Source organism: Melampsora larici-populina, assembly GCF_000204055.1.
Source record: "Melampsora larici-populina 98AG31 unplaced genomic scaffold MELLAscaffold_29, whole genome shotgun sequence".
NCBI classification, from domain to species: domain Eukaryota; kingdom Fungi; phylum Basidiomycota; class Pucciniomycetes; order Pucciniales; family Melampsoraceae; genus Melampsora; species Melampsora laricis-populina.
Genome location: NW_006768793.1, coordinates 726,518 through 867,652, shown reverse-complemented (window position 1 = coordinate 867,652; position 141,135 = coordinate 726,518). Strand labels below are relative to the sequence as shown.

The following is a 141,135-nucleotide window of genomic DNA, read 5'->3' as shown; positions in this document are numbered from 1 at the left end:
ACTAGATTGCTTGGGAGGTGATAAATCTGTGCGAGTATCTCGTAGAAGATTTCGATTGGTAGATCCATGAGGCCTACACGACGGGACTGGTGTTGCAATTGATCATTGTGAATAACTTCTTGAACTTCATCAGATGAAATTTCGACTCCTTGAGAAAGGTGAGGTTCGGTCACATTGTTGACAGACAAGGAGGCTCCATGTGTCCTGGCTGACAAACCGAGTTGAAGAAAGGTATCAAGGATTGATTCTCTTGACCAAATAAATCCTTCCGCATCAAGTTCATCGAAACGCGTTCGCATAAAATCGTAATGCTGGTCAAGTGGCCTGCTCCCTCCGTGAAATTGAGAGACAATCTCCTGCCAAAGTGAAAGCTGAGCTGTCCAGTTGGAGGATGTCATCTTTGTGGACTTTCTGAGAGGCTAGTCTCTCGTGTTATGATCGGTAATAAATCACTGACCTGTTTTGCTGCTGTGTTGCCCTGATTCCGTTTGCTCTGCTGTTATGCTGTGTTGCCCTGATTCCGTTGTTCCGTTGTGTGTGCTGATCTGTGTTGTACGCTTTGCTGACAAACATGTATGACGTCACTGGATATGTTTCGCTCACAAAAACCCTCGAGTCCTTGCCCAAAAGAACTTCGATAAAAAACTATTCAAAATCTTCTCATCGTTTTCTCTTTTTATCGTTTTCCTTTGATCGTCAAGAAAATTGTCACTTCCTCGTTTCGTTCTAAAACACTCAATACTACACGACAAATCTATTCAACTATAAAGCTGAATCTAAATCGAACTCAAGCTTTTATCGAAAGGAAAGGAGGTATAGCTTGGTTCTATTTATGATGTCTGATTTCTTCTTTATCTAATTTTAAATTGATTCCTCAAAATGTAGACTTTCGCTTTTTTGATTACATTGTTCGATTTAAAATTCGTGTTACAAAGTTGAATCTCATAAGTGTAGTTATTGTTAAAGGTACTACAATTTCTCTCTTATCTTTTTTATCAAAGTTGTTTGTTACGTTTTTACTTACATAAAATATTATTGTTAAAGAAATTAAAATATAAGTTTTATCCTAAAGAAAGAGAGATCCTACCTGTTTATTACATCTCGTACTTGACATAGATGGAAGCAAGTACAATCTGAAGATCAAAGGGAAACACGGAGTCGTTTCAGTGGTACGGGTTTGCACTAGAAGGTTTTGAGAGCGCAAACACAGGACGATCCTGACGTCTGATGTGTTCGAGAGTGCGAAAGGTGAAAAAGGTAACTTATGAAGAGCCCAGGAGCCTATGTAAGGCGTGTAGCTATAAACTTGAAAATCAAATTGACAACTATCTTTTGTTGATGATAAGTTTTGGATGAAGGGAACAAAGATGAAAAAGTCTGATGAATAAAAAGGAGAAAGTAACAAAGCCGCACACCACATCAACCTAGTCGCACCGCCATCCCACGTCTGCTCTGGGCAGATTTTAGATTTGATTCTTACTCTCAGATGATCTTCCACATTCTTAACCAGATCTCATGCTGAGCTGTACGCCCCCGGCCCAGACTTTAAACTGCAAAATATCCTGAAGCCAAATATTGTAAATGATGATTGAATTTATGAGACTTGAGGAATTCATGTGCAAGGTGGTTTAAAGGGTCCAAGTCAGGATTTTGCGTTTGTTCAGTTCTTTGTTTCAAAAGGCGATACTTGATAAGGCTTGAGACTGAGTCAAGATAGGGGAAAGATATGTACTGTAGTTTGAAAGTCAAGTTTGGTCATGAAGAAAACGGTCAAGAGGTACAATCAATAACACTTTGCTTTAATTTTCATCCAACGAAATCATGTCGGTCGATTCGAAAGTATCAGACAACATATCATCCCTTCACTCTTTTCTTCTCCATCGAAGGGAAGTGCTCGGCAAAGTAAGCTGTTATCCTTATACCTCTTCAAATCTCAATTGATCGATCGTCTTCAAACTAACAATCTTCATCTGATTACCTTTTCTTTAGCTGGTCAAGACTATATATCTCATTGGAAACCTTGAGAGGACGTATCAACTGGTGAACAGAAACCACGTTATATCTTGTTCGCTGTTGAGTTCTTCTTTATTCCTCCTAATACTCAATTTCTTACTAATCCTTATCGATTGATACTCAAATCACTGTTGAACCCTCGGGACAGGTCTTCTTGCAAGAACCTAAACGTAATTCTAATGGTAGTTTCTCCATTTGAAAGACTTGAAATGAGATTGGTCTTCGAGGGGTCGAACGCGTCAACCTGTGTTTCTTGCTTCAGTTCCCTACGTACCAAACCTTCTGAACTGAAATTCAAGCCTTTCTAGGACTCAGCTTTCAAACACTCGGTTCGCGTTCGTATACTTGGATCGCTGAAGATGTCTACGAACGCACCGAGTTCGTCAACTTACTCGTTCGATCTTTCGGTCAATGCGCCAATGGGAAGCTACCATCTATGATCGGTCTTCCTAACAATGACTACAGTGTGTCCTAATTCATTTCCTTCATAGAACAAATCATTATGTGTACTGGTGCTGACCTCACTGCCAGTCGTTCGTAGTGGAGGCCATCCATCGCCATCAGCGGCTTCGTCAGCCGCTCGATCTCAGCCAAGCTCTCGCAAGCCCGTCCTTTCAGGTCAAATTTCAGAGACAAATTCAATTTCTAGCTCGATCAACCCTTTCGGGACGCCCACCTCACTCACTCCGACTCACTCCGAAGCTGTTGCATCGCACGGCGTCGAACCTCATACGAGTCCTTCTCGTGCATCATCTTCTTTCTTACCACGGTTTGGAACGAGCTCTCAGCGTTCTCGTACACCTGACACTGATGGTGATAGTATTGGCAATCGACGTGGTCTTAAGCAAATGACACCAGTCTCACCTCGTCCCCTCAAGTTCAACAAAACTAAATCTCCTGAGGCACCGACCCCCTTGATCAACCGATTAATCAGTTCTCCACTTTGTTCAACAAACAAAAAACGTCCTTCTACTAGTTCCTGTCTACAACAGCAACAGCAACCACTACCACTTCATCTCAATCAGCAAAAATGCCACTGAGACCAATAAGTTTGGCAGGTGCCCGTTCATCTTGTCATGAAGAAGAAGGAATTTCACGGCAAGGAAAATCGTCAGACACACAGCTTTTAGATGAAACCCGAGGTTAATCAGTAAGGCAAAGAAGCTTACCCATTCAAAGGAACAGTCGAAGCACAACATGATGTACTAGCTAATGTTGCAGAAAGTTTGGAAGGATATGCGTGGAAGATGATTGGAACGGGGGTCACGGGAGTTGATCTGATTGAAGAATAACAAATTCAAGGCATTAGAATTAGCTGAGATTCATGTGATATTTGAGAATGATGACAAGACAGAGATAAAGATTGATCAAACTATCATACATTGATGATTGCTGAGTTCCTTCATTTTCGGACTCTCAGAGCTCGCTAGAATTGTGTGGTCGCTGATATGGATCGCTCATCTTATTACTCAACCACTTTAGAAAACATGCACCACTTTGTCACGACGGCCTCTAAAGTTAATGTGTCGACATGAGGGCTCTGGTTGGAAAAAGCCAAGGAAAGGTACGTTCAAAATTTGAATTTGTACATCCGTTTGGGACTTTGACGGCCTTTGGCTCGACTGATTGTGAGTTGTCCAATGTAAGATGCGCCGGGCAACAGACTCAAAGGATACTAAACAAATCAATTTGTCTCATATCACAGGGGTGAAGGCATTCGACAATTATTAAGAACTACGTCTCCTGGCGAGATTTCAATACATGGTCAGTACACACAATCAGCCTTAAAACCAGCAATTTCATCCTTTCATAAAGAAGATTCAGAAATCAATTGAAGCACTTGCTAAAAGGGTAGAAAAACATCCCAAGCCAATCTATCAGCTGTGATGAACACAGTTTGGAGTGCATGTGAAGCTGAGTTAAGGAAGTGGATTGAAAAATGTAATGGAGTGATCTTGAAATGTTATGGTGCTGAAACTCATGGTTTAGAAATTGGAGTTGAAGATGTTAAAGCTTCATTTTTCAAATTACAAACATGAACATTCTTCAACTGAAGATCCTTTAACCTTGTTTGCTGGCTTGTTCATCAAAAACATATTGACGCATAGCATCTTTAGTTCCTGGAAGTCCATTAACTCTAAACCGTCCCTGTAAGTCCACTAACTCTAACCAAATCAATGTTTTCGAAATTTTCGTGGTCAATCGAGGATGGAGAACAAGATTCCAGATCATCATCGTCCTCGGATCGTTGAGCAATCTTAGGTGGAAATTGGTGACTCCAAAGTATTGGCTTGTTCTTCTCTAAACCAGATTGTTCTGCTGTCAGGTCTCATAGGGCTTGTTGATGGAAGTGCAAAGCATATGAATGTCTGCGAACAACAAACGGACCATATGAGGTCTCGAATCGTGACTACTAATTCTCATGCTGCCTCATGATGAACGATTAATTGAAAACAGACCTGAATTGATGATCCGATCCGTACCATTGTCAATTTGTTGCAATGCTCGAATGCTGAACCAAGGGGGAGAAGCAAGGAGTTCCAGGAGGTTTTCAAGATGTCGGTATTACTATAGTTCACTGTACGCGTAGCAAAAGGTCTCCTCAGAAATCTCATTTTCATTATCAATCCACCTCAATATCCTGAAGTGCCCTCAATCATCTGAACATTCCTACCATCCAAAAATGACTTCAAATCCCAATAAGCGTGACTTATCATCCCTGCCAACGGAAATCCTAGACAAGATCGTTTATTGGGTTCGTCATCTTCCTCCGATTCGTCACGAGAACGAGTTTTGGCGGATGATTGCGGTTTATAATGAAGGTGAGGATCATTATGAGGGTCGTTACATTTATGATAGTGAGAGTGAAGTTGCTCGAAAACGTTAGTAGTTCTTTTACTACTCTGCACATCTCCACCTCATTATCATCCTTAGTCGACCAACTGTTTTCCTCTTGGCCAAATTGAACACCATCGGGTTTTTTGCTTGTACGTCATACATTGCCGCGGAATTCGATCACCAACGTTCAATCATTAAAAAGTTCGAATTCTTCCCTTCAAGGATACTCGATCACTTTCCTCGGTGAATCGTTCATACTATCAAAGATGCCGTCCTTATCTCTATGGGGTGATTTGCTTCTCTCCTCGACATCTGCTTGTCAATCCATGACTGAAGAATTGGTGAATTGATTGTGATTTCCATTTCAGGTTCTTGATTTTCAACACTCCACGGCGGATAGAATGAGGCTCACACTTGAAAAATCATTCCAAGACATTTATATTATATCAAAAAGATCTCTTTCAGAGTCCCCGAATCAGAGATACGGAAATCGGAAGCTATATGGGATGCTAATCCATACGATGATGGAAAATGGGATCCACAGTTCAAATCGAGATATGAAGTCTTGCTCGAAATCTTAAAATCTTGTCCACATCTCCTCGAGCTCGATATCGATCTTGACATGGAACACTTTAGACCTACTAGGCGTTTGCAAACACTGGAGAATCAAATGCCAGACTTCTCTATTCAACCTATATCACAACTCACTTCACTTACCCATCTTTCACTATCATCTCCTGTGACACGAAATCGCTACACAGAAACCTTCTTAGTAGACATCATCTCAAACCTTGAACAACTTCAAAGTTTTACTTGTTCCTTAATCAAGGCTACTCATCCAAAGCGTTTAGACAACCAAAAGGATCAACAACCTTGTCAATCACCACTTGGACTCCATCTTGCTTCACTTACTCATCTTATTGGATTAAGTTTGGGCGGGGCAGAATGTGTAGACGCAAGTTGGATTCAACTGGATTGGAAAAGTTCTTTACATACATTAGCATTAGAATATTGTGGAGAACGCTCCTTATCGGTTTTGTATGGAATCTTCAAACCTTTTGAATCGACCTTAACCACACTTCGATTAGCGAACGGACCTAATGTCGACGGGAGCGATCAATTTCCAGTCGAATTATCTAAACTATCTAATTTGGAAGTCGCAGGTGATCATTACATCCGAATCTTAAGAGATCTTCAACCTTCAAAGAGTATTTCGTCAATTTCATTTGGTGATACACCGAGTGATATGTTTCAGGATGTAGAACCATTGATCCGAGAACAACCTTGGCCTAATCTAAAGAAGGTTCAGATCACAGATCAATGTACTTCCCTCTCTTGTAAAGACATTGATGATTTAAGAATCCTGTGTCAGGATCATGGAATTGAGTTTGATTGTAATGCTCAAGGGTATGATGATTATGTGTATGATGATTATGAACATTTTGGATATTGATTTTAAATAGGGAAGGAATCATTGCTCGATATCACCTTTGAAAGATTCGTAGTTGTCTTGCCCACGTCAGCTTGTGCGTCGGTCAGTCAAAGGTGAAAAAAGGTTTGCAACACCCGCCAGATTTAATTACATATGTATTTAGAGTCGGAGTGGGTTCACATCAATTTTAAAACCTTGTATCAGGACCTTGATAGCTATCACATTTTGCCCTCATATCTTAGGGCCCGTTTGGCTACACTTGTAAAACTCTATAACATGTTATAGACCACCAAATCTAAAAAGGCTTTTTCATTTGAAATCTTTTATGAGTTTTGAAAAAGACGTGATGTTTGGCAACAATATATGATCAATACATCAGATCATATATCACGATATATTCAACTGATCTGAAAAACAGCCTTGAGGCTGTTTTTCAGACGAAAAACACTTTTTGCCCCTCTCTTGATTGAACTTTGTCAAGTTCAATCACGATCGTGGCAATCTTTTGATAGCTGTTTTGGACAACTGTTCAGGAAATCGTATAACCAAATTACACTTTTTCAATCTGCCCCTCGAAAAAGGGGCAGATTAAAAACGTGTTTTTGTGTAACACTTTTTGGGAAACACAGCCGAACAGGCCCTTATCTACCTTTGATCTTGTTTGATTTTGGGAAAAAATACTTTTGATTGAACTTTTACTATGATTGCATGATGTCTGTGACTCAAAATTGGATGAAGCCAACCAAAAGTATGAGCATTGGTGCCAAAGTAGTTGCTTTCTGTCTGGAGCCTAGATAATCTCCAGACTTTTTTTACCTCTATGTAGGCATCTGTCTTGGCCCCTGCAATCAGAAAGCTCAAAGGATTCTTCTTGTGGGTGGCACTTTGCGGATACTTAGCTGTTAGATCGGACCCAAGAGCTATTGTGCATAGGGACCACCAATGAGTGATTTGTTGTCCGCTGATTACCTGCTTTGGACTCATTCCAATGCAAAAACTGATTTGACCATTGTCTTAGAAAATATCATGTAGGATATATCATTTTAGACTATTTACTCATTTTCAACACAAAGTTAGGACCATGAGCAACACTCTCAGAGGAAATCAGCTGTGAGGTATGTCAAATGAAATCTCAAACAATAAATCAGAACTATCAAACTTACTTATCTTATCAATCACCACATTGCATAAAATCATAGTCACCAATACATAAAAACAGGTGACCTTTTGTCACACTCTTTTGATCAACAATTGTCTCCAGCAATCCAAAAAAAATAATTAATCCAGTTCCCAGATAGAGGTACTTTCTTATTTATGATTTTACATCTCAAGGTCAACATAAAAACAAAGTGTGTTAGACAGTAACTTCTGCTTTATTTCTTCCATTTTATGACTCAGCCATATGTGCTGGTATAACCATCCAAAATTTAATACATGATCTTTGTTGGGTTAACTGTACTTCAGAGTTATTGTTGCTGTTGTTTCTCTCTATATTTTGTATATTTTCAATACAATCTCTCTTCATAAACAGTCAACCAACATCTGCTGTCAAAGAAAATTCTGTGAGTGCGGTAAGCACAGTTTGACCCTTGAGCAAGAACAATCATAAAACTGAAAAGATGCAAGGTACCCAAATGGTCAGTGTTTGGTACCTGGGACACCTTACCCTAATGGTCAGTTCCCCATGATTCAGACATTTTTTACCCTTTCCTTTTTTTGCCATTCTGTGTGAGCACAATCCAGACTGGCATTTGGAACCCATTTTGACAGGTGGGAATCAGGGTTGGTTACACTAAAGAAAAACTGGTTTGAAAAGGTAAGACAAAAGCAATTTATAAAAGAAGACTATCCAAATTTGATCTTGAAAGGAACAATTCAACAAAGAGGACGTGCAGACAGGTTTTTGAGACAAGGAAGAGTGATGTCTGTTGTCTCATTAAAATTTTGTAATCTCAAGAAATCTTTGTAGTATATTGTGTAGCTCACCCATTTCTATCCTCAACCAAAAGTTTTATACAGTTTTTATATCTCAGTGCATGAGTATAACAACTTTTTTCAAACAACTTTTCATTGTTTTTACAATGCAAGAAGTTACTAATACAATCAACAACAACCCTACAAAGTTTGTTATCATTTATGGTCCTCAAACCTATGCAAAAATTTGGGCAAGACATGAATAAAACTTGCACAGATCTTGCACAGATCTTGCACGGGTCTTGTGTGTTGGTCTCACACAGTTCTTGTACCAGCTGGAGCTCAATAGGTGGGGTTGTCAAAAAATTTCATGCACAAAATTGGTGCAAGAAATCTTGCATGGATCTGGCACATTGGTCTCTCATGGTTTTTGCACAGGTTTTAGGACCATAATTGATAATATACTTAGAGATTATGATTGAGTGGGGGGTAGCAAGAAATACAGCATGCATTGGCTCAGAGACCAAGTTGAAACTGTTTTCTCCCCATCTGATCCAAACTTTGTTTTTCATTTTTTGGTGGTGGTGGAAACTGCTATCTGGCAAGATATGACAGCCAAACGCCCTACATTTTTTCAGGTCATGGCGCTGTTGTTCCACCACCTGGAATTTTTTTTCCAGGGTCCCTGTTGTATTGGGCCCATCAGTCACAATGTTGGGCTGGTGCGTTGCCCTGGTTGAGCAACGGGAAAACACCCGCAAAGCAACACACCACACCAAATCAGACCATTTCCCGGTGCGTTGCTTGATGGGGTGTGAGGTTTCACCCCGTTGTGAGCAACGCAACCCAGCAACGGGTATTTCTTGCCAACATGACACTGACTATTGTCATTAACAGGTGCACTGTGTAGCATTTCCTGTACTGGCTTCTCTGTCTCAAGACTACTTAAGTCTGTCTGCAAGCTTGGAGATAGTGGAACAAAAATTTTTGGCAGCAGCTGACATCTGCTCTTTGGACCGGTGTAGTATCTAAAGCTCAACAAGAGTTTTAAAACACCTAAGAAGGGATAATCTACTATGTGTAATATACACTACCAGCATAAAGTAATTTTCCCAAGTAAAAAATGAATACATTTAGAGCAAAAAATGATTGAAAATGCAGTTTATCAGCATTAAATCAGCATTAAATCAGCATTATTCGGCATTAAATGAGCATTTTTAATTAAAAATGCATTAAATGTAATCATTTTTTCCTTGGGAAAAATACCTTTTCCTGGGAGTGATAGTAGAAGTTGCCTAAAGACTGCCTTCTTCAAAGAAACCAGCATAAGGGCACTTGCTGACCACTTTGTGATAACAGAGAAAAAGATAAAGGCACCAGAGAAATATCTCAATACTGTTGTAAGTATTATTCCCAGATTTTAAGTGCAAAAAGTCCACAAACTATGTTTATTACTAGCAATACTGTTGTAAGTATTATTCCCAAAGAGATTTATAGTCTTTAACACACGTAAATAAATTTCTCCTTGCTTTGAAGGGGCGTATTTAAGTGATCTTAGTACAAATATAGTAAATAAATGATGATTTATAACACTACAACAAAGGTATAAGATGCAGAAAGGGGAACAAAAATCCAAAAATCATCAAGGTGTACTTATATCCACATGTAACAACCTCTACAATAGTCAACAGCCTCAAAAACCAGCCAAATCCGCCTAAAGAACCCTAAAAACCATATGATGACACAATGTAATGATCTTGTTACTAATGTATGATGTAATTTTCACAGCCAAAAGTGATCAATGACGCAATGATTCAATGTACAGCACTTCTTATGATGAATACAGGTGATTTCTCCCTTGTAAACTAGCTGCAAACCAATTTTTGAGATTGCGAATTTTTTCAGATGGGGTCCAATTTTGGATTACTATAGTGCATCTTGTAGCCCTCGTGATATCAATCATTTATCACACCCATATGACCTACTTCTGCTGAGTGATGAGTAAGATATTGAGTTGTGAAGTTAAGGTTTTTGGTGTTACATGTTGACTTGTGACAGTAAATTCAAGATTCACACCAATTTCTTATTTCCCTGTTAACTGTTTTCATAAACCTCCGCTACTAGTGGGTTAAAGTTTGTAAGTATGTAATCTACTCTTCTGCATTGAATGAGCTATCTACCATCACAATCGGACGTCGTTTGACATATGTAATTAGCTGAAAACCTTCATTTTCAACAGAATTCACCCATTTTACCACTTTTCACAGCGGCTACTCTCTTTTCCTTGCTCATGTAATATGACATCATCCTCTATAACCTTAAAAATCCCGGAAAATCCTCTTGGCAACCTTAATTTCCACTATTACCACCAACGCGCGGACCTCAGCAAAGTCACTATGGTCAACGGTACGTTGCGTTACGGCCCGCGCCGTACCATAGTCGGGTATTTGACACTACGGTGGCGCCGTACCGCAATGACTCAAAGTCATATGCGGTTACGGTTCGAGTTACGATTTCCCCTTGATACGGTCGGTCCGCCCGCGTCGAAACCCGTAGGCACTACGGTCGACTACGGTCACTCAAGGTCAGGAAGCATCTAGGCTCAACCATTGTTATACTCAGGGTACTAACGTCCCAATTGGTACAACGTCTCCCTTGTCACCAGCTTTCCGCTATGCAGGGTGCTTTGACCTATGTCATCATCTTTCCAACGACTCCCTGGATCGATGTCATTGGATTTGTTCGCACTTGGATCCAATCGTAAGTAGTTTGGTTAATTTGTGCATTGCCCCTCTTCTGACTCTCATTTCCCAAATCTCAATCATCATATTTTCCTTATCTCATTCTTACATTTCCTTTTTTTAATTGATAATGGATGATAGTGATAGCCCTGAAGTTGAAAATCCCGGGCCTTCTGGATCCCTTTTTCCTCCTACCTCTGCTTGTCGATCAAGCCGTAGCAGTCCACGCCGATTGGACCTAAGCTTTGTCGATACATCCGGAGATTCACGTGCCACATTATTCCGGCCAGCCAAACCTGTGACCGTCATCCAGTCCTCCTCTGATGAAGAAAGTGATGTAGGCCATTCCACTCAAGTGGAAGAGCCATATCAATCCGCAACAACCACACCTACAAAATCGAATAAGAGCAACACCAAAAAGAAGAACAAAGCGAATAGGAAGCGGAAGAATTCGGGTTCAACTTCTACTCAAACAAAGAATAAGAAGAGGCAAGTTGCTGGCCGCGTGCCTGCAGTCAAGGTAAATAAATATTTCTTTAATTCATTCAGTACTGTATGTCTTTCACAAACTAATGATGCATATTTGTTGTTTTGTAAGAACTTTGAACATACCGATGATGTCGATGTCAATCAAGTAACTGAAGACGAAGGCGACAAAACGGGTTTCAGGCAAACAACCAGCGATGAAGTGAAAGCTCTATTATCGTACTTCAAGGATCCAGCCTATGTCCCAGGCGAGGAGGTATGATAATTTGCATACTCAGTCTCCATTACCCAACTTACTCTCATCTGACTTTTGTTTTCGTATATCTATCTTTCAGCATACTGGAATCAAACGGCGCTTGACATGTAAATGGTGTAACAGTGTTTTTACACGAGGTGACAACGGTAACTCAAACTTGTACGGCCATCGAGATGGATACAAGAAGAGGAAACCTTGTTCTGGAAGATCCAAAGCGATACGAGCAAAAGTTAATCTGCCTCCCACTTGGAAGGAACTACATGAACCTGTCCAAGTGGCAATCAATTCTGGTAACACGATCAAATCTTTCCTCTCTCAATCCACATTTAGTGTCGAGTTACTTAATGTGGTGTTAGTCATATGGATTCTTCGCCGTGCGTTACCATGGCGTCGATTTCAGGATCCTACCTTACAAGCCGCTTTTCAACTCGGTAATTGCTCAGCTCAACTGAGGTCTCCAAAGTGGGCAGCAACCACTGCGAAGGAACTATTTTACTCTTTGTACAATGTTGCAATTACTCGAATCCAGGCAAGTTACTGTCCTTGATTATATTTTATGTTTTCAATTTTATGTCTTCATTGGATTTTTAAATTCTTGTTGTGATTATGTAGCAAAACTCCAGTATGTTTTCATTGGCACATGACGGATGGACGACTAAAGGAAACAGAATGGCGTTCATCGGTGTTATGGTCAATTGTATAGACAATGACTGGAAATACCAGACCGTTCATTTAACTTTAAAATTGATCACGTGGCATCACTGCAGTGATCTCTTGGCTCAACCAGTAGCTCGCCATCTGATTCAACACAGTTTACATAAGAAGGTGAGTATTTTTCCAACTCTTTAGTTTTTTATATTATATTTTAATGTTTGCACTTCAGATGATCGGGCAGACGACGGATTCAGGATCTTCCAATGGCCCCATGGCTCGCAAGATGGCCCGCCTATTTGCTGAATGTGAATCTCCAGTTGAATGGTCACCGAAAACATCGCACGTCAAATGTTTTTGCCATAAGCTTGCCTTAATGGTAAGTCATGGCCTCAAGACACTCAATATTAGTGCTGGACACACAAAGCCCACCACACAGCCCGGATTGGTTGTCCCAATCCCCACGATTCGACTCAATGACGAAGAGGGTGACCTGCTTGATTCCGAAGACTCAGACGAGGAACAAGGGGCTTTAGTCCCCGAAGTTGACCCTGCCGACATTGAAACCTTGTCAGAGGAGCCATCAGACCACGTTATCCAATCCGCTGACATAGTGGCACGCAGCGTTCATAAGGTGAGATCCAAATCAAAGTACCTTTGGTAGATACTTTGTAGCTGATCAATATTTGATTAAATATTTTCTTTCCAGGTCGATAAACTCATTCAACTTACTTGTTCCAGTTCCTCCAGACGAAATTATTTTGCTAAGAAAGCAAAAGCACAATCAATTTGCACGCTCACAGTTGGATATGGTGTCAGATGGAATGTCAAAGCTGACAGTCGGCGTAGAGCTTGTGAAGGCAAGGATGTAAGTCTTCTCTATATTCTATTTTTGTGTACATGTTTCCATTCTATATCTGAAATCTCTCTCTTCGTAGATCCTCAATTCCATGACCTCTCTTGATCGCAAGACCAACAAATACTATCGCGGCCTTTCCCTTTGCGATGAAGAATGGGAAGCTGTCGAGGTGTTGGATCCAATACTTGAGGTAATATATTCCCTAAATGTTTATATTTATATTGATTTAATCCTGATATATCTATTCAAAATGTAGGTATTTGAGGATGCCACATTTTGCATGCAGGGCGATTTTTCCTTGGGGTGTGAGGTTCTTGCAGAATACCTGCGAATCAAGAAGAAGCTTGAGACCCTTCGAGAGGGGACTATATATCCTAGTATTGTCACCGCGATTGATGTCATGCTTCAATGGCTCAAGAAGTATCAGGTAGAGTCTTTGGACACTGATATCATTGTCATTGCAACGATTCTTAACCCTTGACGTCGCCTCAAGTTCTTTCAAGATTTTTACTCAGAGGCAAGTGACTCAGCTCAAACTTTGATAAATGATGCATTTCAAGATCGCATAATCAAATGGACTCCAGAAGACTCACCAACTCAGCCTCAACCTCCTCAGCCTAGTACAAGCAATGTCGCAGACGAATTCGATATGTTTGCGGCGGCTTCCGATAACATTCCCTCCTCGACTCAACATGAACAAGAACTAACTGACTATCTTTCTGGCAAGCTTGGTATATTACCCGATCAGAAGCCATTGGACTGGTGGAGGGTGAGTCCGATATCTTTTCTATATTTTTTTTGATACTTACTAATGACCAACGTTAACACAGAAACACGCCAAAAACTTTCCTGTACTTGCCTCAATGGCCAGAGATTACTTGTCAATCTTGGCCACGACCTGTTGTGTTGAACAATCGTTTTTGTCAGCTGCAGACGTGGCTACTCCAGGACAAGGCACAATACTTCCCAATACAATAACCCGTAAAGTTGGTTGTCGATAATGGATCAAAAGTGGCATTGTACCCATGGATAAATTTGCTGACGGAGTTAAATATTTGAAGGAGTATGAGGAACAAGAGCATAAGAAAGTTAAAAAGAAGTTGAATTAGTGTATTTTCAAGTTTTTTTGTCGAGTTTTTTATTTTCATTTCTTTTTCTATCTTCTTTTGTTTCTTGTCTCTCATTAAGAATGTGATCTCTAGCTATTGTTTCTGTTCTCTCATTTACAATGTTTACATTTTATCAGTATATTACATTTATTTTCCAAATTCAAGTATTTTTTTTTTCAATTTGCAACCGCGATGACCAAAATCTCGGGTTCAGACAGTCATTGCGGTACGGTACGTTACGCTCAGACCGTACCAAAACGCCTTGAACGCTACGGTTTTTGCACATTGCGGTATGAAACGGTTGGACCTGAGTACGGCCAACCGTAACGTTATGGGTTTTTGATAACGTTACGGCTGATTGCGCTGAGGTCCGCGCGTTGTTACCACCATTACATATGTAAACTACAAGTATAACCCTTGTTTACCATCCTTGAAAAAGTACCTTTCTGCTAATAACTTCTGTTTCCCCTTATTAACCTTCAAGATTAAAATTGTTACTGTATAATAAAATGTTGTTCTTTCATATTCTAACCTCATAAAACCCATTAACTCTATTATTAATACCCTAAAAACCATTTTCCAACCTTTATACCTATATTTTCGAAATTTTCCTATCTTTTCTTTTTCTGTCTTTTTGTAATAACTTTGTAAGTAAACTATAATGATCTTAAGAATATATTTGAAACAAGATGACATAATCTTGAGCCAATAGCTACACATAAGCCTATAAGAGCTTCAATTGATCTGAAAACCCCCATTGCAAATTTTCTGCTACACTGAAGTTTTCTAATAACTTGATGAAGCAATAATGATTAATTTTCTTGATTGATCACATAAATAGATCCCCACACTGGGTGCGCCTGGTACCACGTACAATCAAATTCTGTGTAGGTTCATGCCTATACTGGAGTCCAGGTGTACCCTTGGCAAACCAGTACTCAGAGGTCAACAAAGCTATCGAGGATCTCTGTGGTAGAAAATCTTGAAAAAGAACATAACCCTTTTGTTATTTTCAAGATTCAATTGTTTTTCAATTCCTTTTATACTATGCTTAATTTCTCAATAGTATCCATGTATGCCCAACCTTTTTTATTCTTCTTATGCTTTCTTTCATCTATAACTCCTGTATGCCCAAATTGGTAATTCCAAAACTTAAACTGTTTATTTGCAATATTTCATAACACACGCAATGGGTGCAATGGGGCGCACAACGGAAGCAACACCACATTGCATTGCCAGCAACGCAGCGGGATTTGGAATTGCCTGTTGGTTTGTGGGGTTTGAGGTGAGAAATGAATATGTTGTGTTGCGCGCAACAGACGGTTGCTCACAATGCAACACAACGGCTCAACATTGTCAGTCACCCCTACTAACTCCATGTTGAAACTTTACCAACCTCCAGTTGGATTTGTCTACTGGCCCTCGGCCTCCAACCTGAAGAAAAGTATTCATCTGCTGAAAATCCTATCATTACTTCAGGATCTGGCACACAAGTTGTTATCAAGAAAAGAGTGTTTCCAAATGTTCCAGACCCCCTTTATTGGATAGGATCCTTCCTCAAGGGAAAGAGTCATCTAAGAAATCTTCTATCTGTTCCCTACCTTTGTCATCTGCCCTCATCTAGATATCTCTTCATCAAATCCCTTGGTGTAGGCAATATCAGGCTCACACTCCAGATAAAATACGCCTTCTCAATAGGAGTGTTGTTGGGAGATAAATCTCTTTTCCTTGCGCATGTTGTGAGTCCAGAGTTCCATCTTTCAAGATGAAAATGTCTGACATAAGAACTAGCTTGGTCAATTCCTTCTCCCACAGTCACACACGCAAACCTAGACTCAAGACAAAGACATTCTGGTCCAGCACCACATAAAAACAGTGTTGGTAAGAAGCATCAGCTATCTTCACATTAGATCTTGCTGACTGTGTGACTGCTTTTTTTGACCAGACAAGACTAAATGCAAGCAAGTCTACAAACAAAAAGGCTAAGATGGTGTCTCTATCATAGGTTTCTTACCAGCCAGTAATTAAAAAATCTTTCAATTTATGGAAAAGCACTAGGCTGATAGCTGCATGTCTAGAATGTCTGTCCCAATGGGCAAATTGATATAGATGAATATTCCTGTGCAGGCGTCCCTTACTAGGTTTGTACATCCACCAAGATCTTATTAATTACATCATACAGTCTATTTGTTAGAGGGTGATAAGGCCTTAAAGGGTTCTACACAAAGGAAGCAATAGATGCTTGTATTAGGGTGAGCATTCAAATTTTCTTGTTCTTTTTCAACATTTGTTCTATTTTACTTCCAAATCCTTTCCCTTTTCCTCCTGTTTTCTACCTGCTTTTCAGCTGATAATGCGTACACAATTAGCAGGAACTGAGCAGATGAACCAGGCCTTCCTCACACATCATTCCTTAGAAAAGAAGCCTGAGGGAGGGCTGGCCCATCTGCTCACTGCATCTCAGCCACTGTACTGATCCTCAGAGGCATGCCTTGGAGCCTGCTGGTCTGGGATTTTGGACAACATGCTGAGCTGTTCTGAGTAGACTCATGAATTGATTCTGGGTACTCATCTGAGAGACTGAGCTCAAAGAATTCTCATCCAAGATGGAAATGAGCATTATCCAGCAATGTACAAAGACTTTTGAGCAAAACAGCCTGATTACCTGAGCAAAATTGCCATTTGAAGGAATCTGACAGAAAAACAATCTTTTTTGGAGAATTCAGGAAAGTGTACAATGCTCACATGTATGTGAGCATCAATTTTGGCCCCTGTGATACTTGTTTTTCTTTTTATCTTTGGCAGCAGGTGCAAAAGAATTCAGACCTCAGGGTTGTAGTATGTTTTCAATTATAAAAGGCTGTTGTCTAAGAGTTGTCCAAAATGAGGGGCCTAAGCAAACCAAGATAGATTCCCCACTCACTATATAGTTGCAAGCTTATTGCTTTTCATGATTTTCAATGTTTGATTTCAAATCCATCTTTGTGATCAATGGTTCCTGCACAATCTGGGAAAGCTATTTGCATGGTACACAGTTTCAGTCTCCTGGCCTTTACACAAATCACATCACAACACAGTACCGAATTTGATTTTTCCAAATCAAGTGGAAGTCTTTTCAAGAGCATTTCATGACATGTGATTTGATGCTTTACAACCTTCTATCAGTTGCAAGCCAATTCAAACTTGCATATCACACTCGAACAAAGCAAAGAAAAGCCAAACTCTTAAAATTGATCATCAGTACTTGTTACCAACAGCAAGTATACATTTGCCTGCTGTTGATTGTGCTCTTCTAGCCCTTTCTCTATGTTTGCTTCCTTTCTGTGCATCTATCCCAATTCACAGCATTCACCAGGGCGGCTCAGGGGCCCCTTTGTAGTACATTACAATCTGTTGTGATGGACTAGAGTGCACAAAAGAAAAAGGAAACAGGTGAAGAAGATAACCGTTTTCTAGTGTGGCTCTAGGAAGCTTATATACAATAATGAGTTATGTAAGACTACGTAAACATATTATGTAACAAACACAATCTCATGATCTGTTGACTAATGAGTTAATGGATGATTTAAGTTTGATGGAAAGCACACAATGTACAATTAGACAACTGAGGGAAAAGCCCCAAAATTAGTGAGCAGTTCGTATCCCAACACAATCTTGATTTTGAGAACTGTTTTGGTGGATGCAGTGATTGTACTGTGATTTTCCATATCGTTAAAGAAAAGCCCTCCAATGTGTGTTATGGATGCAAACTGGCCTGGATTTTCATTGTTTGATCACTGTCCTTTTGTTGCTTATACTGTTCACCTCTTTCACATTGTTTCTACACTCTGCAACAGCCGACTAAATTGTATATAGAATTAAGTGAATATGACCAAGTCCTTCTTGAAGAAATTGGTCCCGTGGGTATTATTTGCCCCTTTACCTTCAGTCCCTTCACTCACTTATTCTTTTTTAAAAAATTCCTTAGAATCAAATTGTGGAATGATTCATATTGTTTGAATCAGTCATTAACTCTTGATGGTTTCCAAGAGCTTCTATCATTTTATTCTTGAATAAAATCATTTTTTTGAAACTAAGTCACCTAAATATCCACTTGGACATTATTTTCCTGGGTATAAATTTAGGAATGATGTTAATCAAGGTGCACTATGGAGTTTTAGTATGACCTTTCTTCATGTTGTGATTGTAGAAACTGATTGTATTCTTTTATTTTCTTTTTCTTCCAATCTTTTAGATTTTTCAGAATGCACTCAGGGATGATAAGGACAAGAAGGAAAAAGGGCCAAGGGAGAGTATTACAGCTTGGGGAAGAGAGAGAATCAAAACAAGGGAATAAGGTGATTGCTAGACACTGACTACCTCTTATTACAAGTTAGTCCTGGACTGCTATTGCGTCCATCAGGGCACAATTCTCAACTGCTCCTCTTTCTTCACGCCCGGACAGGGTGCCTCAAAAGTGTGCTAGCGCTTTGCCTCTGGTCCCGCTTTCCTAGATAGCCGGAGTCCTTGAGTGCATGGACCATTGTAATCTCCCTTGTACCTTGTATAGGTACTAAACATTGCCCTCTTTTCATGATATATTTTTTGGTCCTTAATTTGAATCCTTTACAACACATTTTAATTGTTCAAAACTTATTCAAGAAGAGAAACATTGCTTTACCTGTTTCATATTGGATTCATCTTCCCTTCCCATCTTATTTTGTAATTAGAGACTTGTCACTGTATTTACAAAAATCAAAATGTAATTGATTTAAGATGGGATGCTCCTGACCTATGATTGTTGACTTCCTCTGTCCAATAACTTGAATAAAGTACATGTGGGTTTTCATTTCCCATTGCAGGAATGCCCGCCTGTTGTCTAGTGCACTGAAAACAGGTGCAGTGGTTGGTAAACAGAAAGTGTGTCGCACTGGATGGCACAGTTGAAAGCTGCACTTCCCCTGCACTGCAGGTTGGCCTTTGACTTGGGCCAGTTGTATGTGGTACACCTTCCCCTCACAGATAGTCAGATGACAGAAAGAGTGAAACTGGTTTGAATGACAGCTGCCTCAGCAATGGCATCAAGGGTCATGTTGTGGGTGCGGCGCGAAAAGCACGGAAAAGTTGTGCCCTGGCGCGGGCGCACCTGGTAGTGCCCCAAATCTTCAAAATGTGTAGGGGCGCGCCCCATAGTTAGTCCACGGGTTTTTGTCACCATCTCCATCAGAAATGCCTGAGGAGGAGTCAAGGACTCTGAGGAGTGTCCTTCATCTTGGTATTGAGATATTGGTCCAACAGTCTACCTCACTCTGAGCTGTTGTCACTTGACAGACAGAGTCTTGTCCAAAAGATGTAAGCACTCGCTGTAAGAGTTTCATGCGTATAGAGTCGCAGTTGACTTCCATTTACTGTGATATCTCTTGCAATCTACCTTGCAATCAATGACCAGAATTCTTTCATTGGAAACTATGTATCTGGTGGCCCTGTAATACTGGCCTCTGCTGATGCAGAAGATTTTTTACTTTTTTTTCTACTTTTTTGAGGCAAAGGGCGCGCCTGATGCGCCCCGCTGGCGCCCTGGCCACTCCAATCAAGTTTTTTTGCGCCTGGGTGCGCCTGTTTCAAAAAGGACACACCCACAACATGAATCAAGGGACTTGAAACATGACCACTGTGCCTGACCCACATCATTCAGTGCATGTTGATCTCAAGGAAAACCCATGGTGGTGTTTGTACGCCTGTCAGTACATTCTATAAGTCAACAATCACATAACCCATTCCTTGGCTACCCATGATTGGCTAGAACCTATATTTCCCTGGTGAATTATTTCAACTTTGTACCCCAGAGTTCCCTTGTGATAACACTTAGTCTATCAAAAATCAACCAATTTCTGTCCATGAAATAGTACGGTTATGTGAGAGGTGAGTTAGCATCACCACAGTTACATACAACAACAACATTGATAAGATACAGAATGTATGCAATAAGAATCTGTAGGACCCAGTTGTCAAATAAGCTTTTTTTTGTCCTTCAATATCTTTTGTGGGTGGGGGAAATCATTCATAAACACACAACTCTATCATAACCTTTATCCCATACCTTTTTCAGAAACCAGAGACAAAAAACCCCATAGTTTCTTGCAGGCAAAATGTCAAATATTACACAGGAGATTCTTGAGAATTGCCTTCAAAGCTCCCTGAAAGAATTTGACTCCATCAATTTCACACAAATTATCACAGGTTCAACACATCATCAGATATTCAACTCTTCTGACAACAAAATTCCTTCCTACATCTTCAGGAGCTGGTAACATTGCAGATGGTTCATAAAGATGATATGAGATCTTTTTCCAAACTCTCAAGTCCCATCAATGAACATGCAAGTGGCCTTGAGACTTGGGGTCTGGAAGATTTTTTCAAGTGATTGAACAACCCAGCCACAACACATATATACCATATATACCTGCTCCAGACCACCCACAGTGAAGGTACTCAGCCAGTGTACTCCAATTTAATCAAGTCCCCAGATATTGTCACAAATCACATCGGACACAAATATTCTAAGGAAGTTGAAGTGTGGGAGGGCTCTCTGTTGAGCTCTGCAGGCATTCAGTGCAGCACACTCCAAAACGCTAGCCCACCCCAAATTTGTGCTTTACCTCTTATAAGAAACCTCTGCAATACCCAATAAACCCATTGGTATGGGTTATTGCAAAGAATCTTGGTACACCATACTCTATAAAAACCCATAGCTTTTGGGTTCCATACAGTGAAATTCTTATATATGCATAGCAGTGGTTAGGGTAAATTCCTTGCTTACATAAAAAACACTTCTTATTGAATGGGAGCATATAGTTGTTACTGGTTGGTTACCGTACGAGGCACGAGGGAGTTTACCTCTGTCCATGCCCGCACCAAGGCCAGGCGCTCTCATCGGCGCGGTGGGGCTCGACGAATTCTTAGCTGCTATGCTGACTGCTAATGTCTCTCGATTGGAGAGGAGATGAGCTGAGCAACGTCAGTTGTCGACCGACCTAACGGTCAACAGGGCAGACAATTAGTCGAGACCCAAACAACTGAACAGATATAGCATGAGCAGTGTGGACTTTGTCCCACTCTCACTCGCTATTCTGAACTCTTTCAGTTGTACGAATTTCCTGATCACATCAAGAACTTCCCTCGCTGTCCTCCCCGTTAGAATCCCCTCTAGTTTTCTAACTCCTCTTAGCATCTTCGGTGCTATTTCGATTCTTTTTGAGTCCTCCCACCCTCCCTTCTTTTCTCTTTTGTGTTTTTTCAGTTGCTGCGGCTTAACCACAAACGGGGTGTATCACTTACCCCTTTGTGGTTTAATCCTAGGCAACGGTTTTGTGTTTGCTCTGCGTGTCGGCGACGTTTGGTTTGCTTAGACTCGGACCTTCTCGATGGCCGTGGCAGTGTTTTCTCTGCTCAGAGACGCCACATGTCTTTCCACCGAGTGGCCAAGTTTTACGAACCAAAACGCCCCCTACCCCAAACACCACACGCCTTTGTGTGGCGTACACGTAGTACAGATTTATAAACTTGAAGTAATGCAATATTATTTAGTTTTTGCCCCAATCTGACTCTTGACGTGACGAGTCTAAAGTGAACCTTTAGACAAGAGATAATAGCAGAAGATGATCTGGCCCGTACCCAATGGACATCAACAAGACTCAACAAGCCTTGGGTCGGAAAATTACAAAATTTACCGCAAAAATCACCTTGGATGGAAAACAGATGTTCACCACCTTGTCTGTGTGTAATTCAACTTTGAAAAATTGCATCGGAATGCCATCATCAAGCTCTAGAGTATTCCAGCCCAAATAGGTTGGATGTTTTTTGTTACACAAAAATCGCTTGCACGAACCAGTTATGAGGATTTTGAACATGATTAGATCGAGTTGATTTCTGGGTTGATGCAAACTAACAAGCTCATGTGGCCATGTTGACAATTTTGACTATTTACAGTCCAAATGAGATGAGTAAAATGAGTAACAAAATCTCCAAATTTGGCTGGAGATTCCGACCCGAAGCTCGTTGAGTCTTGATGGTAACAACTATAGAATAAAACTGAGGAACATGCTAGCCAGGGCAAAAAATATCACTAGACATTTTTATCCCAAATGGGAGGTGCTCAATGCAAGGCAAAAAAGGTTGGGGAAGCAAGGTTTATAATTTGAGGGTCTTGTGTAAAAAGAAGTAAAATTTTGGGAACATGTATTGTAGCCTTAGGAGGAGAGTACAAATATAGAGGGACATAGAGTTGAATTTTTCTTGTAGAATTTACTGTTTTCATGCTCATATTCATCACTCTGACTATCACAAAGAGCATGAACCTGTGATTCAAGTCTTCAACACTTGCTATGATGTACTGCTTCATGAGACGACAAAGCTGACAGCAGAATGAAAGGTCACTTTTGTTTAGGTAAGTAGCTCTTATTATTTTTTATGAAGACGGCGACATCTTTGTCGTCCAGGGGCCTAGCATCCTGATAGGGCGGGTCTAACACGCCAGGACATAGAGCGGCGTAACCATCGGCAGTTGCGGGATCTAGACCTAGATCGCTCTGAAGTGGGTGCTGGAACTGTAAAAGTCAAGAGCAAAATGATAAAATGCTGCAAGTTAGAACAAAACCTAATACATGTTATTAAACTAGGAAGGAAATCGGACGAATTGTGACAAATTATGTACCTCGTTTTGGACCTCGGGGCAACAGCCGACTGTAAGGCTGTCGAGTGTGTTGTTCATGATGGTCGCAGTCAAGCTGAAAAGAGTGGATACAGCAAAAAAAATCAGCAACATATACTTCACGGACACAGATGAAGGCTTACTCTTTATATGGGACTGCCGGTGCCATTTTCCCCTGGGCGTCTCTCCCAAAGTACAGGATCTAGGTGCAGTGTTTGAGAAAGTGATCAGATTGACCGCGACAATGACTTGTTCACGTGATTGTCACTCACGCCACAAGTTCTATACCCACAACTACTCCATCCATTTTGAATCATTATCTGACCAGCGCTGAAACAATCCAGCAAAAATGAATAAGTCAGTAAAAGAAGATAGAAGGCATCAGGTGAGAAATGCTTTAGGCTCTGAACCACTTACCGCTGACAATCATTCAAATCCTTGGGATGATCATCCGGGCAGTTGAAAATATTGGTGTTCGGATCATTGTCAGTGACTGGGGTACATTTCATTTGACCTGGCAATATCTCGCGAGCCACGAGCCGGCTGGGTGGGCTATGGCCACAACTTAAGGAAAGATATAAGGATATCGTTGATAGAACTATAATCATGAACTTCATCTTTGAACAGTAACCAATGTGTGCGCTGAGCAAGGGGGTCAAGAACTTGATTTAAGAAGATCGAGTGGTTGATAGAGTTCAAGCAGGACCCCGGAAAGCTCCAGGTCAACTATCCGACCTAAAACCACCCAAATTGACCTTTTCAATACCCTGTGACGCGGTAAAAACCCAAAAATTGAGGTCAAACAATTCCGGTTTCGTCGGTACGTTCAAAGAGCAAAAATCGCTAAAATATCCTCACGAGACGAATCCATTCGTTTTTCGTCGGTATGTACGTTGAAAAGGGAGTGTTTTTGGCCTTTTCTTCCGGCCAGAGACAAATCCATACCTGTCAGGTCGGTACGTCTGAATTCAAAAAAACGGGTTTTTGCTCGAAAAAGACCCAAAAAATTCCTTTTTCGTCGGTACGTCAGCGTTTTTTTGGACCCTCGATCCATACATTTTAGGTCGGATAGTTTACCTGGAGCTTTCCGGGGTCCTGTTCAAGCAAAGGAGAACGAGTCAGGGACATTCTAACAGCTTCACTTTTCATTGTCATTTTCGAATCATACTTATTTTTATCCAAAGGCGACATTGAGCATATGTGAGAGAATAAACGCGATGGAAGTTGATGGAAGGGGGAAACTTAGCAAAAGTCCCACGCCCTGTGAGGCGTCGAGCGACACCGGTGTCGAGCGAGGGACTTTGCACTTTGCGGATACTCAGCTGTGAGCTCGGACTCGAGAGCTATTGTGCATCGGGATTACCAATGAGTGATTCGGTATCCGCTGATTGCCTGCTATGACCTCATTCCAAAGCAGAAATTGATTTGACCATTGTCTTAGAAAATATCATGTAGGATATATCATTTTAGACTATTTACTCATTTTCAACGTAAAGTTAGGACCATGAGCAACATCCTCAGAGGAAGTCATCCGTGAGGTAAGTCAAATGAAATCTCAAACAATTTAATCAGAACTATCAAACTTACTTTGCTTATCAATCACCGCATTGCATAAAATCATAGTCACCAATACACGAAAACAGCTTTATCAAAACGACTATTCATGAACTGAAGTGGCGTGTGTTTGAAGGTTTATCAAATCCATCAAGTACTTTGATCGAAAACTTTATTCTAGTAGACCAAAGATTCTATCAGCAAACAATTCTACCATTTATCATTATGGTATACCTACAAATGATGACACCAAATCAATGTTTTCGAAATTTTCATGGTCAATTCAAGATGGAGAACAAGATTCTAGATCATCATTGTCCTCAGATTGTTGGGCAATTTTAGGTGGAAATTCTTCAGGACGTGAGGATCTTTTAAAGGTTCTTTTGGGTGAATGTAGATGTGATCCAATCAATTCAATTCGGTATCCAATAATCGAACATTTGAATAAGACCTCAAATAAACAAGTGAGTGGATTTCTGTTATTTTGAAATCAAACTTATCATGATATCTCATTGTTTTCTTCCTCCTTTTCTGATCAAGGCAAATGCTATTACACCAAAATCGTTTTTCAAACTAGTTCAATTCAAATCTCGACTTGAGAATCAAACATCGAATCAATCTTTTAAAGATTATACAGCAAGATATTATGGTTTACGTCCTGAGAATCAAATCACATTAAGAGAATTCCTTAAATCTGATTTAGATCAACTTTTGAGTGATGATCGAATTTCTGAAGTTTGTTATCAATTAAAACTTCACCAATTTATCGATTTACCTTTAATCACCTTGAGTAATGGACAAAGTCGAAGAGCTAGTATTGCGCATGCATTACTTGCTGGTAATAATGGTCATAATCCTCATGCTTTGATTCTTGAAGAACCTTGTAGTGAGTAGAACCCCTTTTTAGACATTAAGATATGAATCAAATTTGATTTTTTTCAAAAAAACATTTCTTTTAACCCTCTTCTAGCTGGCTTGGATGAAAATTCTAGGAAGGAAATCAACAACCTCTTGAAAGAGTTACATGAAGTTAGATCCCCAAGAATTATACTTTGTCTAAGACCACAAGATCCAATACCAAATTACGTAACACATATATTAGCTCTTTCTGATCATTCATCATCATCAAATCGAATCCTAGTACAAGGAAAGGTTTCTGAAGTTTCTGCATCTTTACCCAAACTTATTCCGAATCCAACAAAACCCACCTTACCTGTCAAGAAAAGTATTTCAGTTGGTTCCGGAAAAGAATTGGTTAAGATGAAGAATGTTCATATCCAGTATGGGGACCGATCAGTTCTTCGTAACATCAATTGGACAATCAGAGCAGGTGAGCGGTGGGCTTTGAGTGGTTCAAATGGTAAGTTTCCATTCGTCTAATTTCTATTCCCTTTGATAATAACAACTGAAACGTATCTAAACATGTCACTCTCATTTTTTTCGAAGGTTCTGGAAAATCTACCCTTCTCTCTCTCATTTTAGGTGATCATCCTCGTTCATTTACAGAGGATCTACACCTATTTGGTCGACCACGCGCAGGTCAAGCTACATCTCAAAGTAATTAGTTTTCTTCTGTTTCTTTTGATCTTTGTGGTACTGTCGAGCTTCAATCTGATAGATTTTTCTTGTAAATCTTAGTACAATCCAATATAGGACATGTTTCACCTGAAATATTTCATGCTTTTCCAAGGCAAACAGGACCCAGCAGTTTAACAGCTTTAGATTGTATCATCACAGGATTTGAGTCAGTTTTCAGTTATAGATCAATTGACTCAACTCAATCCACACGTTTATATGAATTATTAAAAGAATTTGATTACCCAGAGTTATTAAATCCATCATTTTTGAATAAACCGTTTAATGAACTTTCAAATGGAGAACAATCATTAATACTTTTATTAAGATCATTAATCAATGAACCTTCCTTATTGATTTTAGATGAACCTTTTGCAGGTATGGATGATGAAAGTTTACAGAAATCTAAAGATTATTTAAATTTCAAGTTAAAGGATTGGCAAAGTTTGATTTTTGTTTCACATCAATTTGGAGTTGAATTACCTGAATGCATTGATCAATTTGTTACTTTAGAAGATGGTGAAATGAAATTTATGTAAAAGACGAACAATGATGATTGGATTTTATGTTTGTGACTTCAAATAAATGTCCTGCGTTGTCCCTTTGCGGCGCACATTTAACATCAATTCCTAGAATAGAGTCACATCGGCACATACGAGATCTCACTCATCTCTTTGGTGCTAGATATGCCGTTGAGACCTATCTGTTGACTATCATCTATTTTGCCATATTTGACCATGACTATTCCGTTTATCCCGCTTTCGACACAGGTGGGATCTTGTGAATCGCATGTCTGTTTCTGGCATTGCAATGAGCATTTGCATTACAACATGCTTATTTCTTACATAACCGTCATACCGAGTGTTTGGGCATACATGATGGCCTTTTGAAAAAACTCCATATCATCACTCGGAGCCATAAGGCTCATCACCTGACAACCAATGACTTTAGCAATCCTTAATTTCAAAATATATCATGTTTTTCTAAACCTCGAAGAGTGCGAGAAGCAGTGAGGGACTTTAGTTGAGTTTAACATTTTTCCTGACATGGAATTTTGAAACTCCTATACTTGCAAAGGTTTTTGACACTGACTCTTTTTGAGGTGGGATCTCTGGAAGGCTGAAGCCATACACTGTAACTTACAAACAACGGGAATTTCATCAACAAAAAATGAAAGATAATTGGACAAAGAAGCTGATATTATTCATGGAAATGCTGAGAAAATGATTAAGTTGCTGCTACTGGAATATCATATGTTGGTATGCTCGGGCCACTGTTAACGTTTACATTCTAAAACTTGACAAGTTTTGGGAGCAAACTTGGGACAAAAACCAATGTGGGAAAGTATTAGGAGTATGCCCAGAAACAAAAGTATATATGATTCATCTAGAATGGAAAGTACCAATCAGTGCGACTGCTAGAGCATAAACTGGAAGAACAAAGGCAGCCAGTGAATGAAGAGCTTAAAAGACAAGATCTGACACGCATGGGAATGAGTTACAAGCATCACCGCATATTTGGTTAGAAGTCGGTGCGTGTATTGACATATGGGAATGGGTCGGGGAAAAGGTGTCGGATAATGAAGTAGCCGGATCACAGCACTTCAGCTAATCTTTTCAGACGAATGGCAAAGTATCATTCTCTTAGTAATGAAGAATAGATGACGTCTCGAAAAGAGTTGGATGTTTAGGATGGCGAGATTCCCTAATTCCCAATCCTTATCGAAAAATTAAAATTCTGATATTATAATCTTTTATTCATCCAATCTTCATTATCCTAGAATTCTTTTCATACATCGAGAATTTGTTACTACAAAATTATTCAAATAATAAATTCTTTTCTTAATAAGTTTATTATGATCGTTGAGATTCCTGGCGATAATGATTTTGTTTATCAAACCAATGAAACCACCGCTATCTTTGACGATATCGACAAAATCCTCACTAACTATGATGACACGGGGGGTAGTAACCATACCACTATGGCCCAGTTACGTACTCAAATCGCATTGATTTATCATTATGAAGACCCCAATTTTCTCTGGCATTTTTCTGCCGTTGCCCGTGTTGCGATCGAGTTGGATCGCAGAGCCGGCAGGCCTAGATATCCTATCACATATCAATGGCCTGAGAATGCGGACCCTCAGTCTGATCCACCGATCGTCCTCAGTGGGATGCTCGAACCTTCTTCTTTGATTGACATCTATGGCGTGGTCGATGGTTTTCTGGAAAGACCGATCCCAAAGTCTCCTCCTCGCATCAAGGACTTGTCCATGTTTCCCTCGAACCCGGTCACTAATACCGCTGGGCCGCCACCGCCTCCTCCTCCACCACCAGAAGGTGTTTCAGTGGGCGGCCGCTCCTCACGTCGTCCTTCACCAGGTCAGCCACCCGTCCCGGGACCTTCGTTACTCAATCGTATCACCTTTTCGAAGAGCCCTCTTCTTCGACAAAGTTCGTTCCAACCTACAGCTCTACCGCCTCAGCCAGCTGCTCGTCGACATCGTGTCGTCCAACAAGCAGTGGCTCCTTCTTTGCCTATATTCGAAAGAATCGACAAGGGAAAAAGAAAACGAAATTCTTCCCTTTCTTCTAGTCAGTCTTCAATTTGCCCTTACCGGCCAGCACCAGCTGTTCCTGGAGCACCAGCTCAACCTGGTTTTTCTTCTCATGTCCCAGCACCAGCTGTATCTGGAGCACCAGCTATTTCTGGAATCCCAGCTCCCGCTGGTCCCATTGCGGCAGTTGTCACCTCAGCACCATATTTGGAGGAAAACGAACATCTCGTTCCTGAAGAATTTTTGCCTATTTCCTTTCAAGTTAATCAGATTGTGTTACTTTACAAATCCGACATCAAGCACCATGTCAGCGCATTTAACTCTTGTAAGAATAGGCCTGCAAATTGGCAGAACTCTCTCACAAAAGACCTGCTCGAATATAACTTTGTGGATTTACGAAAGTTCTATGGAGCAGTGGCGTCTTCAGACCCTCCTCAAAGTCGTCTCCGTATCAACGCCGATGGCGATCTTAAAAACGTCGAAGGTGCCTCTCCTAAAGAGATTTCCGACAACAACCACTGGCAGAATCTTCTGGCAGTCCTCAAGCACGCCTACATCGCAGCTTTTCCCCCTGCGGCTCTTTCAATCAAAGCCTACTTCGAATACATCCTTTCCCTCCCTGGTCTATTCCAAGCTAGAGTGCATTGGGAAGATGTCAGAGATTTCGACGCTGAACTCCGCAAGGAATTCGCTTCCAGGCCTAGTCTTGTCTGGGGAGACTACGAGCATAAATCCCTTAAAGGTATCGACAACAGGATCCTTTACAGTAGTACCAGTAAACTCGGTCGAGCGGCTATTCCTTCATCGAAATACGTCGCACCACAGCCTAAATCTGAACCATCTTCCTCTCTTACTAACTCTAATTGTCAAGCTTTTCAATCTTCTTCTTATGATTCATCTGCAAAAAAGCCTAAAGGGAGAAGAGTCAAACCGAAATATAAGGTTAAAAGCAAGGAAGGAGTTCCTATGGCTGATCAGCCTTGTAATAATTGGAATGCTCGTGTCTGCCCCTTCAGTGCAGCTGGGTGCGACAGGGTACACGGGGTATGCAATAAAGATGGATGTTTTGAAAATCATGAAGGAAGTGTCGCTCACAGACAAGCCTAATTCAAGGTCCTATCTTAGAGGCTTAGAAATTGATGTTATGGATAAGGGTTTTTCTGCAGCCGTCAATTCCTCTATTTACGCCGAACCCCTTCGTTCAGCTCACCCCCTTTCATCAGACCCTCTAGCCGAGTATGCTATAAATCGACGTCCAGATCTTTTCAAAATTAATTGTTCAATAAATGTAAAAAATTTAAAATCTTTGCTCAGAAACCATCCGAACAAGCCGTTCGTAGACTCTATCATATTAGGTCTTACGGAAGGCTTTTGGCCTATTTCAGAAAAACCCTCAGACGAAACTGTATTCAATTCAAATCACGCAACCGGAGCTGAAGCAGATGAAGTACTATTTAAAACTAGAGACAAGGAAATCAAACTAAACAGATTTTCTCCTCCATTTTACACTCTTCTCCCTGGGATGAAAGTGTCCCCTCTTTGTCTGGCAACCAATCCTTCTTCTGGAAAAGTCAGAATGTGTACCAACATGTCCTTCGGACATCCCTCTCCCAACGACCTCATCAAGAAAGAAGATATCAAAATCGACTTAGATGGTATTCCTTACTTCATACCATTTCTTCTTTATCACTATTTCGGTGAACATAAGTTTATTCTCTGGAAGTCTGATGTTGATGCAGCTTTCCGTAACCTTCCAGTTTCAAAACAATGGCAGATTCGTCAAATTGTAAAAATTGGTAAAGCCTTTCACGCCAATAGAAACGTAAATTTCGGTTGTTCTAGCTCCCCAAAACTTTGGTGTGCTTTTTTCTCACTAATCTTATGGATAGCATATTTCGAATTCAATATCACCGATCTAAATGCCTACATGGACGACTCTTGGGGTATTAGTCGAGCAAGCGACATGGTTACATTCAAAGAAAAAACCATCCCATTAGAACAAGCCAAATTCTTAGCTATCTTCGACTTCATAAACCTTCCCTGGGCTTGGGAAAAACAAATTCATGGCAGTACTTTAGACATCATAGGTTACTCCATCGACTGTCAAGAACTTTCCATCTCTCTCCCAGAAGGAAAAAGAATCGCTCTAGTTTTAGCCCTCAGAGCTTTCACCTCAGAACTCTCGCACCCTTTAGTCGATTGGCAACGAATTACGGGTTGGGCCAACTGGGGCCTCAACATTTTTCCATTAGGCCGTTGGGCTGTTCAATCTTCCTGGGATAAAATAGCGGGTAAAACAATTCGTAACGCACATATCCCTTTGAACAAGTCCAACGTCGAGGACCTGAACTGGTTAGCTGATGCATTAGAATTTTGGCCTGGTCGTCGAATCCTAAAGCACATGTACCGGAAAATCTCTGATGCAGATTATATGTTTTTCACCGACGCGTGTCCATCTGGTTTCGGTTTCTGGCAACCGTCCAACGGTTGTGCCTGGAGCTATTCCATACCACCGCCGTCCAGGAACAGCTACTGGGCAGAGCTTCTGGCAGTAGTCACAGCAATAAAGATGGCGGTTGACCTGAAGGCCTCAAAAGTCGCGATCTTTACGGACTCAGAATCGGTCTCATACTTATTCCCTTCTCACCGTCCAACGATAGTCGCCAGGTCACTATTCAAATACGCAGTGGACCTGATGTTGTCTCACTATCTCGATGTCAAAGTCAGGTTCATAAATCGCGAGAACAATAGAATAGCAGACGCGCTATCGAAACAAGATATAGACTTGGCAAGATCTCTTCTTCCACGCATGCAACTAAAAAATCTTAATCCCGATCCATCAACTCTCATAGGTGGACATCAAGATCGTTCTCTCCCAGCTCTAATATAGTTTTTATTATTTCTTATCATCATTTATTAAATAAAAACTTAAAAAAAACTCAAAAAATTCTTACATTTCCTTTATCATGGCTAGAACTAAGAAGTCCGAACAATCTACTCCACTAACCTTTAAAGAACGCGAAGAACTCAATAAGTCCGATATCAAAAACCGACTAGAGAAATCAACCGTAGCTAAATATACATCCGGATACAGAAGATTCCTCAAGTTCTGCAAGGAACATCACGTCTGAGTCTACCCGAGTGAAACTAATCTGTGCCACTTTGTCACGGTCATATCTCGAGAAGTGAACCCAGAGACTGTTGGAAAATATCTCACTGGAATATCTTACAGCATGCAGGAACAATTTCCGATAGTTTTAACCTCCTGACAATCGAAAAAAGTTAAAGAAACCCTACGTGGTTGTCAAAAACTTTTCTCCAAGCCTATTAAACAAGCAAACACTTTCACCATCTATGACATCGTCACAGCGGCAAACTACTTCAATTCAACCTTTGACGACGCTCTTTTCAATACCATCTTAGCTTTAGGTTTTTCAGGTTTACATCGGCTTGGAGAGCTTACCATTCCAGACACACTAAATCTACAAAATGAAAGGAAATGTATCAGAAGATCCTCTTTAATCATTTAAATCTGCGGTTCGGTGGCATGTTATAACTTACCGTACCATAAGGGCGACCCTCAGTACAAAGGAACCCCGGTAGTCATAGTCAACAGACCCAACGATGCCACCTGTCCGATCAAGACCCTCCTCAGGTACACCGTCGTCAGAGATAAAAAATTCCCGATATATCCATTCTGGCTAGTCAGGGAAAATGGTCGTCAACCTACACGAAACTGGTTCATGAATCGTATCAAAGAACTTTTCGGTAATTCAAGGACGGGACACTCTCTCCGAGCCGGCGGCGCTACCGCTATCGCCCAAAACGGTACGGAGATGGAGACTATTCAGTGCATCGGAAGATGGTCATCAGAGGCTTTTCGAACATACATCCGCACACACCCATTACTGAATTTAAACAAAACTCAGCGCATCACTCAAGCAGCTGGTTTCACCACGGGAGAACAAATCCAATTCCCTGGAGCTGTCATCGTAAGCCTCCATTATTCATAGATTGATCAAATCTAGCAAAGTCAACAGACTTCTCACAGTTATCAGTTTACTAACTATAACTGCTTTACTTCTCGTTCTACAGCCGTGGGCCAGCAGAAAGTGAAGATCCCATTCGACCCGTATAGTCATGGGACGCGTCAAGTAAGTCTTTTTTCAAAGACTGTAATCCTTGTTAATCTTACGCTAACCTCAAAAAACCTTCTTTCATAGGTTTTTCTCATAGGATGACGTCTACCGTATACCTACTTCACCAAATGGTGGGAAGCACCACTTTGGAAAAGCTGTTAGTTATTCTCGTTGGATAATATGCTTACATTGATTATCATTAAATGGCTGACTTCAACAATTCAAATTTATTCGCACACCATGGACATGGAATGCAAAAATACATAGAGTTCAACACTAATCTTCAATCTTCCCAGAAGATATCATCTACATCACTACTCTTTAACTTACCATCACTACTCTATATATTACGAGGGTGGTTGAACTCGTATTTAGTTTCTTCTCACTTCTATGTCTAGTTGCGTTTTTTTATTTTTCCGTCAGGTTACATTACTATGCGTTAATTCAACCTGACCTCAGCGGCCGTTTAGTGTGATCAAGATACAACCAGTATCCAAAACAAATGAGACCCATTCCTAGAAGTCGGTGCGTGTATTGACATATGGGAATGGGTCGGGGAAAAGGTGTCGGATAATGAAGTAGCCGGATCACAGCACTTCAGCTAATCTTTTCAGACGAATGGCAAAGTATCATTCTCTTAGTAATGAAGAATAGATGACGTCTCGAAAAGAGTTGGATGTTTAGGATGGCGAGATTCCCTAATTCCCAATCCTTATCGAAAAATTAAAATTCTGATATTATAATCTTTTATTCATCCAATCTTCATTATCCTAGAATTCTTTTCATACATCGAGAATTTGTTACTACAAAATTATTCACCTCCCACCCGCCCAACTTATTTCTCTTTTACTACCTTTATAATTAAGATTATGTATAATACGCAAATAATCTACACAAGATCATTTTTTCTTACAGATATTAGACCATAATTTAAAAACTCAATTCATTGTCATTTTTTCCAAAAAAGTAAATAGATAACTGTTGTAAGTGGCGCGAAAAACGCACAAGCCGCCCGCTAGAACTCGTATTTAGTTTCTTCTCACTTCTATGTCTAGTTGCGTTTTTTTATTTTTCCGTCAGGTTACATTACTATGCGTTAATTCAACCTGACCTCAGCGGCCGTTTAGTGTGATCAAGATACAACCAGTATCCAAAACAAATGAGACCCATTCCAGAGAAATCAATCATCTGCCGGCTCTAACTCTAGTCCACATCCAGGGCAGGTCTCTTCATAGCGTCTGGCTCTGCAAACTACACAGTAGCGCTCAGTGGCAGGAGCGTCCTGCTCCGGCGGTGTCCCAACAGGATCTGTTACCGCATCACTGTCAGGATCTGAGACTGCATCAGGATCTTCCTCATATACAACACTCGGGATGTCCCTAACATCTTTAATCATTACATCATCTCTCGGGAGATCCTTAATCATTCCGCCTATGGCTTGATTCAGTGATACAGAGATCACAAAAATGGCTGAGACGATGCTGAGATTCATGATGAGATATCTGTGTGATGGTTGACCAAGTTTTAGTTGTAGAAAGTCATGGTGAAGAATGATACGTAGACCGAATATTTGGAGACTCACCAGGATTCGAAGCTAAAGCAATATAATCCAAAAATTGTGGCCAATAGTATCTAAACCAATCAAAAGAGTGAAGAGTATCAGCTCAGTCTATTTAGAAAAATGTCTCTACAGGGTGTATATAGCCGGTTGGCTGATGGAATTTGTAGGGAACATACACAGGCAATTGTGCGATTCAGACGAGGAACTCGATAAGATGATTGGATAGCGAGCAAGTAATCAGCGGATCGGTTAACCTTTTATGGTCGTGAAAAATCGGCTGGACCGATGGCTGCCTAAATCTTCCCAGTCATCAAGGCCTGGAACATGTTGCTGCAGTTGCTTCTATCGCCGCCTACAGTCAGATCCTACTGGTTGAGATGTGGACATTGTCGACTGTCGTATCGCGGATGATACACCTAAGTAGAGCTGCACTTTCTAAGATTTCCGAGGTATCATATAAGTGAGCGCTCGGCGTCCTTTCTTTATTGCTCATGCTCGTTTGTCTCAAACCACATCTGAACTGTGGGACACCAAAGCTCAAGATGCTAGCATTTCCTTAATCTCTTTGAACGTGAAACGTAGAGATAGCAGTTTAACTTTCATGCTTAGATCAAGACTGTCATTTTCCATTAAAATTACACTCGAGTTAAATATCGTCATTGTCCAATTTCATAAGGTTTCATGACTGGGTACAATCTCCAATAAGAATTGTCATTAATAAATATAGAAAACAAATTCAAAGAATTCAAACTTGAAAGAAATCTATAACTAATTGTCTATCACTACATTCATCTATCACTAAAAACTAAATTGAACCTGCAACATAACTTTTCTATATGTAAACTGATCACTGATCTCATTCATGATGATATATCAATCAACGAACCAGAAACCAAAACCCTAAACAAAAAGTAAACTAAAAAGATAATCAAAGCAAGGTTAATAACCCAATCATCAAACCTCGAAAAGTTTAAAACCAAACTTCTTCTCAACCAAGAATCATTCATACAAGTCTTGCTCTCAATAAGTCTCCAAGAACATCAATAATTTAAATCCAATTTCAAGAATCACCCAACATAGCTTTCTTTTTACTAAACTTTCGTCTCTTTCTCATCCCAGTTCCATTCTCAGGTGGAGGAGAGAATCCCAAAACTTCAGGTAATCTAATTTCAGATCCTTTTCCTTCCACTTCATTACCATCATTTTTCTTAATTTTTTCTTTTACTGAACTTTGATATTCATTAATTTCTTCTTCTTCTTGTTCTTGTATAGATTCATTTACTTCTTGATCAGTTAATGGTTCATCGTCATCATCATCTTCGTCATCATCTAATAAATGTTGTTTTAAACCATCCCAATTTCTGAGTTCAACAGGTTGTTCAGATCCATAGAATGTAATTCCTAATTGACGACTATAATAATTAATAGCGGCATGAAATGCAGTTCTTCGATTCCATCTACCACCCCAATCTTGCCAATTCTCACGATGAATCATACCAAAGGTAATTTCAATATACTGTTGATTTACCAAGTTTTGAATCACTGCTGCTGTTCCAGGTTCGAATCTTCTTTGTTCATCAGTTTGAAGCCAATCATTCATCTTCTCTTCTAATTCATCAATCTTCTCCAAGGGTGTATCCCAACCGAATTGAACCGTCGCATTTTCAAATTGACTATTACTTCTACGAAGATTGATAATAAACTTTTGTCCAATGAGTGAATTAGGAGCAAACCACTCAGTACCATCCCATCTAACAAAGACCGTCACGAGTAATCCCATCTGTTTGACCACCAAGACCTCTTCAACACCAGCATTGTCCATAATGATTCGATCACCAGTGTCAAAAGGATGTGTACAAAATACCATGATGATCGAATCAAAGACATTCGCAGCTGTACCCTTGAAGACGAACGCAGCCGCCACACCAATCGTATAAATCGATGTCAACGTCTTTGAGAAATCAATTCCAACTACTGTCAAGGCAATAAACAAGAACACAATAGCCGCTAAACCTAACATAATCCCATCTAATCTTCCAATCGCATGTCCAACATCTTGTAAAGATTGTGATAAGGCTCTACGTTCTTTATAAACTCTAAAGATTTCATTCTTAACTTCTGTTCTACTGATATCTCCATTTCCATCTGAATCAAAAATCGAAAAGGCTTCTCTGGCTAATTCAGGAGTAGGAAAAGCAGGATAGAAATCCGAAGGAATCAAATAATTTCGATTTGGATCACTTCGAAAACTAAAAAAGATCCTTCTAGCTAATTTCTTGGCTTCTGTGGGATTATTGATATCTAATGCTAAGCCTGATTTCTTTCCAACTACTGAGACTGGATCCTTCATGGCTGCTCGAGCAATTTTGGCTGCACTAGCTCCTCGTCGAGCGATAAAGGCAAAGGTGGTTTGACTATTACGCCGCTTCACAACCGGTCGTCCATCAGGTCCTGCGAATGAGTCTTGTCTGCTTGGGCTAGTCATCCGATACGGATCATCAGATATCGGCCTTGCTAAATCGAAGGGTACGTTGGCTGATTCTTCTTTCCCACTAGCTTCGTTCTTAGGAGACATCTCAAGATTGTTGGTCTGGTCTTTTTCATTTTTGAGAGCTCGACCTACTTTCTTTCTCTGCCACCAACGCGTCTTCGGTGCTTCCATAGAAGAAAAGGTGGCATCCTGTTCAAAACCCTTTTTCAGAGGGCTTGTCAACTGAGCAGATAAAGCTTTGAGGGTGAGTATATCGCCAGATTGTCTACGACTGTAGGTCGTACCAGGAAACGGTTTGCGTTTAGGTCGATAATCTTGTAGGATATCAATGGCTGCTAAAGCTTGAGTGACCTTTTGTATTCGGTCCGAATAGGCAACCTGATGGAAGCTCATACTCTGCAAATGTCAAAATTGATTGGTAATCCAAGTAAGGTTAGTCGCCTATCGCTAGAATACCGTAGGCTCCACGATTTACGACAAAGCAAGATGTACGCACTATGCTTAAGAGCAGGAGCTTTTCCAAGGACAAGACTAAAGTGAAAAAGAAGAGCAACTCGACCACAAGTGCCACAACATCTGTATATGCCGCTCTTGATGTTTCTGTGTCTGATGGGCTATGGAGTCCAAATATACCATTGAAGATGATAACCCATGACCCCCACCTATTAGAGAAAAAGCGGCTATCAGATCTCCAACTGATAGACAAAGAGAATATTGTACAAAGAGAAGACTCACAGCATTGCTGCGTATAATATATTTTTGAACCATGCTTTGGCTGCATGGAAAGTCTCAACCTTAGACTTGATGTTCTCATGTACATCACCCCAGATTATATTCACTAGCATAATTAATACCTAAATGGATCGAAGAATACCAAAAGAATGAAGTGAGTAAGGATCGGGTGACATGGACAGATTTTGAAGATTCGCAGCCTTACCTTGGGTGCCAACTCGACCAAAAGATACAATGCCCAACTACAGAGTAAGTTATAACTAGCCCAGTACATCCAAGCCGCCACATTATCATGTACGTAACGTGAGTGGGCAGCACTTTCACTATCACCATGTTGCAAGTAACCTCCAAATCTGAATCAGGACATAGGCATATTGTAAGCTTTAGTAAGACGGAAAGCTGATTGATTCGAAAACGCAACATTCATCCTTACCCGAGAACTAAAGGTGGGACGATGAGTGCCAAGCAAATAAAGATGTTTCCAATGAAAGTAGTAATCAGATCTAGAATGCAAAGTCATGTCGCCACCCCCACACAAACGTCAGTTTCATCGAAAGTGATGTCATCTACACCTACAAAGTTTCGGTGATTTACTTACATTTGATTACGTTGTAAGGGGATAACCGACGGGCAAGAGTTCGACGACGGTGATGTTGGTGTTGCCCTCGCTTCTGATCATTCAAATCATCAAACCTCACATCACCCTCAAGATCATCATCGTTATCCCAATCATCTAAACACAGTTACACATCCGAGTTGAGAGTGAACGCGAGAATAAAATAAGATTCTGTCAGTAAAAGCTGAAACACGTGATAGCCTTGGATGGTATACGCCTCAGATACAAATCCGTCCCAAACATTCGGCTTTACGAGAAACTTACAATCATCAAAAGTTTGTCCATCTTGATCTGTATCTGTATGCTCGTCTTCCATAAGGTGCAAGTTTGGAGATTTCAACTCTGGTTCATTTTTTGATTTAGAGGCTAGTTTTTCATGATCGTTCGCCTTCGATGGATCGAAATCTGGGTGACCAAACGTATGTGCAGCATAAGGACTATGATGTAGATCGAGGTTAGAGTCAGAAGGTTGATAAAAGGGTCGATGAGGAGCGAATGATCTGATTGATTCGGGTGGGTGAGCTTGTTCGATGGGTGAGTTAGGAAGAGTTTGGATTTCGATTTCTACTGAGCTCGAAGATGGCTGGTAAGCCGACCTAGACGTTTCATGTGGGGATACCGCGGAATCGACCCTTTCGAGTCGATCGGGGTCAGTCTCTTGAGTCGAATTTGTACCAACCCCGCTCCATTGCGAGCGTGATAAATATTCAGGTGGGGGTGCCATCGTAGAGGTAGAGCCCGCAGAACGAGAGTAATACAAGGGGGAGCTCATTTGGTGTTCGGAACCAGAGGGACTGGAGTTCTGCCTGACGATGAGATGAGGCTGAGCATGGTAAGAGGTTTCAGGCGTAGCAGGTGTAGCAGGTACGTCGGTGTATAGATGGCGACTTCCCGTTCGACGAACGTCGGGCGAGGAAGCCGGAGTGTCAGACATGATCAGATTACAACTTCGAAGTCGAGAAGTTGATGAAACTGTGACGTGAGCACGCAGTAGATGTATCAAACCCGAGAAGATTCAGCTAGATCCAGGCAAAGAATGGCAAGATTGATGAGGGTTTTAAGGGCTCTTGTTGACGTGATGGCGTTTATTGAGGTTAATTGTGTTTCTTGAAACTTGCCCTACAAAAATCAATGTATATCAGACCATATCAAAGGTCGACGTCAGTTGGTGTTTGCACGGAGATGAGAATTCAACCCAACGGAAGTGATATTGGGCGTTGACGGGTTATGAGGAAAGAAAGAACTTGAAAGGATGAGAACTGACCGAGTCTCAGCTTAAAAGAAAGATAAGATCCTACTGTGTATGTTGCAGCGATATAAAGCCAACACTGAATCCTGATACTTGAGTGGATGAAACTGAAGAAATATTGAGACCTTACACTTGTTATGAGTCTATAAACCGTGGGGTCAGTCAGTGGTTTGTTTATGTAAACTTGCTGCTCTTCACTGCTGCTTTGAAGAAGGAAGTGTATGTGGACAGATGTGGACAGTGGCAGGGCCTTGAATGTAATAAATAGTGGGCCCTGATCGTGTTTGATGGGTTGGTCGAGCCAGCTGCGAGGCGCGTCAAGATTGAAAGTAGCTTATGAAGAAAGCCTGTTCTCAGACCCAGACTGTATTTTGTGAAAGTTGAAATAGACTTTAAAGGCGGTGGTTGGTTGGAAGAAAGAGGCTTGAGTTAAGCTGTTCAACTGGCGCAGTTGTGAAGTAGCTAAAGAAAAGAGTTTGAAACCCCGAGTATTTTACCAAAAGAAGTAGAACACCTCAACGAACGTTCAGAAGGTTCTAGAGTATGTTGATCAAGTGAAGAAGTTTAACTTATCTGGTTTCAAGCACTTGATAAGCAAGCGACTTGGATGGATTCAAACTAAATTGAAATTGCAGGTTAAGGAGCATCGTGTTCTCCTTTTGAGAAAAAAAGTGATAGATATTACGAATGCTGATGATGAAGCACGACCGATTTGGAAACTCACACCGTTACCGAGTCAATAAGACCCTTGCATTTCTGTTTGCGTTCGAAGCTTATTCTGATTTGATTGGAAAAGATTAACGGTGTAGATAGTTTGAAGGAATTCCTGACGTGAGATTACTTATCCTTGGTTCAGGGAATTGGTCCATGAGCCACCTCCGGACTTCCTATACAGCTATCTAGAGTAGATGTCAAGAATGATTCTCCTTCACAACCAACTTTATGATGTTAATCAACTTTTTGACCAATGCTCACAAAGCAACCTTTGTACAGGATCAAACCTATAACTTATCTCACTCTAGATACCAGGTACACTTTTCATCTAATATACCATACATGTTTAGGTATAAAATACAAGATATTCACGGAATACTTCAAGAAACTTCCACTTTATTTCACGGTTTCCAAAACAGTGCAATTTTCTTTCTCACTCTCAAATGTTCTTTAGAATCGTGTGTGATAGCCCTAGGCGCTCTTCCTATGCTTGATTGACAGCCAGTCCTGAAAAGGTGTTGATATTCTGTAGCACAACTTTTGAGGTGACACAACTAAGAAAAAAAGAGGATTCAAAGGATAATCGTGAATTTTGAGTCATTGATTTTCCTGGCGAAAAAAATAGATATCACTTACCTCAGGAAATGACATGTAGAAGGCAAAGTGGTCGTCAGGTCTCATGATTGCGGCAGCGGCAGAGGCCTGATGAGTTTCAAAAACAATATCGCATCAACACAAACCGATCATGATGACGAGATAGCGACATGATATACCTTCAATAAGCAATAATCGTGTAAAGAGCTAGCCATCAGGTACTGGGTGCAATATTCATCTCCCTTGACAGCATTTTTGGCTTCTTGGAGGGATCCTACAACCCAAAAGATCGTCAGGGCTGAGGTAACATCTGGCGTCATCCTATGCGAAGTCGAATCTAATGACTGTCTATATATGAAATATGATCTCTACTCGATAGATGTAAGACACGCACACCAATTAATTCACGGGACAGGATAAAGATGGATGATATTAAAAAGAAAGAGATACAGACTTGGATGATGTCCTCTAAAAATCTCATTAGCTTGTGGCCTGGGTGATCACCAACGGCCTTAGTGCGAAAATCGGTCCACTTCTTTGTCAAGTCTTCATCAACACCGCGCGGTGGGAGAGCTTGTAGGTTTTTTATCAATAAGCGCTTTTGCTCCTCGGCAACAAAGGCAAATGCCTCTGTATGACATGAAAAAGAGCATCACATCGAGACGTTTTAGCTTTTTGTATCGAGAATTAGAAGATCGTGTGAAAATCACTTGCCCAAGACGTGTGTGGACTTTCTGGGAAGGTAAATCCTTTGTTTTCTACTTTCAGACCACACCCTCTCTTCTCGGTCACCCGCTTGGAGCATTTGCGTCCAAGGAGGAAGAGGTATCACCTCTTTCATATTATGATTGCTGAGCTCCGGTAATGATTCAAACTCCTTCTTCAACATAGTATGCGCCTTTGTAGACAGCGAGATACCTGAAGATAACGAGGAAATGAGGAATCATCAGAGATGATCTGCTCGGATATTTATAGTAGGATCTTACCTTGCTTAGCAGCATCCAGACATCTGATGTATACTGTTGAAACGAGGCATCATCAACGAAACATTAGGGCTTTCAATTGTACACCGACGTACCGTAACCAAATTTTTGTGTTCTGGGATCACCCACGCCATATAGATATTCAAGCCTGAGATTATCAATTAAATATAAGTAAATCTGGAGCGAGCGGCCGATAAGTTTCACAAGATACTTTACACTTTGTGCATCTGCGAGTAGCGCCCAAAATCCGTAGATTGAAAGAGAGTCACCAACTGAGACATTCTCAGGGCGTCTTCGTAACTAGTACTACCATTGTCATCCAGATGTACGTAGTCTTTGACAGTTCCGCTAGTCAGAGAACTATGGTGCGCGTTATCTTTGGAGTTGGAAATAGAGTTAATGGTGGAGACTTTTTAAGAACAGCAGGCACCAGTAGTAAAGATCGGCAAGCTTACCTTCGAAATACTTTTCGTATTCTTTAAGCTCTTTTTGAGAGATACATTCTCCGACATCCGCATTCACAAACGGTTCGGTGATATGTGGATCCCAGATGACTGTGACGGTATCACCTGGGAGTGGTCAAGAAGGATAAGTCGTCGTATCTCTTGCTCGCTTACGAGATACCGATCATATTTACCATCATAATCACCTGCGAGCACAGATGGATTGTCACAAAAATGCAGGAAGTCAAATTTTGATGTCATCTGCGCTGTTGTTTTCGGAAATGAACTTACCGCCGGACAGATAGTCCAGTAGAGACCGTTCTCCGAGGACCGAGCATACCAGCACATCATCATAACGCACCAAGTTTTGATTAGCTACGGCTGTCACCTTGCGAGCGTCGCATGGCTATGATTTCAAGTTGTGTAGGGGGATCAGTAAGAAAGTATGTCAACATCCTCTTATCTCTTATCACTCACATGTACGCAAGGCGATCTAGCAACGATACACTCTCCTCGAAGAACTTGTATTGGTAAAGCTGTATCCTGATCCCTACATTATCACAGGGAGTGGAGGAGTCCAAGATTAAAGATTTGGCTGCGTGTCTCCCACAAAACATAAGCTAGGACTTACACGAAATGTGAAAGCTGTAAGAATACCTCGCCCTCCTTCAAAGTTCCCGTCCTTGATTGTAAGAAGAAATCTACCGTCAGTCACAATCTTCATGTTGTATTGTCTCGAATAGAATATATATCAATGACAGCGCTCAGCTTACGGGTCAGGCATGGCATAGACCGATGTACTGTATGGCACAGTCAGTTTGAAGTTGGTCTGGGGATGGCAGGCATAGTTTAACGTCTACGTAGGTCTGAGTAGCATCACAATCAAGACGTGTGGTCTATCTTACCATTCGGGCCAAGATCATCTTGCATGAATGCTCAAGTCTATCAATAACTCGAGGGTCGCGAACATTGAATCCGCTCTTGAGCAAGGCGGTACATTCTGACATGGCATCCAAAGGTCGTCTTGAAAGCCTCTCTGACAAATCCTCTACATCTTCCGTGTTGATATGCACTTCAGCATGATTGTCTAAATAGGAAGTGACCATCAGATGATTCAGGTCTGTTAGAGAATTAAACACGGTGAGGAGTTCGAGCTTCAAGAGGTCGGTGAAAGTCGAGACAGGTACTTTTCGCGACGCTAAGACCTAGTGTTTACGAACATACAATTAACTGATGGCATCAACTTATATTCGTGATCCAAAAATACTATGAGATAACTCAACAGGAAGGGTCTGTCGATTGACATGCCCTGTCTTGGCGTGGCGCGAAGATCGGACCAAATTGAATGGAATGTCCACGTCATGACCGTACGAAACATCAGCCTTCCATTGGCTGTCTCGAATCTCGATCCACATGGATTCTTCATCCTCTTCGATTGAATCATGACTTGAGAGATACCAGACACCTATGATAAAAAGAAATGAGGGACACGGACCAGGATGGCTTGGCTTGTGAAGAGTACTGACCCTTGGCTTTCATGATCCGGGCTTGGAAAGCCGCTTTATAAATGAAGTGACCATCAGAATGCAGGCAATCAAGCGCTTACGCTTATAAGAAAGAATCTCATCAATCATCGAGGGTATGTATATGTACTCACAAGGAAGGAAATTCATCCCCAAACTATCCTTTATCTTTTGAGCAGCAAATTTACTGATCGCTGCGGCTCCGTCGGTCATAACTGCAGGAGCTGTACTCATCTGAACAAATTGAATTTCACGCCTTGGTATAGTTATCGATCCTTCTTTCTCGTCCCACCGAGAAACCTCTTGATTATATACGATAGCACGAAAGCTGATTGTGAGGGTTTGTCCACCAGTCCGGGTTCGTTCGCTTTCGCGCATCTGGATTGACTTTCCTTCTATCATGTCTGGTTCCATGCACATCCTCCAACTGTAGCGTTGTCCAGTGTATGATGCGCTTGGGTCGACGTGAGCTCCTTCAACAATAGCTGAGTTATTTGCGTAGACAAGAGAATCATCAGAAGAATAACTGGAGCCGAAATGAAATGAAGAGGAGGATCAAAGGGGGGGAACAAACATGGCTTGTACCCAAGCTCTAGTCTTTGAGAAATTCGACTCATGAAAGCTGGGCTGACCATCAGTGAGGTAGATTGAATGTCGGGAACTCGTCGAATTTGGTATGGCTTGAAAGTAATGGTGGGCTCGGTAGTGGACACCGAGAGTTGCAAACGAGCATTCTAGTAGACCAGAGGAAGATGAGTTCCACAATGATTAAACTTGATTCCCATCTTGTATTAATTATGACATGGCTTACGAATTTTGAGATTCGCATCCCATCATTCAAGCGGATCGGCATATCTTTCTCTACCAGGTCACGTATGGTAAGAGGAGGAGCAGGACTTTGGGGTGACGTGAAGAACCAGATTATATCCTAGGTATGGGATAAATCCATTCAGTACAATTTGAAAGATTACACTGAGACGGATAAATCACCTCTTTCAACACTGCTGCCTTATATTCTTTTTGTGCAAAGATGATGGTTCGATTGAGGAGTTTCCACAGTTTTCTTCCCAACTGCTCTTTACGCCCCTTGCCAGCTTCGTGAAGGACATTCTCACTCAAACGAACCCGCAGGAAACAATCTGACCCATAAGTCCGCTGCCAAATATTTGAATCACTGATTTTACATGGTTTCAATCTTTGTGCAAAGTTTGTTTGTCCATCGTCAAGTGAGATATTGATGCCAAAACGGACTTGACCCCTAGCAAGTATTCGCCGGATGACTTCTCGAGCATTATCTGCAATGGATGCGGGTGGTGTCTGGAAAGATTTCATCAGTCAAAGGCGTGACCTATCAATATCTGCAGGACACGTTGGGGATGACGCACATCAACTTTGTCCTGTTCGGCCTTTAGCTCTGCTTCAGTGGAGCGGATGAGAGCGAGAAGCTCAGGATCAGCTCCCTCGACATCTGTGGGGGATGACAAGAGACCGGATAACTGTATCCCAAAACGCAAAGGATCCTCGTGCGGGTGGCCCGTAATGATGGTTTTTTGCTGGTCTTCTGGCAATCTTTGGATGGATCTAGCGACCTCCCAAATCATGATTGCGTTCGGAAGATTTGCCAAACTCTTGTCGACATCTTCTTTAAATAGACGATTGACTGTACAAGCAGAGGAGAAGACTCGATCAATCTCGGAGCGGGATAAGAATGATATTGCGAGAATCTATATGTGGAGGAGTGCTGCCGAATGAAGACTTGGATAACCCGCAGAACATCTATCTTGAGGAACACGAACAGCGCATCGGTAGGTATGTACCAATAGTCAAAACCGGAGCTTGGTGACTTCCGAGCAAAACCACAAATTACAATTTTTGGACTATCTCAGGTCAAGATGTTGCCGCTGGGTGTTGAAGGCACAGCGCACTGTGGCGCGAGAACAGGCTCTCCAGAATCCGCACCATTAATGCTGGCGCGCCAACTTGCTTTAAATGATAGTAAAAAGCGAAAAGATCCTGGTAAAGTCCTCTTCAACTCGTAAACTAAAAAGCTGAAATGTCCACAAGAAAGTAGACAAATTTGGTGTGTACATCATGTAAGGTCCACTCAGAATGTGAAACATTGATTACAACAACATCACACCCGAGATTGTTGAGATCAACCGACTAACCAGCCTTCAGCTGGTCAATGTCAAGCAACTTGTTGATGAATCCATCAAAACTATCATCAAGAAAGTTCTCTATGGTATATTTGTATATATTGCCGCCATCTGGGTGAGCTCTCAACCCCGTCTGCAAGGGAACAATCTCCAATAATCGGATGAGGATTGTTACAAAGGGTTTGATAGGACCGGCGCGCCAAGTAGTTTTCAACATCCGGCTGGTGCCTATCACTTTTCGAGGCATAGGAATTGTCGGTTTCAAATGATCCAGTGAAACCGCCATATGGATAAAGATTGATAGTGATGAGATGAGATGAACAAAAAAAATCGAAGAACGAAGGTGTAACTAAACAATCGGTTTGAGGTCCCGGCGCTTTGTGAGATATTTTGGGCCGGACGACGGGGGCAATTGCTTCAGACGGTCGTCCCACAAACGATCTGGGACTGATTGGAGGTTGCTCCAAATCAGATTTTCTCTTCGTTGCCGTTCGCTTGGGGACGGGATTCTTTTTCGAATCCACCATGGTAGATCGAGCAGAAGATCAATGAGCTATGAGTCAGATCGAATGGAGCAAGCTGATGGGCTATCGTTGTTATGAATGCTTTTATGGTGAGCGAATGAAATTTTTCAAGCAAGTGTTGCTTTGGTTTGTAGACGCGTTTAATCAAGTCCAACCTCCGACCACGTCCAACTGTTGTGTATTCAGATACAGTACACATACAGTGGCTGACGGACTCACAACAACAAATAACAACAGACAACAACTCACACAAATGGCAGTGATCGTCGAGGTCTTCCAATATTAAGTTTGGATCTTATGCAGAAAGTCGAACGCATGCTATATGTAGTTCCTGATATTCAAATTATTGGAGTCATATCTCTATATCATATCAGGCTCTCAAAGCGCCAAAGGTTTGTAGAAAGTCACTGCATAAATTGTCTCATTTAATTTTAATTGGAAGATGGAAAGATGACTCACTGTTGGTCTGCCTATTTGATGCGAGTACGTACAACATACTCACTCTCAACATCAATTCCTTTCGAGGAACCTGAGATGGTATACCTCAAATAAGGTTATCAGTTCGTTCTATTGCAAAACACCTCTTATCTCCATGGTGGGGCTCGGTCGCGAGCGACACAGCGTGGGACTCATATGAGGTTATGTAGGAAATGCAGGACCAGAGATATCCTGGCCATGAAAGGGTGTGAAAATTAAGCGCCAATTTTATCATCTCCAAACGCCTGAAATGCGAATCACGATACAGGAGATCTCTCCAGATAGATGTCCACCGTCAACGGATATCAAGGATCCTTTGAAAGTCGATTTTCTCAATAAGGCCTTGTAAATAGTCTAGATGAGACCGGATCTAGAGGGAAATCAAGTAGAGTGGATGCTAATGGATCGAGATTTACTTACATAGATCCAGATGGACCACCTATAGCTCCGAGACAAATGTGATATGATCCTTAATTTATGAGTTTGAGTCTTAGCCATCAAGAGATAAATGTTGCTTGCGCGACGTTATGCTAGTTAATGATAGGCTGCAGTATTGAGGGCGAGGCTCTGTGCTAAACAAACCTAGAAGCTCGACCAAATTTCAAAGTGATCTGATGAGTCGCCCCGAGAGCTGTTCTCAGGTGAGAGTCAAAAAGATCTGTTTGGTAAAGCCCCGGACTTGTCACTCATAAGAATTTGTTTTCATAGTGGTTCTCATATTTTTAATTTTCGTCCAGATGGCTATCATCATTGGCAACTTGCGGGCATCAGAAATGATGAGTGAACAAAAGGTTCGAGGGCTAAGCGTTGGGATCGACATTACCCATGGGGTCCAGATTGTGTCAAGTTGGCATATTGGCAGTAGCTCTGTATATTTATTCACTGACATCAATTGCGTCCCCGAAATATTATATACAAATTTGATTCTACAACAGCCAGATATATTTGCATGAATCCTCACTCGGAGTCGAGCATTCATACAGAGTGAGACTATTCTACCTTCTTTCGCCCATCCGAAAAGACTCACCTTTTGCCAGGAAGACTCTAGAGGGGTATCTTGTCTTACAACTGAATGCAAGAGGCTTCTTCCACATTTGCAGATATCTTAATTACGTTCTAGTTTGATATTCATGATGCCATCTCCATTCTTACCCTACAATTTGAATCAGAGAGACATGTCAAAAAACCAGGTATAATTTTGCTCCTTCCCCAATGTAACAATTCGAAAAGTAGCCAATGAACGTACCGTCTTCCAAGTCAATTCTCGCGTTCGTCCTAAGCTCTCAATAGCACTTATTCTCTCCATCACGCTTTCCAATTTTTCGTCGAAATCAGGCTCGTTACAGATCTCTTTGATGACGTTCAACATGACCACCGAGTTTGGCCTCACTCTGGAAAGTCACATTGAAGCTGGATTTCAACAAAGCGTAAGCATTTGATCGAATATGAGAGGAGCGCACCGATAGTCAATGTCGATGGCGATCATGTTTTCATGATCCAATTGATCGAGGAAATCCGCTCGCGTCTGATGAAAGAAAGCAACCAAAGTCAGCTGCCTGAACGACCCGCATTCTGATGACAGATGAGTCCATTGAGGGTACCAAACGCTTTCGCGACTTGAACATACCATTATCTGTCTGGCTTCTGAGTACAGAAGACCTTTTTGAAAGGTAGATCCATCGGTATCCGATCCCGATTCGTGTTCTTCTTCTGCTTGCTTTGCCAAAGATTGCATCAACAGAAAAGAACTGGAGGACCATTTTTGCTCATCCATCACATCTAGGGCGCGATTGATAAGATCGTTTGATCAATAAAATATGACGACAGAAAGTGGAAGTCGAACCGCTTACATACCATCATCACAATCCTTTGGATCCCTCAAAAGTATCGCCGGTCAGTTGACGCCAGAAGCTTCATGAGCTGATGAAGAGTCAAAAAGCTGGAAAGAGATACGCACGACAATCAAGCCAATTCGCGAGAGAAGCCACTGCTTTTCACGCTCGATGATAATATTTGCTGCGTGGATCATGTCCTTATGCTTCATACACCAGCTGAGATGCCCAATTCGGCCGCCGACCAACTTCCAAACCTGTTCAATCTCTTCATCTCCTTCTCTGCGGTCTTCGTTCCATAATTTCTTTCGCTCGACACATACCGCTCTGATAGTTTCTGACTTTGTCAGATCTTTGATTGTCAAGACTGACATCCTGGATGCGTTCTTGCGCAGGAGCGAGTATGGCCAGTGGTCATCCGAAGTGAAAATCATGGTCAAAATACCAGCTTGGGACCAACATTCAGCTCGTTGCTGTAGTTGCAGCAGAAGACTATAAGAATCATCGTTTCGCTGCAGGTGACTAGATCAAATTTCAAGATGTGTCAGCTACTTTCTTCTGTCACCACAATCACGCACAGTATAGCAGCACTTTGATATCGACTCAACTGGATATTATTGAATACGAGAATCAAAGGACGGCGATTTTTCTCGTGATATTTTATAGCCACCTGAGTTTTCCGTGCACGCTAGCATGATATTCAGCTCCGAGTTTTTACGCTATCGAATGGATCGCAGGTGATGAAAATGAATCTCTGACCTTTTCGAGTTTATTCAGTGCACGCTGAACAGTGAAAACAAAACAAAAACAAACCACATCTTATTAGATATATATGGATAATGCCTCTCAAAAAGGAAAGCAGATTTAACATGAACTTGAGCTGGTAGGGACCCAAGTTTCAAGAAAGACGTGAGCTTGACTCAAGATCAAGCACCTCAACATCGACCAAAGGACCTCCCTCTCGAGGATCACGCCTCGAGAATAAACCTCCTATATAATCTTCAGAATACTCAAAGTTTAAGCACCTGCCCAGTCGTAATCGGAAAATCTCGAGGTTGTCACTGCATTCACAAACAGCAACGCCTGTTTCGCATCGAAAATGAAACCCAGCCTACTGAGTCCAGGAAAATCGTGCGAAAAATCTGGTCACAATTGACATTTTGCTTCATCAACTCACCATCAGCCGAATTTCTCACCATAGCGTCGGCAATCAATGAGAATTTGCCGGTTCCTTTGGGGCCTGAAATTACGGAGTTGTGAGAGAGTTACAATAAAGATATGTATGATAATGAACGATCTGAAATTTATACATAAGATTGAAAGATTGACCTGTGATCAACCAGTACTGGCCTGCCAGTGTTCCATGCACGATCTGGTCGATAAGAGGTTGTTCCTGTCTGTTGATCCAAGACACCTGTTTATCTTGCTCTTCTTCGTCGAGATCCACACCGTAAGCACGCTGGAAGGTAGGACGAGCCGTCTCTGGCTTATTAGAAAGTTTCTTGGAAGCATCGTTGAGCACCAAGACCGGATCGTAGCCTGGAACCCACAGAAGAAATGGTAGGTAAGTAAAGCTGTTTCAGCTTCTAACAAGCCCGCGCTGTTTTCCACAGATCCACTTAAGAGTGCTGCTGGCCATTACTACAAGAAAAAAGAAATTTTATGAGGTGATTGACATACCAGGCTCGAAAGCTACTGCCATCTTCTGCAATACGGAATATTTATACCTATCGCACACTCAAAATAGCATGAACAGATAGGCTAGATCACAAGCCGAGCTTTTACTTCAGACTAACCAAGTGTGGTATAAATATCTGGGAGTCAGGGATGAACAAGGAGCTTGTGAGCCTAGACAGATTCGAACAATGCCGACTTGTTTATCACAACACCCACCCGCCGAAACCTAGAATGACGATAGTTGCCAGTGAGCCGACAACTGCTTGAGCTGCTACCCCATCTGACCAAGACGATGCGGGGTCTTTCGAATCATGCGGTGGTGGGAGGTCATCTCGAAGCCTGGACGGCTCTGGCGAATCACGATGATCGAATTCTGCGCTTTTGTCCCCACTTGCTCGCTGTCGTGCACTATAAGATGGGTTGTACCATCTAGCTTGATGTGTTGACATTCTGATGGGTTGATGTTGCCAACCTGGTAGCGGTTGTTTTCGAATTCCGCAAAGAGTGGACACATCATGGACAAGCCTGGTTTGGGCATGCCTTGAGGATAGTCCAGCGGCTCCGATCAATCTTTGCATTGTCTTCAGTGCGCTGAACAAAGTGACCAATGCTTGTTCGAGGCAAACAACGACGATGCTGATAACTCCACAGCCGCGGCCTGGCTGTTCTAAGTCTCCTTTTTTGTTGATCGTTCGAGACGAGCACGTACACCAGCGACTGGAGAACGAATAAGCGTCAAGCTGAAGTGGTGATATTTAAGATGAATTGTTCGTCGAAGTAGGCAACATCGTCTTGAGAAAGTGCTCGTGTGTGCGACTCTGACTATGTAGCTCTGACTGTCACTGTGTGTAACCTTTTCCTCAGGGTTAGGTTACTCCCTCTTAAGAAATTACATCAATACGGTATTTTCAAATCCGGGGTGCGTGATCAGCCTGGAGGCTGGCATGGTTTGTTTGGCTCAACGATCCCAGCATCAGAGGCAACACACAATTGCCACTTCACAAGAGTCGCAGATGACACCGATGCATAGCTTAACACCGGACGAGACGATGCACGAGTGACCGAGTGTCTTGCCAATGGTTTGCCTTTGATCAACTGAGCTTGGTCAGACCTTTGTGCATGCACTTCTTCGCACGTTTGGCCTGAAACACTTCTAGCACGGGTACGATAATAAAAGTGTATGTTCCTCATCGAGCTGCATCTCAATCAAAGTCACTCACACAAAAGAACTCGGCTGTGCGATCTTGTGCGATATCCGAACTACGAGGAGTTGAGCATCACCCAAGACTTTCGAGTGAGTGATGACCTGTCCTAATGACCAGATGATGTAGCTAGCGTTCGGAATGACTAGATGATGATATGTTTAAACGACTTTATTGTCTCAACTCACGGCTCGATCTCCAGCTGTAAGGGTGAAATCATGTGAAAGACTACGACAACTGGCGCGAAGCTGAGCAGGCCTCAGGATAGACGCCTATCTGTGCCAAGTGTATGATTAGATAGTAGATCGCCGAAACTTGCACCTGGGAAGCTGACGCTAACCAACGATCATGGCCTTGTAGAATGACATACGTGACTGGAGATCGCGCCCACTTTGGAGCCAAGGAGAAATGTGATATGAGGAGCGTCTAAGATCGACACGCCAGGAGCCGACCAGCTGGAGTCGACGCGCTCTCTGAAGAAACACCGCCTTTTCCATCTATGTAGCCAGATGGGTAAATATTTGATAGATTGGTCGCAGGTACACCTTTCAAGTTATATCAATTAATGTAGACCAGCTGAATGATGTGCGGTGGAGCTCATACCTTGCCTCCACAGAGGAGTCTAGTCACGCAGGGGGAAGTCTGATATCAGCGATGTCGTGGTACTATCTCTCGTCGATCAGTAGCATAGCTTCCAACTTTGTGCTCACATGAAATGGATGGAGTATTTCTTCAAGTTAAATACGAATGACGATGGACCAACCAGGATTCTCCTCCCGGACAGAGGTTGCGACATCCATCAAATCATATTCCTCTTAGACTTTAAAAATCAACTTGTTACGCTACCATAATTCCAGAGACTATACGCCATGCTTTCATTCAAAACTTTTTACTATGCGGTCATCATGGCCCAAGCTTTTTCCAACGTAGCAAATGTGCAAGCTTCCCCTACTGCTACGAACCCTCCGATTCCTACTAAGCCTACTACGACCCAGGTAAGGTTTCCACACAAATCACAGTCTATCACTTCATTCGTTCTGGATACTCCACATTCTTGAGTGCCACGCGGTCTGACTATTTCCCCACCATCTGTCTATCTTGTTTTCCTCGGTTTTTAAAGAAAGACGAAGTGTCTGGACAAGTAAGTCCTAACCTTTCACAACTGTCAAATCTGACGACATGCTGATTGTGTTCCCAATCCCTCTTCAAGAAATTACGTGGCCCAGTTCCAAATGCCGCTGGGTCGCTTCCTTTCCCCCTTCCCCCCCTAAGCCTTCCCACTGGCCTTGGCTTTCCAAATTTCACTGGCGCGCCTACCAGTCCTTCCGTTCCTAAACCGGTTGCAACTGGCTCATCAGGCCCCGAGTCATTCTTGGTGGCCGCCATCAACGCCGGTACGACCATTTCGGGTGACCTATCCAAGCTCATCCAGGACATGTCTTCCACATCCTTCCCGGCCGTCGCCCCCTTGATCGTGGAAGACATCCGTAAAATTGTGGCAAACTTTGGAGATGCTATCTCCCACATGGCGGTTTGTATATATTTCCCTGCTGCTTGCTCATACTTTTCGAGCTGTCTCCATAGGCTTGAAAGCATTTCATGACCTTTTTTCTGTCCATCATTGGGAACTGATATGGCTCATCTATCCCTGCTCCACTGCGGTACAATCCTCGTAGAATGCTCAACCTTTTGGTGATCTTGATGCCAAAGGAGTGGTCTATGCCCTCACCGGAGTAAGTGTCGTACAAAATCACATGAAAATCCGCGCTGCACTAATCATTCCAACTCCTTCGTCACTGTCCACAGTTCGTTCAGATGAGCCAGAATGTCTCTGATGCGCTCATAGGACAAAAAGGTTTCTTCGCCCAATACTCCTTCCTTGCCCCGATCCGTGTTGGCTTGCTCGCGATCAAGAACGTGGCCGATGTAAGCAAAAAACTCCCCAGAGTCTCCATCGTCTTTGCTTGTGACGGAAGTTGATGTTTATCAATTGTTTCTTTTCTAGCGATTTGCCATGCTCCTCATTGGACTAATCCCTACTGGCGGACCATCAATTGGTCTATTACGCACTGGATTCGAAGACACTCTTCAAAGAACCATCTCTGCCCTCTCTGAACCACCAAAAGATTCGAAGAGCTCTTAAAATACGGAAATCTTTCCCGCCGCAAAAGTCACGCGCCTTTATGATATAAACCAAATTTCTTTATCCTTGCTTCCAATGATACAACCGTCCACAAACTCTCAACCATCAAGGCCGGTAATTCTTTGTACCTAAAAATATGAAATACCCCACATCCTTCGTTTGATGGATCGATGACTTGTTAACCCCCTGAAATGCTGATCTTTTTGGCCCACCCGACCTAAAGCCACGTAAATTCTTTGCCATTGACTGTACCCTGACTCGCATTCCACATTTACACCATGTCTCTCAGCCCACACAAGATCCAACCACCAGTGACTGCCCTTCGTCGCGATAAGACTCCCTTTCCAGCGCCTCAACTCCGTATCGACGGAACTCCTTCACAGTTCCGCCAGTCCTTCTCCCTACATAAGTCAACTTAGTCTATCCTTTCGCGTGATTATACTGTACTCTCGCTTTTGCCCGTCCAGCCAGAATTCCACACCATTTTGAGAGAACAGTCAGGCGTATCGGCTAGGTTCATGAAGCGGATGGACAACAAACAAGTCCTAATGACACATTAAGCAACTTGTAGGGCCTGAACGGCTACAACACACGTGAGATTTGCTTCGCACTGGAGATAAACCTGGAACCAACGAAAATTGTCGCAAAAGAATCTCCTCATGACATCGTCGTTGCCACTGTGACCAAACTCCCAGTGCACAAATCACCATGTCACAGCATATATCGAAAATTGGTGTATGCTGTAGGTTGGCTGATCCCTCCCACCCTTCTGAAATTTTCTTTCAAAGGTACCTGCAAAAGAAACTTTCTTTTGGTTAAATCATTTCCTTCTTTGAATATCGCACCTTGACCCAAGGGACTTCCACACTGTTTGTCAACTCGTGAAATATATTGAAGTTTGTGATCACTTTCCCTTATAATTTATGTAGGTGAAAGATACCAACATGACCCACCTGGTGCCCTCGTGGCAACCCCCACTAATCTTCGCGTCGAATATACAAAATCTAATCCTTGAAATTGACTTTGTGGGCGCCTAGTTCAGAAGTCTACAAGTATACAGCGCAAAACAGACTTTTGTCGGTCGACCAATCATTTACATAATAAGCCATAGGGGTGGTGGGTGTGTTCTCTTTACATTGAAGGTAGTAACAGCATCTCCCCTCACATGCATAAGTTCTTTTTATGATTATCTCTGCTCTAATTCTATGATAACTAGATCTTTGTTAAGTCAAGTGTACCTCAGAGTTGTTGTTGTTGTTTTTCTCTATATTCTTTCTATTTGCATTATTATCTCTCTTTAGCAGTCAACCGCGGTCTTCTGTCAAAGAGTATTCTGTGAGCATAGTAGGTGCAGTTTGACCCTTGGGCAGGACCACTGCACTGCAAAAGCGTGCAGTGGTTGGGTAACTGAAAAGGGGTTGCACTGGTAATCGCACAGTCACAAACTGCACCTCCCCTGCACCACAAGCTGTGTGCTGACTTGGGCTAGTTGTATGTGGTGCGCCTGCCCCCCGCGGGTAGTCAGATGACAGAAGGAGTGGAACTGGTATGAATGACAGCTGTCTCAGCAATAGCATCAAGGGACTTGGAGCATGACCACTGTGCCTGCCCTGGGATACATAATTCAGTGTATGTTTATCTCAAAGGGAACCCATTGTTGTGTTTGTAAGCCCTCCAGGTCATTCTATACAGTCAACTCTCAAATAACCCATTTCTTGGTCACCCATACTTGGCTATAACCCATATCTCTGTGGTGACTCAAATGGGAGGATAGGAGCAAGAGGTATCATTTGCTTGATGATCATATTGCAATGCGAAGAGCAACAGGTACAAAAGGCTTCTGAGCTCTAACTAATGCCCAAAGCGTGGATGTTACAGTCTTTGTATATCTTTATAGTAGGCTCATTACATCATCCCCCCCTTTGTACCTCAACACCCTCGTGATGGGTCAGGCATTTTTCACCAGGTTATCATAAAAAACGACATGGCAAAAAGCCTTAAACCTCCCTCATGCTGTTTTTGTCCTAAAGTATTTATTTTCAACTTGTGGATCTTTTTTATCAAAAGACTTCACTAATCCTTGTGCATTCCTTAAATTCATGTCTGGTTCCCATGAGTCATGATCTGTTTCATATCCTTTCCAACTAAGCATTCTATCTTCTTTCTCATTTTTATCTTGTTCAGTATTTCTTGAACTTTATTATAATGGTCCTGTCCTTCAACTATCAATGGTGGCGGGTTGTTTTTCACTTGTCCTTTTGTTTCACTCTTGTGAATTTCCTTAATAAGTTGACATGAGAGACATGATGCACATCCTTTATTTCCTTAGGCAAAGGTGCTCTATACGCGTTAGTTGAGATTCTTGACATTTTATTATAAGGACCAAGCCATCAATGAGATAAAATAAGCATGTAAGTGGCCTTGAGACCTGGACTCCGGAAGACTTTTTCAAGCATATACCTGCCCCAGAGCACTCCACAGGGAAGGTACCTGCTCAGCCAGTGGACTGCAATATACTCAAGTCCTCAGAGATTGTCACAAATCACATCAGGGACAAATATTGTCAGGCAGTTGAAGTGTGTGAGAGGGCTCTCTGTTGAGCTTAGCAGGCATTTAGTGCAGCACACTCCAAAAGACTAGTTTGGCCCACAGTTGTGCAATGCCTTTTGTAAGGAATCTCTGACAATCCCTGAAATTAAAAAATCTTATTACACCGTACTCTATGAAAACAAATGACTTTTGGGTTCCATACGGTGGAATTCCTGTATAAGCATAGCAATAGTTGGGCGAAGTCTTATGCTTACGTAAAAACACTTCTTATTCAATGGGAGCATGATTCACAATTAAGGAACATGCTATGCTGAGGCAAATGCTAGTGCTAGGTAAAGAATTTTCAAATATGAGGTGCTCAATACAAGGCAAGAAAGGTTGGGAAAGCGAGATTGATATTTCAAGGGTCTTGTGTAAAAAGAGGTAAAAAAATTGGAGCATGTAATCTGGGATGAGAGTACAAAAGTCAATTATTTTTCAAGTATTTCTTATTATTTTTTATCAAGACGCCAATATCTTTGTCGTCCAGGGCCCTAGCATCCGGATAGGACGAGGCTAACCGGCCAACACATAGAACGGTTGAACCAGTGGGATACTGGGGATCAGGAGGTAGATCGCTAATGACTGGGTGCCCGAACTGTAAAAATCGAGGTCAAAATGATAAAAAGCTGCAAGTTAGAACAAAACCTAGTCATATGTTGCCAAACTAGGATGGAAATCAGACGAATGAGAACAAGTTATATACCTCGGTTTTAATTTCAGGGCAACAGTCGACAGTAAAGCTGTTGAGTGTGTTCTCTACAATGGTCGCGGTCAAGCTTATAAAATTGGATACGGCAAACATACATCAGCAACACATATTTCACGGACACGGACGAAGGCTTACTCTTTATATGGGACTAACGGCGCCGGTTCCCCCTTGCCGTCACTCCCAAAGTACAAGACCTGGGTGCAGGGTTCAAGAAAGTGATCAGATCGACCGCGACGATGATTTGTTCACGAGACTGTCACTCACGCCGCAGGTTCCATACCCACTACTACTCCATCCATTTTGCATCATTATCTGACCAGCGCTGAAACAACCCAGCAAAAAATGAATAAGTTGATAAAAGAAAAAAGGTATCGGGTGAGAATTGGTTTAAGCTCTGAACCACTTACCGCTGACAATCATTCAAATCCATTGGATGATCATCCGGGCAGTTGAAAATATTGGTGTTCGGATCATTGTCAGTGACTGGGGTACATTTACCTTGGCGGGCCACGAGTCGGCTGGGTGGGCTATGGCCAAAACTCAAGGAAGTATATAAAGATATTATTGATAGAACTATAATCATGAACTTCATTTTTGAACAGTACCCAATTTGTGCGCCGAGCAAATCTAGTGGGGTCAAGGACTTGATCAAGGTCGAGTGGCTTATAAAGCAAAGGATAACAAGTCACGGACTGTCACAGGCATTCAAACAGCTTCGCTTTTGCTGAAATCGTCATTTCCAGTCCAGATTTTTCTCACAAGGCTCAAAGACCTTTGACGCAGGCGATATTGAGCATATGTGAGAGAAGACAGACAATGGGTGTTGATTGAGTTCTCAGGAGGTGAACTTCCCTGGCCTTGGATAGAACAACGCACTCGAAGCGTGCGCGAGTTAGCGTGGGACTTTGTAGAGTTTAGGCCTCGGAGGCCTGTCCAATAACTTTGGAACGGATCAAGGTGTGCTCTGGCCGATATCCGGCGGGTTCAAGCCATTCCGACAACCGAACCGCCGGATCATCCGGCCACCGGATGATGCCAAAGGCCTTTCTGGTTTCCGGATCCGTCGGATAATCCGACGGATATCCGGCCAAAAAACCGGGTCCGGGTCCCTGACAACGCGCGTAAGCTGCGGTATCCGGCGTGTTCAGGCCATTCCAACAACCGAGCCACCGGATGATTTTAAAACTCTTTCCGACATCCGGATCCGACGGATGCTCCGACGGATATCCGTCGGATCTTCGGTACCGGAGCACACCTTGAGGAACGGATAAGTAAAAAACAGGCTCGGCCTCGGCTGGGGCTGGAGACAAAATCCCAGGACCCTGGAAAGCTCCAGGGGAAGTTTTTTTTTTTTTTCTTTTTTTTTTTTTTTTTTTTGCATTGCTTTAAGTGTTGTTAGAGCCTTTCGGCTATCAAACACTGCATGTCTTTTCCAGCACCGGTAAAACCCCTCTGGCTGTGTCAGGGGAAAGGGTTGCTGTTGGCTGTTTCACTTATAATACATGATGTACGAGGGGACATGATTCTAGCGCTAAAGGATGGGGTGAGGAATTAATCCCTTGGTGGTTGCCTGTCAGTTGGCAGGTCTTCTTCTGCGATGGCAGCCCAATTCCAGCGGCTTTTCAGCCTCCAGGTCTTGTCGCAATACTGCGCAATGGCTTTAAAAGCTTTTGGCTTGTTGAGGATTGAGGTGTTGATAGGGAGTTTGAGTTTCTTCAGTTCTTCTTCAAAGTGTTGGCGTTCGTTGTTGTATCTAACACATGTGAATAGATAATGTTCTACTGTCTCGATGCCTTCTTGGCAATCACAGCTTGGGTTACCAAGCTGCTTGAATCTACATAAGTAGTGGTTTAGTTGTATATGGCCTGATCGTAATTGTGAAATGATACCTATAGAGTGTTTGTTGAGTTCGGAGAGATATTTTAAGTGTAACTTCTGTTGCGGTTTGTGTCCTAAGCGTTTTAGATCTTGTTGGTTTGTGATTTCAGAATTCTTGGACTTCCATTCCTTGATTGCCGTCATAAAGCTCGCGGCTGTCGGCTTTGCTGTGAATGTGCTTGGTAGTTTTGTGTTTGCCTTCTTGTTCGCTATCTTGTCCACGATTTCGTTACCGTGTACTCCTGAATGGCCTGGGCACCACCGAATGGCAATACGCATGTTGGGGAAGGTTCTGTGTAGGTAGGTTAACAGTTTGTAAGTTAGTTTTCTATTGTTGAGGGTGGTAATGGGGAGTTTGTTTGATCTCAAGTCTTTTATGACACTTTGATTATTGAGTAGGATTGTTGTCCATCTTGTGTGTATTGAAGCTGTGTGAAGAGTCATCTTGAGTCCCATTTGGACTCCTCTGTACTCTGCCTGATATATTCCGTGCATCCTAGCTGTTCCTAAATGTTCGGCTTTCGATTTGCCTGAGTTTTTACACCAAGCGGCTGCCGCCGTAGTGCATGTTGGTATCCTCGAACCGTCAGTGAAGATCACGACATGTTCGAGGGTGGCTGTTAGTTTGTTGGCTTCTATTTTCGCGAAGTCTTTGTTTTCTTGTATGATCGTTGAATAGTTGGATGGTCTTGTCAGGATGTCGGACGGGTTGAGGGGAAGTTGTTGTATAAATTCTTCTAGTTCTTTGCTGACCGGGTGTTGAAAGAACCGGTGGAAAGGATTGTGGTGGCATTTTGGGTTTGAGTTCTGCACCTGTTTGACAAAACTAAAGATAGGAGAGTGTGACGGTTTTGTCAGTGCCGTTGCCATAAAGTTCATTATTTTGCTTTGAAGTCGGATTTTTGTTGGGGTGAGGTTGGCGTCGTGTGCAAGGAAGATTCCTGGTGTTGTCTTCAGTGCTCCCAGCGCCACCCTTGCGCACGTGTTGTCTATTGCTGTGAGGCTCGTAATGAAATAATTTGGTGGTTCAAATGGTAACCACGCTGCTAATCCGTAGTCTAGGGCTGTGTGGACAGTTGTGGTAATTAGTGTGTTCATAAGCTTGGGGGATATACCCCATTCTACCTTTGAAAGTGTTGCCAAAAAGCCTGCACGTTGTCGGCCTTTTGTTAGAATCTCGTTTCTGTGTTGGGAGAAGGTTAGCTTATCATCAATAGTGATACCTAGCCATTTAGCCTTTTTCTCGGGTGGAATGTTGTTCCTGTTGGCGAAGTTGATTGTTGGTGGTTTGTTGATGTCTTTTGGGCTAAAAATGACCCAGAAAGTCTTTTTTGCGTCGAAGATGGCCCCGTGGTCTTTCGCCCAGGCGTTCTGTCTGTAAGCTAGCGTCTGCATTTGTGAGCGCAATTGGTGTGTGTCAGAAGCGGTTGAAAGAAGGACAACGTCATCTATAAATCCTAAGGCTGTAGCTGTTTTGATGTTATCCGTGGTTTCTAGTAGGGTGTTGTTGTAGATGAGATAGAGTAGTGGTGATAATGGAGATCCTTGCGGTAGACCGTGTGTCAATTCAAAGGGTGTTGATTCGTATCCATTGAATGAGAGCGTGGTGCAACGGTTATTCAGGAAATTGTGAAGTAAGTTGATTGTTTGGCTATGGAAGCCTTTCTTCTCGAGAATTGAGAGGAGTCTCGGGTGGTGTACTGAAGGGAATGCAGATTTAACATCAGCAAAAAGTGCACCCACTAGTTTACCTTTGGACCATTCTTTTCGGATCCAGGAGACTAGATGTACAAGCGCCTCGTGTCCTGATTTGTTGGGTCTGCCTCCGTAGTGGCATTCATGGAGTAATCTTTTCTTTTCTACCTGCTCAGAAAGATGCTTTGTCAGCAGCTTTTCGTAGATTTTACTCACCGTGAGCAGCAGCGCTATTGGTCGATATGCTGAGGCGGCCGTGTAGTCTGGTTTTCCCGGTTTTGGGATCATGATGGTTTTGGCGTGTTTCCAATCCGTTGGAATAAGGCCTAGTTCTGTGATCTGTAAGAAAAGTGAACGTAAGTGAGTCTTGACTTGTTGCCAAATCTTCTGCCATACCCAATTTTGAAGCATGTCAGCGCCTGGTGCTTTAAGCGGCGGAACACTTGTTATTACACTCTTTATGTTTTCTTCTGAGAGATATGAGTAAAAGTCGGGCATGGTGGGGTCCGTAAGTCGGGTTTCTGTGTCGAGCGGGAATTGGAGGATGTCTGACTCTTCTATCCTGCAAGGCGCTGTGGCCACGCACGTGGTGTGGAACAAGAGTTCGGATTTTTCGTCGTTGGTTGAGCATACCGTACCTGAAGTTGAGATTAGTGTATTGACTAAAGATGATGGTTTCCTACCTGAGGCAAACTTCTTTGCCTGGAAGAGCGTTTCGTGTGTTAAAGTCAACAGGTAAGTTTTCCAACTGGCCTCTTTCATTTTGTCTACTTTCTTGTTGAATGTGTTTCGGGCTTTTTTATAGGCTATATTGTTTTCTTCCGTTTTCTCAGCTTTGAATTTTCGGTGTAGGCGTTTTGCTTCTTTTCTGAGTGGCTCCAGGACTTCAGGCCTCCACCAGTGTTTGTGTTTTCCCGGTGGAGGTCTGTTGGGCGAGTTGTTGTTCAGAGCGTTGGTGATGGTATTTCGTAGGCTCCTGTCAAAGGCGTCAATTTCATCCTGTGTGGTTAGTCTCGTTACCTTTGGTAGAGTCGTTCTGAGTTTGAGTAATAAGTCTTGAGTTTCCACTTTCTTCCAATTCTTTTGTCTGATCGTGTCTTGGTCGTTTGCTTGTGAATCTTGAGGTGTTGTTCTGAATGTTGTTATGATGGATTGATGATCCGAGAACTGATTCGTGACATCGTCTGTGTCCACGAGGCAGGTCTGGATGGCATCGTCTAGCTGTTTGTTGACCCAGACTAGATCAATCGTGGTGCCTCTGGTGGTTGTGGAACTCATGCCGAAAGTTGGTATTCCAGCTGGTGATCTCAGTCGTAGGTCCCATTTTGACATGAGTTCAATTAGTTTGTCGGCTGATTTTTCGTGTGTTTTGTTGTGGGTGGGGTTCCACGCTGGTGAGTGTAAATTAGCGTCTGTTACAACAATCGTTGGTAACAGTTGGAGGGAAAGTGGTAAAGAAGTCGTTAGTTGGTCCCACTCCTCAAATCCTGAGAAGGATTTTGGTGCGTTATAGACATTTGTGATTAGAAAGGAAAAATCGTTAATTGTTATTGTACAGGCTGATACGTTTCTTGATGGTGAAGTGATAGGATTTAATGCGGCTTGAAGGTCTCGACGGATGTATAAACACACCCTCGGGCGTGACTCTTCGTTTTTAGCTGCTGGTGTTGGACTTATAAGGATCCAATTGTTTTGGTTGGGGGGTAGGTAGTCGAGTCTATTGATATGTGGTTCTTGAAGAGCTATGATGGAAAATTTATTAGTAAGATCGTGATTAAATAAGGAATGCATTACGTGTTGTGAGCGTTGACAGTTGAGCTGAAGTATCGCCGATGTATCTTGTGATTTTAAAAGTTCTAGCAGGCGTTGTTCCAACATTAAGACATGTTCATTTCGCTGCTTTCTATGATAATGATCTTTGGGGATCCGCTTGGGTTGTAGGGAGGGTAGCTAGCTGCTATCCTTGTTGGGAATGTTGGGCTGAAAGGGTGATGGACTATGTCTGCTGGGTTGGAAGCAAAGAAGGTTTTGAGGTTAGTCGTGGGTTCTAGGCTCACCTTTTTCCTTGCACAAGCAGTGCATTTCATTTCTGTTTTCCCCTTCTGGGGACAGTTGTGAGAATGATGTTTGTCTCCACAGAAGGGACACAGAGGATCCAGTGGGCACGATGGTGCCGTGTGGCCTGATTTCTGGCAGTTATAGCATCTCTTCGGTGGTGGGCCGCTTCTGGTAGTAATATGCTTACCTCTACTGTGCCAAATCTTGTTGTTAATGCATTGCTGCACTTGGTCCTCACTTTTTAATCCTATCAGGATTGATGAGTGTCTCTTGTTGGGGTCATCCACCACTTTTGGGTTGAGCCAACGCACAAAAATCATATCTTTGAGGAGATTTCCATTGCATGTTTGGAGTTCTTCTACATGATCTTGGATATTGGGATCAAAAGTCGTAGGAATACCATTCACAATGATCTCATGACGGGCTTCCTTCATTGTTAGGGTTTTAGAAAACCCTTTTACCCATGTATGAGGGGCTTCGCGAACCTTAGCAGCGTGTGCTGAGGTTTTGAAGTAGATTTCGATGTCATTTGACGGGTGTCGGCGGGCGTTTTTTATTTCAATGGCCTCCTTGTCGTCCGGTTTCATTTTGATGTTGTATGCTCAAAACGCAACGTTGAGCTCTTTTATGAGTTTGGCGTTCGACAGACCCGGGTGTGTGATATCAGACCCCGGTTCGTGAACAAGGGTGATGGCGTTTGTTGCCTTTAATCTGGGTGCTTGTTTTGGCGGTTGTTGGTGCGCTTGGGTTGTATTTCCCTTTGTGTTGTTGGTGGTTGGGGCATGCTTGGAGGCCGCTAGAGCGTATGAAGGCGCTTGTGGTCCTTTTGTTTTTGATTGCGTAGGTGTGTCGCTTACTTTCGATGCGAGAAGTGCTACTTGTTCAATCAAGGCGTCCAATTTATCTTCGGTCTCCCGTCCCTTGAATATAATGGGACAGCCGGTTGTTTGAGGTCCCATAAGTGATTCAGGAGTTGTGAAGTTGCGGCGAGCATCTTCGTACATGACTCGATCATATACCGATCCAGTTAAGACAAGGATGTCCGCGGCCGATTCAACATCAACCGTCATCTTTTTGGTTGATTTTGACTTGTTGGCGAGGGGGAAAGCGGCTTTGATCACTTCCAGGAGTTTTCCTACCACCTCCTTAAGAGAATTGGGTTCGGAACCTCCTGGGAAAAGATCTCGCAAGCGTTCCAATCGTGGGGTTCCAGATAACTCGGCTGCTTGATATTCTGCAGTTGTACCGGGAGTTTCTAATCGGGATCTCTTCTTCGAGAAGTTTCCCAGGTCGGAAGTTTGAATCAAAGAGGAGTTGAGTCCTTGACTCAGCTTCGCTTTGTCAAAGACGAGAGGGGGTAAGGGGTTGGTCGTTTTGGCCGGTTCTTTGGACCCAACGGGGTTAATAAACGCGCTGGACGCGTTTCGAGTTGGGGTAGTGATGCTTTCAGGCCCCTGCTTCTTTTGGCCCGTGTCCGACACGTTGTCGACCTCCATGCCAACCGCTATCGCGTGAGGAAGGTGAGTCGAGGGTGTCGAAAAAGTTGTGATGATGGATTTTTGAAATTTGGACAACTACTGGCGCAGTCACGGACCAGGTCACGTGACAAGTTGCGAATTCGTGGTAAAAGACAAGAATCTCCCCAGAGGAAGTACCCGACCTAAAACCACCCAAGACGACCTGTCTATTGTGAATAGACAAAGTACAGTCAATTGCACAAAGCTTGGAAAGAATTCCGCGCCAATTTGCTCAAATTTGGCGGGCAAATGTTTCCATGGTTTCTGAAATCGACTGTACAAAAGTAAGCAAGAAGATTTAGATTCCACATATGATGATGTAATGTACCTATTGTGAATAGACAAAGTACAAAAGTAAGCAAGAAGATTTAGATTCCACATATGATGATGTGGAATCTCGAAATCAGAGTCAGGCTGGGTTTTGTTCACCAGAGCGTGAGACAGTCTGTGCCGCAGTCGTGCCATGTCACGTGACTACTACAACACCCCCCCCACGACAAGTCACAGACACCCATTAGAAACAAAACCAAGAAAAGAAAAAAAACAAAAAATAGTCATGACAAGCATGTTTCACAAAATGAACGCAAATAAAAAATAAAAAATAACAAACTGAAATAGGTAGGACAAATATTATCTGGAATCTGTTGCCCTGCTCAAGGCTCGGGATTATTTCTTTTGCCAGAAACATTGCCTCCTTTACAATAACAATCATAAAAAATATAACGGAAAAAATCAAAACATGAAGATAGTCTTTGAACATTGACAATAAATGATTAATCTTTAAGTCTTAAGTTCTTCATCCCGGCTTCATGCAGAGTCGGGCCCAGAGATTTTGTTAAGATGTCGGCTCGTTGGGACTTTGTGTCTATCCATTTCAAGAAAACTTGTCCTTTGTAGACTTGTTCATTGATATAGTAGAATTCTCGATCAGTGTGACGTGTGCGTTTGTTTGAGGAGTTGTCGCTGGCTACATGAATCGCTGAGGTGTTATCGCAGTGCATGTTGATAATGTTGCCTTCACCTGTCACATCCTCGACCAGATTTCTCAACCATACAGCATCACGACAGGCCGTCCCCATCGCCATATATTCAGCGTGACAGGTTGAAGATGCTACACATGTCTGGCATTTCGAGGTCCACGAGATGGGGCAGTTGAGGAAGTAGGTAATAAATCCATGAGATGAACGTGCTCCTTCGCCTCCCCAATTTGCATCGACATAGGTGTGCAGCGGTGTATCAACTTGACTTCGTAACGGTTTGATCATTAATTCTTTAGGACCTGTGGTATTCAAGTAACGGATGAGATGTTCAATTGCCGCCCAGTGTTGACGTTGGGGATCAGATGAGAATCTTGCCAAGTAGTTGACTGTGTACGTGATGTCAGGTCTAGTTGCTACTGATAAGTAATTCAAACATCCAATTGCTGATAGGTATCTCTCACTATCCACACGTTCTTCATCTTCATTAGGTGATGTTGGTATTTTCTGTGAATTCATGGGAGTTTTTGTGGTACGCTCATCTGGTAAAAATGATTTTATTATTTTCTTGGTCAAACCGGGTTGAGATAACTTAAAACTACCATCCTCTTCTCTCGACACGTTAACACCCACGATTTGATCTAAATTCTCCTCCCACTTGATCAATAGTTTCTCCTTCATTGCTTCGTGAATTTCAGATAGTAATTTTTCCGAGCTCCCGGTGACGCAACCATCATCGCTGTGAAGCCATATGATGCATGTGTCAGAACCGCGTCGATAGATGTAAAGTGATTGATCGTATTGGCTAACAGTGAATCCTAGGGCCTTGAGAATAGCATGAATGTGCTTCCACCAGCAACAAGCCCCTTGTTTAGTTCCGTATAGCGCCTTCAGAGCTTTGAGAACTTTGTTTTTCTTCCGTGCATCACACATGTATCCAGTAGGTATCGAAAAGTATACAATGGAGTCGATGTCGCTATGGAGGTATGCTGATGTGATGTCGAAAGAGTGGACTGGCCATTTCTGATACGCAGCGACGGTCAGCATTATTCGTAATCCAGGAAAGGTTGCGGTGGGTGCAAAAGTTTCGGTGTAATCAATACCTTCCTTTTGGCTATAACCTTTTGCGACTAATCGTGCTTTGAATTTTTTTGGGTTACCGTCATCGTCTACTTTCTTATATGTGAATACCCACTTAAGACCAATTGATACCATTCCGTCAGGCTTGTCTACAACCTCCCAAACTCTCATCTTCCTCATCATGTCCATTTCAGCATCACATGCCTCTTTCCACTTGCATTCGTCAGTTGACCTCATCGCTTCAGCATACGAACATGGGGGTTGAAGTATCTTTAGGTAGTCGTTGCCGCTTAGTGCATGAGTTGCAGCGACATCTTGTTTGTCTATCTTGATTTCTTCAGAGAAATCTCCTAGCTTTAGGGCATTGATAATATGTTGCAGTCGGCCTTTTGACGGAGCTTCTTTGTTCATGATTTTATTAAGTGATTCAGATGTGGTGGGGTTTAGTTGTACGTTTGATTCTACTGAGTCATCTTCATAAGGAAATTTGGCAATAGCTGAGGGAAAAACAGTCTTCCTTTTTTCATCATAAAACATCCATCCTTTACCACCTGCAATGTATCCAACCATCTTGCATTTTCTTCCTCTATCTTCCAGCTTTCCAGGCGATCGTTGTCCTTTGTGAATGTGGACAAAAGCGGTACTACCAAATGTGCATAGTGAATCTAATTTCGGCTTCACCCCATGAAACATTTCGTACGGTGTGTTGTCCTTGGTGATTGAATTGGGTAGTCGATTATGGAGATGTGCCGCTGTCAGATAAGCAAAGTTCCAGAAATTATTCGGTAATTTACTTGATGATAAAATAGTTCTCGCCATTTCTCCAAGAGTTCTGTTCAGCCTTTCCGTGTTTCCGTTTTGTTCTGGTTCGTATGGATTTGAAAATTCATGAGTGATACCTTCTTCTTTCAGCCACTTGTCCAAGCTGTTGCCGATATATTCTCCACCCCTATCAGACCTTACTATCTTTATCTTGCGGCCTGTTTCCCTCTCCCATTTCTTGATAACATGAATTAAGCGTTGCTGTACCTCGGACTTGTGCTTTATGATTTGGATCTCCGAGAAAGTTGATGCAATGTCCCTAAAAGTAACCATCAGTTTTTCACCTGTCAAACATGGGGTGAAAGGACCTGCTACATCAGTTACTAAAACCTCCATGATGCCAGGATCTTGATGTGTGCTGCCTAAGACTCTCTGTCTCGTGCTCTTACATGTAAGGCAATCCTCACAAGTCACGTCAGAGTGAATGATCTTCGGTAGGCCGTACTCCTCAGAGTTCTTGAACAAGCGTCTAATTCCTCTCATTGACACATGACCCAAACGGGCATGCCATAACTTACAAGATGAAACAGATGACTTCATTGCACAAACTAAATGAGAAGAGAGAAAACAAGATTGACAAGGCCTTTTGCGTGCTTGGATGAACCATCTACGATTTTTGTGTACTGCATAAATAATTTTGCCATCTTTTAATTTTATTTGAAAGTTATTATCACCATTCATCGATACCTTTGCGCCACTTGCTATCAATGCACCAGGTGAAATGATTGTCGTTGTCGCCTTGGGGCAGTAGTATACATCCTCAATCACCGCTATTTCACCTGAGGGGGTCTTCAGCTTGATTTGACCTTTACCTACTATGACAGCATCAGAATCGTTAGTGGCTGTCTTGATAGGAATTGGATGGGGAAGGCTCTGGTAATTAGCCAGGATAGACCAATTGTTGCTTACAGCATCGGTTGCACCACCATCGAACAACAAGTACTCAGTGGAGTACTCGGAAGGTACTTCATTACCATCCTCAACAAGCCCAAAACCCTCGGAACTCCAGTCCAAAGCAGATGCGTCGATTTGATGAGTGGGTTCATGAACCTCGACTGAGCTTGCATTGATTGGTTGACGACCTTGGTTTGATTGAGGCGCACCTCGAGCGTAAGATTGAGGGTATAAGGCGTCTATGCTGTACCACTGGCGGGTTTGACCGTCCACAGCCACACGGCGCCAGTCACGCCAGTGAGGTCCCGTTCGGTCGCCATTGCCGTTGTAAAGTACACACGGATTGGTGGCATCAAGGTAAGAGTGACCGAATTTGCCGCAGAAAAAACACTGTTGCACTCCATCCTTAACCGCCTTCACTGCAGAGCCAGGGATAGGAAGAGGTTTATTCTCCGTATTGTTACGTTTGTGCTCATTGTCTGTGATAGCCGCAGGACCACGTCTCCATCTCATCGGATCAATCTTCTTGATTGCGTTGTTGCAAATAGGAGTGAAATGGAATGGAGTTTGGTTCATAGACGTATTGAGATTTTGACTGAAATTTCGGCGAGCAGGTGGGGTACGATTCATAGCCATTGCTTCAAAATTGGTACTTAACACGTTGATAGTGATTGTTTCAGAAGCGGTCTTCTCTCTTGCCAAATGGATTTGGATTGCCGATTTGATGTCATCAAGTTTGAAATTAAGGTGAGATTCATCAAATTTCCCATCGAGTTCTTTATTGATCTCCTTAGTCATGTCAGCTGGCATGTGAAGTTGGTAGAGTAATCCACGAATCGAGTCGCTGGTCCATGTAAAACCAGTGGATTCAAGTTCCGATACAATTGAGTCGATTTGAGATATATGAGCGAGCATTCCATCTTCATCTAGGTCAAGACGTAAGTTGATTAAACGAGTGAAAAGAGAGAATTGATTCGTACGGCCACCTCGTTGAAAATGACGTTGAAGGGCTTTCATTGCATCGTAAGAAGTTTTCGCAGAGTCAGTTAAGTCTTTTGATATCTTTGTGGATGGTGTTCAGTATAACGGCGGATGCGAGACCGTCACGGTCTTGGTCTATAAGACTTTCAACACGTAGAGGATTATCCCAGAAATCGATGATGTGTAGTAAACCCTTCATTGCACGAGCCGTGTTCTTCTTCCATAACACAAAGTTTGATCCGTCCTTGACAAGGTGAGTGAAGTTAAGAACAGTTGTTAAACATTTGTAGGCTCGATCGATTGCTTGCGATGCACAATCTTCATCGGCAGGCGACATTGTTGATGATGGGGGGTCCGTCGGAGTCATTTGTGATGGCGGAAATATGCGTTGAGGAAAAATAACAGGGTTTGGATTAAAAACAAGTCTCTTAGTCATAGTGAAAAGGTCAAAAGTGATTGATGGAGCGTTATTAGATTGTAGTGGTTTGTTTGGGGATATGGTTGACGTTCTGAGATCTAAGCGTGAGATTACAGATGCTAACTCCGAAACGGAATCGGGAGATGTCGGAGATACGATTTCAGCAGAGGTGATAGAGGGTATAGGTGATAACGTGGTTTCAGCAGGAGTAGTAACAGGCAGTGAATGTAAAACAGCAGATGAATCGATATTACTAGCAGCGATAGGAGAAGGCAGTCGTGAATGGCGAGATTCTAGTTCAAGAAGTTCAGCAGTGGAAGGAGAGGGTAGAGGTGGTAGCGTAGACAACGTCGAAATCGCGCCACCATAGATAGTGGAAGCGCTGCGCGACTTCCACTAAAAATAGGGGTCCTTTTTGTAGTGGCTGCCGCGCAGCCCTACATGGAATTAGAAGTTTTCAGTAGTGGTACAGGAGCAGCGCTCGAGCTTGTTTCTGGTGCGTCCACACCCAGAGCGGTACAATAGCGAGCGCTATGACCTGTATAACCCCATGTCCTCTACGCCCAAACATGTAAGAGGACCATGCCCTCTGACTCGAGCCCAAGATGCTGTTGACTCCATACATACTCGATCGTCTCAATTCACCACAATCACTTGATCTCGTCATCATCTTTGGAACCTCTCCCCCACCAATCAACAGGATTAAGGGTCATCAAGGACAGAAATGAATACATCAATATCCACTGGCACGAGTAAGTCCACACTTGATAGATATAAAAGACATCAGTTTGATCATTTCTGGTACTGACCTTTCTCCCCTTCATCAAATTCTAGACTACCATTTTCTAGATTCTTTCTTGCCTTATTCAACCGCATCATCCACTTTGATCTTATTATCCAATTTGCTCTTATTCACCACCATCACTAATCAGTTATCTTATTGACCTACCTCCTTAATCAATTTTTAGATTCCGTCTTCTAGTTTTTCAATCACCAACCAGTTCAATCTTACTTATCGCCGTCCCATTTCATCTTGACTAGCGACATCAGTCCACAATCACATTTACCGGCATCATCACTGCTTCCTGTGAAATCATGTCGGACCGGCCAATCCGAACAAATTCTCGGATTAATCTGGCTCCTCCATCAACAGCCCCAACCCTTTCCCCTTCTGTTCGTTCTCTTCGTCCCAGGTCTCCTATCCAACCCTCGCCGGGATTTGTTTTTACCTCAGCAGACTCTCGGCGGTCGCTTCAGCTTGTCTCTCCGACACGATCACCAACTCCTGGTCCCTCCAACCCTCTCTTTGCTCATATTGATGGACTGTATCTTGCCACCGGTGAAGACGAGCAAGAAGCACTGCAAATTCCATCACCATTAACCAAAAAACGAGCTAATTGTCAGTCCGATCAAAAAGCTGGAAAGAAAAGAAAAAAGATGTCATCTGTAAGTGTTTTTGTCAACTATTTTGAGGTCGTTTCCTTTGGCTTATTGCAATTGCAATCTTTTTGTCTATTCATTCCTAGAAGACTACAGTGCCTGACTGTATCAATATCGATCAAGACTCTGACAACGAAATCATACCCAGAAGACCAGGAACCGGTATCAGGGCATCTCAACTGGCTTGAGTTAAGCAGCTTCTCAAGTACTTTCACCCTCCAATTTATCCAAATGGCCAGGCGAGTTTTTCACTTGTTTATCTTATTAAAATATAGTCAATACTAACCCTGATATTGATTTGTTTTCAGACCACTGGTGATCCACGACTGTACCGATGCCGGTGGTGCCGAGGCCGTTTCCTCAAAGGTTTGACAAGCTACTACAACTTGTACGGCCACCGAGATGGAAGCAAAGGGCGACCAGCTTGCCCAAGACGATCAGAAGCCCAGGCCGCAGGGATGGACCTGCCACCCTCCTGGGAGGAGCAGCAGCAAGCGTTGACGGCTCAATCTTCTGGAACTCTTGATTCCTTTGTTTCCCGAGATCGTTTTAGTGTTGATCTTCTCAACTTAGTGTGTGTCATCTGGGTGGTTTGTCAAGCTTTACCTTGGGCTCGTTTCCAAGATAACGCTTTACGAGCTGCTTTCCGCTTGTCAAATGTATCTGCAACCCTTCGATCAGCGGTCTGGGCAGCAAACACTGCCAAACGGCTCTTTGCTGGCATGAAATGTACAGTTTTAGACATGCTGAAGGTTCGTAATCTTGGTTCTAATGTCATTTTTTCATTTTTTCATCTTCAATTGTATATCAAGGTCTGATATACTCATATCTTTTCATATTCACTCAGAACAACTCTAGCAAGTTCTGCCTCATTCACGATGGTTGGACCACTCGTCGGAGCCGACATGCTTTCATCGGCATGAATGCTACATTCATCGATGATAAGTGGGAATTGCAGACAGTCCATCTTTCTCTCAAGCTGGTTGCATGGAACCATTCTGGTGTTCTACTTGCTCGACCGGTGGCCCAATTTCTCATTAAACATGGCTTACATGATAAGATGAGTTTATTTATTATTTTTTTTGCCTCCTTAATTTGGTGCTGATGTAAATCGATTATCTACATGGTAGCTCAGACCACCGACTCGGGGTCTAACAATCAAACCCTTGCTTATGAGTTGCAAAGGCTCTTCTTGCAAGCTTCTCCTAGTGTTGATTGGCCAGCGGGTCGCATGCAGATCCGCTGCTATTCCCACAAGTTAGTGTTGCTTGTGAAACATGGCCTCTCCTCGATTGGTCTTGATTTTGGACACACTAAACCCACCACCCAACCCCTTTTCAAAATTCCAACACCATCGATCACTTTGAATGACGGAACCGAGGATGTTGATGCCAAGATTGAGGACTCGGAATCTGAAGATTCAGATCAAGGTAGCGAATCAGGGATTCAGGAAGGTCATTCAGAAAGTGAATGCGAGGGTGATAGTATTGATTCTCACCCTGCAACTGTTCTACCTGGTTTGAGTAAACCCAGGGCAGATCTTGTGGTTCAAGCGGTCAAGAAGGTAAGCTTTCCTTCACTTTGATATCTTTTTTTATTCAAAAGCTGAACTATGCTTTGTTAGGTCGATCGAGTCAGCCGTTTGATTGCACGCAGGCCATCTCGACGTCTTGAGTTCCGTAATCGTGCTAAAGATCTGGGTTGGACTTTGAGGTGTCCAATCCTTGGTATGACTAGTAAGTGGAACGGACTTCACCAGAGTCGTTCGATTATGGTGGACGGTGCCGAGGTGAGTCTTTAGATATGATAAATTATGTCTCAATCTTTCTAACATCAAATTGCAGGTGATCAATCAGATGCTATCAAACGATCAAGAAGGCTATTTTGAAGAGATATCTATTTCGAAAAGTGAATGGCTATGTGTATCAGCGTTGAATGAGGTTATGGAAGTCAGTTTTTTTCTCTTCATCAATCTTGTCAGATCAGCTACAGATCATTGACTGACATATGATCGCTTGTGTAGATATTTGTTTCTGCTACCTCAAGAGTTGAGGGTAATCACCCTACTGCAGCAATCACTTTGCTTGACTATCATCGTGTCAGGTCTTCTCTCGAAAAGCTCAAATTGTATACTCCCTACGCCAGCCTCAAGAAAATGATGAACGTCATGCTTGCTCGTCTACAACTTTATGAAACCGAGGCTCTTGAATGCGAAGCCATTGTTATTGCTACTGTTCTCAATCCACGACTGCGATTGAAATTCTTTGAACTCCATCACCCATCACATGTGCATCATATTGAAAAGATCATGGAACGTCAACTCGATATTTATTCCAAAAAACAGACAGCCTTCAACCCGGTCATTCCCTCTTCCAATCATCAAGATCTCATAGTGACCGATGACGAGTACAACGTATTTGCCTCGACTTCTACTGGAGATCATTATGATACTAGTCAGGAGATGGAAGGGTATTTATCAGGAAAATTTCCGTTGAATGGTGGCTCTTTGCTTTCATGGTGGAAGGTAATTATCTTTAATCTTATTATGCATTTACCTACAATGATTCTAATATCTCTTATGTTTTAGGATCACGCTGGTGCCTTTCCCATCCTTTCTTTCATGGCTCGAGATTTCCTATGTTGCCCTGGGACAACATGCTCTGTTGAACGAATCTTCTCAGGAGCAGCGGATGTTTGTGGTTCTGATTGATCGGCCTTGTCTAGTAGAACTATTGAGCGTGCATCTTCAACACGAGAGTGGCTCAAGTCAGGCATCACGGTTCCTGGCGAGTTTGACGAGGCTCTTGCCTTAGTGAATAATATGGAGAAGCGTTGAAGCTTACTGACCATTTTTGCTTCACCTTCTCAACCCTCCTCTTTTTTCCTCTGCTTTCATTTTTTTTTACCGAATGTTTCCTTGAACACTTTTGCTTCACTTTCTCGACTCTCCCTAATACACCGTTCCTCTTGTTTCCTTTTCTTTCTTTTTTACCGATTGTTTCCTTGGCCAGTTTCATTTCAGCTTCTCGACTCTCCCTAATACATGGTTTCTCTTTTTTTCATCTTAATATTCATATAATCTCAATTTAATGGTTCTTTGTATATGGTTTCATCTATTTTACTACATGCCTTTTAATATTATTTGTTGTTCATATTAAAAAAGGGCCCGTGTGCAATATCGTAGCGTTAGTGAGTCAATATCGCAGCGACCTTCGTGTGCGATACGATAGTTTTAGTGCGTAAATATCGTTGTGATCTGTAGTGACCAATCCGCACCACTACAAAAACTTCGTAGTGGGTCTGTGCCGATAGTGATGCGTAGCGGGTATTCAGGATAGTGGTACATCACTCCACTATCAGGGACCCTTCATATTGCTGTGCGTAGCGCAGCGATTTCGACGTTGGCGTAGATACAGTAGGAAAGGTAGAAGAAGTTTGCACTTCAGTTGGAAACGTAGATAAGGTTGGAAACGTAGATAGAGTTTGAAACGTAGGTTGAGGTGCTCCCGTGGGTAACACACGAATGGGAGATAAGGGGGGCAGATACTCAGAAGGTTGATTTCGAGAAGGTGATTCTGGGGAAATATGCGGGGAATCTTGTGGAGGTGGGGATGGAGGTGATGGAGGGAGTTTTGATAAATCAGGAAAGATCGGTTTGATTTCTTGTTGAACTTGCTTCTTGTTGATGCGTGTCCGTCTTTTGCGTTTCGGAGGAGATCGCGGATTAGTGGCGTAGTTCTGTCTTCTCGTTTCCATGCATTTAAGAACGATTCGACAATTCGGCGAGCAAGCGTGAGCGCAGGCTCATAACCTGTTGTGAATAGACAAAGTACAAAAGTAAGCAAGAAGATTTAGATTCCACATATGATGATGTAATGTACCTATTGTGAATAGACAAAGTACAAAAGTAAGCAAGAAGATTTAGATTCCACATATGATGATGTGGAATCTCAAAATCAGAGTCAGGCTGGGTTTTGTTCACCAGAGCGTGAGACAGTCTGTGCCGCAGTCGTGCCATGTCACGTGACTACTACAACACTGTCCAATACCCTGTGACGCGGTAAAAACCCAAAAGTTGAGCTTGAACAATTCCGGTTTTGTTGGTAGGTTCAAGAAACAAAAACTTTTAAAAATTTTCCCAGAGACCATTCCACTCTCTTTCTGTTGGTACATATGTACATTCAAAAGAGTCTATTTTTGGTCTTTTTTATTGGCCAAAGCCAAAACCATACCTGTCACGTTGATAAGTCTGAATTCAAAAGAATCTTTTTTGGCTCCCAAAACCCCAAAAACTACCTTTTTTGACAGTACCTCAGCGTATTTTTTGACCACTGATCCATTCCAATTAGGATGGGTTCTTCAACCGGGGTTTTCCGGGGTCCTGGACTTATGACAACTAAACTTAACAAAGTCCCACACCTGCCTTGCAAGGGACTTATAAACTTGCACCAGGCCCCTAACTGCTCAGCCTGAGCCCCGTCCACCCCGCCACGGGGATTGGCTTGCCTGGACCCCGCCCCAATGGGAAAAAAGTATCCTTGATCCTGTTTGGAAGTCCCTGATTGGGATTCTTTTGCAAAAAACTGGCCGCCCAAACCCCAACTGGGTTCCCAGCCAGGTCCCTGACGCCTGGCCAAAAAGTGTCCCTCACCCATTAAGAATCAAACACAGTCCCAGTCTATTCATATACAAATCTGCTAAAAGGGACATGATGACTGTCTGATTTGGTTGAATTGTAGGTTTTGGGCATTTGGGGAAGGACCTGAGGTACCTTGAGGGTGTGGCTGAGACCATTAAGGTGAGTCCTACTGCCCACCCAGAAAGGGTTTCAATGTCAACAAGGTGGGTACACACCTATATTTTCCCCGCCGTGGACCCATTGGGAAACAGGTTATTTCAACTTGCCAGCCCAACTCCCAACTTGTGGTGATACCTGACCATTAGGGGTTCCAAAACCTTTGCCTGAACCCCTTACCAATTGGGACCAGCATTGGGGCTCGGGCTGACTGGAGAGCCTCATTATTGTTGTAGAGGTATGGGGTTAAATGACTGCACCACAGCCAGTCACACCGGTGGCCAGTCATGTGATAGTTGTACAGCTTGTTGTAGGTATGTTCTCTCCTTGTTGGAAGAAGCTTCCACATCATAATCTGTTGTGGAAGCCAACACTTTGGTGTAAGAAATGACTTGTCGCTGTCCTATTTGCTATAGATATACCCTGCTGACAGAAACCCCGGGATTTTGCTATCCTACTTACACAATTTTCACCGGTTTTCAAAAAAAAAAATTGGATTCACCTGTGGACAAAGGACATTTTTTTTGGAAAAAAATCCCAAAACTTGTTCCATTAGAACTTAGGTGGGCTCACTCGCCTTTAATTCCATTGAGTTCCAAACGCAAATATGTAAAAGTTCAACTTTCAAATTCTCATACTTTCAAATGTATGGATAGTAATTTGTAGGTTGATAAAGATAAATTGAAGGAGGTAAGATAGGTGATGTAGAGAAATTTTCTACATGAAAATGAAGTGGGTTATAATTTATGCTGATTGGTTTTCAAAATGTAAAGAAGTTTGTGATTTTGATGTTCTGTGTGCATATTATCCTGGAAGACATCATGTAGTTTATTGATTGATCAAAATAGAGAGACTTCATTTGAGGTCCTCTCCTTGTGTTGGCTTTTGGATAGGTAAAAACCAATCTTGATACTTTCTTTGGAAATAATTAATGAATTTCTTTTTATGACTTGCCATTCCAGTTTTTTCTATTGAGTTTGAATTCTGCATAAAAGCAAAGCTGATTGCTGAAGTAATCTCAACCAGCAGACAATTGAAATGTTTGAACTGTGGCAGCAGAGATGTAAGAGAGCTAATGAAAAATTAGTTGATTTTCATGCAAGGTGTTAGCAGTGCTTTTTTATTTCTTTTCAAAGATTAACTTATGTTCTTCTTTCTACAATTGGGTCCTTAGTGACTTGGGACTGACCTTACCACCCCTTTTCCTTTGGAACCAGTCTTGTATACTGGCTTACCATTGATGTGAAATAAATAAGGTCTCTTATGTACAGGACCATGGACTAACAAACACACATGTAAATAGATGTGATAAATATGTAAACATATGTAACTTGTGTAAGAAAATGATAATTACACCTCATGGCTCAGTATAAGGAGTCACTTAAGCAATAAGACTTAACTATAACTCAAAGAGTGAAGTTAAAACTTGACCCAAAGGAAAGCAAACCTAAATGCCAACCACAAGTTTACATGTAGGTCTTGGAATGTATAAACCTATTCTCTCTCCACTTTGAAAGAGGGACCAACTTTACATCATTGTACAAGTGAGGCCGGGAAAGATACAACACCAGTTTACTCTGCCGGCCCCAACTGGTGTACTGGGAGGAGTAAACTGGTGGATGTTGTATCTTTTCCGGCCCCACTTGTACAACTCATCATCACAACTCACATGATTCTTCATCAAGAATATCGAGTAACAGGATATTGTTGTTTCCTTGATTTTTGTATTTCTACTTCATCCTGGTCATTTTAAAAACCTCAAGTGATGGCCTGAACTTGTGGGATTGATAGCTAACAAATTAAGGTTGAAATTTGCAAAGGGTTCCTTGTTAAAGGGTCTACAGTACCCCACAGGACCTCTGAATCATCATAGTCTAAAGTACTGAAGGCTTTTGAAGTTGTTAAGATCAACTAAAGCTCAGAGTAAGATCCTTAAAGGGATTACTCAGTCATTGCATTAGTAACAAATCCTCTTTTGAGAGGTCAAGTAGCTGTGTTCTTCACTTATGTGTACCAAGTGACAAATTTATCCTTGTCTGCACTTCATTTTTTCAGGGAAGAGTCATCCCAATAGTTGTGGGACCTCACACTTGGGTTCTAAAGCTCCCTGTGCTGTGTTTTCACAGTTTCTCTAGTGTGATTTGCAGTGAAGGTTTATCTGGACCTTACAGTTTTTGCACTTAGTCATGTTTGCACAAAGACACAGGCTATCTGCTGGTCCACATCTGGAAGTCACAATGTGTCTGGTTGTGGCACAAACATGATTGAGTTTTTGTGCTCTGGGGATCAAGAATCATTCATACCCAGTCAGAATCTGCATTGCATATACATACCTCAGTAAATACATGCACCACATAAGTGAAAGTGTATGTAGATGATAGCAAAAATCAAGATCTTTTTTCTGTGACATGGGTCAATTTGTGTTCCTCCCAGGAGATTGACAAAACTTGGGAGCAGGCCCAGTATTTGGATGCTGTTTACTGCCAGATGTTTAATTATACTACACAAAGTTGTCCTGGAACTTTTCCACAAAGGTTCCAGAACACATTTTCCACAAAGCCAGAAAGGCAGAATACGTTCTGGCTTCCTGGACTTTGATCAAATTCCCACCCTCCCAAATCTAACTCACACATTCATCATCACAAAACGACCAACAAGATTCCCTGTTCAAGTACTCCATCAACGCCCCCGCACAAAATACCACCGCCAATCTTCACCCCTCTTACTTTCCAACTCTTGATCCTAGAGGCTGTCAGTTACAATATCCACTATTGATATCGTTCAAGTTTCAATCTTTTGGTCAGAAATCAACTCAGGCAGATATCGATCTCGTTCAAGATCCAACAGTCTATTTTAACCTTTTTTTGTATCATCAAATAAAGCTTCGTCTCATTATGTTGTACTCGATTTGATTCTAATCGATTCTTCCAATTGATTAGTAAGACTTACTTTTAAGTCCTGACCAAACAGTAATGAGATCAAGTTTATTGAAAACCAATAGTAATTGGGTTCTAATCGATTCTCCCGATCGATTAGAATCAAATCATCATATTCCAATCAATTCTCCTGATCAATCAGAATCAAATTATCATCACTTCTAAGATTCTCACAAGATAGATCAAATATCCTAAGATAACTTATAAGTGAGAGTGATAATGTGATCATATACTCGATTTGAAAAAAGCTACCCTCATAAATTGAACATAGCAACCTTGGATCAGATTGGTGAGTTGATGTATTCCAAAATGTAAAGAGTGATGATCTAAACACATATCGGTCAACAAGGAACGTAGATTATTGAAGAGAAAGGAATGATATCAAAACACCCCTTATGGTAGCTACTTGAATATGTGATGCTTGTTTCATTTCATCAATTGACAGATGTATGTAGTGTTTGGTTTGTGGTGTCCTTTTTGAGCGATAGTGTGGTGTATGACAACGGAGGTGCAAGATGGATGTGAGTTGAAGAGATCGAGTGGTGATCGAGGGGGGAGATGCAGAGGCCTCGAGGGTTGTGCACAGAGTCTTTTGGACCCTAGGGGCAAAGGGCATTCAAAATGGGTTTTTTTCCACAAGTCCACGAAGCCAGAACACAGCCAAAATTTTCTTTTCTGGCTTCGTGGAAAAGTGTTCTGGAACCTTCGTGGAAAAGTTCCAGAACCACTTTGTGTAGGACAAATTACACATCTATCTGGCATGTATGCCAAAAGTCTTCCAATCAAGTTTTGTAGTTGTGCAGGATAGAATGTATGTTGATTGGATTCTGATTGATTTCTCAAATTATAATGACATCTGAAACCCCATGTGAAGTTACAGTCCTTGATGTTTAAAGAGCTGCAACATGCTACATACCTGAATGTGAGGATATCTGACATTTCAAGTGTACAAGATTTGGTGAATGACTGATGTGAAGCTTGAAAAACCACCACTAAATAAACCATTGATCAAATCTCCTCCCTTGAACCTCTATGTGTCTTTCTGCCCTCAAAATCAACATTTTTAGGCCCTGAGTAATTACATGGACCCAGTTGTATATTGGGGGACAAAAACACAGATTCTCAAACAATCAGTCTTCATATCTGTCAAAGGTTTCCAGATGGATACTTCAAAAAGCTTGATGATTCTTGCTGCTTTCTTGATATTTACTGAGCTTCTATGGAACCACACCCTTTCATTACAGATTCACTCTGTAGAGAAAGAAAAAAATACACCTGCAAAAGGTGAGTAATTAATTTGCCAATATCATGACATCCAAAGTTTTGATAAATTTGCATTTGGTGGAGGTTTAATGTAGCATTGATTGACACAAATGAAAAATCCAAAGACATATCTGATATTCATGATTCCCAGAGAATTTCAAGGAAAAGGCCTAGAGAAGACTCACAAGAAATTGGCTTACAAACCCACCATCCAAACACTAAACAAAAAGGCTTGATGTGTTTGAAAGGCAAGTCAATATCAAATCATTCTGTTTCCAGAATAAACCATCTCATTTTTTTCACAAACCCATATTCAGAAGAGCATATTGATAATGTGGAACAAGAGGAAACAAAGGATGAAAAATGGACTCAATCTCTCATACAGAACTTCCACAGTTGTACCTCACCAATCAAAAAAGCTCACCATTTGATTTCTTTGCAAGAAGCATCAAAGTATATGCCAACTTCCATAATCCAAGTGACATGGTATGGTTTATTGACCGACACAACATCATTGATTAAGGAATTTGACATAGGGGATGTCTGTTGCTTATATGATAAGTTGGAATCACTGACCTTGAGCTACAAACTTGAAATGAAGAAAAGGATTGTCTCTGGGGGGCAATATGAGTAAGCCATCTTCCTTGAAAGATACACATGATAGAGATGAGAGGGTTTCAGCTTGTTGATTAGTTATACGTGAATTCCAGACCTGGCAACAAGTTCAAAAGCATTTTCACCATGGATGGACAAAGGAACCTTGGCACTTTTGGCATCAGACTAGAGACAAATTGGTCTGTATTCCAAGAAAATCAGTTGTTTGAATTCTGGGCCCACTGTGGGTCATTTTGATCTCTTGATTTGTTATTTATGATATAAAACTAATAATAAGATGTGTGATGACTGTAGACTTAGATATCTACCTTCAAGTTTCAGGTACTATGAAGGCTCTTCTGGAAACACAAGTTATCATGACCAATTTGATAAAGACAGAAGAAAAAGTGTCAAATCTATTGGATAAAGTGGAAGAATTGTTTCCAATATTTCCAGATTGGTCCAATGTTTCAATACAAGAACACAGAGAAAGTCTTGTGAATTATATCAGATCTTTGGATGAAAAGTACACCTCAAATTCACATTCATGAGGTCATCTCTAGTCTATAGACCTTGACTTTTCCTGATTCCCTTTCAGAGAGGTCTCCTACCTATGTTCATTACAAAATAATCTGCATCATGGCTTCAAACTATTTGGTAGATGGGATGCAAAAGAGCAAAAGAAGCTTTTTGAGTTCTGGGCAACTTGTAAGTGTTGCCTTATAGCTTTGCAAGAACCACACTAATTGAGACTTTATCCATGGTTTAACATCATAGACACATCATTATATCTCAAATTATATAGTGCACATTGTTACAGGTCTTGGCTTTTTACCATGGAGGGTTTGATAGTGGCTGGTGCAGAACATTTGGAAGTTGTCCTCAAGGATTTTGAAAAAGAGCTCAACATACCCAGAATACCAGACCAGATGATGATCCAATTCCTCACTTTTTTCATCAAAAATACACAAGATGAAAGCCTTACCAAGACCCCTCAGTTGGTTCTAGACAAAGCAAGAAAGAAATATGTTGGTTCTAGAAGGAAGAGCAGAAGTATGACCCCTGAGTACATATGCATGTACCCAAAGACTGACTTGTAACATATAACCAACCCTTAAGAAACCTAATTACATGTAAATAAAGCTTAAATAATAGGTCAAACAATTAGTAAGACATCTTCACACTGTGTAGATCATGTGTTTCTCCCCACTGAAAAACAATTGAATCTAGTATCTGAAACAACATGCTTGATATTGGTCCAAAAAATCTGAAAAAAACAGGTAATTCAAATTTGGATATGTTCTTCCTGTTGGTAGAATTTGGCCAATTTAAAAAAATCTCAGCATTCAGTTTGGTGATGTTGAAGGTTTTCCTGAAATAACACAGAAAAAAACACAACTGGTCCACTAAATTTTGCCTTCAAAAGTGACAAGAAAAATCTGAAAAAATAGTGGCGAGTGAAGGACAATGTCCCCTTTGTTGAACATTTTTTTCGGGATTTTTCTGCCTCAGCATGTAAGTAATCACATGGGTTTTGTGAAAACTACATATAAGCTACTGACATATGTACAAGGCTCCAAAACCGCCCAAAAAACATTGTGCAACACAACAAAGGATGCATCATTATATGTACACGGTTTGGAGACAATCTGTGTACTTTTGATGCATTTGTGACCCAAGATGCATTTGCAATTTAATTGGCAGACATTTTATGTTATAACTTGCATTGTTTCAAGACAAAGGCACCAAAAAATCCAAAACAATCCAGAGAGATCACAAAGGGCATCTCTGATCTCTCCTGATTTTTTTTAGATTTTTTGAACTTCTTCAAGATTGAAAATTTCAGGGAAAACATCATAAATTGCTTGTTGAGATGATGCTGAGTATAATGCTTCAAGGAATCCCGAAATCACATTCTGGGACAAAGAGCATTGTATTTCCCCCCAGATCTTCTTTCAAGCATTTTGGGGCAAAATTGAGCTCTCAATTCCAAGTTCAATTTTTTGTCAATCATTTTCTCATAAATGCAATAATTTTTCACCAGGGAGAAAGACCTTATCTATGCAGTTTCAAACACTCATTACATATACATGTGCACTCAAAACCACATGTAGTATGTAAGAAAATACCAATTTCACCTCATAACTCAGTGTCAAGAGTTAAAATGCTTATACTTAGGGCTATGACCCGGCCCTCACACAACGTGGCCGGCCCCAGGGCACCTCCCGGCCCTGGGAAGGCCCAGCTGCATCTTCAAGCAGACCAGGGCCTGTTGTGGCCCTGTATTGAAGGGATAGGACCAAACACGTCAGGGCCGGAGCCCTGAGGGCCCGGGCCCGTGGCGGGGCTCCTGGCACTCTTTAGGCCAAGCTTAGCTGACCCAGGGTGTGTACCGCTTGCCTCCAAGAAATTGTTGGGCAGGCTTGGGCGGCCAGGGCCGGGTCATAGCCCTACTTATACTACACAATATACTTAACACATATATGTAAATAAGTAAAAGTCATAATAACAATAATAACAATTGATACTAAAGCCCTGAGCCATTGTACTGATATGATCAAATATCACTACAGTTAGGTTTAGAGAGAAACATTTTATTACACATATCTTTTAAAGAACCCTTTAAAGTTCTACTGAAGTACATAATCAAAAGTCTTATATTTATAAGACTAGTGATTCACTTCAGATCTTTAAAGCAGATTCCTGCCTAAAAGATAAATTAATTCATCTTCATCCCTTAGATCCTCCACTTTCCCCAAGTAGAACTGTTCCAAGTTAGTGACCTTCCAAATAAATTCAGGTTGTTTACCTTTTGAAGTGATTTAATTGTACATGATCTTATAGCTCCACTATCTTCCTCAAGCCCTTGTAAGCTTTGAAGTGGTGATTCTAAACTAGTGGGAATAGTTATAGAATCAAGCCCCAGAATTGCATAGGATACCTCCTGAAATTGAGTGTAAAGTATCTGGAGGAGCCTTTGAGTAATCAAATTGTAAAGCTTTGCAGGCTCTGGGAGTGTACTTCAAACCAGTGCTCAGAGTAAGGTCCTTTGAAGGATTACTCAGCCACCCCACTGGCATCAAATCCTCTTATTAGAGGTCACCTAACTGTAGTCTTCACTTGGGTGTACCCAGTGAAGACTCCCTTTCTTACTACTTTCCACCTTTTTTAGTGAAGAGCCAGCCCAACAGTAACTGACTCCTCACAATAATAATTATAAACTATGATACAAACCTCCTTTCAAGGAGTCAACTAACTGAAGAGTTTCTGGCTTTTTTGAAACAGACTGTTAGCTTCTTTCTTCCTTTCTTTTTATTCTTATTGCATTTACAAATATACCTTTGAAATACATCTTCAATAATAATGAAAAACACTACACCTACCATCACAGCCAACAAAGATGCCTTGGATTGGAAAATCCAAGGTATCCTTTGATGGCAATAGCCTTGGATGTGATTTACAAGTAAAATTTTCAAGGCAATCTTTGAGGGCAAAGAAGACCTTGGATTGATTCCTCAGACATACAGTACAAGGGGATGTATACCCAAGGATACCTTGGATGTTACAATCCAAGGTATCTTTGCTGGCAGTGCATTAGTGAGCCTAGAGAACCCTCAAAGAGTACCCTATACCCTTGCAACACACCCCAAAGGTTCAGTAGAATGTTTTGGGATGGATATCAATCTCAATCAGTGATATCATATGGTAAGTTCCAACCTTGATATTGGTCATATTGATGGTTAATTCCATGACACATAGCAAAAGAGGTCCATTTGGTTTCTTCAGGCTGTTTACTTAGGTTATGTTGACACAAAAGATTCAGCATGGAAACATCTCCCTATTCTTGAACAAAGGGGTATCAGAAGGGCTTTGAATTTATGATGTTGGTTGTGGACCATATCTGTACATCCCTTGACCACCAAGCCACTTCCAATCAAAACCACCCACAAGAAATTCAACCAACCATGCATCTGAAATCATTATCCAGATCACTTATATTGGGAAGTGTTCTGTAAGTAAATTGAATAGCTGCCTTCACTCTGGGATCTATTTTCCCCATTTCTTTTGACTAATATTCCAGAATTGTGCTCCAAGTAGAGAATGTTTTTGTTGCAGTGACCAGAATTTTTCAAACCTAATTTGACTTTGCAACAAGTTTCAGAAATTCAATCTTGTTGCAATTCATGGTGCTATCTAGTACTACTACTCAAAGTACATTCAAATCCCTTCATAATTGGTCAGGAACCCCAACATACTACTTGATCCTGACAGTATTATAGATCTCAAGATCTTCATACAGGATACAAGCAAGTATAAAGTTTCATTTCCTGAGCTTCTGTGTGAGTTTCTTCTCTTGAAACTTTCCTTTCTACAACCCAAATAGTTATTTCTACTCAGCTCCACTCTGAAGAGTGTCAGATAAATCAAATATTTCAAACAATCAGTCTTTTTGACTTACAAATTTTCCCAAATGAATCTTATAAAGATCTTGATGATTATCATTTCATTTTTGATGTTAATTTTCCTTCCTTGGAACCCATCCCATTGCATTAGAATCAAATCTATTGAAAAAGACAAAGGTTCACTTGACAAAGGTATTTCATTCTTTTCTGATTGTCATGAGAACCTGCATTTGGATTCATAATTTTTTTGGTTATCTTACTATTTAATGTTTTTGTAACAGTTAGTCATAAAACCATCAATGTCCAAAACTTCTCTGAAAATAAGAACTTGGGTGAAACCTCAAGAAAAAGGCTTATAGAAGACACTGAAAACCATTACTCAAAAACATACAACCCAATAAAAAAGCAAAGAAGCTTTGTACCTGATCAGGATGGTAAGTTGATATTACACCATAAATCTTGAAAAGAAATTTCCTAATTTCTCTTACAAAATCAGATAATTCCAAAAACATTAATCAGATTAAACAAACTAAATCAAATCAAATAGGAGAGGAAGAAATGCAAATTAAAGATCTTATAAAAGGATTTCAAAGTTGTACCACACCTTTCCAAAAAATCCAACATTGGATGTCTATAAGAGAAGCATCAAATTCAATGCCCACTTCAGTACTACAAGTGACATGTTCTGGATTATTAAATTACAAAAGATCATTGATTCTTGATTTTGTAATAGGAGAGATTGATGATTTATGTGAAGAGTTAGAGTTACTTACAATGAGCTACAGATATGCAATGAAGGATAGGATCCACTCTGGAATTCAATATGAGTAAGCTGTTTATTTTAGTCAAATTATGAAGATGGGAAGGTCTCCATTATGTTAACTGATTTGTTGTGAGAATTTCAGAAGTGTAAAAAAGTATAAAAATATTTTCAACAAGGAGGAACAAAAGAAACTTGGTAAATTTGGGATTATACTGGAGAAGAATTGGTCTAAATTTGAAGAAAATCAGCTCTTTCAATTCTGGGCTCACTGTTAGTGTATTTTGTTTGAGCTTACAAGTTAATTGAGGCTTTAAGAAATACTGAGATGTTGGTGAATCTTTAGACATGGATATTCATTTTGAAGTTTCAGGTCCAATCAAAGCCTTTTTAGAAACACAAGTAATCATGACAAATCTGATAAAGACATCAGTCAAAGTCTCAAAGGTATTACAGACAGTAGATGAAGTGTTTCCAATCTTCCTGGATTGGTGTAATGTGTCTATACTGACTCACAGAGAAAGTCTTGTGAATGATATCAAACTTATGAACGGAAGGTAAGCTTAGACATCAGATTTGTTGAAGTTAGATAAGAGCCTATACAAATTGACTTTGTTGAATTATATTCCAGTGAGTTCTCCAATCTATTTTCCTTACAAAGTAGCCTATATTGTGGCTTCCAAATATATGGCAGATGGAATTTGGAAGAGAAAAAGAAAATCTTTGAATTCTGGCTAAGTTGTAAGTGAACCTTTTTAAACTGATCAAAAGAAACCTACTTATTTCAATTTGTTTTATCTTCTTTATGGCTCAAACTACAAGACACAACACTTTATCTACAATTATATAATTCAAGGCAGTCCAGAACTTGGTTCTGTAATATGGAGAATTTGATAGTAAGAGATTTAGATAATTTGAAATTGGTCCTTGATGATTTTGAAAAAGAAAAAGAAATATCAAAAAAGATGATGAACAAATTACTTAAACTCTTTCAAGAGAAAAAAAGACAATTGATTTGAAGGTGTTTATTCAAACCTTCCTTCTTTGAATTCCAAATAATCGATAACCAAGAAGAAGAAGAAATTCATCATGTTTTTTATTCTTGAATTGAATTCAACACCTTGAACAAAACTTAGTTGTATGTTTCTAAATGGACATTGATCTCAACTTGTGATTATGTTATATAATATTTACCCTTCAATATACTCAAGGTCAGTACATGTGTTTGCTGTCTGTATGTATGTATAGGTAATTGTCAATAAAAAAGACAGCAGGAAAAGATCCATGCATGTAATTCTGATGAAGTCCACATCATCATTTTGACTACATAGTTGAAGATGTATTCATACATTGTGAAACACAGTTAGTATCTATCAGAGTCAAGTTAATACAATCTTTTGGGATCTGGAATGAGTAAATCTCTAGTACTGGTTGTACAAGTTTACTAATAAGTTTATCAAAATCAAAATCCCTGGTTTGAAATTCACAAGCATGATTTCCCTTGAACTGTGATCCTTCAAGAACATCACTCAACTTGATGAACCAGGACACTGGCAGCAGCTAGCCCTCTGGGAAATCACATATGAAATTAGAATGAATTGAGGCCAAGATTTGCTTAAAAGTACTTGAACAGATGTAACAAGAATAAAATCCAAAGTTTGGCTAAAGAATACAAGCCAGGATATTTGTGAGAAAAAAACAAAAGGTTCTGATCAGAATTTAAAAAGATTGAACATACATATGAAATATGGTCCTGGATGAGCAATAGTGGGGAATTATATCTTGGAAAAACAAATCCATGTCCTTCCCCAGAAAAACTTTCTCTAGATCCGCTTCTACATGTCATCAAACCACAGACTACTTAAATCAATAGCCCCTCTCAAACCTGACCTGGATTCAAGAAGATCCAGGTGACCCAGTTCCTATTTGGCAGTAACTTTGTGTATCAAGTTGACATTTGTTGACAGCTCCCAGCCAAAACGTCAACTGGGTCAACTGGGTTTTCTGAGACCATCAGGTTTGAGAGGGGCTAATACCTTCAAACCCCCAACCCAAGTTTTCTTTTGCCATATGTAATTGACCAGCAATGTTATGTGCACCAAGCTTACCAAAAGATCTAATTTTGTTTTTCTTTCTCAAGTGTCTTGAGAATTGAAGCAAGAAGCTTTTCGAAAACACATATATCTCAAGAATAAAATCCACTTGAATCTCTGCACTGCAAACATCATATATTTTTACCAAGTGGGAATAGGAAAATGATTAAGATTATAGTTTGGAACAAAAAGATCTATCATTACACACCTAAGCCAGATACAGTGAACTCTCCATAAAGGCATACTTTTTATGGGTATAATCCCTCTAAATGCATAGGTTTTTACAGGTTTTTTTCCCGCCAAAATGGGATTTGCCAGCCAAAACAAGATTTGTAAAGGCATATTCCTCTGAATACATAAGAAAACTGCCTGCCAAACTGTATGCCATTAGAGAGAGTTGACTGTAAGTTCAACACTCACACTCCATATGTGCAATAGGCTGAGGAGATAGATGGCTATCATGTACAAGTGCATCCGGAAAATATACAACACATTGACTATGCCGGGCCCAATATAATGTATCATATCTTTTCCAAAAGCACTTGTACATAGAGGTCTGCTCAGTTGTCTGCTCATCTAAAGTAAATCAAATGTGATCCATCATGTAACTTTTTTTTCACTTTGACAAAATTGTCCAAAAATTGATGACATATCCCTCCAATATAGCTACTCTCTTAACACCATTTGTCAGTAACAGAAAGGGTGTTACATGGAGTTTAGTTGATGAAATTCCACCCAAACTTTGAGTCAGTGTATGTAATCAATTTCGGTTATACTTTTGTCCAGCCAAAAGAAGCTACAGCATGTATCACAGGTGATTTACCCAATTAAATGAGCAGATAAGTGAGCAGATCTGTATGTACACAATAGACACACATGCACTCAGCCTGCTGCACATATGTAGCCTGAGTTTTATACGGCTCAGGTGTGCAGTGATAGATCCTTTAATTACAAACTACATACACTATTGATCATTAGATATCTGTTGAGAATAAAAACCTGGTTTTGTGAGTTGTAGGGTTTTTTTCTAGGAATCAAGACTACAGACTTTGGAGTTTTACATATTGGGGTTCCATCAGGGCTAGCTGTGGTTAAATGTGTTTACAAAATAATAATTGAATGTGTAGGCTTAGCACAATGTAAGGTCATAAACAGTTACCATTCTGGGGACATCCAATCATCAACACCAACATAACTCTTGAACCAATCAAGTATCAAAAACTAAACCACTTTTAAGATTCATAAAGTGGTTTTACTTGCCTTGATACTTCCAAAGCACCATAAAAATCAGTCATGCACTAATTACCCTACAAGCAACAACCAAAAAAAACTCATGAAATGTATGATAGAGTGTAAGACTGTCTATTTACCATTATGAGACCATTCACTCATTAACATGAGCACTGACAGCCCTATTATCTCTATATAAATCAAATCAATTTGTTGCTTACTGTTTTTTGTTTGCAAAGAGAAATATGAAATTAAACCATCCAAAACAAGAAAATCATAAAAGAATGTAAATTTGAAAAAAGAGAACCCAAAATGAACATTGAAACAAAACAAGATGATACCATGTACTTATATACAACAAAAAAAGACAGAAAACAGAATTATAAAATCAAGAATAGGTAGAAGATTGAGAACAAAAAATAACAAAAGATTGACTTACAGAATTGCATTTATCTAAAGTAATAGAAAAAATATAAGAAAAGTAAAAATAAAAAGTAAAATGGTTTATAATATATTGTTAAGTAAAGAATTTTTTTTCAACTAGATTTGCGGGTTTTGCTAAGAAGATTTTTTTAGTATGTTTTGTTCTAAAAATTTTAAAAAAGAAAAAAAAAACGAGATGAGAGGAAACAAAAAAGGATAAGTTTATAGGACATGAAGAAATGAAATGAAGTTTGATTTGTTAACCAAAATTAAAAAAAAGGAAGGACGAGTAAGATATATTTCTATCATGATGCTAATTGAAAGGAATGACAGTCAAAATGAATGAAGAAAGCAAAATGAACCAAACGAAAAGAGACTAGAAACGAAACCGACAAAGTTCTAGAAGATGAACAGAAAAGCAAAGAATCTGTTATCATAATCCAAAAAAAACCAAACTGATTTAAAAAAAAGAAAAGCTTACCAGCAATGATAATAGATTCCTATACCTGTCAAACGAATTAAATGAGGTGCAGACCAACCGATTAAATTATTGGGTAAAGTTAAATCAGAAGGAAAGAGAAAGTTAATAAAGAAACCTAAATTGGATCTGTCAATAAACGAAGATCCCAAGATCTAAAGCAAAAAAAACAAGGTCAGCAGAAATCCATCAGTTTGAAGTTGAATGAGTTCAGTAATTAGGGTTAAGACTTACAAGTGAAGAAAACACTGAAGAAAACACTCCAGCAAGGATTCCAGAACCGAAAAGGAACACTCTAGAAGGATGATTCCAAGACGAATTCAATGACACCGGATTGAACATCCAAGATTTAAGTAAAGAGATTGAATTAAAAAGAATTGAATGGTTTTGGTTTAGGTTTAAAGAATGATGATTTAAGATTGTAGGTTTTCGGGATTGGTTTGTAAGATTTGATGATTTTACAACTGATGATTTTCCTAAAGCTTTTCGATTTCTTGAAACTTTTCTTCCTACATCTAAACTAGCTCTCCAAACCACTTGCATGGAATCTTCAAAATCTTCTTCTTCTTCTTCTTGATGATGATGAGTAAGTTGATCATGATGATCTGAATCTGAACTTAACCAATCCCAATGATCATCATCTGGATTTTCGAAAGAAGGATTCAGCTTTGAACTGATAGCTGATAACTCATTTAATCTATCTTGTTTCTTTTTAAGTTTGAATTCTTTTAAAATCTCTTCTTGATGTCTTTGTAATTGACGTTTTTCTAAATTTGAGATTTGTCGTTTTAATGCTGAATTTACTGATGAATTAGTTTTGTTAGATTGATTAAAAGATGATAAAAGTAATGGTCTAGGTTGATAACCTGATTTAGGTTGAGTTGAATTGATTGAAGTGTTTAGAGTAGATGGAAATGAATTGGATGAAATATCATCGATTGATGAACCATTTTCAGTAAAAGTACTTAATCTGTTTAAGTTATGATTAGAATAAAATGAATCTTTAGAAGTTGATTTGTCGTCTGTTGATGAGATTGGGATTGATGATTGATGATTGAAAGATTTAGTTTTACGTAAGGGTGATGATGATGATGATGATGAATGGATTAAACCATTTTGCCATTTTGAGATTAAAACTTTACGATCTTGTTCTTTTTTGATTTCTCTGATTGAATTAGGACTTGGATTGGAATTCGATCGATGATGTTGATTGTTCTTTGATGGTGATGGTGATGGTGATGGTAAGAGATGAGTCATGTTATGGATTGTAGACTGTTGACGGTTTTCAAGTTTTGAGAGAAAGAGATAGTCAAGTTAAGAATGATGAGTTTATAGAAATAGTAGATCGATCAACTATGAATTGCTAGTAGAATTTAATCTTCACTTCTTTCCTCAAACTCATCCTCATCCTCATCCTCATCATTCATTCACATATTTAATTCTAATTTGAAAACTTGTCTTTAAAAGAGTACAATCCAATCCAATCCAATCCAATCAAAGCTTGAAACAAATCTCAACTTGAATTAAACTTTTCAAACTAATCCATCACTGCATTCCATCATCAAACATTCACTCAGATCAAGTTTTCTTTGACTTTGACTTGGATTCCATCTACGCATTCGAATCCTTTACAACTAAACTGATCCTCACACTTGAATCAGATCACTTTCAACACCCACCAAGTGGATCGTTCTGAATATCTCATCTGGATTAGCCGGGAATTAGCCCAGCGATAGGATCTGCAAAGAGAATTTAGCCGTATTGGATGAACAAGCGTGAGCACAAAGGTACCCGAACAACGGATGATCCGTGCCCTCACCATTTCACTGCGTGCTGTAAGCTTAGCCCGAGATCCGCCGAGGCGCGCAGCTCGGTTCGGAGTCTGTGGCGTCTTACCGACGGAAGTGGGTGCGGGTACTGGTAACTGGAGGCTTTATGAGGGCTTTTGTAACGTCAAAAAGGTTCATTTGTGAAATAAAGAGGACTGACCGCAAGGGTGAAGATGCGTCCTCCAATGATGTTCCAACTCCTTAAATTGTCTTTCCCATGTACATATACACAAGTCAATTCACAGCCTTATTTCTTATGTTGTGAAACTCTAAGCACTGACTCGGAATTGCGTCCTTGAGCAAGAAAACCTACTTTGAGGGGATTTTGATCTTGAGAAATATCAAAACTGTTCTTAACCCAACTAATTGAATAATTCTAGAATTCTCTCAAAGCTTTTCATACTCACATACCCTTACATACCCTGTCCATAAACATCTTCTTGTTCACTTGGAATTAACATCAAAGCACTTATCCAAAGGATATATGTATAGGTCATATTGGCCTCTACAAATCATGATTTGCTTGTGTTTACGCTTCATCGGTGATCAGGTGAAGGTGTTTGGACTTGTGAGGGCTCCGACATGACATGATTCTTTGAGGAAATTCTTCTTTGGCACAGAACATACAATCTCGGCGTGCCTCCGCATTGAGATATTCTGGTTTGAAATGGTTTTGTATAAATAGATCCTTACAAACCTCACAGGATATGTAACAACGTCATAATTTGTCATTGACAATCCAAGTATGTAAATTCATTTTATCAGCTCAGAAAATCAGGTCCAAATTCCCCGCCAGATTGTTCAAGTTTTGTGATGATATTTATATGTGAGCCTCCACACAGCCTGAGCCTTGAGCAATGTGGCGGATACCTTCAAGAATCGAAAGTTTCGAAAATCTTACTTACACATGCTCAGAGTTACTTAGCACCTCTCAGGTTCTGACTCAAGCACAGCCAGGATTCAAATTGCAATACATAGTTTTGCATACATCCACACCATTTTCCTTTAACATCGCCAATATGATTGACACATTTTAAATGTGACTACATACTACATAGCGTAGTGGAGATCTTGACAGCTTGAGCATGGTGTTCTCCCGCCCTAACAAGTACATAGCTCACACCATGACCGAACTTTCAAGTTTCAAGATGCGACAACTGAAGAGCAAAACAACTGCTAGAACAAAGCTGTCTCAGAGCATCTCCAACGGCACCTTGTAAACGTAACGATACGTAAGCTGTATGTTACGTTTACAGGGTCAGGTCAAAAAACGACCATCCAACGGTGGCCAGCTTTCTCACATCTGGCCATGTGTGTGAATTTTGTTTTGAGGAATACCGGGTATCACATGTCAGCACCTTCATATATGAAGGGCTCTCGCAAAAGATGCAGGAAGCAGTATTGGCGACGTTTAGGACATAATCATACCACATGCGTCCAAAGATAGATATGATAATCGAAAGAAATTACATATCAAGTATATAGTCAATGAGATATCAGTCAACTTTTAAAAGGAATATTGTGCGCTTTTGGCGTTTTTGGCAGGAGCACGACCTTGGAAGTCCCTGCATCATGTGCGCGGTGGAGGGAAACCATTTTAAAGAAAAAATACAGCTTACTGTATGTTTTCAGACGAGCCTGTACGCCTTTTGGCGATTCAGGACCGTTGGAGATGCTCTCAAAGTGAGAAATTAGAATGCTTGCTTGTTGTGTTGAGTTATCTCACAAGCACATTCGGTCCAAACATTGTTTGTGGCAGGCTTCGAGAATCGAAAGACCTTCTCAAGCCTTTCTCAGCCTTCTCAAAAGGTTGAAGTCTTCAGACGCTTTCTTACGGATTGCATGACATGACTGAAATAGAGCTTGAGAAAAATCAAATTGGAAATTGAATCAAAACTTGAACTTGACTTCTTTTCTAGACGTAAAATTATTGACTGCAGCCTACGTAAAAAAGTCCAAAGGAGCTTTTTCCACGCGTATGATTCCATTCTTGTTTTAGTACGATCATATCACTAGTAAATCATATAAAGCTCCAAATCTTCCGCTCAGTCAGCCGAACAAAAATCTCAACGTCAATCCTCTCCATAAATTAACGATAAAGATAAATCAAAGATAAATCAACGATAAATCACGATAAACCAACGATAAATTAACGATTCAGCGTAAATATCCCTTGATCCACGACCCTACGCGCGCGCGCCAACCACCAAGCTCACTTATCATGACAGCTCAATATCCATTATATGATCAGGTTTGAGTTTTTCATGTTTTGGTGTTTCGATTCATCTTTTGAAACATCATTTGTACCTTTCTTCCATCATGATTTTTTGTAGCGTCATCCGTCCCACGAAGAATATCGCAAGAAAGTCGTCAGAAAGATTGATCTGAACACTCTTCCTGGTGTCACTTTACTCTATTTAGCCTGTTACAGTCAGCACATTTCACTGACTGTATTCTGATTCCTTGTGAAAAAAATCCTTCGTCTTGGCTGAGCCTTGATGTTTGTTTGACTTATCCTTGTTGTGACGCGTAGTTGATCGATCCAACATCGGGAATGCTAAAGTGAGTTTGTCTTGTCTTCAATCCATTAACGTCATCATGGTGAACTTCATGAACAGAACATCGCCAAGAATGGTAATAAATATATACTAAACTATGGCTCTCATCTTCAAACTAGGTTGCTGGTTTAGTCAAGGACCTCGGTCTCACAGGTTCACAATTCAGCATTGCTTTGAGCGTTTTGTGAGGATTTTTCTCTCTCTTTGATCGTGTGATTTCCGGAATGAAATTTATCGCTAAGACAATCCAATGTGGCAGCTTTATAACCTATCTGTTGGTCGAGGTACCTTCTAACCACATACTGAGATTGGTCGGAGCAAAGGTGAGTCAAACCTTTCTTATGGGTTATATGTGGGATATACAAAGTATTGAGAAAGACTTCCGTGATAGATCTGGCTACCCTTATTGGTGTTCTGTTGGGGTTTGTGGCTCACTGATACATCAAGGCCACACTGCTATCTTTAAGATTGACCTTAACTTGTGTTGCTATAATGTATCATATGTTGGTTTTTGTTTGTAGGCGCTTTAACCGTTTTGGCGGCGTTTATGACCAATTTTGCAACGTTGATTGTCGTGCGTTTGTTTTTGGGTACGTCAAGGGTTTTTTTCTCATGTCCAATCAAGTCTTTCCGCGTTTCTGAAGGGAAGCTGTTCGTGATTGGCCATTTAGGGCTCTTTGAGGGTGGTTTACTGCCTGGTATAGTTAGCATTTCGACATACTCTACTCAAACCAAAGCAAGACAATTAGGATTTTGATCATCATCTTTTGTAATTTCTGTATGATTCAGGTTTTGCTTCTCTCAACACTCTACAAGCCAGAAGAGTTACAGTTGAGAGTCGGGATCGCTTTTGCCGGAGCATCTGCAAGTGGTGCTTTAGGTGGGTTGATAGCGTATGGGATCCAGAAAAACATGGAAGGGGTGGGAGGTAAACCAGCTTGGGCGTGAGTGATTCAGACTACATCTCTTGAAACTATCTTTTTGACTTGTATGAACTCATTGAGGAAACCATAGATGGATATTCATTCTTGGTGAGCTTCCTGGTCAAATCGTCAACATACCTTATCACGCAGCACGACTAAGATGTGATCCGGTGAATTTGATATGACAGAGGGTTCTGCAACAATCTTGATCGCGTTCTTTGGCTGGTGGTACATCTGTTCGAGTGTTCAGTCGGCTAGCTATCTAAATGATGAAGAGAAGGATTTTGCAGGTTTGATCGATTTTTCAAAAATCTTTCTCTTGCTCACCAATGACACTCTAGCTTTCTTTCCCGCGAGACGAACTCTAAATTTCTTCGGTGATTTTTCTTCTATGTACCCTTAGTCAATCGTCTCAGAGTCCCAAGATATACAGGTGTCATAAGCCCTTCTGAAGGAGTCAAGGGAAAGGAAAAAGAAGTTTTCGAGGATATTCCCTCTCAAGAGGCTACCCACGCTTCTTCAGATCTAGAGCATGACTCTCAACTTGAAAAGTTTGAATGGCCGGAAGTCTTTCGTGCAGTTCTAGATCCACAAGTTTGGTTGATGGGACTGGCTGGAGCTGCAGTCGCACTTCCCTTGACGTCATTGGGCTTTTATCTGTACGTCTCTTTACTGCCTGAATGTTCTCGCAGGGGTGCTATTGCTTGGCTTTATACTCCAGCATTACCCTAGCATTTTCAACTTACGCTTTCGTTTGACTATGAACTGAATCTCTTTGGATCGCGAATTTTCCGATAGACCGTCCTGTAGGTCCAAATTCTCGATACTATAGATCCTTCATGAATGAGACTGAATTTTGATGCTGTTTGAAATCGTATAGTGATCGCTACACTGGGGCATACCGGCGCTCACGCGCAACTCTATTCCGCATATCCATACATGTCTGGCTGTATATTGGTCATAGTATCTGCCTTTCTCGCAGATAAGTGGCATTTACGAGGACCAATTGTGCTTGCCGTTACACCTCTATCGATTGCAGGATGTAAGTCGTGTTTTTATAACTTCATTCGAAAAGTTGCCTCTGGGAGTCATCATGACTGATTTCACATGAGTCTATGTTCCAGATGTGATGTTGATTTTGGCCAAAAATCCGCATACACTTTATGCAGCGTTTTTTCTCGTCTTGGCCGGAGCCTTTCCCGCTGTACCTTGTCTTCTATCTATCGTCCCAAACAATACATCAGGTATTACTAAGCGAGCAACATCAGTTGCAATGCAGGTGATGGTCAGTCACATCTACTCTTCATAAGCCTAAGCCTGCCTATCTAGATAACTTGAAGCTGATATTCATCAACGCAAAATAGCTAGCAGCTGTGGCTGGATTAATCTCACCATTCATATATCCTGAAGGTACCCCTATCGTGAGAGGCCATAAGATAGCGTTGGCTTTGCTTTGCGTTGCTTGGGTCTTGACAGCCGCCAATGTACTATATTGCAAGATTGAAAACTCGGCCCGAATGGCTGGCAAACGTGACTATGTGGTAACAAAGTATCTAGAGAAATTCGAATCAGGAAAAACTAAAGCGCCCATTGGTGATCGTGATCCGGCTTTTCGGTTTACACTTTGAATGCGATTCTTTTACCCAAACCTTTGTAAACAAAATCATGTAATGGGAAGATGGGAGGAGTGGATTTGAATATATCAACGCTAAACTAACAGGATTGTCAACATATAGGCTTACTTACGTACCTTAATATGGTGTTGATGGGTAACAGTTCACAACTAGCCAACAAAGATTTGCTTGTTCATATTAAACACATGTGTTATCTTCCACTTCCATGCTGCTCTTTTCTACTTGATTCTCTTTTGTCTCATCTTTTATGTATATATACTCCCTAATCTTGTTTATCAACCTGAGGAATGATAATGAACCCTCCTCCACATCAGAAAATCCGCTGCTTCATGGATTCTGAGAGCCTCATTGTACCGTCAGGCGTGAGTTTGAGAGACAGAGAATGTGTGCAGAATGGAGTACAAGGCGACAAAACAAAGACAAAGGGGTTTTCTTAGCCTCTGCCAACAACATCAAGGATGATGTGGAGCATTCATGGAGCTTGAAGTTGTAAGCTTCCAAGAAATGTTTGAGTTAGAAAATTGTAAGTGATATTCAATGCATATTTGATCTGGAGGGCAAAATGATTGAAAGGTTTTATGGTCAGCATAGTCAATCAAATATGTCAAAGGGTCAAGAAGTATCTTGTTCTGTTGTACAAGTGGTTCCCAAATGAGCTGTGGTGTGACACAGAGCCTTTGCTGCGCCCAAGATCCTGGGTGCCAGAAGGTGTCAGGTTAATGGCAAAATTTACTGCTTTTTAAAGGAAGCTTTTCTAACAGACCCCAGCCAAGTTTTAATTGCCCCCAAGTCTTCCGGCGCGGGGCGGCTGTTGGATCTGATGGTTCCTGAAGATGCAGCACATCACGGTCACCTGTCAACCTCTCCGGAGCCCTCGTAAGGTGAAGAGGGACTTAGTAAGGTGATTGAAATTCTCAAAGTCTTTCTTGTACACCAACGGTCAACTGTTCCATTGGAGTTTTTATCCATGTCTCAAGAGTACACCAAGTGTGAAATCCCCAAACAATTGCAATTGCCTAGGTACATCATTGTGCATACTCCAGCCTCCCAGCTTGGAATCCTTTCTTGCTTTGGAAGGGCGCGGACACGGCCACACAGAGAGGCCTTTGTCAAGCTTCACAATTACGGTACTCAAACTTGTGTATAGTTGTGTATAGTTTGTCATGTATAGTTTGTGTATAGTTTTTTTTTGGCGGGGAAAAAAGACAAATTATACTTTTGGACTCAAATCCCCCGCCAAAAAAAAACTATACACGACTATACACAAAAACCTATACACAACTATACACAAGTTTGAGTACCGTAAATGAACGCGCTTGTTCAGGGGCTTTGTCAAGCAATGTTGCATCCACATACAGTTATCCATGAACTTTCTGATCACAAGCTAGTAATGCTGCTAACACGGAGATTTGTAGCTATTTTCAGGGAATACATAGAAGGCAGAGAGACATTCATACTCAAAGGCCCTCAAAGGCTTCAAAGTTACTGAACAGTCAACCAAGTCTCAATCTTAACCCCACTATAGGTTTTTTTCTTGTTTTAGCTTTGCTCCTCCATCTATGTACAAGACACGACCCCATTCTGCAAAAACAACCATCAAAACAACTAATCTCAATGACTCTTGCTTGGGGCATAATTCTGATCTGCAGCAGAATGGCTTTTCCTTTGAAGGTCAGAGCTATCTGGCCTGCACCAATGGCCATGAACCAAGGATCAGGTCTTTTGGTACTAAACTCTAACTTCACATTTGTTTACGTCAAAGAATTGCCTTCCAGTACTTGGAAACCATCTCAGGATCCAGAGAAAGCCATTGAGGAAACTTGCCAGGGAATCCTGAATGACAATCATTGTGTCTTGGTACCTGACAGAGGGGAGTCCCTTCAAGCTGTGGTTACTTCATCCAAAAATCTGGACAAGCTTGAGCTTAAGCTTGCATCAGAACCCCTAGGCATGAAGAGAAATGATTAAGAAACTATACAAGCACTGGGCTTGGGGGACAAATCATACACACTTGAAATCACTATCAAGCCAGTTGGCCTAGCTACCTTGACGGCAAACTCTTCTTCAGGTTTTCTCAGAGGCGTTCAATCCGTCACTCAGGTCGTTTATACACTTCCTCCAATACTCAACAACTCTGTTTCCTCAAGCTATCCGCAAAATGTTATCGATAGTCCTGACTCACACAATTGAACCTGATATCTTTGGGCATTGTGGTGATTAATCTGTTAGACCAATAAAAAAAGGGGGCTACTAAAAAGCGCCCGCAAATGAAACCTGAGACCGCCCGCTTTTAGAATCCGGTGGTTACTAAGATTGTTGGACTGAACTGTGGTTCAGTTCCGAGGTACTGATCTGTGTGATCGTTGGAATCCAATCAAACAGAAACCGGGTGGTCTTGAAATTTATCAACAAGCCCTCAAAACCCCATGTTCCAATGTGATTGGTCTCTGAAGACCTTAGTCGCTGATTCAAGAGCTGTTGAAACTCTCAAAGATAGTTGGTCAACCTATATATAAGTCTGTTATTTTGATTGATTATTACTTATTTCTTCAATTTCCTCTCTTGATGCGGGTACAACCAAGCTCTTTTCAACTCATCTCCTTTTCATTGCATAAATGTTTTGCTTGTTGAAGCAAAGCAAGTCAGGAATACAAAAGGTGCGTTTTGCATTGGTATGAAAAGTTTTTGACCCCCTCCTATTTTGACTTACAAGTCAGAGGAATGTTGAGTCTATTCTCAACCTTTAAAACTTTGACCAGACCAAGTGAGGGATCAAACCCCGTTGAACCGTTCAAATGGTCACAACAGCTCAGAGCCTTGAATCCTGTTAGGTTTCTAGCCTCATTGCTTGTACAAGACAGAGGATAATTCAGCCTGAGGGGGACACTGGAAGGGGCAGGTCGCATCTATCAATTTGACTGTCTTTTGAGCAGAGCTTAACGATCGAGTTGAAGTTAACGATCAATATGGTGGATGAGATGTGTGTAACGGGAGGTTTTGAGGGCTTCTCGATAAATTTCAAGACCGCCCGGTTTCTGTTTGATTGGATTCCAACGATCACACAGATCAGTACCTTGGAACTGAACCACAGTTCAGTCCAACAATCTTAGTAACCACCGGATTCTAAAAGCGGGCGGTCTCAGGTTTTGTTTGCGGGCGCTTTTTAGTAGCCCCCTAAAAAAAAACCAAAAAAATGGATTTTGAATTACATCAATTATATTACAAACAGTTATATCTTTACATCATTTTATCATTTAAACACAATTATAAATATAAATATAAACTATTGAGAAATGGATTACAAAAAGAAACCAAAGAAAAACATAAGAAAAAGTCAAAAATATAGGTATACAGGCTGGGAAATGGTTTCTAGAGTATTAATATTAGGTTTATGGGTTTTGTGAGGTTAGAATATGAAGGAACAGCATTATATTATATAGTAACAATCTTAATCTTGATGGTTGGTAAGGAGGAATGGAAGTTATTAAGAAAACGGTATTTTTGAAGTTGGTAACAAAGGGTTTCCAGGTACTTGACATATGTAATGGTGGTACTAATAATATTTAAGGTTGCCAAAAGGATTTTTCCAGGATTTCTGAGGCTATAGATGATGATGTAACATTACAGGAGTAAGAGATTGTTAGCAATGGCTATGTAAAGGGGAGAAAAGGTGTGAATTTTGTCAAAAAGGGAGGTTTTTAGCATATTACATATGGCAGATGATGTCAGAATTGGATGGTGGATAGCTCATTCAACACAAAAGCATTGATTACACAATATAGAAGCTTCAAATTATCAGTAACAGGGGTTTGAAAAGGAAGTTACAAGAGGAATAAGAAATTGGAGTGAACTTTGAATTTTACACATACATGCATACATGTAACAACATTTACATACAAAAACCTTAACTTCACAGCTCAATAACTCATCCATCACTCATCAGAAGTACATGGTATGGGACCAATTATTAATCAGCATCATGAGCTATATAAGATGCACTTTAGTAAGAAAAAATTGGACATCATCTGACAAAACCTCACCTGCAAAACCTTTGACTTCAAAGATAGGTTTTCAGCCAGATTACAAGGAACAAATCACCTGTAGTCATCATAAGAAGCGCTGTGTAACATATAATTATATGATTAATCACTTTTGGCTGTGTGAATTACCTCATCTATTAGTAACAAAGTCATTACATTGTGTCATTACATGGTTTTTAGGGGTTTTTGGTCCAAATTGACTGTCTTTGAGGCTGTTGGCCATTGTAAGAGTTGTTACACATCACTATGTATACTTGCAGATAATTTTGGGCTTGTTGTTAGCATTTTCTGAATCTTATACCTTTGTTTTAGTGTTATAAATCATCATTTATTTACTACATTTGTACTAAGTTCACTTAAATCCGCCCCTTCAAAGTAAGGAGAAATCTATTTACGTGTGTTAAAGACTATCTTTTGGGAATGATACTTACAAAAGTATTGCTAGTAATTTATATTGTTTGTGGACTTTTTGAGCTTAAATACTGGAAGAATATCATTAAAAGTATTGTGAACTCTTCTTTTGTGCCTGTTATCTTTTTCTCTGTTATCACACACTGGTTAGCAAGTGCCCTTGTGCTGGTTTCTTTAAAGAAGGCAGTCTTTAGGCAACTTCTACTATTCATATATTAGTAGATTATCCCTGCTTATGTGTTGTAAAGCTCATGTTGAGCTTTAAATATTACAGCGCCCCTCTCAGTACAAGACACACCTAGCTCTCAATATTGCGGTTTGCTTTTGCACACTAGTTGTAACTTCTTCCCTATCTTGGATTTGAAACAAACAATCAATGTCATGAGCTGCGCTAAGCTCAAATATACCTTTCATTGGTTAGATAATTCTCTTTTATTGTTCAAGCTTTGAATATATCATTACAAAAATGACTTTGTGTAGGCTGATTCTTGACTTACGTCATACTCAGGCATATGGTAGATGCACAGAGTTTGCCACTGAAGGTTCCATCTCTTCCTCTGCTCAATCAAAAAGGTGCATACTCTTGCTCCAAATGTTATTCCAGGGATGATATCCAAGAGTTCATTGCCCACACCAACTCAAAAGGAGTTGATGTCATGATTGAGATCAATGGCCCTGGACACACTTCCATTGTAATTTGTTGGTGATGCACCCCCTGATTTAGTTGCTTCACCACCAACATAGATGCCTTGGATTTTTCAATCCAAGGCATCATCAGATATAAACCCTTGGACAGATCTTGTCTGAGGTGTTGATCCAAGGTATATTTTGGTGCAAAAAGATACCTTGGAACAAAACCTTGGAAAGATTCTGTCCAAGGTTTTCAATCCAATGATACCTCAGATTGAAAAATCTGAGGCATATATGTTGACTGTGCTTGGAAAAACTCCAAATGTTGGTGGGAATCCACTGCAGAACAGCCTTCTGGTCAATTATGCATAATGGATGAAAGAGCAGTTCAACTTGCAAAAGAGATTTATACAAAGATTGCACAAGAAGTATCTGGTACTTTTTTCTCCACTGGTGGAGATGAGGTGGTCAGTATTGCCAAAATCTGGCTTGATCTCCCAAAGTTTGGTGTGTTATATAAGTCAAAATGATGATTGCTATCTCAAAATCAGAACTGACACATGGCCAATCAACCCACTCATGATGCACTGCAAGCAATGGGTATGAACTTAACCCAGGTGTGGTTCAATTTTGTGAACCAGACTTGCAATGCTCTTTTTGCTATTGGAAAGACTCCTGTCATCTGGGAAGAGTTAGTACTTGATGATAACTTGACTTTGGGATTGGACACAATAGTTACAGTTTGGCCAAGTTCAGCCAATGCACAAGATGTTGGAGACAAAGGCTATCATATCATCCATGCCGCGAGTAATTTTGCTTATCTAAATTGGTATATTGTTCTGCTCAGCCTCAAACGCTCAAAAATCTATCTCCAGTTTTGGCTTACCTTTCAAATATTTGAACTGGTTGAAGTGGTCTTTGAGAGTGGCTCAGAAACTATACCAAAGGAAAACCTTGGTGCAACCCATTACTATTCTTAAATCCGGATTCACCCCCCCAAATCCACTGTATCCTGTTATGCAGACAGAATTTGAGTGTTTTGCCAGGATGAATGAGTGGATTTACTCCACTTCCCACTTTAGTTGCACCTATGTGCAGCCGTGGGTAGTCTGGATCACTGCTGCCTTGATTTCACCGCCCAGAAACTCTCTATTTATACTAAAATTTGCTCCAGAAGGTGTGCTTTTCATAACCATGGAGATTCTGCATTGAGTATGAGGCAACCTATAACAATCTTTGCAACAAAGGAGTCATTTCCCAACGAATTTTCAAAGTTGAGCTTCTGAAATGGTGCATATCAGCTGTGCAATTCAAGTGTTTTTCAACTTTTTCCTCTGTTCTCTGATACACATTGTGAAAAAGTATGAAGTCTTTTGTTTGATCTTGCTCTTTGTAAGTTGTATTTCAATGCTTTTTGATAGCCCAAATTTAGCTTCTGCTATATCAGGGGGTTTCAAGTCAGGATATTTGTGTGAAACTTTTTATGAAACGGACAAGTTTTCAAAATTTTACAGTGTTTTTTTTTCTGCAAATATATGGTCAAGAGCATTTGGGACACATTTTTAGGTGTCCCAAATTTTTGAAACTTACGTGAAATTTTATGGTCTCAGACAACTTGTTGTACTGCAAAATACCATGAAAATTTTGACTTGAAACCCCCTATTGTTTTCCTTATGGAACATGTGCTTTTCATATCTTGCGGAATTGTGGAGTTGTGCACATGAGCTTTTTGAATACTACATATTACTACTTCAACTGACCTTTTTCTAACCTTCTTTCATATGCATCAACACACATTTTGTAAAATTGTCAATGTTTATGTTTGATATGTCATGGCAAAGTTGTATTTGGTCACATTTCATAGTACATTTCTGGCTTTTCTCAAATGGGTCCTCCCTGTGTCTCAACACGTACTTTTTAAGAGCACCTACACCGTGTTTGTATCCTTGTAGCACATCGAAGTGCGCACACAAATTAGTTTCCTTACACACTTGACAGACCTATTGAAGAGGTTTCACAACAGACACATCTTCCCTTTATAAACTGGGATGTTGGCAGTCAGTTGACCCCAGCTGATGACAAAGGATTCTGTGAATCCCATAACTAAATCATTGTTCACAAAGGGTTCTCAAGAACAATCTCAGTCAAAATCTGACTGAAAGACTTTCAAGTTTATTTTGAAACTCTCCGTATGTGCACGTTGACGTGCTACAAGGATATTGACATGGTGCTACTTTTATCATTGGTCTCTACTTTCAAAAGTTGTGTTTTTGAATGCTTTTTAAGTACAAACCTCAAGTTAACATTGCCTGCTGATTAAGCTTTTACTCATCACCCTTGCTCTAGCTCTAAACATACATTTTTAGCAGTCTTTGCTTTGGTCATGATCAATCCTTGCTTCTACACATTGCTTTTCATTCTTTTTCCACCAATTATAAATGTACACATTTCCATCTTTTCCAGAAAACAAGGCTGCCTTTTTCTTTGAATTACTCTGAGGTAAATGGCAATTACTTGGTTACTTTTCCCATTGTCTGGAGAAGGCAAACACAAGTTCTACTGACAATCATATGAATGCGTGAAATCAAGATACATTTTTTAGTTGATAACTGTCTTTTTAAAAGTCACCTTTATACCGTTGGCTCTTTCACAAACACCAATTTCTTTATGTTTGTGGAGTGTTTGTTAGCGTGAAGGCCAGCCTACGCTCTAGTTCGAGGTATAAACTAAACTCTCCATTTTTCAAGCATGTCTCATATTGATCTGTGTTACCAATCATTTTTTTTCTCTGATAGACCTGGCAGAAGGTGAATTTCTATTGGGAAGTCAAGATCAATAAGTACTTGTGAGATTCATGAGACAACTCTTGGATGTGGTTCAGCTTTACTCTTATGATCTATATACCAATATTACAGATAATCAACACAGACAGATCATGGGAGTTGAGTTCAATCAATGTGTCAATTCTGATGATTAGATGGAGCTACCCAGGTTTCTTATAGTCTAATCAAGCACAAAATCTTGTTGATCAAGTCAAGATCTTCTATGGAGTGAACAGACTGATCCACAAAATTTGGATACCTTGCTTTGGTGAGCTTTTTTAAAATTTGTATTGAAGGATGCCAATATGATATACTTACACTTCTCAATCTTCAGGCCTTGGGCATTTGCAGCTGCAGAAGTGTATTGGACTGGAGCTCAGATCTCAATCAATGGGAAAGTAACACCATATAATCTTATTGAAGGCTTGTCAAGAATTCACAATTTGTGGTCTGTTCTGCGTATATTGACCATTAAAGTCATCTCATTACACATTTTAATTTGCATTTGATGTTTTTTCTGTTGTTACATTCAGATATTGGATGGTGCAATGGAAGATTCAAGCCACTCTGCTCCAACTGCAATATTTTGCTTTGCGGATGGGAGAGTGTGATGGACCTCCCTCATAACTCATTTCAAGTGGTGGACTGTGTCTGCAGTGGCTCACTTGACATGTATCTTCATGGTCTAAGTCAAGTTCTTGAACAGTCACGGTACTCAAAGCAAGTATGTACCATGTACTTACTTTGGGCTACATACTTTTTTTTGGTGGGGAAAATACTTCGAAAATACTTTTTTCTTTTTTTTCCCCGCCCAAAAAAAACTATGTACAACAACTATGTACGTGTACATATGTAGCTTTGAGTACCGTAAGTATGTAAGGTATTTATTAGTCTGCTGATATTTACAGACTGTGGGCTCATCTGAATTATACAGTCGTTCTCAGAAATGTTGGAAAAATCCAACATCTTGAGCTGAGGTCGTGGTTCCAAGGAGGCAACTTTTTGATGACATGTGTCACGGAAAAAGTCATGGCAGCTGTTGAGTGGAGATCAGTGTCCCTTTCACCAACCTCAACTCGCTTTTGTCCTCTCCATGCCATCCTTCCTCTGATCCTCAGCTCGTGTTACAATCCCTTAACCATGAAATCATAGGTCTTCACCATTATTCTGAAGAGATCAGTCCGTTAGCCTGGCCATTGGCAAGATAGTAGTGTGGTCATCAAGGTATGATGGAAAGTAATTGAATCTTCATCTTGAGATACCTGTCAAAATCAAAGTTTTTGTCAGTGTTTGTATCTGTGTGTCACTGCTCAGCACACGGACCCCGAGCTCAGCTCGAGATTTTGCATTTTTCAAACATTTCTGAGAATGACTGTAAAAGACTCAGAGGGCTTTAGTCAAGGAATGAACCATCACACCACCGGGCATCTCTGTGCCACATATCTTGAATGATATTGATTTTGAGGATCTTGCCTCTGTTTTGCTCAATCTCTGGGGGCTCCTCAAGATTTTTGTGCTGTAATGAATAGTGCAGGATTATATAACTGCAAGTCATCACCTCCCTATCAATCTATCAAGGCATCTGAACCTATTGAAAATGGGGTCCCACAAGCAAACATGTGCACAGCTGATTGACACAGATCACTTGAGGCCATACTTAGATCATTCTCAGCACGCGGAAACCAGAGTCAACTTCACAGGCTACCTTTACAGTAACTTGATGTCCAGGCATAATTTTCCATGTGTAAGGCAATCAATGTTAACCCTGGGTATTCTGGATTTGAAGTGTAGTATTGATTGAAGGTAGTTTTCACTTTTCCTTCAGCCAAGTGAAGTGACCTCATCAAAACCAGCCAAAACAAAATTTCACAATGCAAGCCTCAACTTGTGGTCCCTTTTCCGTAACTGAATGGTGATGAGATTTGTCAGACTCCAGAAATCGGATGATCAAGTTCATGCGGCCCTGAGACTCAGATAAACAAAATGTACTCAGCAGGGTGACCGGGGCCTGCTCGGGGCCGAGCTATCATGAATCAACACTTGCACAGCGTCACATCGCCGATCGGTATTCATGTCATTGTCAAGACAGTCATCGTCATCATCGTACACTCTCTCTACTCAAACTACACATCAAACCACACCTTTCTTGAAATTTGTTGTCAAGCACGCTTCAAAACATGTCGTATGGAAACAATCAGGGTAACGGTCATTCGCCTTTGAAAGTCATCTACAACCAAGCTAGCACTGACGTCCCGTGGAAACCTGTCAGGCTACGGTTACGGTCCACCTCCTGGAGCCCCTCCTACTAGTGGATATGCCCCTCCTGGCGGTGGTTATGCCCCCCCACCCGGTGGACCTCCGAGCGGCGGATATGGCCCCCCATCTGGTGGCCCTCCCGGTAGTGGATATGGCCCTCCACATGGTGGACCGCCTGGCGGAGGTCACGCTCCTCCCCCCGGTGGCCCTCCCGGCGGAGGATATGGTGATCAAATGGGGCCGCCTGGTGGAGGATACGGAAACTCGGCACCTCCACCATCGCATCAGACGCGTCCAGGCAGTGTGCATCGCCCAAGGCCACCGAGCCAAAACATTGATCCGCAACTAAGAACGTGGTTTTCGGCCGTTGACCGGGATCGGAGCAACTCCATTAGTGCCATTGAACTGCAACAAGCCCTGGTGAATGGCGATTGGACACCGTTTGACCTAGATACGGTCAAAATGCTAAGTGAGTCGGTATCAGTTGTGCTTGTCATCATTCCAATCAGCTGAAGCTCGGATGTCATACAACTTAGTGAACATCTTCGATACCGATCGAAGTGGTACAGTTGGCTTCGAGGAATTCGCTGGTCTTTGGAAGTACATCAAGGATTGGTAAGCTCCACCGATTCCCCAGTCATGATCTGGGATTGTATAGTTGCTTATGATACGTGCCATCACAACTCTGTTCGCCAACAACATTTAGGCAAGGTGTGTTCCGGCACTTTGACGCCGATAGATCTGGTACCATCGCTGGTCACGAGCTTCGCAATGCCTTGGATCAGGTACACCTTTTGGTCTTACTTATATTTGAAGCGTTGCAGGAACCTAACCCAGAACCATCTCTTATCTCTACAACGTAGTTTGGGTTCCGCCTTCCTCCCCACTTACTTCAGTTATTGGAAAGAAAGTACGGTGAGTGGATTTACAATGAGAGATTCCGTGCCTATTCCCCTTCGGTACTATCTCTCCCATATGAAGATAAGCATGTTCGTTCATAATTTCACCCCAAACCATGTTGTATGATCCGATGCAATGGTCCGTGTGAGTGGACGCTGAAATACAATCTTTTGGCTCGCACTATGTAGTGATGAGTCCCGCTAAAGGCACAGGTTCATTACCGTCACGAAACAATCCAGAAGGGGGTATCACATTCGGTGAGTGAAGATCTTATCTCGATAGACATAATCTTACAGCAGTCCCTGACCAAATCACAAATTCTTTTTGAGAATCTGATAGATCGCTTTGTCCGATGGTAATACCGGTTCCGCTCAATGACCTATCTCTACGTGTCGTCCTCTTCGCAGTCTTTCGTATTCTACTCAAAGCAATCCTGATTGAACATGCAAGGCAGCGGGCCGATGTACTGATAGGATCAGTCTGACAAATAAAGCTCTGGCCCAGAGCAAGATTTGATGCTCAATCCATAAACTGACATCTGAAATGTGTTGAATCTTATGCTAAACAGCTGCGTGGTAGTCAAAGCTCTCACCGAATCCTTCCAACGGGCCGATACTGACAAGGATGGCTGGATCCAACTTTCATACGAGCAATTCTTACAGATGGCACTTGAGGTCTGTACTATGCTTCATCAATCTATATTGTCGTCGCTAAAACCATTCCTTTGATATCCTTTTCAGGCCCCGTGAACACAAGCTCAATGGTTGAAAGAGCGGGTCTTCTCAATTATGCCTGAAAGCATCGTGAAGTCATTCTGTTTGTACATGTCAAACACCCAGGATGGTTGCCAGAACTAGTGGCTGAAGTGCCATACGATCTCAGCCACACCTTGTAGTCAAACCCTTGTACCATTTTTATACGCCAGTGGTGGATATCGTCATGCTAGGAAATGAAGCCTGTCACGTAGCAATCACAGTGCTTTGCAGATTACTTCTGAATACTTGTACGTAACAAAAAACATGCGCCATATGAAAAGAGCCTTGCAAGTCACACTTCAATCAGCTTGAGCATCATACAAACCCATTGGTAAGGTTCTCCCTGGCTTGACTACACTGAATGTCAACTTTAATAGTAGAGTTGGAGAGAGCATAACTGTAATTTATGGGGACCTTAGCCCAATCATGGTTGCTCAGAGAAGAGGCGCGCGTTGAGAGATGATTGTAAGAAACTATAAGATGTTTGAGTTAGATTTTACGCATCAATAATCAAAATCAAGAAAGAAAGCAGACACAAAGACGATGCGAAGACAGTGAAGAGAGCGTGAGTTTAGATGGTAGAGACTTTCAACCCAGGTGTGGACTCAGAGTATGCAGCTGGTGGGAGTCGATGATTATAAGAAATTATACAAGATGTCTGAGTAAAGAAGTGTTGGTCATTTACGGTTCGCAAAACACAAGATGGCTTCGGGTATCTATATTACTTTGGGTGACTCGTGAAATATCAAGACGAAAGGAAGGAAGGGAAACAAGCCCATTGAAGGGTCAAGAAGGAAAGAAAGGCAAAGAAGAGCGTTCCGCAGATGCCCCAGTCTCGACAAAATTCCAAAAACCAGGAAAGACAGGATATAATCGCCGGGGACCACCTGTTTCAATTCATCAAACGTGCATTTGACCGTCTGACTTCGTTTATTCATTGCAAGAGAAAGTCCCTTGGTGAGGACTTTGTGTGGCCATTGATTGATATGAACTATTACCATGCGTGTTCCTTTGATGAATCAAATGGTTATGTCAGATTGATGAGATAGCCCAGTATTTTGATCAACTTACTTTGAAGTCCCAGTTGTTGTGCCATCCACACATTGTGTTTGATGAGACTCTTGTGGTTGTAGATCCGTGTATATATCCACCAAGCCCACCAATTTCTCCTTGTGGGATGATCCCTCAGGAGTGTTTGGTGGTCCATCGGTACTATGTGCTCTCAAGACCTCCGACCCTAGCTGATTAAGCGGTTCAAGCAAATTGCTTGCTCTGAAGACCTCCAATCCTCGCTGATCAAGTGGTTCATGGGAACTTCGTGCTGTCAAGATCTCCGACCCTAGCTTACCAAGCGGTTCATCGGAGCTACGTGATCTCATGGTCTCCGGTCCTTGCTTGTCGAAATGCCCCACAGAGCTAGGTACTTTACAGCGTCCAATCCAATAATGAGTGCTTGCATTGAAATCTGCGTGACTTGACTTTTTTTTGCTACAACGCGCAATCAGATTTACAAGAATACTACATCATTGCCAATCATCGTCAACTGTTTACTCGAGAGGTAGAATTTGGAAGGAATGTTTCGAAATTGTCTACGCACATGTTTCCCAAGATTGCTGGGGGTAAATGCAATCCCTATTTAATGAAAGTATCAGCAAATCATGGCAGATCAATGAATCATCCAGGAAAAATCAACCTACAACTAAAGTAAGTCTTATCCACTTGGCGTCTTTCAAGAATCCATCACCCCTAAAGCAAAGCTAAAAGTATGCATAGTGAATCAGAAAACTTTCACGCAGATTAAGCTTGGTATCAAACAGATAGAATTCGGGATCACAGTCACTGACTTGAGCGGTAAGTATGGCAAGTTCTGAGAAGGTAGCAAGAAACCAAGCGACGGCCTGCAACAGAATGGCTCTCCTGCTATTTTGGCTTTTGAAGAATTTTCTTTCTAGTTTTTCACATGATTCACCTTCAACATCCTTCAAAGCACAGCATAGTTTTCTCTCGAATTCAGATTGTGTATAAATATATCTAAGAGAGTAGATGAACAGCGGGATATAAAGCTTGCGAGTAGATAAGAGAAAAAAACCGTTACTCTTGAGACCTCTCAATCATAGAGGAAAACGGGAATCTTAGGATTTACCAAATTGAGGAGGATCAAGATCGCATAATAACAGATGATTCCATGTCGCGTTGAGCGAGCAACTTGATGCTGGTGCGAGGCAGAGTAAGGACAATGAGTGGATGATGTACATGGAGAGTGAAAATCAGATGATAGATCCACTTGACTCACGATATGAGACAACATAGCCTTTGCTGGTGCCAACTGCTTCAACATGACAAGGGGGCTATATGTTTTGGGGTTGAATTGAGGTGCTTTAGAATGAAGGTCATCTACAATACCGTGCAAAATTGATTTTGCTTTATTGTACTCCGTATTGGCGCCGATGTAGCAGTACAGCACAAAGACTTAGATTTCAATTAAGGTGAAGATAAGCTCTTCAGTCCTACGGATGAAGATTAAGGGATATAGATAAACTCGTTGAAGAAACTGACAAATTGAAACCACTACGACTGCGACATAAGTCGTGTTCATACCCCATCGGACGATCGGATTCAAAGTTGTCTTGGAAGCTTTGTCTCTGGTGACCCTTGATGGCGATGTGTGCAGATGGGCGGCGCAGTGGCAGGCGCAGACCCAGACAAAGGCTATTTGCGGATAAAAATGGGATCATAAGCATGAGGTCGATCCGAGTTCAGGCTTAAAGGACTTTAATGCGCGCACCTGATCCGAAAGAAACACGCGCGAGACAATGACCATCAGAAACTACTTTGAAGACTGATAGAAAAGATGAAGTATAGCTCTTCTCATTTACGTGCAACTCACCAAGAACCAATCTCGGCCACAAGGAACTTGCAACCGAAGAGAATTATTTCCCCAGACATATCTATCTTTCCAGCCGAGCTTAGCTGCAAAAGGATGATGTCCACGATAACCACTGAGTAGGCATCAATTCGACGGATCAATGCGAAAGTGGTCTGTGAGAAGGCGGTAACTCGAATTTTGAGGGCAAACACTCATACATAAAAGTAGGAGGCTTAGAGCACCCACTATGGTTGCGGTAACTCGGTGATTTATCGTAAGTTTAGTGCTAAAATCTAGACAGGTCCACTATGGACCTGTTTTAGACTTGCAGTCCCTACGACTGCATCAAATCTTGCTTTCCCCATGTTTAAATCTACGAACAGCTACGACTTGATTTATCGTAGGATAATCGGTCAACAACTGTAGTTTTCAAAACCCCAAACTACAAAACATCACAATTCATTCCTTCAAACCTCATCCTCAAACTTCAACACCTGAACTTCAAAGTTCGAATTTTAAAACTCATTCAAAATCGACGTTCGAATTTCGATTCGTATCTGGCATTTGGTGCGAAGTAGTCATTGTAAAGTTGCTGACCGCGAGCAACACGGTCTCCATCTATACGTATACGAGTATGAGGAAGGGGTGGCGGTGGTGGGAGCTCATTGAAGAGGCCGTCAAAGACCAACTGGTCATAGTCCTGCTGCTCGTCATCGTTGTTTGAAGACTTCAAAAGACGTTCGATTTCTTTTTCAAGGAGCTCGGAGCAGGCATTTGGTGATTTTTTTTGGATGAAATTTATGAAAGATAAGTTATTTCATTTCAAAATTAGACCACTGTGGATCTGGTCGATCCACAGTGATTTATCTTTGGTAAAGCAGATGTTACATCATCCCATAGTGGAATTCATGCGTTTAACAATTTAGTTGTTACACGCATCATCAAATTTGGCGCTCAGGAACGCAAAATCTACGATAAATCATGCCCACCATAGTGGGTGCTCTTACACAAAGGCCATAGTGCTAGTACCAAGCTTATCAAATCAGCGAACTCGATTTGGATTAAACCAACTTTTTTTACAAAGGTTCACTGTGCGGTTAGTCAAGAGATACTTTGTTCAACGAGGCTGGCGGAGACACGCACTCCGTGAGAATGAATACAACTTCCATCCATGTGCTAGTAGGCGTAAGCGCAGAAGATTTAAAGCTTGCAGTAACATGCTAGCTCTCCAAGAACGAAGACTTATTAGTTCATCTGACCACCGGTAAATATATATAAGCAAGACTCAAATTTACACTACACATAAGACCATTGTAAACCACTGCATCGCGCTGACCCAGTGTGCCAGCGGAGTAAGCTGTCATGATCATAGAATCAGCAAGTCTAACGAAGGACACAGAAAATCAATACCCTTACGTTCAGGAGACCCAGGAAGTGCTGAGCCACCGCATCGTACGGATTGAGGTTGGAGGGAATCTGGAGGATAAAGTTGAGGACTTCTCGCTCTTGCGGGTCCATCGTGCTAACTCGGGATGTGAGCATATCACGAGGTCTGGAAGTACAATAATAAAGTTCGTAATTTATGGACAAAGAGCATCACCACCGTGGTGAGCAAATTAGCCCGATTCGATTGTCTGTAATTCCCCAGACAACGGAGGAGTGAAAGCTGTATTCCCATAATTGTGTAAAATCCCAAAAGCTTTGCGCACCGTACAGCGATTTGGCGAGATTATCTATAATATAAAGGCACAAGGCTTAACAACGAAGCACTGTTGCATTCGCCGTGCCCGCCCCTCAACTTCTCCAATCATGATCTCATGATTCCCAGCCAGAGCGACCATCAACTCACAACGAAGCACCGTCGCATTCGCCGTGCCCGCCCCTCATCTTCCCTAATCATGACCTCATGATCCCCATCCAGAGCGACCATCAACTCGCTTTCATTCATCCGTCGACACCCCCTTATTCAATCGTGTCTCACACGTCCTGCATACCTTTCCCTCCCAACACAAACGCTATGAATACTACATCCCTTGCAAACAACAGGGCCATGCTACCCAATTACCAATGCATCCAGTCTGATTTGATTCCTATATCGCCCATTCTACAAAGTTTTGCGGAGGCCCTCGATGTCACGAACCAATGTGGTCCATTTCGCCCACGCTCGCTACCAATCGATGTTAGACCACCAAACTCAACACCTATTGACCGTCTATACAACTTGGCCAGCTCATCCAGACACGCCCGCTCTGGACATTTTTGATCAACTGTCTGCAGCTAAATTGCTGACATATGATGCCAATAATCGAAATTCTGACCCAGGCATCCTCTCTTCAACCAGCAGACCCTGACGTGGGCGTATCAGATGTGCTCTTACATTGCCTCCAACCTCGACTTCTGTCCATGTTAAATAGCAGAGTTTTCTCATCAATAACCTGCCAAATAATAAATCGCTACCAACAAAGTGCAACATACCTTCGCTCCCGATAAACGATCAAAACAGCAATTCCTCACAACTATGCGATCCCACCTTTCTGCTGGATTACCTCTACGTTTCAGCTGCCTCTTCTGGACCAGAGAACAAGTATGTAGATCCCATTTACAAACTGGCTCTGATACTGACATTGCCTCACAGGTCGATTCGAATGATCCTAGCCCTAATTCAATATACAAACACTTCCAGAGTGACGTGATCTTGGATCGCGGTACCCTCACAGGCATAAAAATTCTCATCGCTACCAAATCGGCTAATACGCAAATCAAGAAAAATCACGCATACAAAATCGAGGGTCCAGTCTCAGCAGGATGCGATACCGTCTCAACTCTTTTCGAGGAACCAGAAAACACAATCATTATAGATTCCGCCGAAATTCGTCTCCATCCACTTCTCAACAAGGTCACCGCGCAAGGAGTTGGCCAAATACTGGAATGGTCTCTGCGTCGCGTGCCACACGACCGCACCGCGATTGAAGTCATCAAAGTCCTTCACCGCGGCAAGGAGACAACGGTGAGACGAACATTTGCCCGCTTGAATCCCACCACGAGGCTAATTATTACCTTACAGGGCAAGCGCCGGGTAGATTTTTGTGCCAATTATCTGATAGACAATAACATCGCCTCAGGCTTAACACTCGACGACCTGTCAGTCGGCAATCTCATTGCATTGCGCGGCAATGTGGTTGGTCACCATGCAGAAACCAACACCTGGGATATAAATGTGCGCTTTAACACTCTGATTCTCCGATTTCAACCGCTGACCGTATATAACAGACCACAGAGATCTTCATGATTCGACCTCCAGACCAGCGAAGGCCCAAGTCGAGACCAATCAGGCAGCCGGCGAAGCGGAGCAGACGCCTGCGAGGCCTGGCCCCCGTCAGGTCTTGAAAAGCATCCCATCCTGGCTTAGTGTGCTTTTGATGTTATCACTTTGTAAAAATTTCGTCTTCACGTCCTTCAATTGTACATACATTCTCAGCCATGTGTAAATTTTCGCGAAATCGATTGTGACTCGGGGCCAGCATTGACCAGGGCTTTTGTGTCATAAAGCATGTTACCCGACCCTCCCCTCTCAAATGCAAAGCATTTTGTGTGTTTTCTCTGGGACCACCGCGAGGACCCCAGATATCATCATTCGTTGGTCATCCAAGATCTAGAACAATGCTAAATCCCTGACAATCTGAACACAGAAGGGAACCACTTTCTCAGTAGGGACATGCGACGTTTGGGCTGGAGTAAGACCTCATCAATTGCGTCTCAACAATAATCGAATAATTAAAACTGACCTGTGCAACGCTGAGACCAATGGATACCAGGCCACGCTCACGTCATGGGATCAAGCAGTTGACGCTCAAGGATACCCGCTGGCCTTCGCTAGATATTCATTGAACGGGTCCTGATTGTGACCCATTGGGTACTAGGAAGAGGTGGAAGGAACCAACCGTTAGTCGTCATTAAAATCAGTAGTCCATATTAGAATGCAGAGCTGACTACCCACGTCCCCGATTGCTATTGGAAGCTGTTCTATTCTTGAACGCTAGCCTTTGATCGAATGGGCCTGAGACTGTTCCTGAATCTGGGGCGTCAGCTCGACGCGTAGACCAACGCCATTTCAATGACATATCGCAGTATGAGTCTCGCCTTTGAGCGGTTCGACTTCCGGATCTTTAGGTTGGCACGCCATTTGCCTCTCAACAATAATAACAACGGAATCAGTTTGCCGGTCTCTTATATAAGACCAGCCGAAGTATTAAACATTCCACACTTCGAATCTATCACTTCCGCATACGTTACAAACTGGAACCACACCATTACACTGTCCAACGCATAACACTCACTGTGTAACTGTCTCCGCTCGGCTCTGCCCGTACCTCATCAGCTTCCGCCCCTGAATCACACTGAACAATATCATGTCTGGAAGCAATACGCCATCAAAAAAGTCTCACCCATTGAACGTTTCAGGCGTAGTCGAAGTTTCAGAGATAGTACGTTCCAATTCGGCTTACGTAGCCAGCTGATACTAACACACCATGAAAGCTTGCTTCACTCAACAACCTAAGCTTTACCTGGAGGAACTCAACCGTCTCTATCACGTGCAATGGATGGGACAACGCCAACGAACGTGAATACAATGGTATCTTGACCGGCTATTCGGCCACTGAGCACGAAGTCGGCGACGAACGATGCTACACAATCAAAGGTCGGATGATCCCAGCACCCGACTGTGCGGACTTTCAAATCTACTTCGATCCAATCCACAAGATCGATTCAGGCCCATCAGAGACATTTATTGGGAGGCTACACGACAACACGGCAGCTTCAGGTTTCGGCATAGTAGCAGCAAAGACGGAGATAGCCGACCTCAACTCCGATGCGGCAATTTTGGTGTTTGTCATGAAACATACGGACTACAGACCAGAGGTCAGGTTTCCCTGCGTTGTGCAAAGCGTATGTTGCACTAATTAATTCATTTGTGGCCACAGGACAAGTCAACTCACGAATTCGAAGTCGAGTACCGTATGCGACCCACACCAAACTTGAAGAAGACCCAGGGCTTGATCCAGGAAGGTAAGGAGACCCTGGCCCATGGGTACATTGTCGATTGGAATGCAGAGCACAACCGTTGGATCGTGGATGTGAGTCCACATTTCGCATTTATTTAGATACTCTGGGTGCTCAGGCTGACTAAAGCGCATCGCCGAGGGCGCAAAGGTGACGGGGATTAACATTGCTAGCGGTCACCAGTCGGTTACCAAGAAGAAGGCGGCAGCCGGCGCTCAAGTAACGCCAACAGGTCGTGTGAAACCAGCTAAGTGAGTTGACGTTATTGCCTTGGCCGTTCATAGCTGATGTTGAAACCTCAGGCACAACAGCACGCCTACCAAGCCGGCCCCGGTTACGCCTAAAAAACGAACTGCCCCAGCAGGTAAGGCAAAAGGCCGTGTGAGGCCAGCGGCGGCTATAGCTGAAGATGGACCCGATGCGAACCTGGACGAGGGTGATGTAGTCGAAGAAGCCATCACCACACCGGTGAAGAAACGCGGCACGGCGAACACCAAGAGTAAGGGCCGTGCCCCAGCTCCGGTCGAGCAAGAGGAGGAGATTGACGAAGATAACTTCGACAACGAGTTCGAAGACGCTTTTGAGCCCCCCGCTCAAGGCACAAGTACTGGCCGTGGAACCCAAGCCGGTCGAGTACCGAGGCGTCCTCGAGGAGCGTGATGGAACCGCGGCCAAGTTTGTTTTGTTACCGTTTCATATGATCATTTTTGTCTTCCATGATGTCAGAGGCTCGAGATAATGTAGTACAAGTGTTATGGAACTGTTGTCTCTCTTTGGTGTGAAATGTAATTTGACCGTACCGCGATTTAGAGCTGGACCAAGTCAACAAAGTCCCTAGCCCAGCCAACAGAGCTAATTTGATTGGCCTGGCCTTTCGCAACCCCATGGAGCTCTCGATGCTTATAGGATGATGGGATGTACCCTGCCTCGGTCGATTTTGCAAATACTTGGCCCAGGCTCTATACTAGCCTTCTGGACTGGCCCGAATATAATCCTCTCACAGACTTCTCATCTGACTGATAAACGTTGGTGGTACGAGCTTGCGGCTACGTTACACCTCAAAGTCGCCTCAAACTATCTTCCGTGAACATCCTCGCATTCATTTTGATCAGGCAACGCGGCACCACTCAGAGAAGCTTGAATACGAAGGACGGCAAGCGCTCACGTTAATTTCAGCATCGCCAGCTTTTAGCATGGCGTCATTGTTTCCAGCCGCCTCCAACGGCCCTGCAGCTCGAAATCCATCACAGTTGTCGGAAGAAAGCTTGAGGACCCGGTTTCCAAACGAGATGCCTCTTGACATTGGCGACTGCGACGATCCCTGTACCGCATGTAACGCTTTGCATTGGCGCGGCGAACGCACACAAGACTACTGGAAAGCGGATGAAGCGAATTATTCAGCCTGTTGCCAGAAGCGGGCAGTCGCGTTACCAAGCGATGATCTGGAGAACAAACTGTCGCCTCAATTTCTCCAAGACCTGCTGACGGGCACTGACGAAGGTAGGCAGTCATCTTTCCAGGAGATGAGCAATGCTGACTTTGATAACTGCACAGATTCAAGGCACTTTTGCAAGCATATTCGAGCTTACAACAATGCTGTGTCTTTTACTTCAAATGGAGTGAAGACAGACAAGACGGTCGCCGGCAATGGAGGGACATGGACATACCGCATTTTTGGGCAATTGAGTCACAATATCGGCGCCCTGCTACCACCTGACGGGCAGCCTAAGAAATTCGCACAGATCTTCATGGGAGGTGATCAAGCCGATGGCGAAGCCGCTGCTCGGTCAAAAGCAGCGGGAGGCGGACTCCGACCAATTATCTTAAAGAAATTGCAACGCTTCTTATACGCAAAGAACCCGTTTGCCAAGCTTTATAAATCTTCCGAACAAGTGGCAAACGGGTCCCAAATCAGGACGATAAAAATCAAATCGCTGGCGATTGGGAACCGGGACAAAAATCGTTACAATTTCCCTACGTGTAATCAGGTTGCGGCAATAATAGAAGGAGACGGGGAAGTAGGATCTACTGATCGTGACATCATCCTACACAGGAAAAGCGGGCTGTTGCGGCGAATCTCAGAGCTGAACACAACCTATTTCGCCCTGAGGTACCCCGTCCTTTTCATGCATGGATCGCACGGATGGGACGAGCATTATCGCAATCCTGCTTCAAGGCGTGAGTTATTTCTCTGCCAACGATCCTTTATCAATATACCCTTTGACATATAACTGCGGGTTGAAACAGGTCCAACTGGCAAAGTTAGTCGATCCGAACATTGCGCGTATCAATTATTTGAACGTCCAGGCAAATTTTCGGCTATCCTCAGGGGGGGGCGTTTGTTGCAAGAATACGCGGTGGACATGTATACAGTGGGTCTCATCAAAGATTGAAGTATTTTCGTTTAAATCAACCCAAACTTCGCGCTGAACTGTACAACGGAGCTGCCGAAGGACTGCACAATGACGACTTCGCCATTGGCCGTAATATCATCTTGCCTTCCTCATTTGTTGGTGGGGCGAGGGCGATGCATGAACTTTATCACGATGCGATGTCTTTGGTCAAACGCTTTGGGCATCCAAGCCTTTTCATCACTATGACCGCTAATCCGAATTGGCCGGAGGTCACCCGGGCGCTGCTACCTGGCCAAAAGGCTGAAGACCGGCCTGATCTTCTCGCGAGAGTCTTTTACTTGAAGTTGCAAGAAATGCACAAAGACGTGAGGAAACGTGGGCGCTTGGGTAATTGCGTTTCAGATGTGCACACGGTTGAATTCCAAAAACGAGGCGCACCTCATGCTCACACAGTCTTGATTAACGACGCGGCTAGCACACCTCGGACGCCAGATGAGGTCGATCTGATTGTATCCGCGACGATCCCCGATCCGGTCGAGGATCCTGTTCTATACGAATTGGTGGTTCAGACTATGGTGCATGGTCCATGCGACCAGAGCAAGTCTTGCTGGAACGGGACAAAATGCAAATACGGATACCCTCAACCATTCAGCCCGGTGACTGCAATGACAGAGAGATCTTACCCTCAGTACAAACGACCGGATGATGGGCGAAGCTTCGTTAAAAACGGCACGACGTACACAAATAGAGATATTGTACCTTATAACCGGTTCCTGCTATTGAAATATCAGTGTCATATTAATGTGGAAATCGCGACAAGTATGAAATCTGTGAAGTACCTTTACAAATACATCGCGAAGGGGCATGACAGACAGGAGTTGGCGATGGAAAAAGAGGACGAGGTGACTGAGTTCGTCGATGGCCGGTATTTAGCAGCTCCGGAGGGTGAGTGATTATTGTCGACTGGACTGATACATTAGCTTACTTTACTTTGCAGCCATCGTCCGGCTGTTACAGATGCCACTATCCGGTAATCACCCGGCGGTCAATCGGCTGGCCTTACACGACGAGCATACAAACATGGTTTATTTTCGCGACAACCAGGCTCTGAGGGCGGCGATCGACACGGGCAGAGCGGCAAGAACGACATTGTCAGAGTTCTTCAGGATGGCCAACTTGGATCAATTGGTGGAAAGGACAACTTTCACCGTGCGAAGCTTACTTTACACCGAAATGACAGATTATTATTGGTGGAACAAGGTTGATAAACGTTGGTCTCGGAGGCAGAAAAATATCCGTTCTATAAGCCGGCTTTACTTTGCCAAGCCAGGCCATGGCGATCGGTATTACATGAGACTATTACTGACTACAGTTCGAGGGCCTAGGTCTTTCCAAAGTCTGCGAACGGTTGACGGACAGTTGCACTCAACTTATAGACGCGCGGCTGACGCGATGGGACTGCTTATGTCAGATGCTCATTACGATGCATGTTTAACCGAGGCCGCAGTTTGGCAGTCCGGCCACCAACTTCGGGAGATGTTCGCTTTAATATTGGTTCATAGTCCACCTTCCGATCCGCAACAGCTTTGGGATGACCACGTCGAGGATTTGGTGGATGACTGCCCTTACCAGCTTGCATTGCGCGTCCCAGAAGTAGAGCCCACCGAGGAGCAAGTCGAAAACTACGCTTTGTCCCTAATGGAGAAGTCGCTTGAGTATATGGGTAAGACTCTGTCCGAAGTGGGCTTAAAAGAGGTGGACGTTTCAGCTTTGGCTCAGATTGGGTGTAGCATGTCGTTTGGCAATGATGAATCGACGACACCGGAGGCCAGCCATGAATACGTCACGAACGCAGGTCTGACAATGACCGATGAACAGGGAGATGTCTACGATGCAGTTGTTGAGGCCGTTCATGGGGACGTAGGCAGGTTACTGTTCGTGGATGGCCCAGGAGGGTGCGGGAAGACTTTCCTATTGAATGCGTGTTTGCACTATTGCAACTCACAGAATATACCGTTCATATCAGTAGCATCCTCAGGTGTCGCCGCTCTGCTACTACTAGAAGGTTCGACGGCACACTCGGCCCTTGGGATTCCGCTAGACGTACACGGAGACTCAACCTGTTCTTTCAGCCGAAACGACGCGGTTGGAAAGCGTCTGGCAGAGGCCAAATTTATGGTTTGGGATGAGATTGCTATGCAACACAAGCATGCAATCGAGTGTGTTGACCGTAGCTTGAGGGACTTGCGACACTGTGACGAGCCATTCGGAGGCCTGACGATTCTGTTCTTGGGAGACTTTCGGCAAACACTTCCCGTTGTACTGCATGGAAGCCTATTGGACACTGTGAATGCGTGCTTCAAGCACTCTGAACTTTGGGCTCATGTTGACGAATACGAGCTCACTAAAAACCTACAGCGTGGAGACGATCCGGATAACCAAGCTTATGGGGAATGGCTTTTAGAGTTGGGATCAGGACAACTGCAAGATGATCACGTAGATAGGGTCAAACTGGAGCATGTAAAGGTAGTAAGCATCAAGCCAGGACAACCATTGAGCCGGCATTGGGTCAATCCTTTTTACTTGGGGATAAACAATTTGGTACGGCACCGAGCTTGGCAACAATTGGCTCAGTTTTATTCTGCCCGTGCAATCATCACCACCCTAAACGCCACTGTGGCCGATCTGGATGCGATGGTTTTGAGAGCCTTGGAGACCGAACAGAAGGAGTATTCATCAATCGACACGCTTGACGAGGAGTACGCGTCGCATGTAAGCACGGAGGTCTTAAATAGCTTCAATTTCCCGGGTTTTCCTGGGCACAGCCTTTCCTTGAAAGTCGGTGCGGTCTTGATATTACTTCGGAACCTGAACTTGCATTCCGGGCTCTGTAACGGCACAAGACTTTTAGTAACTGAAACGTCGGAGAATGCACTTCAATGCCTCATCGTGTCGGGTCCGAAACGAGGGACCTGTGTTTCTTTACCGCGCATGAAGATGCATCATCCCGGGAATGAAGGAGTTCCGATCTCATTCTTTCGCTTTCAGTTTCCGGTGAGCCTGGCTTTCGCAATGACGATAAACAAGTCGCAAGGCCAGACTCTGAACCAGGTATGCGTGGTCCTTCCAGCCCCGGTGTTTGCGCATGGTCAATTGTATGTCGCTATGTCGCGATGTACTTCAAGGAGCGCAACCACTGTGATTCTCACCGAGACAGTGCCCGAGCACGTAACGACCAATGTTGTCTATCACGGGTTGGTAGCAGCGTAAGTTCTTTGCTTTTTAGGGGCCGGGTGTTTCCTCAGTGCGATTTGTACATAGGTAGAGAAGAGATGTTTCCTGTATGTAAAGCCCTGTTTGAGCGGTCTTTGTTTTGTACGTAAGAAATGTGAATAGAATGTTTTGTAGCAAAAATGGATTTTCTTGGGCGACCTCGCCCATGTTGATGATACATGCAGTGCATATGGTGAATGGGGCCACAAGGACGTGAACATCAGTTCATTTTATTTGACTTTGAATTCATTGCGCATCGCATTGAGCGACGCATTGATCAACATGTGGGGACAGCAGAAGACAACGTTATGGTAGGTGGAAGCATGATCACGATTAAAATAAAGTACATGGACGCAAAGTAGATTGGGCTTGGATAACTCTCGATGATGAGAAGAAGCAGAGTAGATTGGAATCTAATGGGTAGGCGGCTCCCGACAGTCTTCAGCGACGCCGCGGGTGTGAAAGAGGGATAGGCGAGAAGTCAGTATGCCGGCGTCCATGCAATCAACAAAGATCTGATAGACTCGGAAATGGAATGATATAAGTCAGTGAGCACATCATTTAAGGGCGGGAGTGTCACATGAAAGCCCAGTTCTGGCATACGCTTACCTGCATTCGTGCCGTGTGTCGTCACGAGGGGAAGACTGCTCACGGGAGCCTAGCAGGTGGTGAGAGGAGACGGTGTCAGGAGGTGCGTTGGCGGCAAAGGTAATCAGACTCACAGAAGTTGAAGTGGCTGAATTACTTCCGCGTGTTCGGAAACAATAATGACGTGCATATGGGGTGGTCCGCGGCGTTGGTATTCAACGACGATCACGAATTGTGCAGTGAGGGGCGAGGCGTGGGGTGTAGAAAGCAGTGTTGTAAGTCTAGCACAATAAAAATGATATGATTGCGCAACTCGCTCCGTTTCAGAACAGTTCGAGATGTAGCAAGGGACGGTCATGAGTGCGGGAGGCTGGTGCTGTGAAAGAAGTAAGTCTCGCTTGGTTTGAAAGGATGTGGCTTAGTGACTTACTGTTCTGGCTGCGAGGTGACGATAGAGGTCTGCGCGGTGCGGGGATAACGTAAGGCGGGGGTTAGGGTTCGTTTGTGAAGAAGTGGGTTGTTGATGCGAGAAGGGAAAGAGCCGGTGATGTTCTTATACATTTTGAGAGTGGCCAGCCACAGATATCGTGGCTGGATGACGGCAGGTTATGGATGTCAGGAATGAGAGGTAGGAGATGGTGGGTGCCGGTTGGTGTATTATTAGAATATGGCGAACAAAGATAATGGGTCATGATGGCGGATTGTGGGATGAGGATGGCGTGACTTGATGGCGGGGCGCGTCCTAAGGGAGACAGACGTGCTCTCGAAGTTGATGGTGCGGGGTTAGCCGTGCAGAGTGGGGCATTAAAACTAATGGGCGGCGCGCCGCCCAAGGCCTCGTGGAATGTAAAATGGTCCAAAATGGGCCACCTTCTGAAAACATTTCGCAAATTGATGTCACAATGTAAGATGTCGTCAATCATGATCAAGTCATTTCAATGCTGTGTTGAGCACTTCCTATACTCAACTACAATAAAGCTCTTGCGCTGTCACCCAAAAGGAGTCGTTCGTGAGTGAATCAATGTTTTACTCAGACTATAGCAGCTATAGCTGGTGTCTAAATCCTGCTCCTCCTACACCAGGGGGTGAACGTCACCGCACCGGAACCAAACCCGAGACCTACCGAGACCTTTCAGAAGGTACGTATTCAAACATGACCCCATCACCGACCTACATATCACGTGACAGAGAGCCGGAGCAGAGATGCCTTCTGACAGTTCCAGTGACGTGATGATACGTCCCTGGAATGTTCTTCAGAAAAAAGATGAGAAGTTTTGCCTTGATCCGGTCCCTCAAGCTGTCCCTGGAACAAGACAGGTGGTACCCTCCACAAAAGTGTATTGTTCCAGGCTTTCACTGTTTCAACGCTCATACTGTGGAAGTGGGCAGGCTTTGAGCTTCCAAGAGATTACAATCACATATCCTTAAAATGTGAATGAATCAGGACATAAGAACACTTGAATAAGCAAACAAAAGAGGCTAAGATGCCTAGGTGATCAAGTGGGACACATGTAGCGTGCTCGGTTCTGACCAATTTGAGATGAGACATGATAAACTGAGAAAAAAGAAAAAGCAAAAGAAGAAAAGAAAACAGAAAAAGATCAAAAGGGTAAAACAAAGAATATAAAAGAGGAAACAAGATGAAAACTCCTTGTGGGTACCATGCCAAAATATCTTGGTATACATTGCTTCGTGGGTATATCATGGATGTAGGCAACTGAAACTGTTGCAGAGGAATGATTGCACTTGAAGATGATCTGGAGGTGTTGATCCTCCTCAACTTTGCCTTAGATTCCATTAGTTCTGACCTTGGGTGATTTGAAAATCTTCTCAAATCAAACAATCTGAAAGTCCCGGCAGCCTATTGTACCAGTTAATCTCATCATACCATTGGTTTTGAATCCAGTTGATACATTACATTTCATATGCCAAGTGGATAAGGAAATGAGTAATTATAGTGTAGAAATAAAACAATTGATAGCAATCATCATGATTCTAAATCTGCATTAATCCTACCTTTCCATCATGCACAAACATCAGAAATTTGAGAACATAAAGTGCAATATGATATTTAGTAGCACTAGAGTCCAGTGGGCGGCCTGCCGCCCTCCCGTGCTCTGTGTAAAGATGCACCGCTCAATTACAATGTTACTTTGTCACTGCGGACAAAGGACCATCACAGTCCCCATGCAACATTTGACACATCCTCCAATGCTGTTTTATACCACTGACTGTCCCGGTTCATGCGACAATGCCATTCCCATGCTCAAATCAAACTCAACCACCACGGCAATCCAGTTCCTACACGCTTGCGGGGCAGCACTCGAGAATTTATAAGATGCCATACTCTGCCTCCCTTAGCAATGCATCACCCCTTTGCCCTCATATTTCGCCACCGTCATCTGCCATTAAGCATGCCTTCAAATAAACCAAATGCTACCATGCTACTCCGATAACAACTTTTTGGCCCTGACTGGCTGGTAGTGATGATATTAACTAACCTGCATTGCGGGGTTAGTCTTGCCTCACAGTCAGTGAAGGCGCCTGGCCTAGTCAGGTTGATAGCAAGAGGCTCGGTTTCTCTATTTAATTGGACTGTCAGCCCTGATTTAAATTGCATCACTTTCCGCAAATGCAATAACAGGTCAATGTTGTGTAACTCGTGCCCCGCCAACGGCTGTGAGGCCCTATCACGGCAATGATGGAGAATGACAACTGTTCGCGCAAGAAGTCGTGTTGTGGAGACCCAGGCGGAGACTGTCAACGGGTTTTGGCAATGGGCTGAGCCTTCTCTCATTCACTGCCCAGACAGGTTCGTTATATGAAGGGTTGGGGCCATGCTGATATAGCTATGACCGTGATTAGAAACAACAGGGTGTAGCTTTCGTTGACCATGTCGGTTAAGTTTTGGTTAACATGCCCGTAAGTGGCCGTTCTATCAAAGTATTGCGGTTGAACTGATGTAGCTATGACCGTGATTAACAACAACAGGGTTTAGGTTTTGGTGACAACAGAATTGAATTTTTGGCGGCGGCTTTTTTTTGTTTCAAGCAAATTTTCTTTTATTGGTTTGATAGAGGAAATCAATTATTTGACAGCCAAAAAAACACAAATGATCAAATCTCACAATAAAATAAACAAATTATTTGGGATTTGTGCAATTTAGTTTGAATTGCAGCATCAAATATACCAATAAGGCCTCTGGTCAGGTCATGACTTTACTTGGAAACCCAAGACAATGCACACTATTTGTTTCTGCCATAAGATGGGCTTGACTGTCAAAGTTGGGCTTGATGTGCTTGCAATGAGGCCCTCACATTTTAGACATAGTGCCTTAAGTAGGTTTTCACTTGTCAAGTTTATGGCTGTACATTATCAATTGAGACAACAGACAAACTCAAGGCCTACCTGGATGCAAGCAAGTTAAACTTGATGAAGGTGATGTGAACATTGAATATGACAACAATTTGGACACCAATCACAGCAGTGATGATATCAATGTCAATTCCAACACTGATCCAGATGCAGAAGGTACTGAACAAGAGGACAAGCCTGAGTATTATGAACAACACAAGGCTACATATCTTCTAGGTGATACTTACGTGACAAAGCTAGCACTGCAGGAATTAATGGATTCAAAATCCAATTGAAGAAAGTTGAAGTGACTGGGTCCCCACCTTTCTTGAATCACAATTTTTGTTTGCAATATGTTGTAGAACTTATAATCCAACAAGGGTTATACATAGTGGGAAGGGGATAATCTACCAAATACAGACTAGTAAAAGATTTTTAAATACTGCCCTCCTACACTGCCAGCATATTTGGATTGGAGACAAACATCTGAGGACACTGTAAACATCATTCAACTTCCCCAATTTGGAAGAGGAAAATGATTAATAGTACAGTTTGTCATAAAAGAATCTCATACTGCGCACCTGAGCCATTTCACCCACACTACATATGTGCAGCAAGCTGAGTCAATAGTTGTCTATCATGTACATACAAGTCTGCTCAGTTTTTTGCCCATCAGAATAAATAAATCACATGTTATACCACATGTAACTTTTTTGACTTTGAAAAAATTGTCCCAAAAATTCACTACATATAATTCTGTAGCTGCTCAGGCAATATTGTTGAAGCTATTTCTTAGTAACAGAAAGGGTGTTACATGCAGTTGAGTTGATGAGATCACACCAAAACATTGAGTCAGTGTATGTAGTCAATCTTTTGAATGATTTTTTCAATCTCAAAAAAGTTACAGCATGTATTAAATATGAATAACTTATCCTGATGAGCAGATAACTGAGCAGAACTGTATGTACATGATAACCACATATTCACTGAGCCTGCTACACATATGTAGTGTGGGTGTTATGGATCAGGTGTGGAGTGACAGATCATTTTATGACAAATCATACTCCCAATCATTTTTTTCTGCCCACTTGGGGAAGTTGAATAATGTTTGCAGTGGGAGTCCTTGGATGGCGCCCCCAAGGAAAAGGGCACCTGAGAGCTAATTCCAAGGCAAATGTTGGCCCTGGCCGTTGCCTTGGATTGGATCCTCGGATGGGGGTTAACTCAGAGTCAGAATCCGAGGAATCCTCGGATTTTTGCCTCCGAGCCAAATATGCTGGCTGTGCTAGAACAAGACAATCAGAAAGGGGAATTGTGTTGAATTGAGTACTGATAAATGTCAAAAGAGAAAAGTAACTTGATTTAACTCTCAAATGACTGAAGGCACAGTTTATAGATGAAATAGCACAATTCTAATTGACTCCTGACACTTGTAGTGTCATACCAATCTGATAACTAAGAGAAAATAGTGCAATATCTTTTTGATATAATTCCCAAAAGAGTTTATAAGTCAAAACACTACAACACTAAAGTAAATTTCTCTTTATAGCTATAATAAAGGGTGTATTTAAGTGACCAGGTACTATTAAAATGAGTTTATGATGATAAAAAAATGATGATGTTGTAAATGATAAAGATAGAAAGAGGAGCAACAACACCCAAATCCTCCATTTGATAATATATAGCACCAATACAATGATTAACAACTTCAAAAACCAACAAAATCCCTCTGATGTAACCTTATGATGTCATTATTATCAATGTGTGTTGTGATTAAAGCTCTGAAATTGATCAATTGATGTGAATTAAATGGTGAACAGATCTTCTTATGATGAATACAGTTGATTTTTTCCTAATATCAATAGCTGAAAACCATATTTAGGATTACAACTTTTTTGCAAAGTGGTCCAATTTTGGATTACTATATCTCATTTCATAGCTCTCTTGATACTGATCATTTATTGTCCCAATATGAATTACTTCTGATGTGCAATGAACAATTTATTGAGTTGTAGAGATTGAGAAAATAAGCTTTTTGTCATGTAGATGTTGCTACATGTGTGTATGTAAGTAACCCTGGCCCAGCAATACAACACACCACAGCATTGTGTTTTCTTGTTGTGTTGTGCCACAACAAGCAACAAAATTTAGCGCCTCGTGCTGGGTTGTGCACAGTACAGCAACAAGAAAAATGAGGCTAGGTTGCGTGGCGCCTCCACTTTTGCACAAGGCAACATGCGCAACAGTGCCAAAAAAAGTTGATTTTTTTTGTGAGCAGCAATGCAACAAATGTTGTTGCAGCCCAAAAAAACACAAACCCCAAGGATCTTGTTGCGCTGCGGGTCAAGCCGCGACATATATATTGATTATGCAGTGTGGTGCGGTCACAAGAACCGCACCACACATGCAGTGCAGCACACAACATTTGTGTTTCTGGCCCAGGGTTGATGTAGGCGCAAAAGTCAAAATTCACACCATTTCCCGTGTTTCCTTATGACATTTTCACCACTCCTCCGTTACTATAGATTTATTGGATTTGCATTATGAAAAAAATTATTCTGCGTCCAATGAACCCTGATTTCTCTTGATCTGACAAGTTTTGACATATGTAATTAGCTGAAAACCTTCAATGTTGATGATTTTTGACCATTCTCAGCTCTTTTCACATCTAATATTGACTTCTCTTCTATCAAAATATCCTCCTGAGTCAATCCAATCATAAGAATAACCATAAAATCACTCAAAAGCACTCTTGGCACCATAAATCCCTCAATGACATCACTACACAGGAATTAATACCATAGTACCCTTGTTTGCCATCCTTGAATTTCCTTCTTTCTTGAATGATTTCACTGCTCCCATATCAATGTCCAAGATTAAAGTTGTTGCTGACTAATATCCTCCTTCTATTTTATTTAACCTTCTTGAACCATCAAAACAATCAACATTAACCTAAAACCCATTTTGCAATCCCTGATACCTATAATTTTGCTTTTCCTTCAATTCTTTTAATTTTAACCTTGTTATCTCATTCTTTTCTTAATTGTTTCCCTTCTTGTAGATCCAAACTAAATGAAATTCTCCTTAAATTCCTCTCTTACTATTAAAACTGGGATTTTTTTCCCAGTTTCCCAGTTTCCCAAATACAGCCAAAAACGCACACTGGGAAACTGGGAGAACGTGGGAAAGTTCCAAACACAGCCAAAAACGAAAACTGGGAAACTGGGAAAAAAATCCCAGTTTTAACTTTGTATCCCCTAATTACATACAACATATGAGTATGTAATCAAACCACAAGTTGTGCGTGAGGGATTTTTGGGGTTGTGAGGATATAAAGACTCTCCCACCCGCCAGTAAAGCCTATCATCATTACAACATTTAAGCAAATTATTGCATATGTGACCCAAAAAAAAAGATTTGGTAAACCAAAATGCAATAGAAGGCACACACGCATTTTTGCACATATGTGCAAAAATCATGCACATTCTTGAAAACGACTAAAAGTCGAATATTTTCAACTGAATGCAACTGCAACCTCTTGCATTCTTCTGATCAACCTATCACTCGATCTTCTCGTACTTGTCTGTTGTTTCTCTCTTATCACGACCAACATCAACTCATCATCACCTCATCCTCAATCACTCTCAAAGTTTCCAAACTCAAAACCTGTCAAACTCATTGACCATCTCATTTGAACTCAACTTCAAGCTTCTTGATGACCATCCAACATAACTTTTTGTGATTCAACTTTCAATTTCCACTGTTTTCCAATTTTCACTTAAACTTATTGAATTAGAATTTTATCACATTTATCACATTCAAAAGTTTGTAACGTTCATAAAAGACCTGCACTTTACAAGTGAGAGCTGGTACAATGATAAGTTGAGAGTGTTGATTGGAGAGTGAGCTTTGGTTGATCATTGAACTTAATGAAGCCAATGATCTTGTTTACCAACTCGTAACAGACATCATTGTGATCAATGGTCTTGAGAAGTTGATCACATTTCACTTTCTATCTGGTTACCAAATGTTTCCAACAATCAAACTCTTGTGTAATTTTACATATACATACATGGTGAGAAATTTTCTCACGGTGATGTAAAAGTTGCATTAACTTATTAATGCAACTTTTTATACCAAAGTGGGTGTACAACATGCTTCCAATTTCCCAGCTTTTCCATTCCCCAAGCTGCACGTCTTCTGGCCACAGTTGGGTCCGTGGATGTCAACATTGTTTGGATAAACTTCTTAGTGTCCAGTCCGACCAATCTGAGGTTTGTACAAGTGTCTTCAAGCCTTTGTGGCAAGGGAGGCAACACTTTTGAGCGTTTTTGAACTGTAAAATCAGTTATTTTGGATCATATTTTCTGATGAATCTAATTGCATTCCCAACCAACAATTTCTAGAGATGCTGCTCTATGGGCCGTTTCATTTCACCATTTCTCTCACATAACTTCATTCACTTCACCATTTCAAATCTCAATGGAACTTGATAGTTCCAGTTTTGAATTTCTTACACTGTGTCAAATCAAAATTTGAGATGTATTTATATGTCTATGTAACACTCTTGCAGCAAGTTCATTTTCCAGATTTCAGGATCATCTTGTTTTCAGGGTTAAGAAAAAAAAGAACAAAACCAAGAGGGAAAATGTGAATAGAGAGAAAGATGTGGAAGAAGTAGGCCCTTCAGAATATCCACCTTTTTCCAAACATAAGATGAAGAGAAGTTGGGCTTATAACAGATACCAGTTTTTCTCTACTAAAACTCTCAACCTACCACACCAAATGGTCGTGGTAGTGAGTAAGTCCCTCCTGCCTCGGTCATTGCGTGCTATGTATAAAACCTGGCACAATGGGACTTACTTAAGTTCAGGGCTGTGACCCGGCCCTGGCCCTGGCCGGCCGAGCCTGCACAACGTCTTTCTGGAGGCACACGGTACGTGCCCTGACACACATGATTAGGGTGATGAAAGCCCTGCGGGCACCTTGGGCGGGGCTGGGCCTCTCAAGACCTGCTATATTTTTGCTGTGGCAACAAACTTTTTCTCTCTAAATTTCCTCCTATAGCTCTTTTCAATTTTGATGTAGGCTCATATAGCTTCTACAAAGCATTTCAAACACATAAACATGCAATAAAATTCAAAATAATCACCTTGTTGCCGGGTTTTAGCACCTAAAATGAGCTCAGGGTGTGCCCTGGTTGGCCCTGAGCACTTTCTGAGGGCCCTTGGGTCTATAGTGGGTAGTGTCTAAAAGCGTGAAATCGGGTATTTGGAGCAAAAAGTTTATCAGTGCCACAAATTTGATCCAAATTGGAATCCGAGCACAGATTTGGAGTCCTTGCATCGGCCGCTATCAGAAATTGTTATCTCTGAGTTGTTTCAAGGGCTTTAAATTTTTCATCTTTTTTACAACAAAGTAGATTTTCATCATAGAATGTAATTTGCAATACAGAAAATTAAACAATACAATTCCTAGTGCTTTGCGACCTTCTCCATCAGTGAGGACATGAATTACAGCAAGAAGTCAATATTTGAAAAAGTTATAAGGAAAAACGAAAAAAATGTCATCGATTGAAGTCAGCATTGGTCACAGAGCCATGAGCAGCGGTTCGGAAAGAGTCGTATGGGTGCATTGTGACCTGGTGTATCAGTGAGAGCAGAAATCAATAAGACAAAACAATCTTCGATGAAAATGTGAGAAAAAAGGGCAAAAACATACATCGAGGCCAGCATCAGTTGCATAGTTGCCAGAAATGGTTTGATGAGATGTATATGTCTTAGTGACAGCATTAGAACCACATTTGACTTTCATGGCCTGCCTACAAGCTATCAAATGCATCAAACAATTGATAAATCAAGAAAAATTCATGAATGAGATCAAGCAAAAGGTCGACTTACAAGAGATTGAACATTATCTTGTTGGTCTTGGGATGAAGATGAAACTCTCGGATGGTTACAAGAGGACCGGTTTGCCTATTTGTTTCAACCAAATCCTTCTCTTCCTGGAGATTGGAACGCTCGTACAGTGTTCGAGATAGCCTAAAACAAAATTGTTGTATGTATTGATCCTGTCAGTATTGGATATATAAGACAACAAAGCGATCAAGATAAATAACTTACATGTGACACCAAAGAAAGTCGATTGGAACCAATTGGCTCGAGTTCGCAATAGGATTTGAAGGTTGGAAAGGAACTGATCCACTTGAAGGATGTGATCTCAATCCTACATGTACAGGGAAATTTGAACATAGGTAATTTTTTCCCCGGTCCGACATTTCACGCTTTTAGACACTACCCACTATACTCGGGGTTGGGCAAGCCTCAGGGCCGGCCCTGAAAGTCCAGGGCCGGGTCACAGCCCTAACTTAAGTTTGCTTCAGGAGGTGATCCTTGCAGTACTGCTCAAGTTATTAAGGGCGCGTTCACTTAAGGAATTTCTGACTAGAAATCACATTCTGTAAATTTTTTAATGCAAAAATGAAACATACACCACCAAATAGCCACTTTAAATTTTGCAGAATGTGATTTCTCACCAGAAATTGCTTAAGTGAACACGCCCTAAGTGAATTCAATACCTTGAGAAACTCTGAATTCACAGGAGTTGCAATACTGCAAAAATCAAAAAAAGTGTTCAGAAATCTTTTTTCTTGGAAGTGTTGCTCTGCAACCACAATTCTCTTGTTTTGTTGAGGTGTCATTTTTGTTCAGGTTGTCTTTTAAATCTTTGGTTAAGTGAGAAAGAACAGCCACATGCTCAGCACCTGATCTGAGATTGTATGTACAGCATACAACCTTGTTTGGATGCTGAACACCTGTTCAGGTTGTCCTCAGACAAACTGACTCCCCCGCCGATTGGCTAGTACTACCTTTGCTAAAAAGCTTGCCCGGTTCAATCGCGAACAAGAGACAAGAGAGGTCGAATTTGGCTGCAGCCTGCTGCGAGGCCGCTGCGCAACTCGTCAAGATCCCAAATTTGGCCGATCGCAAATTCTGAAAGAGATCGACTTCACCTGTGGATCTCTGACTTTGGGATATGTTGAGATCTATCATAAAGCACAAATATCTACCTCATCATGATGAATTCATGCTCACACTTCTATGCGACTTCTATCGCGCTGCGGGTGCTACAAAGATTTGCTTTAATCAAGACTGCAGAAAGTGATCTTAGTCGAACGGCTTGATGTGGCGTGAGCCGCCAACGTTAGTGGTCTTGCCAGCATGGGATCAAGGCCAATTGCGTGAACTTTTTTGCTAAAATTTCGAAATTAATTCAAGGCATCTTGGACATGTGTCAGTATTCTATGGTGACCTCATTTGAGCTCTTGACTGAGCACGAAGAACAAAAGATTTTCAAAAAAAGGTGTTGTCCTTTTTGACTTGTACTTTTTTATCTCATGAAGCCAAAACAAAAAAGCACAAAAGTCCATAAAGGCTTGAACACACTACTACCGATTGAATCAAGAGCGTGATCACAACCACTACTTCAAACCATTGCACCAGGAGAACTCTGGAATAGGCGGTGATTTCCATTATGAATAGCGTCGAATTAGAGCTGCACTCGACTGTATGGTTGATCTTGACATACCAAGCTCCAGACATGCTGTGAATATAGTCATAATGTGTCTCAGAATTGGTTGAAGTCAGAGATCCACAGGTGCAGTCGATCTCTTAGAATTTGTGATCGGCCAAATTTGGGATCTTGACGAGTTGCGCAGCGGCCTCGCAGCAGGCTGCGGCCAAATTCGACCTCTCTTGTCTCTTGTTCGCGATCGAACCGGGCAAGCTTTTTAGCAAAGGTAGTAAACCACGTCGGCGTAACGTGTATCTTTCTGGATACGTGAAGGCCAGGTGAGGGCCCGGGTGAGGGCCACGTGGCCTCATCCACGTTCCTATTCACCTATAAAACGAACTTTTTTCACATCACCTCCAACCGATGCCACTTTGCTTTGATTGCACGTGGGCTCAGTGAGAAGTCGCCCCGTGGTGTATGTATATTAGTTTGTCTAAAGCGTTCCTTGAGCTTTGTAACGGTCAGTTGCTCATGACCTGCAGGTCTGAAGATCAGTTTGTGGAAATACCCTTTCCGAGATGAGAGAGTCGAGCCGCTAAGGTCAGCTTTGCTGGGGCGAAAATTTGCTGATGACCCTCTGCCGAACAAACATGGTCGAACGCGAACCTCTCAAAGGGACATGCCTTGAGACAAGATCCACCCGACTGTCGACAATGAACGATTGCCTGGCGAACACAATCTGAACAATAAGGCTGGACGATACCAAGAAGAAGATATCGAAATCTAAATAGTTTGTTGAACAAGAAGTTAGCATAGCGATTTTCTAGTTCACGTAGTTTTCCAGTTTTGGTAAACAAGGATGTTGATCAGTTTGACATTTGCCATAATTGCTCTTAATCCCGTTTCTGTTGACCCAACTCATCATCAAGGAACTATTTGAAGTTCTTAAACTCATCTTAGAGTATAGCATTCTTACCTCATTGAGAATGAAATGAAGTCGATTAAAATGTTTGATTTACCATCACAATCTTATTCGATTTATTATACAAAATCCAATCCACCTGAATCCACCAGCAATAGCAACGCCAGTATCCACACCAAAACCAATGAGAAAACAAAAACAAAAGCGGTCGTCAACTTTCTGACTCATCAGGAACTGGTTAAGCTCAGCAATCGACATTCCAATCAAAATCAATCAGTTTATGAAGCTTTACCAATCTCCAAATCGTATATTGGTTATATAAATCAAACTTCAGCTTCTACAATCAACTTATTGCCTGATAGCACGGCAGCAAGAAATTTAACTGATGCAGCAATCACCACAACTCCTGCTCCTACTACTCCTAAATGGCGAAATTCAGCTTATCAGTTGACTAAAACCAACCAGCATCATCATGGCGCTACTTTGGACGATAAAATCACTGAACTAGATCGAAATGATGAACATCTTGACATTCCAACAATCGTAGCTAGAATGGGATACGAATTGGAAGTAGAAGAGCCAGAAGTGAAACCAGATCATAATATTTTTCCACCTATTTCAATCATCGAGTTGACTCCTCAATCGACCTCAACTTCGACCTCAGCTCATGGTGAAAATGGTCAAAGTTCAAAACTTAAAACTGAGCCGATGGGATCTATCAATTTACAAGTGAATCCGAATAATCCTAATCCTCATCAACTTGTACTTCACCAAAAGGTTACTCATCAAAAGGATACATTCCAAATCTCATTCAGAAATTCAAGTTTTGAAAATGTCAAAAACAACTCACCAAATCACTTTCAACTTTCCGCCCAATCTTTAACATCCAAATCTAAACCTTCAGTTTCCAAGTTAAGATATCGATCTAATCAAACTCACCTTCATCAACAAACTTTGAATAATGAAGATCATGCGAATTTCAACTCTCCTTTAAATCCCCGATTTTGTAATCCAATCATAAACAATGATTATGATTGTGAATCATCCAATCACAGTAAGCGTCAGATGTTAAGATTTCACAATCCTAGATATTCAATCACAAGTCTTTTGTCCGATAATCATCATCACCAACTTACTCAACCCAATCCTCAAAGTCAATTCAGAATCTTACCTACAATCGAAATCCCATCAGGTGGATTTGTACCAAATCAAAATCCAAGTCGAATTACTAACAAAATATTGAATCCGAATTCGAATAATTCCAATTTCAATATGTTTACAATCTCATTAGATCTAAAGAGAAAAAAACCATTATCGAATATGTTAATTTATTCGAATTTATCAAATCATCCAAAACATTTAGGTACAGGACAAGTTTTAATTGAAATCGATGCAGTTGCATTAGATGCATGGGATTTAGCTTTAACTCAATCAAAAGTTTCATCTTATAAAGTTTCTTCAAACAATCAACCACAAGATCGAATTTTAAACAAATCGATTCATGATTTTAATCAATCTTCAAATGAATATCAAGCCTTAGAATCAAATCCTTCTTTAAAATCTAAACCTTCAAATCCAACTCTTAATTCGAATTTTAATCAATTTGTTCCGGGTAGAAGTTTTGTGGGAAAAGTTTTAGAAGTTGGATTAGGTGTTAAAAGGTTGAAGAAAGGTGATTTGGTTTATGGACTTCAAGATTTGAAAAAGGTATACCTCTTTTTTCTCCCTGCCCCCCAAAAGACATCATTTTTGAAGAAAAATTCAAGACGAGATACTTACTTCTTTATGCCTTGTTTATAGTCTGGTGCATTGGCTCAAAGAATGGTGATCGATAAGGATTTAGTCGCAATTGCTCCTGTCCATCCGAATTTATCCATGGAACAAATCGCTTGTTTACCTACACTTGGAGTTCCTTCTTATTTCGTTATGAGTACGATTTGTGCTGGTTTACCAAAAGGATCCAAGGTGAATAAAATTTAATTTCTTATATCGTAATTCTCAAAAGGTCAAATCCAGCAAACTAAATGAAACTGAAACGGGTGTGATTTGGTTTGTTAGATCTTAATTTTAAACGGTCATAAAGGACTTGGAGCAATGATGTGTGAACTTGTGAAATATTTTAGACCAAATCGAGATCTGTGGGTAACATGTCATATACCTACCGTCGCCACTAGTGTAGAAGAGATTGGAATTACAGTAGGTAGATGTGAATTTAGAGGAGCAAGAGAAGTGATGGTAGAAGATAGCATATTAAGTTCATTGAATTCAATCCATGAATCATCATATGATGTGGTGATAGATACGATAGGAGGTCGAAGGATATATGATGCATCTCGAAGGATTTTACATCATGAAGGAATGTTCATCAGTTGTGTTGGAGATAGATTACGTATGAAGAATTTAAAAGATAAAGTGAAAACGAATTTTAGATCATTAAGAAGAACGTTTATCAAGAAAGATCAAAAGAAAATAGGCTATTGGTGTTTGAGTCCTGAAACTGAATATGATGGACAAAGGCAAACGATTAGAGAAGGATTAGATGAACTTCGAAAGATTATTGAAGATGATGATGATTGTTTTAATGGTAGATTTGAAGATGATTTACAACCACATGAAATCGCTGGTGGGATACTTGGACTTGATCGGTATAGGAATCGATTCGGAAGTCAAGATGGATTGAATAATACGATTTGTAATCTTTCACCTGTTATTGGTACTGTTATTGATTTCGAAGACGGCTTCAAAGCGTTTAATAGATCAGCAAGATTTCAAAATTCAGCTCCTTCTTTGATTATTGAAGGTAAAGTTTGGATTCCATCAATATGTTTTCTTAACTATTTTGCCAAAAAGATTTGTAGTGTTGATTGAATTTCTGAATTTTTGACTTTGGTAGAACCGATTGATGATCGAGAAGATCAAATCGATCTTTCTACTGGTTCAATCGTAGTAGTCAAAATCAAATCAAAAGTGAACCAAAAATCAAAAATAAAGAATTCATCAGGTTTAATTAGACCAGCTACATGAGATCGAGATGATAGATGATGAAGAAAGAGAAGAAAGTTGTTTGATTTTGATTTCTTGTTTTGAAGCAGAGGACTTTGGGTTTTTGTTTTAATTATGATGGGTTTAATTTGAGGGTTTTTCTTTTGAGGGTTGTATTTGTGGTATTCAGAACTTCAAAAAACTCGTGCAAGAATCCTTCAAGATTTCTTGCACCATTGTTGCACATTAATTTTTTTGACAAGCATGTTCCAACTGGTGCAAAAACCACGCGAGACCGAGGTGGATTTTGTGAAAGATCCGTGCAATTTCTACTCATATCTTGCACAGATTTGGCACAGAACTTGCAAGGATCAATTTTGAAGTTTTGATATCAATATTGTTACTTTCTTCATATGTACACTTGTTTTTGTTTGGTTTTTGTAAGATTGATAGGTTTATTGCTTCCAAATTAAAGACTTGCTTGATACCAAAGCTTACAAAAGTCAAGGAAAATAAAATTTCCGTACTCTCGCTCTTTGAGCAACATCATTTCGGAATTTGAAACTCGGCCCGGCCCCGCTGAAAAAGACAAAATTGATCCGGCGCTTGTTGAGTCTTGGTGTTTTGCACTAGGCCTTTGTTCTTTCTCGAAGTTCGAACACTTCGACACTTTTTGATTCTGAATGAAAAGAAAAGAGAAACGATCGATCGGAAACCTCTTTTCCTTCAAATCAATTGAGGATGCAGAGGCTCTTGAGGCTCTTCTATCAGCCTGGAGCGCAAGCTGAACTTGAACGCGAACCGGAACGCGAACCGGAACGTCCAACCTCGAGACGATCGACGAGACCGTCAGCCCTTGACTTCGATCTTCCACCTCCGACAACCCAACCAGTTCCACCACCAACTCTGGAACCATCTATCTTCCGATCAATCTTTTCTACCGTAACCGAACCCGAACGAGATTACTCGCATCTATCCGGCTTCGATCTAATGCGGGCTCTGCTCACCGATAATAAAACCGTCGATCGTAGCTCATTCTATTACATATACGTGATTTCAACAAATAATACAACAGCCTTGAACAAAATATTGGATCGTTATGAATTATCAAAACTTTTATGGGGTCCAGGTAAAAGAGAAATAAATCGATCAAAGTCATTCACATTTGGACAATTAAAATTATTAAAAAATCTCAAAGATGAATATGTAGAAAAGAGAACAATCTGTCGAATTGAATTTGAAAATGAAAGCTGCGCGAACTTGGCAATTGGTGTACTAAAATTTCTTTTGTATCAAATATTCAAAGAAAGTGAGATTGGAGGTGAAGAAAAAAATGGATTTGAATGTTTTAATCATTCGAGTTCCAGTGCTGTTTGGAGTTGGGAAGAAATTCCTGAGAAAGGGATGTTTGAAGCAGAGTGGTTAGCAATGAAAAAACCAAAAAAATGTAAGATATCGATTTGATCTTTCTTTTTTTATTTCAATTCTTTGACCAATGATTTATTTTTCTCAAACAGTTTTACAATGGAATCGAAAAGTACATTTTCAATCAGAAAAAAACATATCACCAGTTTCAAGACCGAAATTCTTAGAGACAATATTAGAAATCAACCAATTTTCAGAACTATTGCCGTTAGAAACCATATTACAAACCATGTTATGCTTTGAACTCCTTTCAAAACCATTACCAAATCAAATCAAATTAAGTAAAGCTCGTAAGAAATGTCAATTTACATTTCCTGATACGGTTTCTTGCAAAATAGCCTATTTGAAGATCTTCAAGTGTTTGAAAGAAGTCAAGGAGAAATTAGTCTTAGAAAAGCTTGGAAGTTGTACTGATGTTCTTATTCGTGAGTTTACTTTTTTTATTTCCAAGTTTTTTTTCAATCATTGACTTTGTTTTTTCTATCTTAAATTTTGGAATTTGATCATCATCTCAGCTGATCAATTTCAACTAGAACATGATGATCAATGGAAAATTTGGGATGATTGTGTTGAATGGGATACCAATCAGATTATAAATTTTGGTCAGTATTCCTTGATCAATTCTCTCAAAATATACAAATTGATTCTTTTTGCATTTTATTTCTTCTTAATAGCTCATTCAATTCGTCAACCAACAATTACAAATACTCCAACAATTACTTCGAACAACTCAACTCGACAAACTGAATCCTATGACCCAAGTTCACTCAAACTTCCAAAGAAATGGCAGATTCAAATTGTATTAGCTACCAATCTACCAATCATTCAAGAACCAATCTCATCAGATTTACACTCATTCCTGTTTGCAAAGGTTATTAAACATCCATCTTCACAAGGTTTTTTTACATTCCCATTCTCTGTTTATTTAGGAACTGAAGGTGGATCTAGATTTAGAACAATGGTTTTAATTTTTTATAAAACAAATTCACATCAAATGAAATCAAAGGATCAAATTACATTAGAACCGGATGGAGAGATATTAAGGAGGCAATTGAAAGAAGTTTGTCATAAATTTAATTCACCTGAACATCTACTTACATACAGAAAAAGAAAAATCAAATGGCAGTACCTTGATTTAGCTTATTCATCAACTGATAAATCTTTACAATATGAAATATACAATGAATTGAGCAATTCAAAGATATTCATACCTATGATTCATCAACTTGGCCCAGATGGTTCTGCACCCAATCCTTCTGACAATCACAGAAATGATGACAATCAACGATATGGAAATCTTTTTGCTATACCTGGTGGATTTAGAGATTTAAGTCGTCGACATCGTGGAAGAACAAACTCGAATGCTGCAACCTTGTTAGATGATGATGATAATGATGAAGTCATCCCAACTGATTCAGAAACTGATTCAGAAAGTGACAATCTTGATAGTGAAGAAGAAGACGTAGGAGTACAGGGAGGGATTGAGCGCGGAGTAGTAGAGAACAAGGATTATAAAGCAATCAAGCAACAACTTGAAGATGAAATTTGCGACCTTGAACATCAGAAAGACGAGCCTGATGAAGGTACTAAAAGTGCAGCTTTTGAAACTGCTCAAATTGTCTCAGATAGAAGAAGAATCGAAATTCAAGAAAGACAAAGACGTCAAAGAAGGAGACAAAAGAAAAGAAAAGCAACTGAAGATTCTGATTACAAAGAAAGTGAAGAGAGTGAAGACCAAGAGGATGGGGAGGAGATAGATTGGGAGAAGAAAAAGAAAAAGATGAGAAAGATCAGAGGAATGAATGAGTGAGTCCAGTTCTTTGATTATTATTGATTATTATTGATCTATGAAGAAAATATTGACTTCTATTGGATTTCATTTTCTAGTCAGGAAGATCAACCTGATTCATCAGGTATCATTACCAAGTAAGTCCATACTCAAATTTTGATACATTCTCTCTTGTTTATTGTTGCAATTTTTCAATGTCCATTGGAATTTGGCCCATGCTGATTGTTGTTTTGAATGCTTGATTCAAATTGTTTAGTCCCAATTTCATTACTAATACTGAAGCTATTGCAAGAAAGCATGCTAGACCTCTTGAACGGGAACCAGGTGCAGTATTATAAAAGATTTTATATCCCAGCTGATATTTGCAGGTACTTTTTGAAAACCCATGAAAAATTTATGATCAAGATGTTTTTTTGCCAAGAATTCAATTCAAAAACTTGTTTGAAGAATATTGAAAGAATCATTCAATAGGTAGTTTTATGATA

The 141,135-nt window shown here is 41.5% G+C and overlaps 27 protein-coding genes across 27 annotated transcripts in view; 14 read left to right on the top strand and 13 right to left on the bottom strand.

Moving 5' to 3' along the window:
* The window catches only part of MELLADRAFT_88840 (uncharacterized protein), a gene marked incomplete at both ends in the record, with an annotated part of 2,118 nt that extends 1,720 nt beyond the window's left edge, over nt 1–398 (bottom strand). The window contains one exon of the mRNA XM_007412179.1: nt 1–398. This exon is cut by the window's left edge and continues 163 nt beyond it. Coding sequence (XP_007412241.1) covers nt 1–398 — 398 coding nt within the window.
* A 2,070-nt stretch (nt 399–2,468) lies between these two features.
* MELLADRAFT_64886 (uncharacterized protein) lies at nt 2,469–3,053 on the top strand (the record flags this gene model as incomplete). The annotated part of the gene is made up of 2 exons (XM_007412215.1): nt 2,469–2,477; nt 2,505–3,053. 2 exons carry the CDS (start codon nt 2,469–2,471, stop codon nt 3,051–3,053), a joined length of 558 nt encoding a protein of 185 aa, XP_007412277.1.
* A 19,657-nt stretch (nt 3,054–22,710) lies between these two features.
* Nucleotides 22,711–23,605, bottom strand: MELLADRAFT_64885 (uncharacterized protein; the record flags this gene model as incomplete). Its single annotated transcript, XM_007412178.1, has 5 exons — nt 22,711–22,884; nt 22,992–23,064; nt 23,132–23,190; nt 23,261–23,318; nt 23,406–23,605. The coding sequence occupies 5 exons, from the start codon at nt 23,603–23,605 to the stop codon at nt 22,711–22,713; spliced, it is 564 nt and encodes a 187-aa protein (XP_007412240.1).
* Nucleotides 23,606–24,799: 1,194 nt separating this feature from the next.
* Nucleotides 24,800–26,656, top strand: MELLADRAFT_88838 (uncharacterized protein; the record flags this gene model as incomplete). The annotated part of the gene is made up of 5 exons (XM_007412216.1): nt 24,800–25,006; nt 25,083–25,428; nt 25,513–25,902; nt 25,989–26,099; nt 26,181–26,656. The coding sequence occupies 5 exons, from the start codon at nt 24,800–24,802 to the stop codon at nt 26,654–26,656; spliced, it is 1,530 nt and encodes a 509-aa protein (XP_007412278.1).
* A 4,984-nt stretch (nt 26,657–31,640) lies between these two features.
* On the top strand, nt 31,641–33,006 carry MELLADRAFT_108456 (uncharacterized protein; the record flags this gene model as incomplete). The annotated part of the gene is made up of 4 exons (XM_007412217.1): nt 31,641–31,799; nt 31,907–31,955; nt 32,770–32,828; nt 32,911–33,006. The coding sequence occupies 4 exons, from the start codon at nt 31,641–31,643 to the stop codon at nt 33,004–33,006; spliced, it is 363 nt and encodes a 120-aa protein (XP_007412279.1).
* A 2,006-nt stretch (nt 33,007–35,012) lies between these two features.
* On the bottom strand, nt 35,013–39,821 carry MELLADRAFT_117083 (uncharacterized protein; the record flags this gene model as incomplete). Its single annotated transcript, XM_007412177.1, has 8 exons — nt 35,013–37,261; nt 37,362–37,479; nt 37,601–37,719; nt 37,803–37,950; nt 38,031–38,100; nt 38,196–38,330; nt 38,478–39,332; nt 39,478–39,821. 7 exons carry the CDS (start codon nt 39,145–39,147, stop codon nt 35,435–35,437), a joined length of 3,087 nt encoding a protein of 1,028 aa, XP_007412239.1.
* A 630-nt stretch (nt 39,822–40,451) lies between these two features.
* On the bottom strand, nt 40,452–41,334 carry MELLADRAFT_117082 (uncharacterized protein; the record flags this gene model as incomplete). The annotated part of the gene is made up of 4 exons (XM_007412176.1): nt 40,452–40,730; nt 40,813–40,878; nt 40,950–41,138; nt 41,225–41,334. The coding sequence occupies 4 exons, from the start codon at nt 41,249–41,251 to the stop codon at nt 40,578–40,580; spliced, it is 435 nt and encodes a 144-aa protein (XP_007412238.1).
* A 142-nt stretch (nt 41,335–41,476) lies between these two features.
* Nucleotides 41,477–46,280, bottom strand: MELLADRAFT_117081 (uncharacterized protein; the record flags this gene model as incomplete). The annotated part of the gene is made up of 18 exons (XM_007412175.1): nt 41,477–41,688; nt 41,757–41,789; nt 41,849–41,901; nt 41,970–42,162; nt 42,209–42,322; nt 42,488–42,602; nt 42,674–42,746; nt 42,828–42,878; nt 42,970–42,996; nt 43,202–43,401; nt 43,501–43,661; nt 43,723–43,755; nt 43,854–44,245; nt 44,294–44,346; nt 44,531–44,647; nt 44,710–45,036; nt 45,105–45,379; nt 46,231–46,280. The coding sequence occupies 17 exons, from the start codon at nt 45,318–45,320 to the stop codon at nt 41,477–41,479; spliced, it is 2,370 nt and encodes a 789-aa protein (XP_007412237.1).
* Nucleotides 46,281–47,761: 1,481 nt separating this feature from the next.
* Nucleotides 47,762–51,094, bottom strand: MELLADRAFT_117080 (uncharacterized protein; the record flags this gene model as incomplete). Its single annotated transcript, XM_007412174.1, has 13 exons — nt 47,762–48,029; nt 48,123–48,267; nt 48,337–48,401; nt 48,504–48,655; nt 48,731–48,743; nt 48,834–49,230; nt 49,287–49,315; nt 49,468–49,491; nt 49,643–49,791; nt 49,886–49,948; nt 50,038–50,247; nt 50,389–50,435; nt 50,602–51,094. The coding sequence occupies 13 exons, from the start codon at nt 50,961–50,963 to the stop codon at nt 47,982–47,984; spliced, it is 1,704 nt and encodes a 567-aa protein (XP_007412236.1).
* A 1,398-nt stretch (nt 51,095–52,492) lies between these two features.
* On the top strand, nt 52,493–53,730 carry MELLADRAFT_64879 (uncharacterized protein; the record flags this gene model as incomplete). The annotated part of the gene is made up of 6 exons (XM_007412218.1): nt 52,493–52,582; nt 52,708–52,728; nt 52,798–53,118; nt 53,264–53,320; nt 53,394–53,513; nt 53,593–53,730. 6 exons carry the CDS (start codon nt 52,493–52,495, stop codon nt 53,728–53,730), a joined length of 747 nt encoding a protein of 248 aa, XP_007412280.1.
* Nucleotides 53,731–56,746: 3,016 nt separating this feature from the next.
* Nucleotides 56,747–57,623, bottom strand: MELLADRAFT_124575 (uncharacterized protein; the record flags this gene model as incomplete). Its single annotated transcript, XM_007412173.1, has 5 exons — nt 56,747–56,917; nt 57,026–57,098; nt 57,167–57,225; nt 57,296–57,353; nt 57,439–57,623. 5 exons carry the CDS (start codon nt 57,621–57,623, stop codon nt 56,747–56,749), a joined length of 546 nt encoding a protein of 181 aa, XP_007412235.1.
* Nucleotides 57,624–63,264: 5,641 nt separating this feature from the next.
* MELLADRAFT_64878 (uncharacterized protein) lies at nt 63,265–63,666 on the bottom strand (the record flags this gene model as incomplete). The annotated part of the gene is made up of 1 exon (XM_007412172.1): nt 63,265–63,666. The coding sequence occupies one exon, from the start codon at nt 63,664–63,666 to the stop codon at nt 63,265–63,267; it is 402 nt and encodes a 133-aa protein (XP_007412234.1).
* Nucleotides 63,667–68,191: 4,525 nt separating this feature from the next.
* On the bottom strand, nt 68,192–69,270 carry MELLADRAFT_64877 (uncharacterized protein; the record flags this gene model as incomplete). Its single annotated transcript, XM_007412171.1, has 3 exons — nt 68,192–68,204; nt 68,293–68,878; nt 69,054–69,270. 3 exons carry the CDS (start codon nt 69,268–69,270, stop codon nt 68,192–68,194), a joined length of 816 nt encoding a protein of 271 aa, XP_007412233.1.
* A 3,893-nt stretch (nt 69,271–73,163) lies between these two features.
* MELLADRAFT_56689 (uncharacterized protein) lies at nt 73,164–73,947 on the bottom strand (the record flags this gene model as incomplete). The annotated part of the gene is made up of 2 exons (XM_007412170.1): nt 73,164–73,315; nt 73,379–73,947. The coding sequence occupies one exon, from the start codon at nt 73,639–73,641 to the stop codon at nt 73,381–73,383; it is 261 nt and encodes an 86-aa protein (XP_007412232.1).
* Nucleotides 73,948–79,604: 5,657 nt separating this feature from the next.
* On the top strand, nt 79,605–80,930 carry MELLADRAFT_64876 (uncharacterized protein; the record flags this gene model as incomplete). The annotated part of the gene is made up of 4 exons (XM_007412219.1): nt 79,605–79,806; nt 79,881–80,415; nt 80,496–80,623; nt 80,695–80,930. The coding sequence occupies 4 exons, from the start codon at nt 79,605–79,607 to the stop codon at nt 80,928–80,930; spliced, it is 1,101 nt and encodes a 366-aa protein (XP_007412281.1).
* A 4,283-nt stretch (nt 80,931–85,213) lies between these two features.
* MELLADRAFT_108449 (uncharacterized protein) lies at nt 85,214–86,561 on the top strand (the record flags this gene model as incomplete). Its single annotated transcript, XM_007412220.1, has 6 exons — nt 85,214–85,216; nt 85,302–85,609; nt 85,688–85,815; nt 85,889–86,099; nt 86,174–86,283; nt 86,365–86,561. The coding sequence occupies 6 exons, from the start codon at nt 85,214–85,216 to the stop codon at nt 86,559–86,561; spliced, it is 957 nt and encodes a 318-aa protein (XP_007412282.1).
* A 3,323-nt stretch (nt 86,562–89,884) lies between these two features.
* On the bottom strand, nt 89,885–91,189 carry MELLADRAFT_88830 (uncharacterized protein; the record flags this gene model as incomplete). Its single annotated transcript, XM_007412169.1, has 4 exons — nt 89,885–89,921; nt 90,001–90,014; nt 90,229–91,038; nt 91,151–91,189. 4 exons carry the CDS (start codon nt 91,187–91,189, stop codon nt 89,885–89,887), a joined length of 900 nt encoding a protein of 299 aa, XP_007412231.1.
* A 2,627-nt stretch (nt 91,190–93,816) lies between these two features.
* Nucleotides 93,817–96,704, top strand: MELLADRAFT_88829 (uncharacterized protein; the record flags this gene model as incomplete). The annotated part of the gene is made up of 16 exons (XM_007412221.1): nt 93,817–93,846; nt 93,929–94,025; nt 94,129–94,157; nt 94,273–94,337; nt 94,461–94,476; nt 94,545–94,575; nt 94,675–94,743; nt 94,825–94,856; nt 94,943–95,097; nt 95,168–95,184; nt 95,265–95,366; nt 95,480–95,735; nt 95,875–95,882; nt 95,957–96,118; nt 96,189–96,361; nt 96,441–96,704. 16 exons carry the CDS (start codon nt 93,817–93,819, stop codon nt 96,702–96,704), a joined length of 1,506 nt encoding a protein of 501 aa, XP_007412283.1.
* A 1,620-nt stretch (nt 96,705–98,324) lies between these two features.
* Nucleotides 98,325–98,678, top strand: MELLADRAFT_108446 (uncharacterized protein; the record flags this gene model as incomplete). The annotated part of the gene is made up of 1 exon (XM_007412222.1): nt 98,325–98,678. The coding sequence occupies one exon, from the start codon at nt 98,325–98,327 to the stop codon at nt 98,676–98,678; it is 354 nt and encodes a 117-aa protein (XP_007412284.1).
* Nucleotides 98,679–101,500: 2,822 nt separating this feature from the next.
* MELLADRAFT_37407 (family 20 glycoside hydrolase) lies at nt 101,501–104,885 on the top strand (the record flags this gene model as incomplete). Its single annotated transcript, XM_007412223.1, has 6 exons — nt 101,501–101,577; nt 101,670–101,860; nt 102,080–102,298; nt 102,386–102,696; nt 104,673–104,737; nt 104,825–104,885. Coding segments are annotated over 6 exons (924 nt in total), but the record flags the coding sequence as incomplete, so codon positions are not given.
* A 1,828-nt stretch (nt 104,886–106,713) lies between these two features.
* MELLADRAFT_117078 (uncharacterized protein) lies at nt 106,714–108,758 on the top strand (the record flags this gene model as incomplete). Its single annotated transcript, XM_007412224.1, has 9 exons — nt 106,714–106,812; nt 106,883–107,338; nt 107,406–107,484; nt 107,576–107,654; nt 107,733–107,784; nt 107,958–108,026; nt 108,109–108,124; nt 108,338–108,443; nt 108,510–108,758. The coding sequence occupies 9 exons, from the start codon at nt 106,791–106,793 to the stop codon at nt 108,516–108,518; spliced, it is 888 nt and encodes a 295-aa protein (XP_007412286.1).
* A 696-nt stretch (nt 108,759–109,454) lies between these two features.
* On the bottom strand, nt 109,455–111,470 carry MELLADRAFT_88827 (uncharacterized protein; the record flags this gene model as incomplete). The annotated part of the gene is made up of 9 exons (XM_007412168.1): nt 109,455–109,533; nt 109,596–110,012; nt 110,122–110,156; nt 110,222–110,281; nt 110,369–110,587; nt 110,668–110,736; nt 110,818–110,993; nt 111,081–111,175; nt 111,412–111,470. 9 exons carry the CDS (start codon nt 111,468–111,470, stop codon nt 109,455–109,457), a joined length of 1,209 nt encoding a protein of 402 aa, XP_007412230.1.
* Nucleotides 111,471–113,006: 1,536 nt separating this feature from the next.
* On the bottom strand, nt 113,007–115,511 carry MELLADRAFT_108443 (uncharacterized protein; the record flags this gene model as incomplete). Its single annotated transcript, XM_007412167.1, has 9 exons — nt 113,007–113,123; nt 113,240–113,327; nt 113,456–113,667; nt 113,866–114,047; nt 114,106–114,137; nt 114,170–114,325; nt 114,649–114,803; nt 115,176–115,185; nt 115,381–115,511. The coding sequence occupies 9 exons, from the start codon at nt 115,509–115,511 to the stop codon at nt 113,007–113,009; spliced, it is 1,083 nt and encodes a 360-aa protein (XP_007412229.1).
* Nucleotides 115,512–115,799: 288 nt separating this feature from the next.
* On the top strand, nt 115,800–117,111 carry MELLADRAFT_64871 (uncharacterized protein; the record flags this gene model as incomplete). Its single annotated transcript, XM_007412225.1, has 5 exons — nt 115,800–115,874; nt 115,927–116,337; nt 116,373–116,525; nt 116,581–116,702; nt 116,763–117,111. 5 exons carry the CDS (start codon nt 115,800–115,802, stop codon nt 117,109–117,111), a joined length of 1,110 nt encoding a protein of 369 aa, XP_007412287.1.
* An 896-nt stretch (nt 117,112–118,007) lies between these two features.
* MELLADRAFT_28760 (uncharacterized protein) lies at nt 118,008–118,580 on the top strand (the record flags this gene model as incomplete). The annotated part of the gene is made up of 1 exon (XM_007412226.1): nt 118,008–118,580. A coding segment is annotated over one exon (573 nt), but the record flags the coding sequence as incomplete, so codon positions are not given.
* Nucleotides 118,581–134,538: 15,958 nt separating this feature from the next.
* MELLADRAFT_64869 (uncharacterized protein) lies at nt 134,539–137,134 on the top strand (the record flags this gene model as incomplete). The annotated part of the gene is made up of 4 exons (XM_007412227.1): nt 134,539–136,161; nt 136,255–136,419; nt 136,513–137,077; nt 137,106–137,134. The coding sequence occupies 4 exons, from the start codon at nt 134,539–134,541 to the stop codon at nt 137,132–137,134; spliced, it is 2,382 nt and encodes a 793-aa protein (XP_007412289.1).
* Nucleotides 137,135–138,111: 977 nt separating this feature from the next.
* The window catches only part of MELLADRAFT_117076 (uncharacterized protein), a gene marked incomplete at both ends in the record, with an annotated part of 3,151 nt that continues 127 nt past the window's right edge, over nt 138,112–141,135 (top strand). Inside the window, 6 exons of the mRNA XM_007412228.1 lie at nt 138,112–138,883; nt 138,954–139,286; nt 139,377–139,463; nt 139,536–140,667; nt 140,749–140,787; nt 140,907–141,135. The exon at nt 140,907–141,135 is cut by the window's right edge and continues 127 nt beyond it. Coding sequence (XP_007412290.1) covers nt 138,178–138,883; nt 138,954–139,286; nt 139,377–139,463; nt 139,536–140,667; nt 140,749–140,787; nt 140,907–140,988 — 2,379 coding nt within the window. The remainder of the gene's footprint in view (nt 138,884–138,953; nt 139,287–139,376; nt 139,464–139,535; nt 140,668–140,748; nt 140,788–140,906) is intronic.